At 39.1% G+C, this 101,093-nt stretch overlaps 1 protein-coding gene across 1 annotated transcript; it reads right to left on the reverse strand.

Moving 5' to 3' along the window:
- Positions 1 to 7,159: 7,159 nt before the first annotated feature.
- On the reverse strand, positions 7,160 to 76,311 carry ICA1 (islet cell autoantigen 1). Its single transcript, XM_072328611.1, is given in 18 exon segments — positions 7,160 to 8,101; positions 10,737 to 10,835; positions 15,608 to 15,886; positions 20,137 to 20,178; positions 20,282 to 20,344; positions 23,116 to 23,165; positions 24,269 to 24,360; positions 30,580 to 30,678; positions 30,876 to 31,001; positions 55,937 to 56,135; positions 58,321 to 58,444; positions 60,119 to 60,191; positions 62,099 to 62,270; positions 64,967 to 65,004; positions 75,885 to 75,933; positions 75,935 to 76,076; positions 76,079 to 76,164; positions 76,166 to 76,311. Coding segments are annotated over 18 exon segments (2,001 nt in total). The 3' UTR covers positions 7,160 to 7,979.
- Between the last annotated feature and the right edge of the window lie 24,782 nt (positions 76,312 to 101,093).

Below are 101,093 nucleotides of genomic sequence, written 5' to 3' on the forward strand. Positions count from 1 at the left end.
AAAGGTTGGAGGAGGTTCAAGGAAGGGCTATAGGAGTAAGTGAGGAACTGGAAAAAAACACAGCAACTTTTTGGTTTTAACTTAACAGATGAGTGATTTAGCTCCAGTTGGTAAATACCTGCATAGGAAATGATTAGTAATGAGCTGCTGGAATTCAACAGATGTGGAATGCTACCAGGGACAGAAAATGAAGCTGGTTAATTTCATAAACGTGGATATTGTAGCAGCTGGGGCCATCTCACAGAGGTGGGTTTTCAAGGATGGTGAGTTTAATGAGTTGAGGTTACAAAGAATGTGCCCAAAGAAAAACCAGTTCTATAGAGTTGAAATGCTACTACTGTGTAGACTACAAAAGACAAACGCAATGGCTATGTTGGGCTTTTGACCTTTAAAGATGTTGAAGAGGTATTTTTTAGCTACCCATGACATTCTGATGTCGCTGGAAAAAGGGCATCCTGAAATACAGTTAAATGAGGGAATTACTGCTTTTTAAAAACGATCTGGAACATTATTCAAAGATTATTTCTGGCTCCTGAAGGATTTTGGTTTGTGTGACAATGGAGTGAAGCCTCCAGCGCTGCGGAGGTGGTTGATTACCTTTAGAGCTGTTTTCATTTCTGTCAGCTCCTCCGCAGAGCTGTAATTTCGGGCAGATGGAAGAAACTGGTGAGTGGGCGATGCAGCGGGTCACAAAAATAACACGTCGCTCCATTAGGGCAGATAGGAAAATGCTGATCGTGGAGGGAGAGTGATGTTTCCACAGCAAAGGCCTCCAATGTAAGTGTGTGAATATGCAAATAAAACTGATAATTCAACAACAAGAAAGAATAGCAATCAGATCAAGCTGGATAGAGACATCACTCCCCTTGTAGGACCTTGTGATTTTATCTCAGGTTGTAACAAGTTCTGATGTTAAATTGGCTGCCTTCAGCTGTAGCCTGGAAGAGCTGACAACCTGGGAGAACAGGAAGTTTTGTCATCTTTTATTCCTCCCCGAATTAGACTATGCTTGTTAACAGAGCACAACTGTTCTAATAACTGCCTGTAGTACAAGATGGCCTGGTCGTGCTTTTTGTTTTCCTTCTGGTGCATGCACATAGCGAGGTGTGCAGTTAAACTCTGCAGTGATTTGTACTGCTGTTGGCTGGGAAGTCACGTTTGCTTGGGGATGCTGTGGGATTTTGGTGGAAGGAGGTTCTTTCTCCAAGGAGGACAAAGCTAAGAGAAGCAGATCCTCATTAAGGTCTGGTGCTGAGATGATGGGCGATGCCATTACTCCTTTCAGATTTTTGTTTGGATAAGAATTTCTCACCCTGCCTTTATGATGCAGAAGTTCCATACAGTTGGTGGGATGGTTGGGCTTGGAGGAAGGGAGGAAGAACTCTTGTGAAAAATGAGGGGCTGTTACCTTTGGAAGTGAAGCCTTGTTGTTAGGAAGCAGAGAAATGAATGCCCAACTCTGTTCTGGTGATTCCTTTGGATTACCTTTAACTCACTGCATCTCCTGAGAAAGCTCTGAAAAATATTTAGCATTTCAGTGTGCGTGGATACCACATTCAGGCCATGACCAGTTGGGTTTGGAGTCTCTGCAGGGATTCAGGCTCCATCCCTCCAGACAACATACTCTGGTGTTTGACTGCACCCAAAGTGAAAGATGAATGTCGTATGTTTCAGTGGTATTCCCTGCATTTCAGTTTGTGCCCACTGCCTCTTCTGCTCTTAATGGGCACCACCGACAAAAGTCATACTCCACGTTTTTGGCACCCCACTCCTTGCCTCCCTTCAGAAATTTATGGACATGGATGGGATGCCACTGAGCCTTCTATTCTCCAGGCTGAACAAGATCACCTGCTGCTGCTTCCACCCTCTGTGCACTTCCATTTTTTGTTTCAGTTTTGTTCAACCATGCACACCTCCTGCCATCATGCCTTGATTTCCTGCTTGCTGGGCTGGACTATCACTGAGCTGAGAGCAGGTGATCCTTGAGAAGCACAGCCTGTGTTCCTGGACTCTTCCAGGGCTCTATTGCAGGCAGGTGCCCTAAACAGGTGCCTGAAAAGGCCAAAGGGATTTTGCTTTATCTTTTTCTCCTCCAGATCCTACACTTCTCCACCTCATGGTGACTTCAGCCAAGTGTTGCCCTGGCCTCCACACGCTCAATCAGTCCTTCCTTGTTTGTAGATATGAGGCCTCGCTCCTTGACTGACTGCATCACAAAGTTACCATTGCACTCCAGGATTGATTGTGCCCTGCTGGGTTGTCTCTGCAGCAGATCTCAGGGGCGATTTGAATCCCCCCTGAGTACATGAGGCTTCTTCCAGTTGTTGTGGGTTATGTCTCCCCTGTGGAAAGGAACTTGCTTTGTTTTGGCAGCACTCCCCATGGAAAGGAACATGTTCTGCTCTGGCAGTGCTGCACAACAGGAGGACTTATTTTAGGGCCATAAAAGCACTTTCCTGTATCTTAAAACACTTTCCTTTTTTCACTCGGATAACAACTCTCCAACAGAACAACACAGTGTACATCAACTTCAATTAAGCTCTCTATTAGATACTCTGTGCATTCACAGGGAGCAGAGGGGGAACTCAAAGCACTTTCAGGCAAGCTGTAGTGTTCATTAAAAGCAGCCTCAGGACAGGCTGCTCGATCTGCTCCTGAAATCTCAGGTAGAAAAATGACCCACTGTGGATTTCTCGAGTTTTCTGATTGCATTTAATGTTTGCTAACAGTGTGGGCTGTTAACATGGAGGGGAGTGGGGATAATGGGATGGATTTGAGGCAGGCAGTGCAGCCTTTCTTCCTGAACGTTTCTGTTTGCTTTTTAATCCTGTTTCCCTTTTACTTTGTTTTGGCAAAGTTCCCGCAGCTTAAACAGTGAGCTGCAGGCCTGGCAGACACTCTGAGGTCCCTCCAGCCTTCAAAGCGCAGCAGTAACACTGAGAAGCAGCAAAGGTCAGCAAAGCCAGGGTACCCAGATCAGATCCCTTCTCTTCAAAATGAAAGCAAAAGTCACAAAGTGCGCAGCGTGGGAGTGAGCAGGGAGAGGCAAAGGTGGGTGATGGGAAGATGTTGTTCATTTAAGGATGTTCTTGATCATTATTTCCCTGCATGAAGAGCAGTAATGGCTGCACACACTCGCAGGTAGGCTTTGCTTGCCTGTGCTTTGTTGACAGAGGTGACCACAGCCCCCATCTGATGGCTGTGGTGTCACTGCTGCCACTCCTCACTGCCATGCTGGCTCTGGCTTAAACATCACTCCCCTTATTTCTTCTTTTTTGGTGAACTTTCCTGTCAGATCAGAGCCACCACAAGCTCTTCTTTAACAGCTGGACAAGTGTCTGCTGTAAACCATCGTGTGGGTGGTAGGAGGGTGGCAGCCAGCATTTAGATTAAGGGTTGGGATGCCCCTGGACCTGAGCCTTGGGCAGGGTACCATGACTCAGCAGTATAGGAATCAGTCTAAATATATATATATATATAGCAGCATTTAGGAATCAGTCTAAACTGTGCCATCTTTAGATAGGTGAGGCCACCTCTGTCAGACTTCAGTATGTTGAAGCTCAGGTGCTCGTGTTCAATGCAGGCTGCCTCAGCAGTTACAGCAGCAAAGCGTTACTTCAGCAGCCAATGAATTTAACTTCTGTGTTTTGTGTGCGGAGGATTTATGATGAGGATTGCACTTGGAATAATTGTAGGGTTATTGTTTTTTCTTGTTTTTAATTTGCTGGATCATGCTCCTGTTATGTTCAATGTACGTGTTCCCCACAGCCAGCTGTTATCTACTGACATAGGCGGAGACGAAGTGGATGATTTCATTGTGTAGCACATTATTTCCAAGCCTGTTCATGAAGCATATGGCTTCCAGCACCTGTCCTGGGGCCTTTCCTACTGCGTGAATAGCTGAGGAAGCACAAAACAAAAGCAACACCCTACAGAGCAGGTCTCTGAGGACTTCTGTTTAAAAAGAAGGGACACTGAGCTCAGTACACCCAGCTGTACCCAATGGCTGAGGTTGGTCCGCAGCCATTTCTTCACCCCTGATGTATTTGTGTGGAGCGTTCATTATCCCATGAATATTTCAATGCAACCAAAGTAAACACCTGCCAGGTAGAATGAGCCATATCTTCACTTTTAGAAGATGTATGTGGCTACATGGAAGTGGCAGCCTCCTTGTGTCACGGTGGGCTCTTATGCAGGCAAATATCTTGTTCTACTGAACAGGAAAATTAGTCTGGTTTATAATTAGTGAATAAGGGGAAATGTCAGGGTAATGCTTAGGAGAACACTGTTAATAAAACACCCAGGTAGAGCAGTGACTACTCTAGAGATCCTGGTTACCAAAGGCAAAATGTGCTGTCTCTGCCCAGCCTCCTAGGCCATGTTGCCCTTGTCTGCTGCTGGCAGCTATGCACCTCAGTTGCCCTAAAGGTACCCGGGCCATACCTGGCACGTGTTAATGCTGCTGCACTCACAGGGCCAATAATTAAACTCAGCCAGGTAGCACAAAATGGGAATTCCTGTTATTTGAGGATCCTTTGCTCTTGGGCTGAGGCACAGATTTTATGACTACACAGCCATAGATCAAGGTCCCCGAGTCCTGTGCTGGGCTGTTGGTGGGTATTGCTGCTGGGGCACCTGTGTACAGCCCTGGCTCTGTGCCTGTCCTTTTAGGTTCATACACTTTCCAGCATCATCACAGAATTATAGTTTGGGTTGGAAGAGACCTTCAGGATCATGCAGTTCCAGCCTCCCCAACATGGCTGGAGACACCGCCCACCATACCAGGCTGCCCAGGGCTCCATCCAAGCTGGCTGAGTGAGCAGCAGTGCAGGCTGCCCAGCACACAGGGCTTCTCCTTACCACCCAGCTCCTCCTTAGCACCTGCACTGTGCCTCCCTGGCAGGTGGCTGCTGCTTGCTGGACAGATGAGGAAGGGAGCTGGAAAAAGGGAGGAGGACTCTCACATGTGCCTTTACCACACCAAGGTCTTGTTGTTACTCTGAGTAACCGCAGAGAGCAGGCAGGACCTTTCACATCTTCCTCCTCTGCTTAGGGCTAACTCACCCCACATATGTTGGGAAAACTGCAACCAAGAATGGAACAACCAGGAGCATTTGTCACTAGTGCTCATCCAGGATCTCCTACAGTAGCGTACGATGGCAGATACCAGAAGGCCCTGAGAAAACTCAAGTCTGATGTGACACGGTGCCACTACATCAACTTTAATAAACTTCCTGATGAAGACAGTTAATCAATTACCACTGTTTTCATCCGCCATAAGGGGTTCTGCAGCTGTTTTTATTGTAAGACAATCCGCTACAAAACAAGAATGTGCATTTGGAAAGAAGCATGTTAAATCAGGATGAACATCATGTGCGTAGAACAATCAATCCATAATGTTGCCAGAATGATTAGCTACCCTGGTGTCCCAATTACTGATGAGCCTGTACACACGCCACAGAAAACCCTCTGACAATGGCACTGTGGCCTGGAGTTGCTCTGCAGCCCAGGCCGTAGAAGAGAACGTTCCATGCACACTATGATCAGTGAAGTATTGCTTCCAACTCTGCAATTAAGATTTCTGCCACCCAAAACATGCCTTTCTGCAAGGTGTTTTGTTTGTCTGCTCCTATTTCTTTAAGTGAAATGGTCACGATAATAAGACGCTGTACAAGAGACTGCTTTTCTTTAAGCGAAATTAATTATGTATTAAATACCTCTGGCTTCTTCAATTTAAAAGTGTGAAAAAAAATGGCATAGGCAGAAAGTTAAAAATTCAAAGCTAACATTAAAAATATATAATACAGGAAGATTCATAACATGAACTGCTCAGTACTAAAGTTTAGGGGAAAAACCTGCAGCTGTGGGTTCTGTCACGATGAGGGTTCGGAATGCGTTTAAGTTGAACCTGTGCCATGTCCTCAGCTTTCCCAATCAAGACAGAAGGGTTTGGTTTGTTTGTTTTAAGCATCCTGGTAGTCTACAATCTGTGACCAAAAAAAAGCACACAACAAACATGAGAATTTTTTGAGTCTTCTTTCTAACTCTAAGTACAGTTAATGAGCTGTTTTGAAGTCACCTTAGCCTCACCTTTGCTTTCATCAGATCTGCTTTAGCCATTAGCTAGAATAGATGGCCCACGAGTGTTCTAACAAGTATCAGGACAAATAAAATCTTCGCAGATGCCTTCCTTACTGCCACAGACGATGCTCAAAGTCAGGCTGCACCCCCACAATGCTCCAGGACATTAACACATCTCAGGAGACTCCACAGGTGGCAGCTTACTGAGCAAGGAGCCATTACCAAAAAGCAGGCAATACCACCCTTCACAAACAGGTATCCTGTCTGCATGAGCCTCCATGTCCTAATGACCACACAACGGGATGGCCCCACCCAGCACTGGGTACTCTATAAAGAGAAGATCAGGCTATCCACTAAGCATGAAAATAGGCATAAACAGCATAAATGGCAAAAATGGAAGTATCATCTTCCATTTTTGGACTTCACGGCTACATGGAACCTTAAGCAAGAGTTTGAACATTATAAATTTGTATGCAGCTGTTCAAAACTCGCTGAGGGTTCAGCCAGCTGGATCCCAGTTGGTCCTGCTCACCCTTCCATCAGTACCACATGGCTTTTTGGCTCGAATACTCATTCGAGTTGCTCAGTGCAGCCATCGGATTATGTTCTACTGAGCTTAAGAAGCAGCCTGGCTAAGTTAACTTCTGTATTACACAGTTACTTTGAGGTGTGCAGTGCAGGTACTTAGTTATCTAAAAGACCCCGAGGCAAGGATTAAGTAATTGAGCACACAGCCATGCAGAGGTGAAAATCAGCTGAATTTTAAAAGGCGAAACATCATAAATCACAAAGCAAGCCCCATACAGTACATACAGCAAGCATGCTGAACTTGCAATATTAAGCAGCTGCTGATGCATCCTTTATACCTTCCTCTGTTATAAAGGGAGAGTTGGGAGAGAAAGAGACACCAGGTAAATTCATGTACTCTTATTATCCTACCATAGCACTACTATGAAACAATGTGAGGTAATGCTAAAAATCATCAGGTACTGCCTAAAAACCGTCTGTTATCTTCAGATGCTTGTTACACAGCAACTCTACAGTACGCCACCAACTCAACCAACACTGGGAATAAAAGGACTTTCTTGTCAAAATCATTTTATTAAAGAGTTAACGTCACAGCAAGCTCAAAGTAACACATGCTTCAGAAATAAATTTGATGAAAAATACTCTGAACAGAAACATGAGTGTTTTGAAGGCATGGTAAATCATCAGTTGCAAGGAACTTCTGCAAACAGGTGCAAATTCTGTTGGTGCAATGGGAAAAACAAGTCAGAAAAGAAGACCTCTGGCCATTCTGGTAATACAGTTTGTCTAAGAATTTAAATCAGGAAGGGCACAATTTCCACGGCTGCACAGACCCAAATGTATTTCTTCAGTAATTCGCTCCAGCACAGATTTTTCATTGTGAGTACTAACAAAACAAATTTAGTTGACATCCACACGTAGCAGCAATATATGTATTTATATTACACACCACAGATGTTTGACTCATGCAGCCTCTTCACTTACATTACTGTTTTTTAATTTACTCAAGAAACATCATAAAAAAATAAGTTTGCAATTTGTATTTCGTTCCAGTGTCAGCTCTGCATCACCTCAGGCAAAGACAGTGTTTCAGCAGATAGATAATCTAATTTGGCAAGAAATCTGCCCTAATTCTTAAACTCATTTTTGTAAATCCATGTAGAAAATAAATGCAAACTCTTTATACAAAACAAGAGCAAATAACTGTACCTATATAAAAGAGGATTTCGTTCTGTTATCATGGCACATACTTTAAAGTTTCACAACAACGTACTAATTTTAATTTAGTTTGGTTTTTGTGTTTGTTTTTTTTTTAAACCCAAAAATAGTGTTGATGAATGGAAGAATGTGAGTTACCAGAGGCAGCTGAATCATGCATTAAGCAATTCATGTTCTTTATCAGTTTTCCCAACAGCGTCAGGATTGGATAATGGGTCAAGGTCAGCAAAGAGGCTGAACCAAGCAGTCAAGTCTTTAGGATTCCTTGTAGGTTCTGGGAAAAAAATAAAAGAATAAATAAGTAAATAAAAGTACAAACTTGGAGTTCTTTCTTGTCAGCTATTTCAAAACAAAACTGACTGAAAGTTTGGCCAAGGTCAAACAAATCCCATGCTGTTGTTTCACTTATTACTAAGGGCACTTCTGATATGAAAATCAGAATGAGTGATTGCATTTTAAAACACCACTTTTAAAAGAATATGGAACTACATTAAGAGCAAATGTTTTACATCTGTCTGCCTGTGTACTTCATACACCTCCTGCCACGGTAAGTACAGGAACACTTTAATTAAAAATAGTCTCTGTCTAGTGAAAGGTATTTCCATAAAATCATAGAATCCTTTGAGTTGGAAGGGAGCTTTAGCGGTCACCTAGTCCAACTCCCCTGTAATGAAAAGGAATACCTACTGCAAGACAAGTCACTCAGACTCTGGTCCAGCCTGATCTTGAATGTCTCCAAGCAAGGGGTATCCACCACCTCTCTGGGCAACCTGTGCCAGTGCCTCACCACACTTATAGTAAAAAAAATACTCATTCCTTATTCCCAATCTAAATCTACCCTTCTTTATTTTGAAACCACTTCTCCTGTCACAACAAATCTCGCTAAAAAGTCTGTTCTCTTTCTTCTTGTAGTCCCCTGTAGATACTGAAAGGCCACCATCAGGTCCTCCTGGAGCCTTTTTTTCTCCAGGCTGAACAGACCCAGCTCTCTCAGTCTGTCCTCATAGGAGAGGTGTTCCTCCCTTGGATCATTTTTGTGGCTCTCCTCTGGACACACTGCAACAGGTCAGTGTCTCTCCTGTACTGAAGGCTCCACATCTGGATGCAGCATTCAAGGTGATGTCTCACCAGTGCAGAGCAGAGGGGCAGGAGCATCTTCTTTACCTTGCTGGCAACCCTTCTTCTAAAACAGCTCAGGATATGGTTGGCTTTCTGGGCTGAAGGCACGCTGCTGGCTCATGCCCAGTTTCCCATCCACCAGTACCGCCAAGTCCTTCTCAGCAGGGCTGTGCTCTATCCCTACATCGTCCAGATTGTGCTGATATTGGGGGTTGCCATGACCCAGGAGCAAGACTGAATTTGCTGAACCTCATGAGTTTCACTTGAGCCCTGTGCCAGAAACGTGTACCTTTGTGTATAAAACTACTTCTGTATGCATCTGCATGCCTGCAAAAATGCAAAAGCTAAGTGGAAGCAAACTCTACTTCCAACCTTACAGTCTTACGGGACTGAATTCCCCATACAGCATCATGCCCCAAGTACAGCTTCTAGTATAAGGGTAGATGTTTTGATTGATATAAAAAAAAATGTGAACCAGGAATATGTTGAATACTACAAGCAGCTGGAATACTGTATGTCTACATGAAAATACAGACATTGATGTAAGGCAGATTTTCAAATAAAAGAGAAGGTGACTCTGGCCATTATAAAGATGGTACACTGGAACAAGCTCCCCAGGGATGTGGTCATGGCCCCAACCTGACAGAATTACAGAATCTGGACAATGCTCTCAGACATATGGTCTGGTTTTTGGGTGGTCTTGTGCGGAGCCAGGACTTGGAATCAATGACCCTTATAGGCCCCTTCCAACTCAAGATATTCTATGATTCTATGATTTTTTTTGGAGATCCCATGCTTAGCAGGCATTGTGTAGCAAAATAAGATGTACTCTTGTACTCTTCTTGTACTCTTCTACTAAGAAAGACAGTATTGCACAATAAATGAAAACATTCTTTATGACATAAGGAAATCATGGACAAAATACGCTCTGCTTGGCATTAATTCCATCTTTGTGTCTGCGAGGCTAGAGAGCCTGTCACTTTCACAGACACAGATTATAGAGTAGCTGAATGCTCTTTATATTTCTGGTGAAGGTATCGCAGCTGAGACATTCATTTCGCAGCCAGTTCCCAAAACATCCAAACTGTCTTTTTCTGCTAAGCTAAAAGCAGTCATTTGTTTAATCCTGGGAGGCAGGGGAAGGAATACACAACGCTCCTTCCTTCTGCACTGACCATATCTGATATAGTTTCCGTTTGACAGTGAATGCACAAAATCAGCCACTAACTGGAATAAGGATTCAATGCATTCCTGGTTCCCCTATCCAAAAAAACCCTAGTCAAAATCAGCAGAGCTTTGTCTCAGTAGATAGCAGGACTATACTCTTGGCTCACTTGCCACAAGTGAATTGTTTCATATAGACAATTACTGATAAGATGCATGTTATCAATGAAATTTATGATATCAGCTCTTCTGCCTTATCAGTAGCCTGTACTATAGCCTAGAGCCCCAGCACACTCTTTAGCTTAGACTAAGTACATGCAGATACTTTTCTGTATGACTCAAAATTGAAGCAGAAGAACACACTGCAGTGTGAGCTCCCTTGTTATTCAGTACATTACTCTTCAGACATACCACTAGCACTGAAGCCTACAAACAAAACACATACACACAAACACTATACGTATAATCAACATCAAGAGAGCAAAGCAGTAGCAACAAAACTCGTGATGTGTAAACGCAATAAAAACAGGCTTTATTATGGTAAATTAGGTGGGAAAACTAGACAGATATAAGTAAGTCACAGTTAAAGAGGAAAAGCAAAGCATCTCAAAAACTAAATGACTTACCACCTTTCATTGGTGTCTTGTTAGCATTCACATTCAGGCTGTTCGGTTTCTGTGCTGGCTGTGGTATAGACAGAGGGCTCCCACTGTTAGCTGCCCACCCTAAAATTCAATAATACAGCAGCAGCATTAGTAGTAAGAATTACCTTGTCAGCTCCGACACCATGCTCTAACAGCACAGTGCTCACAGCAGGTGATAGATCACAGTATTGTTTTGGTTACGGCCTTTTGTATTTTTCCTCATATATGAGAAATCAGCAGTCAGATTCTGCAGATAAACAGCATCCTTAAGAACAGAGCATCTGTGCATCAGTCTCTTCATCTCCAGTTTCAAGGAATTGTACACTTTTCACACCTTTAATCTAGCTAACATCTTCCTTTACTTTTACAGTTCTTACTTCATCAACTGTTCCAGAAACAAATGCATTTTGAGACCCTGGGTTATTTAATGAATTATGAAATGATTAACTCTGAAAAAAAATCACTTGTTGTCAAATACTTTGAAGAATTAAATTCTAGATGAACTACTTAAAAAAACTACTTAAAGAACTACTTAAAACCCAGCTAACTTAAAGCTTAGTTTTAATTGAGGGTATTTTATTTATCCTTCATTTGTAAGGATCTTCTCACCAGGGAGAGAGCAACTATGTGGAAAAAAAGTGAAACTGGGTATTCACAATTTATTGTTCCTATAAGCAGATTTCATAATCTCAAGATAATAATGACAACTACAGTTATTGAAGATGGATGAGCCACGCTGGCAAAAAGAATTAGGGACAGCATAGCTAAGAAACATAGGAAAAATGGTCCCTGGTTTAAGGTATGCAAATTCTTATGCTTTATCATATTTAGAGGACCGGATGTCATATTTCTAACACCATCAGTAGAATACAGATGTGTATAGCTTGCTTCAATTTCTTATTTAAATGCTACCTCCTTTAAGTGTTGCCCAGTCAATTATCCATCCACCTCAAGGAACTCGTATATCTAATTCTGCAGTATCTGAAACAAGATATTCATCTGTACACATGGTTAGCATTTCCTTGTTCAGCCTCTTTTTCTACAAGTTCATGCTCTCACATCCTTTATCTGTTCTTGTCTTCCTTCCTCCCCTTACTTTCTCCATTTTTGAGACCACTGTCAGATACTGAGAGCTGCTGCAACAGCCATTATGTTACAGAAACCCTTCCTTCCTCTAACAGCTTATTCTCATCACCCTGATCTGGCGCTGACTATAAAGGGCTCAAGGCCCATGCTGTGTTATTAAAAGGAAGCAAGAAGAGTGTTTCTATAAAAATCACATAGATCAGAAAGGGAATTTTAAGTCACAAACATCCTTTGTATCTCTGAGAAACCTAAAACTTCCTGCAAATCTGGATGCAGAGGGCTCACACACATTTGTTCTAGGCAAAGGCAACAAAGGCTTACAGGCCAGCTTGTGCCTCCTGACAATATGATTTTAAGAGTTTAATCTTTCAAATAAAAAAAAGTACGGCATTAGCACTTCAGAGTGACATACTTTTTCAGATGCTTCCTCTGCTTACATGACAAAAAAAAAAAAAAAGAAGGGCAGAGGACACAACTATAGAAAACCATAATGCTTTCATTTGCATGCAGATGTATTGCAAGAAAGTGCTTTATATGTCGTGGATGGCAATGGATAAAATGAGAGGCTTAAATGAACCGGGCCAAATCATTGACAATTTCAGAGCAATGAATGGGAGTGCTGCCTGGAAAGTTTCTGTGCAAGTTTCATTGCCTCCTGTGAGCTCAGGAACAAACCAATGTGAGCATGCATCATTGTGCCTGGCAGAGCACAGAGTGGAACACTGTGCAGCACTTGGCTGCTTGGACCCTACCATTTGACTCTCTGAGCTGTGACCTGGTGAGCAGCGTGCCCACACAATGCTGGACTCTGGGTCTCTCCATTACAGCACAGGCAGCTCAAGCACCACGCAGAATGCAAAAAAAACCTAACCCTAAAAAAAAAACCCAACCGAAAATATTCTGTAAAATAGGCAATGCTTTCATTATGAACTTCTGGATCCATGAAGGCGTTGGGAAAGACTGCCACAGCGTTCTTATGAAATACTTTCATGAATTTTGTTTTCACCATCCACTCATGGTGAGCTGCAGAGAACAAAGCCTGTGCCTTTCAAAACCAAACTGCAGTCTGTATCAGCGTGGCAGCATTTGCTGGCCCCACACTTGTTTTAGTTCGCCTTGTTCACAGGGCAAATTCATTCTGTGACTAGACAAAAGGTTATCGCTGTGACAGCAAGGAAACCAAACAGTTTGCTCTTCAGCGAGCTTCTTTACAAAGTTACCACAATTAAATTTAGAAATGGAAACAGTAAGCTGCACATTTTCTTACCAACTAATATATGTGCATGTGTAGGTGACACAAAGAGGAATTCTCAGTGGGGTAACTAAGTAAACATGGCCATAAACATGAAAAAGAAAACTGCAAAGCTGTATCTAGAGTGGGTTATCAAAGATTCACTGGGAGCATGCTTTGTTTTTGCTATTTGTATATATATTTAGACATTTTAAAACAGCACTTGGTAGTCCCATAGCAAATCAGAGTCCCATTGTGCTAGATCCTGTCTATAAATACAGCCAGAGAGGACTCAGAGCTGGGAATTCCTGACCGTAACAGTTTACAACCTGCATAGCACTGCGCCTGTTTTACAGATTAAGATCTGAGGCAGAGAAAAAACAAAGCCTCAAAGATTTATGAGTGTGCTTAACATAAAATAAGTAAGTAATCCCACTGAAGTTAATAGAAAAGTTAATGTGCTTAAAGTTAAGCACGTGAGTTTTATGAATTTTTATGGTCTTAAGGCCAAATTCACACAGGAAGCATGCACCATGTAGGCTCTGCTGTAGCACCTCACACTGAATAATTATTAAGCGATCCCATCAATTAGGGAAAGAAGGAAGTACAGCACAGTGTACATATGTATCACAAATGCCTCAGTAAAATATCCATAAATCATATATTCTAATATTTTTGTTTAGATACTTTTATACTGCAGTTAGTATATGTGACAAGGTCATATGAAAGAAGTGCCATGAAATGAAATGCAGGTTCACAAGAAATGAGATTTCACAAGATATAAAAAGCGTACAAGTTCACCTTCAGATAAAAAATAAAAATAATGCATTTCACTTGACAACTAGACTCAGCAAGGAACATGATGATTATCAGATCTCATCATTTGAGTCTATTATCTGTGGCTTTTCAAATGCCAGTAGATCAATCACTATTATCTTCTCCCAAAATCTTGGAAATTAATTTGAAAACATCAACACATTTTATTCTTTTAACACGTGATTCCATGATGATATTACATTGACAGAACTATTTTTCTATTTCTAATGTTTCTTGAATGCAACACCTGTGACTCGGACAGCCAATGTTGCGGCCTCATGCAAGTAGAAGGGATAATAACGAAACTGATACTCAGCTGTCTGAATATTTAAATATATATGTGTGTGTGTGTGTGTGTGTGTATAATATTTCTCCTTGAAAAAACATTTATAGTTAAAAACATGCAAAAACCCAAGAAATGCAATTCCCATAATACAAACATAGCTATTTTTAGTCATTTACTTAAAATCTGTGCATGTCCTTGCATCAAAAAAGGTGTTTTTCATTGTTCCTTTTGTCCCTATTCCATTTGACAATGCAGTGACCAAGCCTCATTATTTTTTATGTTCCTATTTATTTTATGTAGTCAATTCCTACACTGTTCCAGTCCCTCTTCACTCTATTAATCATACTCGTATATGCATATATCTCATCATAAAATTGCACAGCATTGCAAATGTCACTAGCTCGGTTCCCATCTAAGTGTTGAAGTCAGTGAACCAAAGTATCTTGCTTGTGCCAGGAGGAAGGAAAAGTAACTGAATTAATTACCAGGTAACTTCGACTTTGCTATTCTTGCCAAAATGGCACATTCACATCCCACATGATTACACAAGCTTCCCAGGTTCCAAGAAGCAGTCTTCAGGATGAAATCAATCTACTAGTCTTCCTACAGCACTCTTCTCCAAAGGAGATGAAAATTACAGTTGGGACGGGGCCCAAAGCAGCATGAGCTCCTCTAGTTTTCAGTGCCATACACAGAAATCTAGGCTGGCAGCTACGGATGGTGGGGAGGACAAAGTTGCTGTTCGCTGGTTAACCACTCTCCCTCCCTCAGGCCAAAGAAGCAGTGGGAAGGTTTTCCACTAGAATCCCTTCTTTCTTCCCCTGTCCCACTGCTCAAAAAGCTCAAGAAAGAATAGCATAGAACACAGGGGAGAGAGGGAGTTGTTACTTGTATCAGTAGACAGATTTGCAGCCTACAACACAAATTCACCAGTATGGTTGCTAGGAAGAAGTATTCCGCTCTTACCTCACCTATATCCCTACCTGACAACAGTGTGGGATACAGAAAATAAATGCAAATGATTTTCACTAAGCTGTTTAAAAATGGTATTTCCAGACAAAATACAGTAATTGTTTTTGGTTCTTTGGCCCCTTAGCAAACAGACACAGAAGCCGTGATTTAAACAGTAAAACCCATCCAAACAAATTTTCTATTATAGAAAAAATGTGTCAAAGACCTACAGAGCATTTCAGGAATTATAATGAAAATATTCAAGATAATTATTCTGACTTTACATTTTATAGTAATTCCTGCACAAATCTGAATGCAGGGCTAGAAAAAAATATGCATGTTCTTTTCCAGGTCATACTTTGCTTTAACTTCAGCATTTCTGCAGCTATGGAACAACATCACTACACTTCTAAACAGCAGAAAACCATACTCTGAAGCTTGAAAGCAGAAACAAAATGATAACATACCAAGATGAGCTCTTACCATGTAAAGATGACTGCAAGTCATTCATATTTTGGTCTAACAGTTGAGAAGGCAAATAGCCCGATGGAGTTGATGGCACAGCTGAAGTGTTATCCCCATCTCCAGCTGAAGAGTTCATGGCAAGATCAGTAAGTGCAACCTGTCCAAAAACAGCTGTCCACTCTTTGCTGAACTCTCCCTCTTCCAATGAGGAAGCATTGAGGATCTCATTCAATAATACCATGTCATCCTTATCACTAGGTTCTGATTCCAATGACTTCGCAAACTGATCTTTTGATGCTGTCTCAGAACAAAACAGAGTAAAGGTAAATCAGTATTCAAACAATCAGTGAATGGAAGCCACATTTTAAAGATTTTCAGTCTAGTTTCTATGTATTAACTAAGACAGGATTTTTTTTTTCTGTGAATACTTGTCATTTTCTCTTTTAGAACTAATTCTCTTGGACACCTAAGCTTGTAGTTTATGCAACAAATTACTCCCTGATTACCTTAGATAATGGTACTGCACTTCAGACTCACTGTCCATTAAAAATACTATAAGCCTACTTAAGCATCTACTAGATACTGAACCAAAATCAATACATAGTCTAATACCTAAAAACATAGGAGAAAACTACTTTGAAGTATTATATAAACTACTTTTTAAAGTATTAAATAAACTTCATCTCAAAACAATCAGATTGATACAAATGGAAAATAACTGGGAGATGATTCTAGAATTCTGTGAGAACAGACTTAAGATAGCCTTTACAACGTTCTATTCATTACTCACAGGGATAGATACGCTGTTCTTCTCCACGGGGTGCTGTTTTATCATGTAACTTTTGAATTCTCACATCCAGTAAGAACCATAATCCTTTCCACTAGCTTACATAATGCTTGGAAAGTGAAAGAATCATCTACGAATGCCAAGTGTTATTTTACCTGGAAACATTTAGAGTTCCACTGTGGGAGCAAGTGGAGGACAAAAACGGTGGTTAAAAATGCTGATGTTATGTTACTGAAACCCAGATCAGTTTATCTTAACTACGCTCATTTCAAACTTGTGGTAAGGCTCAGAAATAAATTCAGTTTCCCAAAATGATGGTATATCAGCTAAACTCTCCAAGTTTCATACAGCTTGCAGAGATTTTTTTAACATTGATTGAGATAAAAGACTGATGGTGGCACAGTGGTTGCTACCAGAGCAACAAGTCATTTGATTTAAATGCAAGTTCCCTTCCCAGGAAAGTTCCCTTTGAATAGCTGCAGTAATCTATAATGAAATGGCTCGAGTCATAGGAGAAAAAAACAGCACAGCTGTTTTAAAAATAGGCAGATGAGTCAACATACACACCTATGTACCAAGAAACAAAGAGGACAACACATAATACAAGGGTTTTTTAAATTGCTGAAGTCAACACTGAGGCTGAGCTCCTCTCTAATTCACATTTTATATTCCTTGACATGAAAAAAAATAGGAACAGAAATATTACAAAGAAATCAATTCTAATGTTCCCACTAGACTATAACTAAAATACCGTAGAAAACAACTTGTTCTCATTAATATTGAGGTGCTATCCAATCTTGAGATAAATAATAAAGAATGTTAACATTCTTCAAGCACCTACAATTCCCCCAAATCTATGTCAGATCAAGCAGCAAGGGTACATTCTTACATAGGGAAAAGATGCTTGCTGTTTCAAAGATGTGTAAGAACTGTGATTTCTACTGGATGGCACCATCTCAAATCTGCTTTCAGTAGGCTCCTTCATGAACTTGGAAGGCTTGCAGAGGGAGACTCAAAGAAGGTATCATTAAAAACAGTATACTACCAACACTAATCACAAATAATGTTTACAAAATATGCTACAAAAATTTGGCAGCAACACAGCTTAGGGAAAAAAATTGCTTCATTTGGGTATCCCATTGCAGAAATACCATTTCTACTGGGAGAGAAAGTAAAACATACAGCTTTACACTGGAGGAGCACTTGAATCTTGCAGTACTTCACATAACCAGGAGAAATCAGAAGAGTGACAAATTTCTTATCTCAGCAGTCTTTCTGGTTTTCCTGGGGAGAGAATGCAGACAGAGTAGGGGATGATAGGGTGGTGCCTATGCTGAAGCTACCTCAAGTAAACAGCAGTGAAGCTCTACTTGTTTGCAATAATGGTTATCTTGAAAACAGTCTTGCTTATCAAGATATTACTCATGCAGTATCTGTACTAGACTACTAGAACTAAACGAACTTTCTCATCTCACCTATAAAGCTTCTATTATTTCTTTTCCCATTTCTCTGTTTTCACTGTCCATTTTCACAGTTGAAATTGCTTCTTCACCTTCACATTCTGCCCTTAATCTTAAAAATACCCATGAAAAAAAACCATGAATTCCCAGGAAAACACTAAAAAACCCAATGTCACTAAGTTCTCTTCTGTGTTTGTTTGAACAAGCATCCAGCAATACTCATACTCCTTTGCAAACATGCCTCATTTTACTTTTATTAAAAAAATAAATAATTAGGAAGAGAAATTAAAAATGCTTACAAATATATGACTTGAAATACAGGATAAAGACTACCTTCCAAATTACACACAAAAGTGTACCTCTAGTTACACTAGTGCAGTTAAAATAGCAAAAGACTAATTAGTCTAAATCTAGCTAGTATGTAAAATTTGTGTAGGTAGCTAACGTTAACATAAACATCTTTATCAGATGAAGCTGCTCCACAACTGCTTTCATACTGACTTAACTATTTCACCAAAGAAAAAAAAAAACAACAAAAAACAGGCACTTAACCAATGTGACTAAACTTGTAAGAGCAATAACTGTATGCATTATCTATATCTGAAGGCTGAAGAACATATGATTCAGGAGAAAATCAGGAGCAAAAAAAAAGGCCACATACTAAGATTTTATTTTTTAACCATAGAAAATAAGTTATCACTGCCTATCAGTTCACAGATTAGGACTACTATCTGCAGAGGTAGCCAAGGAAACTTTCAGTATTTCTGCCTAGGTTAAGATGCAATTTCCCCACAGGACAAGAGACTGCCTGTGGCAAACCAACGTCAAAGTGTTTGCAGATCTGCTGTTCCTTACCCATCACGAAGGCAGTGCCTCAAGTAGCCCAAATAAAACTCTCGGGCTGACTGACTAAACAACACAACGGGATTTTTTCTTTGGCTCTTTGTTTGCATTCTGAACTGACATATTATTTTTATCTTGTTGTTAAGGTTGTTTTTACTCATACTTTTCAGATGAACAAATGAAGAGCAAATGAAGAAACTACATGCTAAATTCCTACTGCACATGAGAATTCAATATAAAACTTCTGGCAAGTAAAACAGCACCCTTTGGAAAAGAACAGCATATCTCCTCGAGCTGCTGCTAATCTAACAAAAGTGTAAGGACAGGAATAGAACCTGGAATTAAAGTCTTCATTCTCATGTATATATGAGAACAACACAGCAGATTTAATTAACTATAGGGCTGTAAGAAGTTACCAGTTCTTAAATGTTTCCTAAAAGAATTAAATAATTTGTTTTTAATTTCTCTACTTTTGATATAAAAGCAGTTGCTACAATTGTGTTGCTAAGTGAAGGGTTCATAGCCTCACAGAATCACAGAATGGCCTGGGTTGAAAAGGATCTTGAAAATCATCTAGTTCCAATCCCTCTGCTATGTGCAGGGTCACCAACCACCAGACCAGGCTGCCCAGAGCCACATCCAGCCTGACCTTGAATGCCTCCAGGGATGGGGCATCCACAGCCTCCTTGGGCAACCTGTTCCAGTGTGTCACCACCCTCTAAGTGAAAAACTTTTTCCTAATATCCAACCTAAATCTCCCCTGTCTCAGTTTAAAACCATTCCTCCTTGTCCTATCACTATCCACCCTCGTAAAACAGCTGTTCCTCCTCCTGTTTATACGCTTCCTTCAAGTACTGGAAGGCCACATTGAGGTCTCCCCGGAGCCCTCTCTTCTCCAAGCAAAACAAGCCCAGTTCCTTCAACCTTTCTTCATAGCAGAGGTGCTCCAGCCCTGTGATCCTTTCAGTGGCCCTCCTCTGGAGCCGTTCAAAGAGCTCCGCATCTTTCTTGTACTGGGGGCCCCAGGCCTGGACGCAGTGCTCCACATGGGCCTCATAAGAGCCAAGTACAGGAGGACAGCCACCTCCCTCTCCCTGCTGGCAGCCCTTTTTAATGCAGAGACTGCAAAAAGTTATAGGAGAGGTAAGGTTTATAATGCAGCCTACTTCAATAGAGCAAATTAATACAATCAATTCAATATAACCTTGAATCACCTGTTGGAACCTTTTATCCCCAGTAAGGCTTTGTTTTACATTCTTACATCAGGTACAGTGCCTCTGCATGTTTATGAAGCTGAACTTCCTTTAATGCTGTTTAAACACTGCAATTGAATAATTTCATTAAGAAACATATCAACCTTTCAGATTATGAAAGCAATAAACAACTGAGATTAAAATTATAAATGGTACCTATAATTTTAAAAGCAAATGAAACAGATATGCACAAATGTTTCATACCATTTGCCTCAGGTTGCAGGTCTAATAGGTCATTTACAGCACCTAAGAACAAAAAAGAAGAAAAAAATTAAAAGTAACGGGAGACTTGCAGTACACTGACAATCACACTGTACACATTTAGATGTAGTTTCTTAAGACATCTCACCTGAGTTCTGCTTGTGGTTACAATTTCCTTGTAACTTGGACAGGGTATCCTTGCCATCATGAGCTGTGATCAAGATACATAAACACATCAAATCACATTCAGCACTTGATGGTATTGATGGAACGAGAACATGTTGATAAACAATGTCACTACATTCAACATGCAACATTTCTTACTCATGTTTAAAATTAACCTGGTCACCATGGGTAAAAGACCCAAGATCTAAGCATTTTTAAATAAGTAAAATTTCTGAATAATAACAAGGTGAAATCTTCATCACCACCTGCTGCACAAGCTCATCTCCAGGCTATGTGCACCCAAAATGAGGCAACCCCAAGAACTGAACAATGTCCACTTTCTTCCAGAAGCAGAGATGCATTTTTAATAAGTCTGTACTTCCACTGGGCAGAAGAGAGCACAAAAGTACTCAGGATCTCATAACTCCTTAAGCTGCTTCTCTTGACTATGTATCAGTTCATTATACAAACTGGAAGTTAAGAAGCGGAAGCAGTTGATGAGGAGAGCTGTGAAGAAACAGTTTCATCACTAGTGGCACAATGTCTATTATTTTAGAATATACAGATATACTTTAAAAAACAAAACAGACTTAACAATGCCAGACACTTTCTAGTATATGAAGAGGAAAAATTTAGAAGTATTCCAAAATACTTCATTTCCTTCTTAAGATGAAGGAGAAAGAGATGCAACAAGGTATTTATTTTGTGGATAATACTTATGAGCTGACAAATATTTCAGCAAGTGAGAACTAGGCACCGCCTGCTAAGAAAATACTTTAAAAGTCAGGTTCCTATATTCAAAAATATTAAAATACCTGGTAAAATAAGTATCCGATTGCTTAACTGAAAAATGGTTGAAACTTCTAAATGCCAAAAAATTGTCCTGATCTGGTGCCACAATTAAAGAAAACGCACAGACAAAAAAACAATAACTAACACAGTGGTTCAAGTAATTGTAGGTAACTATGGGCTGGTTGATCATCATTACTCCTAAGTAAAAGGAGTACAAGTGCTCCTGTAATAAAATGTAGTTTTATGGAAAATGTGCTCAGTTTGAAAACAAAAAACAGAGATCAAAACAACAGCAACAAAAAAAATCAACTAATTCAATTATTCGATAAAACCATGAGCCTCTTTTAGTAAGGAAATTTGTTTAGAAACAAGTTGACTTTCCACTATGCAACCTTCCAGCTAGAAAGTTAGCACTGCGGAATATCTATAAGAAACATATTGAATGGATTAGAAACATGACAACTAACAGATGTCAAAAGAAGTTGTTGGCAAAAATAATTGCAAAGTAGAAGTGTTTCCAGTTTAGATCTGCAAGGTTTAGTGTTATATTCATTGCTTTTCAATGGCTTTAGCAGCCATCTGGAAGTAAACACAGAATCCCTCCTGAAAAAAAATGTGCAAACAATTTCCAGACTGTTAGAGGCGATCATTCAGGCCAGTCACTCAGTTACTACAGTCAAGCTGGAGTATTTAATACCACTAATTCCTAAGATATATCTCCAGGAATAAAGAATATAAGCCATGCCTCAGAATGGAAGAATGAGTCCTGGAAATCTGTGACTAAAATGAACTATGCTTCCATAAACAATAAAAAAAAAAAAAATCAGAGATGAGCTTCTAACTTGACGTAACTGAAAAAAAGAGATATTCCTGGAAATGGGAAAAAAAAAAAAAAAGAAGGCAATGAGTATCACAGTATCACAGTATCGTGCGAGTTGGAAGGGACCTTAGGGATCATTGAGTCCAACTCCTGGGTTTCGAGCCCTCTGTGTAGCAAAGCAGCACTTCTATCCCCTGCGCCACAGGGGGGATTCGAACCCCGGGCCTCTGGTGTTGCAAGCAGCAATTCTACCACTGCGCCACCAGGGCACACACAGAAACAGGAATTTTACCTTCTAGAAACACTACTGGAAAAAACAATATAAGAAATATCTTGTACAATAACATTGCTCAAATATTAAGTGACGTTGGACAAGGGAATGGAAACAAAAACTTCGAAACTAATGGACTAGAGAAGATGTATTACAGATATCAATATGTTTAGCATATCATGAGGAGGATCTAAACTGGAAGATTCTCCATTAATTTAGTACACAAAGATACACTTTAAAGTCACAGAATAGAATAACTTAGGCTGGATGGACATCTGGGTGTCATCTTGTGAGCCACTCCTTAGAGTAGAGCCAGCTACAAAGTTGGATCAGGCTTCCCAGGGACGTGCTTCAAACATCTCCAAGGATGATGATTTCACAGTTCCTGTGAGGACTGATTCCAACACTTCACCACCCTTGCAGAGAACACTCTTCCTAATACCTAACCACATTTTCACTTTCTGTCATTTCCCTCCATCACCTTCCATTCTTTCACTGTGTGTCACTGGGTAATAACCACATATCAGGTCACTGGCAGAAGTTGAATATGACTTTGCCCAGCTATCACCTATAAGTTCCACTGAATTCACCAAGTTATTAACACAGTGGATGTTTAATCACTGGAATAAACTAGCATGCTAAGAGGCATGGTTTCCCTGTCTTGACTTCTACAGATCAGTAAATCCTCTCCTCAAGGATGTGCTCAGTGTACGACTTATACTTTGGAAAGCAATCTATTTGACCTGTCTGAGAGTAACTGAATGTAATGCAGTGGGATACAATACATAAGACATTATGTTTAACAGATCTTCCTGGCATTAAGTTTCATGCATTTGTAGGGATTTGCTTATTGAAGCTGAACGTAATTAAACAAACAAAAAAGAAAACAACATATACTGCATTTATGAGGTTGTGAACACATGAAATAAAATACCTGAATGGTCTGGTTCCTTGGTATGGCTCTCTTCATCTAAGGAAATCAACCTTAATTTGAAAGAGTAAGAAACAACATTAAGAAAAAAACTCTAGGGATAGCAAATGTATTACTGTTTTTTTAGTCACATTACAGAATCATAATGATAACAAGTAAAGAGTAATTCAGATAGGCTCCTGCTTTTGCAATATATGTTGATTTATTGCTGAATTTTATTCTTGTATTGGAAGAAGTCAGCTGAAAATCAAAATAAGACTGAGGACCAACTGTCAAAACCTGCCACCTTTTCATTCTTTACCTAAGAAAATACTTGTGATGACAGCATAGAGTATTCTGTTTTGGGCAGTGGACATGAATCTAAACAAGTAAAATAACTTTTATTATAAATAGTCAAGCAAAATCCACTAATTATCACTCAAGCTGTTCTCTGCTTTTTGACAACTGATCCTTAGCTGGGTGCTTCACTTAACCATGGACAGTCAAAACAACAGGTGGCAGCAGGATTATATCAGCACAGCATCTCCTCGCAACTGAATCCTGATGGTCTCATAGGGGAGAGATCACATCTCATTCTCCTGTTCTTATGTCTCTATAGCAGCCCATTCATAAGTCTCTCTCACCTCAGAGCTACAGGTAACCCAAACCTTGATAACATCAGCACACTTAAATGCACTTTTTACTAAGTACCTCCTGCTTCATTGGATTACTAACCAATGCTGTATACATTACAAAAACTAATTGCTGCTCAAAGCAATCAGGAATCCATATCCTATTCCCAGGTGAAAGGAGATGCTGCTGAAGGGAGAAACAGAATGCTCACATATCTTCTCCCATATGATGCTGCTTACAATTTTTTACTAAAGAAAAAAATGAAGCAAAAGCTGAAAAATAAAGAGATGGCTAAGAAAGATGAGAAACATATAAGGTTTAATGGATCTTTTTCAAGCTCTTTATTTCCTCTTAAGGTTTATTAATTTTCATATACAGAATACAGCATTTCGGTAATGCTTGCATTAAGCTTACTTTTCTGCTGATGTGATCAAATTAACTGTATCTGTAATACCAGTTTTAAATGTTTGGTAGCTTCTGTAACTAGAAAGCAGGTTATAAATGGACAGTGATACTTATTGAGGTACAGTATTATATGACTTACTGACTCTGCTGATCTTCTGATTTGGTGCTCTCAATTTGCAGATCCTCCTTTTCAGCTCTTTCTCTTAGTTTATTCACAGGATCTTGCAAACTCTACATTATATTCATTACATAAATGAAGAGAGAGAAGAAAAAAAGATTCAGGAAAGCAAAGATGTGTCATGTAAGACCAAACAAGACTATAAAGCCTACATAATTTAGTGTCAAAAATACATCTGATACAAATAGAACAGATTCACTTTTTAAGTCTATTTGGTTCTCATACTGCTTCTTTATTTTCTTTTTTTCCTGACCCAACTATTCACTGGACCTCAAGAACTGCAGTGTAATAGGAAGGTACCCCTCATACTCTGAACCTGAAAGCAAGACTTAAAATCTCAGATGGTTGGGTAAGAGGCCACTTGTGGTATTACCACAGCCTACTGACCCCCTTACGGTGTGAAAGACCATGCTATAAGATAACAGCAGTTTCATGGCCCGCACTTTTGTATGCAAAAGTTGGGCACATGAACAAGTCAAGATATGAAGCACTGTATGCTCACTGAGATTACAGAAGTTATAAATATACTGCTAGTTGTCCCCATAATCAATCTTGTCCATAAATTGGGGTTGCTTATGAAAACTTAAATGAAGATATTATTTAACATGCCCACTAAGTCCAACTCACCTAGGGAATAAAGGTTACTGTCCCCAGCCCACCCGCTATGAGAAAAATATTCCCACAGGTCACAGGTCTTGTTTGTACTGCCCTGTTAACCAGAATGTGTCAGTCACTGGAAGGGGCATTCCAGTTTCTGCTTCTGTTAGCACTAGTGTGTACAAGCATATTTACACTTCTCTGTTTTAGAAACCACACTAATGGACTTGTCGGATACTGCAGTTGGATTTTTTCTTCCCTCTCAGTGTATTAATACTTCTACCTAGTACCACAGATTAATTTGCCACAAGCATCCAGAGCACTGCAGACATCGTGTGTTGAACAATGAGGGATCACAAAGGCTGCATCAATAACCAGAGGCCTTAAAGAAAGGTACCGTACTCTATGGTTGTCGTATTTTCCAACACTATAACAGTGCAAAATCAAAACCACTTATAAGTGTACATCCTGGATTCTGAAAAACAGATATGAGCAACCTCAGCTAGATGAAGGTTTATGTTACCCTTTAGCTTTGATTGTACCCCGGGTGCTGACCAGATTGCACCTCCTGTACTATTAAAATTGGTGGGGATTATTCACTTGATCCTGAGAGGACAAGAATTAAAGCTCAGAAACAAAACACTGTGCACAGAACTGCTGTGCAAAGAAAGACAGCACTGCTACTGACACCTGAAGCATCTTAGACATCTTCACATAGACCATAAAGTTCACTGCACTCAGGAGGTGATGCTGCAATGGTGTGTGGTGCTCTGTGGCCACGCATAGAAGCACAGAGCCTACCCCCAGATGGATGTTATGTTTTAGAATAACAAGCAGGGCTACTTATCTACTGCCTAATTATACAACCTAGAGAGTTATCAGAAGTAAACCTTTTGCATCTCCACCAATGAAAGGTTTTACTTCTTTCTTTATGGAGAAATTGCCATCCTTCCTTAAGAAACCGTATCATAATGCTTCTTTCATTGTTTAAGAGTGTTCCAGGAAATCCATTTTTAAAAGACTGTGATCAAACCACGGAAACAGTATATAGAAATTGAGTTCACAAGTACCTTAGGAAGGAAACAGAATGATAATATTCAGAGTCACTATTTCCTGTATTAGAAAAATAAATACAGCTCTGAAATATAGCTTCAGTTTAAATGGAAATTACAACAAAACATTGATGAAAATCAGCAGCCACACTTTAAAATGATAATATAACTAATCATTTTTACATTTAGGCAATATTTCCATCAATTCTAGCAGCAAATAGTTATATTAATATCCTTTCCCCTATCTCCCTCCACTCCACATTTTAATGTGCACTATGAACTGAGGTATCTTTCTAAAATGATAAAAAATAGAGAATAAATACAGAATAAAAATGAGTGCTAAATGGTACTGCTAACTGTTTTGTGAACATGAATGCACACTAATATGTAACTATTGTAAACATGCATACAAATGGCACTGTGACATTCTGTTAATCGTTTTAGGTTATGTCTGAAAAAGGGAAGAACTCCCATCACTTAGGAAGTAAAACGATTAAACAAGTCTGTAAAGACACAGACTGAATGTGAACAAAAGGAAGCATGCTTCATTCAGCTTGGTGTATGAAACGTCACTGACTTCATTGGCTGAGAAGAAACAGATGTCTAGCTTCACAAAACCTGTCTGGACGCTTGTGCGAACTCAAATGGACTTTGTGAGCCACACAAATACATGGCTGAGTGTCTCATGCCTGAAAAGCTTTCTTCCTAGCTTCATTAGTTCTCTTCTATAAAAAATGGTAAGATTGTACACACTTGTAGGGCCACTCATTGTGCCTATTCCCTGTCTCTAAAACCGAAAGTCACCCAAAAATACTTTGCTAGCTACTATTACTCACATTAATAACCCAGCCATCCACAGGATTTCTGCACTGCCAAGTTAATTTGGATTCCAGTCAAAACACTGCTCCTAGGCTGACTGCCTCTCACTTACAAAACTCCTTTACCTTGATTTGGTTTTCTCTCAAGTCCAGTCAAAGTGACCTAAACTCCATGCAAAACCTGTTCTCTATTTAAATTACTAGAGTGTTGGCAATGCACTCAGTTTGCCTATAGTTCCTCCCAAGTGAGGAACAACTTAGACACTCCTGCTTCAGTGCAGCCTCACCTCAAGTGCTGCATTCAGCTTTGGGCACCACAACACCAGAAGGACATAAAACTACTAAAAGAACATCCAAAGGAGGGTAACAAAAATGGGGAAGGATCTAGAGGGGAAGGTGCATGACAAGTGGCTGAAGTCCCTGTGTTTGCTCAGCCCAGAGCAGAGGAGCTGAGGGGAAGCCTGATGGTGGCTGTAGCTTCTCACAGGGAGTAGAGAGACAGCACTGAGCTCTGCCCTGTGACAGCAACAGGAGCTGAGGGAACGGCATGGAGCTGTGTCAAGGGAAGAACAGCTGGGGGTCAGGTTCTGCACCAGAGAGTGGTGGGCATGGAACATGCTGCCCAAGGGCTCCCATGGTCACAGTCCAAAGTTTCCGGAGTTCAAGGAGCATTTGAACAGTGTTTTCAGACTCAGGGTTTGAATTTTGGGTGGCCCTGTGTGGAGCCAGGAGTCGAACTTGATGGTCCTCTGGGTCCCCTCCTACTTGGCATATTTCAATTCTTCTCTGTGTGAAAGAATCGATGTAACATAGCTAAGAGCAGCTCCAGGAGCAAGGGAGACATCCCATGTCCTTGTAACAACGTATAGAGAAGCAGAACACCATAGAAGAGACAAATACATGAATCTGCTTCATTTGGAAGGAAGACTGAAAGGAAGGAGGAAAGCAAAGCGGCTTTAGAATTTCCTCACAGAGGTTCATGAAGAAGAAAAAAGCACCTGGAGACACAAAATTATATGCAGTCTTGCCTAGGGAATAAAGTCATAGTGCAGCAGATGGAAATGAAACAACAGCAAAGGTCAGCAGAAGGTAATAGTATTGAAGTATCTGCTTGGGCTTGGTTCTCCAAACCATATAAGCAGCAGATGCAGCAGCAGTCCACTTTGCACCCAAAATAAATGGATGCACTGAGATTTAAGCCTCTTGAGTCCCTTACGAATGCTAGTACTGTTTCTGGACTCATATGAAGTCTTCAGAAAGTTTAGCATTATAGTACTGAAATGTAAAAAATCTGATCAAATACTATTAAGTAAGTAAGGCAAATAAACAGTGACAGAAATTTGAAAGAGGCATCGTTTATGAAAAGCAGCCCCTGAAATAAATTTGAATACATTTGATATATAGTAATTTGATGACAATGAAACTTTCAGAGTTTTACCAAAGCAGCAGCCCATCATCTTTAATATTACAGTAATGGATATTTCTACATCATGATACATAGGTTTGTTAGCACATTAATATTAATCTTTCATCAAGCATAAAATCAACAGTTAGGAAATACAGCTGCAATAGCAGAGTTATACTACTCTCAGCATATACCCTGAAGCAAAGAAAACAAATGGGCTGCTTTTTATTAAGGGACTTTGGCAGCCATCTCTAAAGACAATGTTTTCTTTCCAGAAACAACCCCGAGAGCCACTTAAGAATCTCTTTCCTGAGGTAAATCTAGTATGCTTATACTACAAAATGCAAACAGTAATTTTCCATTTTTTTCCATTAAGCAGCACCTTCTAATTTTTCAGTAAGACAATACACATCTAAGCCAAATAGTAACACTGTTCCCTTGAGTCCTTGTTTTGAAGCAAAATGCTGATCCTCCATATATGTATGTTCAGTTTAATTCAGAAGAGCTACTTCTGAATTAAGGATGAGTAGCATTAAAGTGCCGCTATCAGAACTAGAATTATAAAAGTAAAAAATGATCTGGAAGCACCAAATTGAATACTTTCCCTTAGAAAATATCCTTTCTGAGAAGCAAGACAATGGAAAATATTCTAAGAGACAACTCTCAACTAAACATGTAGAAATGGCCACATTAAAATATCCTATGTACATTTTAAACAATTATATATTCCAATTGTATGTTTTCAATGCTTAAAGTGAACAGCAGATACAACATCTTCGAGTAACTTCTATACCAGAAGATTACTCATTAGAAAGTGCACTTATTCTTGATCACACACAGCCACTAATTATACTTCACAAGAAACTATCCCACACTCTAGAGACCACAAGAAATAAAGAACTGATATTATAAGGCAACAACATAGTCTTATCCCCAAGCAGCTGTCTTCTGCAAGAATGAAACTGTAATATAAAACTAACCTCTGATTACCATTACATTTCAGCATATATGTAACTGCAAAAACAGGAAATCACATATTTTCAGAGCAGGAGGCCAGCAATAAAAATGGTTATGATTCTCATTAACAAACTTAGGGCTGCACCTCAAACATACTACAATCACTTTTATAGTTGTTTTCTGTTCCACTGAGTGCTTGTTATGTGTGCAAACAATATGGATTTTATTTCTCCATCACAGACTCCTAACTTAATTTCAGATTTAGAGTATGTTGAAGTCTTTCACAGGAGGCAGTTCAGAAGAAAACGAGCATTTAAAATTATCTCACCCTTTACCACGAGTATTTCATGCTCTAGAATGTAAGAGAAGAGTAAATCTGAGACCATCTCAAGAATGATGAATGTTTATGGGGCCAGACAACATGCATCCCAGGGTTCTGAAGGAACTGGCTGATGTGTATGCCAAGCCACTCTCCATCTTACATGAAAAGCAGCAGATGTCAAGCAAAGCCCCCAAGGACTGGAACAAAGGAAACATCACTTCCATATTCAAGAAAGGGAGAAAAAAAAAGACCTGGGGAACTACAGGTTCATAGATTGTACTATCTGGTCACAGCCAGATGGTTGTGATCAATCTACGTCCAGGTGAAGGCTGATCCCAAGCTGTCTTCACCAGGGGTTCATCTTGGAACTGGTGCTCTTCAACGTCTTTATCAACAACACAGACAATGGGAGTGTAACCTCAACAAGTTTGCAGATGACACCAACATGGGTGATGCAGCTGACACAACATAAAAGAGGGATGCCATCCAGAGGGATCTGGACATGCTCAAAAAGTGAGAACACAAGAATCTCATGAGGTTTAACAAGGCCAAGTGCAAGGCCCAATATGGAATACGCTAAGAACGTGAAGCTGTTGGAGCAGGTCCAGAGGAAGGCCACAATGATGACCAATGGACTGGTGCATCTCTCCTGTGAAGATACGTTGAGGGAGTTGGGATTGTTTATCTTGGAGATGAGAAGACTTCATGGAGATCTCACTGCGGCCTTCCAGTACTTGAGGGGAGCTTACAAGCAGGAGGGGGACTGACTTTTTACAGGACAAGGGGAACTAGCTTTAATCTAAAAGAAGGGAGATTTAAATTAGATGTTAGGAAGAATTTTTTTTTACTTAGAGTGGTGAGGCACTACAACAGGTTGCAAAGAGAGTTTATGGATGCCCCATAAACTGGAAGCATTCAAGGTCAGGTTGGGGATCCTGGACAGCCTCATTTAGTGGCTGGCAACCTTGCCCATGGCAGGGGAATTAGAACCAGATGACCTTTAAGGTTCCCTCCAACCTAAGCCATTCCATGATCCAACAAAACACAGATGTTTTCTATATCATTCTATGGTCTGCTATTTGTTACCAATGGGAAGACAAATATACCTATATATTCCTTACCTTTAGCATAGTGAATTCATATGGCTGATAACCTTTGAAACTTTCATGGATAGCTGCCATTGTGTGCGAAGTTTTTTCCCAAAAATGAAGAAGTGTTGTCTGTAAGGCCAAAGGGTAAAATTTCAGTGCAATATTATCTTAAACATGAATCTGTTTTTCACACAAAGCTTACATCTTCACTTCAGTATTAGTTATATATTTTCATATTTGAATACTGCCATGGAAACCTGTTAGGAAAACACATATTAACAGGAAATCTTTATTTTGGAGGTTAATGGGTTGGGTTTTTTTGATACCTGGTATGTTGTTAATACATGAGAAAGAAGGTTGCATCTGCTTGCTCCCAAAAGGTCAACTTTTTGACAGACATCAGTCTTCAATTTGTCAAAGTTGAGTTTTGCATGTCGCACTTGAGCTTGAACCTTCAAACAAAGGGAGAATTATTTATGCAGTGAGTTTTTTCTTCATTTTTCTACACCAACTTCATGAAGGAGGAAACTACCAGAACTTAGAAAATCAGAAATATCAGAAAATAGAAATCAGAAAACTGAAGAGACTCAAATAAAATTTCACACAGCATTATTAAAATAATCTGTCCCACTGAAAATGCATTAGAGCAAGCTGACATGCTAAAATAACAATTCTGAAGTTTACTGCATAACACACAAGGACATCTCCATACACCTGTTGTAGGAAAGCAATTATACAAATAAACTTTAAAGTCAGATGGAAACTTTTGCTGATAATGTAGCAATTCAGTAACTTTGAACTGCTACAAAAAGTTATCCTGTTAAAGTTCTCATTTTAGCAGAAGTGCTTTTCCCATTTGTTGCTATAAAGAGAATATCAAGACCTCCTCTCATAGAAACAATTTCTGTTTGAAAGAATTTCAGTTTTACAGATTCTTCAACCACTAGTTATGTATATACAAGACACTCTGTTAAACAAGCCACACACATCAGATGACAATACTAGTATTCTCATCAGGTATCAAACTTGAAGGCATTTTGTGCACAGGATATCTTATTTTAATGACACTTTCGCACAGAGAAATTTGTATACAACAAAATATTTACACAACCTAATTTTTGCCCAAGGAAATACAAAATAATCCAAAAAGAAAACATGATTTTCCTATCACTCTTTCACAGTTACAATGTTTACCCACAAAAACCTTCACAGTGAAGCAAAACCACACTGAACCCAAATTAAATACATTTCCTTTTCTTTACTTGCCTAATTCAGAGAGGAAACTTATTTTGGTCAGAATACAGAGACTCAGTTAAAACAAGATCTGACAAACTTTCATGTTTCTGGTCTTCAGAAGTGAATCCATAACCCTGAAACAAGAATCTGTGGTTCTTTTCTGGTAAGATCAGAGACACACCTCATGGTGCAGTCCGAAATGTTAGGGTTACAATATCTATCATCCTATCTCACTTATAGTAATATACTTCCAACCAGGTAGAAAAAAGCAAAAGATCAGTGCCCAAATTCATCACATGTCCTGCTCAGATGAACTGTGGCCACGTCTGTGATTGGACATCTCTTTTTCACTGATCTCATCTGATCAACTGAGTATATGTTACAGGGTTGTAGTTATTGAAGGTCTCATATATACATAATGAAAGAACAGCCATAACTGAAAACTGATGAAAAGCGAAGAATCTCACAGATGAGATTCTAATTCTAGTTGGTTGGCAATATGTCAAACATAAGGCTGTATTTTGCAATGATGCAGCTGAGATCAGAATCCTTTTCCTCTTCAGTGTATCACAGCACTAGTTTTGTGAGAGTATAGAAAGGTTAACTGTGATGCTGTACATTAGTAATCCAAATGAGCAAACCATGTTACTTCTGGGAAATATAAATATCTCTGTGTCAGAGATGGTGGGCCACAAGAAAAATATACTAATAAATGTGACTGTTAATTTCCACAGTTGGAAGCCTGCACAAGGACTTTATACACTGAACTGAGATTCAAGTCTATCTCATGCCTCCAACTCCTTAAGAAAAAAGCCCAGAAAAGAGAAAACTTGTAAAGTTTCCAATTACAGTCTTCCTGCAAGCAGTATTCAGGACACTTAGTAAGAAACAACATTAGCATTTTATCTTAATACGTACTTAGTGCCTCGTTTAAAAGCTGGAACACTGACAAAAAGGCAATTCATAACAATGCAAAATATTAACCTGCATGTTCGGGATATTCATACACACAATTCAAAATACCAAATATCAAAGATTTATTTTATCAACCAAGGAAGATGTGAAAGTATGAGAATTATTCAATTAAGGACGTTTACCACCTTTTTTAACATACTGAAAGTTTAATTAGTAGAAGTACTCTCCATTGTAGAGCAGCAATGCAGGACATCCCAGAAAGAACCCTCTGTTGTGCATCATCACGACCTTTTGCCTTTTATGCATGCCCATGAGCACATTTTCAATTCAAATTACTGGCTTCAGGAGTTAGGAATAAAACCTCTGTGCTCATGAAGTGTAAGCTACTTAATACTGCACAAATTATTATTACAAAACTTTGCCTTTCTGCTCAGTTTATGCAACATATACTGAAGCTCTTCATCCTCTGGAATTACTTTCTAAGACAGGACAAATAGGATCACATTGTGGTTTCTGTTCTGCAAATTTTATTTCATACATTTCACTTCATCCATGCACAATGTACAAAATTTCTTCAAAATCCTGGTCTGAGATGTGTTGGGATTTTACTGACTAAAGAGAACTGTGCTGATTCAAAGGCAAGGTGGGTATTTCACAATGAAAGAGCTTCTAGCATCAAAAGCAGTAGGTGCCAGTTAAGAGGTTTATGCAATACATGAAAACCTCACCATGGCACAGCTGACATAAAAGATTGCTACACTCCATCTTCTCTTATTTCTAAAGGAAAAAAAAGTACTCTTAATTTTCCAATGCAAATATCAAAGTATAATATTTAAAAGATTGAATTCTTTAAAGATAACACACGAGAAAAATCCGGAAAAAAGTGTCTTATTAATTGTTTGATAAACTAATCAGCCAGATAAAACTGAAATAATAATTAAACAAACAAACAAACAAAAACCAGAATAAATAATCAATGTTAATCATAGAATGGCATGGGTTGAAAAGGACCACAATGATCATCCAGTTTCAACTCCCTTGCTATGTGTAGCATCGCCAACCACCAGACTGGGCTGACCACATTCAGCCTGGCCTTGAATGCCTCCAGGGATGGGGCATCCACAACCTCCTTGGGCAACCTGTTCCAGTGCGTCACCACCTTCTGTGTGAAAAGCTTCCTCCTAATATCCAACCTAAACCTCTCCTGTCTCAGTTTTAAACCATTCCCCCTTGTCCTATCACTATCTACCCTTGTAAACAGCTGTTCCCCCTCCTGTTTATACGCTCCATTCAAATATTGGAAGGCCACAATGAGATCTCCCTGGAGTCTTCTCCTCTCCAAACAAAACAAGCCCAGTTCCCTCAACCTTTCTTCATAGGAGAGGTGCTCCAGCCCTCTGATCATCTCATCTTAGTGGCCCTGCCCTGGACCCATTCCAAGAGCTCTGCATCTTTCTTGTACTGGGGCCTCCAGGCCTGGATGCAGTACTCCACATGGGACATTACAAGAGCTGAGCAGACAGGGACAATCACCTCCATCACATTTAGTTAAGATCCTAAAAGCTGTGTGTTTGAAATTCAGATTCTGAGATGACTAATTTTAAGGGAATATATTTGCAAATGCCGGTTCCTAAGCTGATACTCATACAGAAAAGTCCCATTCTTCAATACTGCCATCATAAATATATGTATGTAAATGTATTCACACCCAATTAAAAAACTCTGTTCAGTATATTGCTACAAAAATTTGGATTTATTCTTGTTTTTGTTTTACATATTTTCAAGGCATTTTTGTGTCTTCTGTGGTATTTCCATGTTACTACTTTTAGTCTAAGATAAAACACAAGATTTATTTTCAGTAGTAGCCTAATTTCAGGGACATTTCAGCCAATAAGAAATTATCTCCAAACTAAATACAGTATATTTTTGTCACAGCATTTCCAGTATAGAAGCAGAAACAGATGCTTTCGGTCTCATTTGTCACCCAGCCTCTCACTTACTTGATCTGAAAAGCATGCACAGTGTGTGGACAGAGTGAAAAGCAGGGGGGAAGAAAAGGGAAAAATTCCTGGAATACAGCAAACCTTCCTGTTGGGAGTCCTGGGTAAACTCTACCAGCAGATGGAATCGGCACAAATCTCTGCATGAGATAAGCGTGACACCTTCTGTTGTACCTGATTGTTATAAGGACTACATGAAACCTAAGCACAAAATAAAGCAGGCCATATTTTGAGGACAAAGTATTTACAAAAGAGAAAGAAAAAGGGACCTGGCTGCTACCTATAACAAAACTGTAGTAACATCACTCAAGCTATGAGGTTATAAAAAGGAGCACCTACTGCACTTTTAAACCAACATATGCAACCACCTATTGTTTGCTCTTAAAGTTGAGTTTGATGCCACACAGTCTGAGAATAGAAAAGCTAATGTTTCATACAAAATAATGACTGTAGCTAAACTATTCCATGTGCTGCACAACGACTTCCAAAGTATTGCATAGTACTAACCCTGATTTTAGCATGCTTTGGTATGTTCAACATTTTGCAGGCTTCTCTTTGACTCAACTGTTCCCTTGGGTGGGAATAGTATTTATGGCATATATTAATCTCTGTTCCATGAACATGTGAGGATATATACGTAAGAACAATATTCAAAGAAGAGATAGTACACTTCTGTTCATCTGCTCCAGCCCTTCATTTATGGTCTGATGAAGAATACTGATAAAAGTTACTTTTATGAGATGACATTTATGAAGTTCAAAATGTGTAACTAGAAAGTAAAATCACTTGCAAACAATATCCTCCAGGTTTGAAGCTACGCAGATGTACCTCAAATTGTTCAAAAAGTGAAGCCGTTATTGCAAGAGATGTGCTGTATCCTAGAAAAAAGGTGCGTAATTAGTTCCAATGATACAGTTTGCCATTTTGGACTTAATTACTACTGCTTCTGCTTGTGTACATATGCTCATGCACCTCACTCTATTAGGCTTGATTAAGTAAGTTTAAGGTGATGTTGGCATTCTTATAACCACTGCATGTCTACCTGTCTTACTCTTGAAAGCAACAGCAGTATGGTCTGGCCTTCTGCTTCAAAAAATATGTTAGCTTTGAAAGAATAGTCAGTTCCATGGAATTGCTACCTATGACTCTGGCTCCCTGTCAGTACAGAATTACAAGCAAATAATGCCTTGAAACTGCTGTTGAAAACCTGTATGTCCTGTGTCAGAATTGTATCTACCTATCAGGAAAACCATGAGAAAACAGATGTAAGTGGAAGTTAAATTAAACTTTAAGCAAACTGCAAATGATTGCAAGTGATTCCAAAAAGAAGACTGAGAAAACTTTCTGGTATCCTAAAGTGATTTAAAAAAACCAACAAAACACCTCTAATTATTATAGCCCCATTTGAGTAGGAAGGGATCCTGAAATATCATTTCAGCTCCCTTGTAATGAACAGGGACATCTACAGCTAGATCACGTTGCTCAGAGCCTGGTCCAGCCACAGCCTGGTCCAGCCAGACCTTAAATGTCTCCAAGGATGGGGCAGCATCTACCACCTTTCTGGACAACCTGTTCCAGCACGTCAGTACCCTTACTGTAAACAACTTTCTTTTTCCTCTTTTTTTTTCTTTTCTTTCCATTCAATCTAAATCTTCTCTGTTTTAGTTTGAAACCATTTCCCCTTGTCCTATCACCATGCTAAAGAGTCTGTTTCTTTCTTCCCTATACCTCCCCTTTAGATATTGAAAGGCTGCAGAACAATCACATTTCTCTATCAACTAGAGTTGAATCACTGTCTACAAATAAAATGATCCTAAAGTCTTCATTCCATGCTGGTAAAATTTATTTCCCTTTACTTCGATATTGTTTATTTCTACCAGAACAAATGAATCTCCATGATTTCAACATACGTTTTGCTCTGCTTATACCATCTACAAAGCTGTCTAAAGGAAAGAACTAGTAAAGAAAATTTGCATTGTAATTGTTATATTATTCCCCACACAGGTTTAACACCAGCATCCATCAGCTAAAAAGCATCAGAACTGCCAGGGCGTTTCTGGAGTAACACATTCAAGTGAGCTTCAGCATTCAGCTGTGCTTCTGATCTGAGAATCAGGAGCACTTGAAGGACTTGCTTTTTTGTGTGTGTGTATTTTCGGTTTTTTTTTGTTGTTTTTTTTTCCTGCTTCTGCTGATTTGTAATAAAAATATAGGCATATCCTTACCAGTGCAAAGATAAAACGGAACTTAAATTACTACTTAACATTTCAGGATTTTTTTCATGCTGTGAATCATTTCTCATGGGTAAGGCCACAGTACTTTAAACTTCCTTTTCTATTCTCCTTCTGACCTCCTCTGGAAGGGACAATAAAGATGCTATAGACAGGAGAATATTTGTGTAAGGAAGGCAAGAAAGTATCATATGACAGAACTGTATTCCACACAGACACACGATAGCTTTGATATAATATACAGCTCTAGACTCATGTATAGCATGCAATTGATAACACAGTGGACTTTCTCCGCTCCATGAAATTAACAGAAATTGATCATATTCTGACAGTTCTTCTGCCTCTAACATGCTGCCCTGAGGCTCTGAATAGATTATAACTGAAAAGGAAAATTTTTGGAGCTTTTAAGAAGCTTAATTTAAGAAATTCTGCAAAGTTGCCTTACTTAGAATTTAAACTATGTATACATACACATGTATATTTATCATTAGAGATCCTTATCATCTCCCAGAATGGAACAGAACAACCTGAAAATCTTTAAAGGTTGGATGACAATGTTCTGTGCTATAAATCTATTTGCAATTACAACATTTGAAACCTTAGCTACCTAGAAAACAAAGTAATTGTGTAATAAGGGAAGGTTCGTATATTAGCATTGGATTAAGTTTCCAGAGTTTTAAAAACACTTCAGACTCGTCTTTAGTTTTTGTTGAATGAATACATTTCAATACTGCAATTATTTTGACACTATTTTAAATAAAATAAATTTGTACTACATTTTCTCTTTTTCGTATATTAAAAATGCTTCATTAAAAGCATTCTGATATTTGTGGGTAATAACCCTTAAGACTGCAGGAGGCACCAAAAGGGATCCATTATTTTCAGTGATTGTTGACTCATGTCCTGATAGAACATGGCTTGTTTTGGCAGTCCTTTGAGGGAAGACACTTTAGCTCCCATAGTATCTTCAAAACTGCAGTCATTACTTTGGCTCAGTATTTGTCGGAGTTTTTCATTGTGTATAGCAGCATTCCTTTGAGTCTCCCAGGTCACTCATACCTGATCCAGCTTGGGGAAGCCCAGTGGGTGTTCTAGGAAAGCATTCATAGATAGCTGCCGTTCATCTGGCGAGAGATCAACAGACTAACTTTGCAAAATCTTGCTGCTGCACTTGCCCTAAGGCATGTCTTCCAGTAGGATGTGCTAGGTGCAACTAGCTCAGAGGTTTGTTACTTGAGATATTCTTAGTGGATGGAGATCATGCAAACAATTGACTAGAGTTTCACTCGTGTTACCCTAAAAACTGCCCATTTCTCTCCACTGGAGCTTTAAAAGCTCTCCATTGGAGCTTTTGAAGATTAGTTTAAGTGCAGACACTACAGCAGATGTCAGGAGGCAGATGCAAGGAGTCCTAAACAAAGAGATTTTTGGGAAAAACCCAACTTCCTTTATAGCTAATAATAACCACAACTATTAAAATATATGCTTATTATTTGAATTCATCATGCATAAGCTTTCAAGCACGCAATCTTGATAAATTCTTGAGGAGGTGATTGAAGAATTTCAGTAACTTACATACCATGTTCAAGGCAACTCTTCCTCTTGCCTTTGATACATGAGAATGACTGACCTAGAAACACCCTATCTAAGGTAATTTCCCCTAGTCCTCAAGTTACCTCTAACACTTCTTAATTCCCTCTTTCTCTCCTTACCTCCAGTTTTTCAAGCCAGAGGCATGGACTGCCCATATATCATTTTCCTAGAGAGTCCTGCTGCTAGCTAACTAAGCTAATTCTTCCCTTAAGATCTTAACAAAAACTGTTGCAGCTATCTTACAAACACAGTTGCAGAGCTGCAATTAGCAACTGGTTGCCTGAGAACAGAAAATAATATTGAAAACACTTGAAATTATGATTAGACATACAAAAGAACTCATAAAACCAGGATTCGAAACAGATGCTATCATGTTACTTGTATCTGCAGTCAATGGAGATGAAACCAATGCGCTCAAGGTACAAATATATGCCAGTCAAACCACTACTTCAATTCTGATCTCTTTTTTAACTAAAGCAAAATTGCCTATGCAACTCTGTCCTAGTTTCTAGCTCTTTTCTCATCCTGTCAGTACTTTATGTCAGATGCCTGTCTTTTCTTTCTGTTTTGAAATCCATGTCACCTGGTCAGCTCTGCCTGCAACACATTCTTCTGTGGTAAGCTGCGTGAGTCAAGGACAATGTAGTGGCAAAAAGCAAATTATTTAAAGAACTTTCCTATGTTGGTGGTGGTGGTTTTTTTTGTTTGTTTGTTTGTTTTTGTTTTTTCTTTAACAGTAATAATAAAAACTAGAAGATGTTGTTAGGAACACAAATACTATATTTACAAAGCAGCCTGATCGTGGACATGAGCTTTCACTTCTTCGTGGATTTTAATCAGTGGAATATGAAATTTGCCCTTTGTGTCACATTTATGTCTAATTTCCCTCTAAAGTTTTTCAGTACTCAGCCTGTAAAACTTTTATTGCTTTGAGTCTGTTGGCTCACATGCCATGTAAGTGCAGCCTGGCAGTAATGACTAAGCCATAGTCAAAACTGCTTATTCCGTTACCACTGACAGACAGCAGATGTGAGCAACTCTCTGACCCCTGTGAGGCTATAAAATTATGGCTGGCTTGAATATTCTTCTTTCTTCCCCGAAAAAACCCAAAGGCTGGTTGTACCATCTTCTGCTATATTTCATGACGGCTATCACAGACATTGAATCCTACCAATTACCCTTCTCTCTCTGGTTTATACAAAAACAACTTACTGATTTCTCTCTCACTTTTTCTACCACCTCACTTCCTTCCCAGCTCTGTAACTATTCCTGCTGTTGTACACTGTATCTTTTCCAACTCTTGTATCTCTTTAGGTATCTGGAAAAACAAGGAACCTCATCAAACATTATGTATGTGGTTCCAGGAATATTATTCAGTGGCACGAAGGATTATTTTTCCCCATTCTATTTTTCTTATACCCAGAGCCAAGTTGGATCTGCAAAATCACACCAGTTCAGCCTTTGCACTGGGAAAAAAAGCTACATTACTCTGGAAGAAAAAGTCGGAGGAGCACAAACGTATGATCAAAGATTTAAATAAGCTTCTGTAAAATGAATGAAAGATTCTTCAGTCCGGAAAAAAAGAGCTGAATAAGCAGTGCATTAGGAGGCCATCAGAAAACATACAGACATGGGAAAATGCTGTGCTTTGGCCACAAGAACCAAAGAACATTATATTATACCAGCAGACTGAACTCAACACAAGGACAGCAGAACTTTAAATAACAACTGTGTCAGTTGAGAAACCCACTATGTTTTCTGATGTCTCCACTGGTCAGAGCATTACATGGAAATTGCAGAATCACAGACTCACCTCCAAGGTTGGGAACTATCTCCAAGATTATCCAGTCCAACTGCCCATCTCTCACCAATATTTCTTACTACACTACGTCCCTCAGTGACAAACCTACACATTCCTTGAACACCTCCAGGAATGGTGACCTCCCTGGGCAGCCTGTGCCAGCACTCGACCAATCTTTTGGAGAAGAATTTCCTCCTAATATTCAAGCTGAACCTCCCCTGGTGCAACTTCAGGCCATTCCCTCTCATCCTATTGCTAGTTACATGGGAAGAGAGGACTCGCACCTCACCACAACCTCCCTTCAGACAGTTGTAGAGAGCAATGAGGTCACTCCTGAGCCTCTTCTCCAGACTGAACAATCCCAGTTCCTTCAGCTGCTCCTCATAAAACCTGTGCTCCAGACCCCACACCAGCTTCGCTGCCCTTCTCTGAACATCCTCCAGGGCCTCAGCGTCTTTCTTGTAGTGAGGGGCACCATGTACTTGTTCTATGCAATGTCCTGGTTGCTACTGTTGGTCGCAGGAGATGGACAGATGGTGGGACTTCTGTTTGAGCTAATATATCCACCCTAAAGAATCAGGTAACACTTGAGGTATGCGTGCAGGTCAGGGTGGGATTGTAAGCAAGGTGCTGTGCTGGACTGCTCGTGGATCAATGCCTTATTTGAAAGCTGTGCTGTGATCAAAGATGGTTCAGATACTTTCCAAGCACTCTTCCTAAAAGACTTTCTCACTTCACTGACACCTGTGTAATAGCAGGTCAAAATTAGCAGTACCAAAATTCAGAAGCATGTTGAATTTCCTAACTTAAAAAGTGTTCATTTTCAATTGCCAGGGTATATTCACACATTGCCTATGCCCAACCATGCCTAAGTAAGGGAAAGCATTTAGAAATACTCCTTAAATTGTAACTGTAGGACAAGTAAGTTTTGAATTCACACAAATTCATTTGAGGAAAAGATGGGAGTAATTCTCAGACCCTCTGATGATTTTTACAGTCATGACTGCAGTGCAGACAAAAGCCCAGATCTCAGTGCCTTACTTTCACAAAATTTTGTACCTCCCCACACTGAAATCTATGTGTATCTTAAGATCTGTGATTTCAACTTTGAAAGCAGCATGTCACAACATACAGGATCCACATGGACAGATCTAGCTTAGCTTCCAGCATCCATTGCCCAAGCATGTAGGCAACACTTTTCAAGTCCTAGAGGGTTGTCTGCCAAGTGAAACTTCAACTCATTATATTTAAAAGGGGAGTGGTGCACCAAACAGTAATGCTGTTTACATAAATACTCAGGAAAAAGACATAAATAGCAATTTTTATTTTGCATTGAACTTTTACTTTGCATCTGTGAAAACTGTTAGAGCAGCCCTCCTACTAACTTAGATAATCTGATCAGAACTAGCTAAGGATAGCCTGAACTCAGATACCAGAAACCTTCCAGCTATTTACTCAAAGAATCATTCTGTTTCAATACATCTCAAAAGAGTCTGGGCTTTTTCCTTTGCCTATTTAACTTTCTGAGATCAAACTGAGACCTCGTCCTCCCTACTATCAATACTATGGTAGTACAAAAACCTAAATCCAAACGCATATTTGCAGCAGCAAAGTTTTATTATATCCAAATCAAATATCTTCAAGACATGAAAACAATCTGTGGCAAGCAACATCGCTCTTTGTGTTAAATAACTTTATGAACAACTGCCCTGCAGCAATATGAATACACTTTCCATTATTAAAAAATAATTTATCCCCTTCAGAGGAAAAACAAACAAACAAACAAACACAGACTGAAAGGTACGGCCAAAAAGCAACAGAAAAACTGATTTTTATTTTTATTTTTATTTTTATTTTTATTTTTATTTTTAACTAAGGAATTATGGAGATTTTCCACTTCCTTCCCAATTTCTACCCCTCCAGCATGGCCCAACACAGGGAGATAATAGCATGCCTTTTGGGGACAGCAGCCTCAGTTGATTCCTTGCTGCTGATCCAGCAGCTGGATGCAGCCTTGACCAAAGTTACATTTCTCAGCACAATCCAGTGAGTTCAACCAGCCAAAAGCCAGACAACAAAATATTTAGCTTCAAGCCTTACAATAGCTTTTACAATCAGAGGAGCACAGTGCAATTCCACAATATGAATCCATCTGCTCAACCAGCTATCAGTTCATTGCAATAAAGCACACAACACAAGGAGAAATTAACATGCCACTTGTAAGAAAAATAGCTATAAAATACAGGATGCAATCGACTCTCAGATATGACAGCTGAGTCAATCCAACCATTAGTCCCTTTAAAGTGGAGAAGGGTTTGTTAAATTTAAGAACCAAAAAGCAGCAACAGTACCATATCTTCAGAACCTCACTCAAATTCATTACAGAAACCATGATCACAGCACAACAACCACATGCTGAAAATCAGGCAAAGCAAAAAATGTGACTGTCTTACAAGACTCAAGAACCTCCAAGACCACAAATCTAGAGATGGATCAAGTGTTACTTTTCCATCAGCTTAACTAAACAGTTTTTTAAAATGATTTTGCATTAAACAAATGCTAAGCAAGTTTACCAAAGACTTACTTCAATTAAGAGTTGTTTACTTGAATCAAAGCTGTGAAGAAAACATTTTTAGGCTAGGATCATATATGATATTCTCAATACAAAGTGAATGTTTGCATTGAGTTTTGCACAAGTTCAACTACATTCAGGCATCATCTTTTGAAAAGCTGTGTATCGGCATAGTCATCCCTTTCTCAAGGGCTGTAAGTACTACTAACTTTCCCTTTCCAAAAATCATCCCCTACTTTTCAAATGCATAGCTCTGTGCTCTGTTGCCCACCATCTTCAATTGCAGTGGAAAGGTATCTCACAGTACTTTGATTCATTTTTATAGCTTGGGTCAATATGAAAGTTATTTTTTAAAGAGAACAAACAGTAAATGACAATGTAAAGGAAGGGAGGGCCCTGCCAAAAAATGTGGCAGTTCCGGTCTCCAGCTGCAGGGAGAGCCAGGGCCTGCTGCTGCTGGGGAGAGGATGGGAAGGATGCCACCTGCGTGAGGTGTGAGCAGGTAGATGAGCAGCTCAGTCTGGTGGTGGTGTTTAGGGAGGAGGTAGAGAGATTAAGAACCATCAGAGAGTGAGAGCAGGAGATTGACTGGTGTAACTCTCTGGGAGAAAGACACAGAGATTGCATACCCCAAAGTGTGGTGGACCCTCTTCCTTGGCATAGTCAAACCAAGAGAGCCAACTTGAGAGGAGAGAAGGAATGGCAGCAAGTCCCAGTTCGGTGACATGGGCAACCCCCATCCCAACCTACCTCAGTTACCCAGGTGCCTCTATGTAATAGGTTTGAAGCCCTGAAACTGGAGGGTGAGGTAGCTGAGGATGAGGTAGGAGGACTGCCTCCAAGCTTTTCTAAGGAGAGGCAATCAGCCCCACGCTTAAAGACTGCCTCCTCCAGTAAAGAAAGGAGGGTGATAGGTGACTCCCTCCTAAGAGGAACTGAGGACCCAATATGTAGGCCTGCCCCTACCTGCAGGGAGGTGTGCTGCCTCCCTGGGGCCCAGGTTAGGGATATTTCTAGAAAACTTCCTAGTCTGATCTGCCCCTCTGATTATTATCCTCTATTGATAGTTCAGGCCAGAAGTGATGAGGTCACTAACAGAAGCCTGAGGACTATTAAAAATGATTCTAGGGGACTGTGAAGGTTGGTTGATGGAGCAGGCATACAAGTAGTATTTGTCTGTATTCCTACAGTGGCAGGGAAGGACTCTGATACAACCAGGAAAACCCACCTTATAAACTAATAGCTGAGAGGTCGGTGCGAACACAAGAATTTTGGGTTCTTTGATCATGGAGCAGACAAAACCCCCACGATTCAGGAGAAAACAGTCAGAGACCTCCTGGTCCAAGTGGACTGCCACAAGCCCATGGGGATAGATGAGATTGACCCAAGAGTGCTGAGGGAACTGGTGGAGGTGATAGCTAAGCCACTTTCCATCATCTATCAGTGCTCCTTATTGACTGATGAGGTCCCAGAAGACTGGAGGCTTGCCAACATGACTCCCATTTACAAGAACAGTTGTAAGGAGGATCCAGGGAACTACAGGCCTGTTAGCCTGACCTTGGTGCCAGGGAAGGTTATGGAGCAGATTGTCTTGAGGGAGATCACGTGGCAAGTGCAGGACAACCACGGGATCAGGCCCAGCCAGCATGGGTTCAGGAAGAGCAGGTCCTGCTTGACCAATCTGACCTCCTTCTATGATCTAGAGACCTGTCTGGTGGACGAGGGAAAGGCTGTTGATGTGGTCTACCTAGACTTCAGCAAAGCCTTTGACACTGTCTCCCATAGTATTCCCCTCCAGAAACTGGCAGCCTGTGGCTTGAACAGCTACACTCTTGGCTGGGTAAGGAACTGGCTGGAGGGCTGGGTCCAGAGGGTGGTGGTGAATGGAACTAAATCCAACTGGTAACCAGTCATAAGTGATGTTCCCCTGAGATTGTTCAGTCTGGAGGAGTCTCAGGGAGACCTTATCGCTCTCTATAACTACCTGAAGGGAGGTTGTATTAAGCTGGGGGTCAGCCTCTTCTCTCATGTAACTGGTGATAAGACTAGAGGGAATGGCTTCAAGCTGTGCACTTTCTACTTTAAGCAGCCTAAGTAGATGCCTCAGCTTTCTGTTGGTGACAAGTTTCAGTATTATTCAAACTCAGGATGTGTGCTATACCAGGCTGAAAGGCAAAAAATGTATTGATGCTACTACAGTCCTTGAAGCAATGACACACAGAAGATAATCACCAGTGATTTTCCTAGTTTGTTGACCAGGAAACTCCTAAATTCCAAGCAGGACAACATTCACCTACACAGCATTACTTCAGAGTTTTGGGACAGATCTTTATGATATGACACCAAATGCAGTCCTAGTAGTTAAGCACACATCTGCAGTTGAGAGTAATTACCACAGCAGCATGCTTGGACACATACTATTCTTAACTGTAAATGGGTGCACATTTTTGCACAAGAACATATATCTTCTTTAGGGAGGAGGTCAGTCCTGATAACTCATATCCTCAAATGACTGAGGGAGTTGACAAAATCCAACAGCACCAATGTATATAACCTGATACAGTCTGAAAACAGATTCAAGTCTGCAAGATGCCAAAAACGATTGTAAAGATTTGTAGCACAAAGCAGGCCAACCAAAATATAACAAAAGCAAATAAATAAGCTTCCAGGCATGGAATATCTTCATCAGCAATAAACCAGAAGTAACCCGGACTTAGTGTTAAATGTGATGAGAATTGCTATGAATTTTTCACAAGTCAATTGGGTTAATTATATTGCACAATCTGAAAGCAAAGCATGGTTGGCACACATGGAGCAGGGAGGTGCTGGCAAGTGGGAAGCAATTAGACAGTTAGCTCTTGCAGGAGATAGAGATAATTACTGCTTTTGAAAGCTGCTGAAAGACCAGCTAGAAGGGTGATGTAAAGAAAATTGTAACATAGCATAAAACTAAACTCTCTACTATGTCCATTTTATTCACCTAGTAATTATACAGCTCAGCTTCCATCTCATTTATTGAAGGTATGTTGAATCCTTTAGGTGCAACATCATCACAGTTAGAAAACTACATTTATATTTTTCATTCCTTTGCATCAAAATCAAATTCTTCAGATAAAAAAGACTGTTACTTGACTCTGAGGTGCTTCTGAGCAGGAGGCTGGGGAAACTGAGTCAAGTGGAATTAGGTAAAGGGAAGTTAAAAACTCCCGTTTAAGGGCAGTAACATTTTTCCCAGTTCGAGCATCATAAAACACTAGCTGGCTGCAAGGTCCTCTTGGCCTGTGTGAAGGGCTGTGAAGTACTTGTGATGAGTGAGTGCTAGGGAATGCCACTGACACAGAGAGCAAATATTAGCAGTATGACACCAACACCCCCAGAAATATACTAGTACCATCACCATGCTAACTAGGCTGCCTTTAATATTTAGTGCCAAGGTGCTGTCACTGTCCTGAGTACAAAGCCATCCTGTCTACAGTGCTAATGCAGGAAGAGAAGTCATAGAATCATAGAATTGCTCAGGTTGGAAAAGACCTTAAAGATTATCGAGTCCAACCACAACCTAACAAAACTTACCCTAACAGCTCTCTGCTAAATGATGTCCATGAGCACCACATCCAAACTGTTTTGAAACACATCCGGGGATGGTGACTCAACCACACCCTTGGGAAGCCTATTCCAGTGCTTAACTACCCTTTCTGTAAAGAACTTTTTCCTGATATCCAACCTAAACTTACCCTGGCTCAACTTGAGGCCATTTCCTCTCATCCTGTTACCTGTCACCAATGAGAAGAAACGAACCCCGATCCTGCTGTAAGCACCTTTCAGATATTGGAAGACAGCAATAAGGTCCCCCCTTAGCCTCCTTTTCCCCAGACTAAACTGCCCCAGTTCCTTCAGTAGCTAACAGCTGAGTTTCAGATTTTGTTTTCTATTTCATTTTGTTTTTTGTTTTCAGATTTTGTTTTCTATTTTTCTGCACATGCAACAGAATAACCGCTAATAATCACGAGTCACTTGTAACACACTGTGTCTGTGTTTAATTTCGTGTACTATTATTGGTCCAGAGATAAACACTATTTTTACAAAATACACAGCTGTATTTACCTGAACTGACAGTGCTGCTAAGTAGAAAAATAAATTATGATAACTTTCACAGTTGATGTTTAATACATCAGTTTACTGCAAGATATTTCCCTATTTAATAATTAATAATAATTTAATTATATTCTTTCCTGACACAAACTGAGAAAGATTTAAGTTATCGTATATATATATATATATATCGTATTTTTTAATCAGTCGGGTTTCACTAAGAGAAGGAGAAAAATCAAACAGTATATTAGAGAAGATTCAGAGCCTATGTAGCCCATAACTGAACAGCAAAAGGCCTTATGGAGTAAAAGCAGATGGACTACATTATGTATGTGCCCAGGCATTTTAGGAAAGTAGAAGAACAAATTCCTGGGCAGTGGCGACCAAAATGCTTGGTTCTCTTGTGTAAACAAAGTTTTCCCCAACAGCTGTATTCCCCTTCCTGTTTATTCTTCTCTCCTGCAGAATTCTCTCAGTTCAGTCACATCTGTACTTCATTTATTTTTAAAAAATATTTCTTTAGCTACCTCCTAGCTTTTCAGATTATTAAGGCTAAGGGAATTTTCCAAATCTCATTTCTCCTTTCACAACCTATCTTGTTTACATTTTTACACTTCATTTGGGCTCTGAATTCACATAATGTTCCACATGGGTTAGGGGCTTTGCCCACACGGATCAGTTTGCAGGATTAGAGTTTTCAAGTGACCACTTGAAACTGCCTAGGCAATTACCATTTCTTCCTGGTTGTAAGACCAAAACACAGCAGGATAATTAAGTGAAAACAGCATTCAATTGCTCCTGTCTTCCTTTTTATTCAATTTCAAGATTACCTTTAATGCTTACATATTCGATAATTGTTAGATTTCAAAAATCTGTTGAAGCCTAAAGTTTGCCACATCATATTGGAAAGCACCTTTCTAATATTGGGGTTCACAACAATAATCAGGAAAGATTAACTTAGCATTATTATGGAATTAAATAACAACTTTCTCTTTTTTTTAATTTGCTTTAGTCTGCTGAACTACTACAAGTTCTTCTAATTATACCAACATTGGTTTCAATCTACTTTGTCTTGAGCTACAAGGGTGAAATTGCACAACAGTTAAACCACATCCACCTGTTTTGCATTTCAACTAGGTTGCACGTAACAATACTGCAAACACTGAAATATATCTAATACTTCATTGCATTTTTTTTTTTTTTTTCCCCAGCCATTTTACTGGGTCTCATCTGACTCTTCTAAAAAATAATGGAGTGGATTATGAACCACCTCTCAAGGGCAAGCATCAGTCTCTGGAAGCAACTCTATCCTACAAGCAATACATACATCTGAAGATGATGTAATCTGCTCCAAAAAGCTTGCTTCTATTTTTAAATAGCATCCTTTTATTATGCTTTTAAAAGGGCATCTCTATCACAAATTACTTTGCATTTAACTCAGTAAGAATCATCAATGACATTCAATATACATGAAACAACTTCAGAAAATCACTGATTTTTTTTCTCATTGTCTAACAAAATCCTCACAATTAGTACTTGAAATGGTTATTTTAATTTACAAGATTATAAAATACACTGTGAAAAACTGTGGCTTAAGGTCAATTTGTCATAAAAGGTGATTTTTTTTTTAAAGCCTATTTAAAATGCTGGAGTATTTTGTATGTGACGTATATTTTGGTTTGTGTTTCTGCACTCAATGCTACTGAATTTGATACTGAAGACCCTGGAAAAAGCTTTACATCAGAAACAGCACAAAAAAGATGTTCTCAGCACTGACACTTCATCTGACTTTACAAGGAAAGACAATGACAATACAAAAAATATGATTTTTTTACAAAGTGCACTTTTCGTATGGTCTACTTTAAATTGTCATGATTTCTAAGTAAAACATTAAATGTAACACTTCCATCATCATATAATTTCATATTTAAGATATATATTATGTTCTTTCTGTCCCAACCAGAAAGAAACAAAGTGTTCACATTAGATATTAGGAAAAACTTCTCTGAAATAGTAGTGGTGCACTGGCACAGGCTGCCGAGGGAGGTGGTGGACTCACTGTCTCCAGAGGTGTTCAAGAAACATGTTGGTATGGTACTAAGAAACATGGTTTAGTGCACTGGTTGTATGTGGATGGTTCGTTTAGATGATCTTAGAGATCTTTTCCAAGATCTTTACCAACCTTAATTATTCTATGATTCTGATTTTCTTGACGGCAGTAAGCATGCCACAAGAAGTGAAGGATGTGAATGCTGTTATCTCTGTCATCAGTTTGCTACACTGAGATAAAGATCTACGAATGCTAAGTGATGATGTCTCACTAATTTTAGAGTACACAGCTATCTTGCAGCAAATATTATCGGGTATCCTAGAATCTTACTTCATCTCTTTTGATGAGTTACAGCAATCCAAATCAGCAAACAGTTCAGCAAGAGTGATAAAGATGATCAAAGTGATAGAGCCTACCTTCTCGCATTTCTAATAGGTATGATGAAATTTAACAGTATTTTTCACAAAACTGTGCCACAAATATATCTAATTGTGGTCTACTAAAGCTACTTAAAGGTCTTTCTGCCATTTCCAGGGAACAACAATCATCACGCAAAGGCCTACATTTTTGTCACCTAAGGGCAAAAAAACGCTTTAAATTTTGCACTAGTTGAGAAGTTACTGTGGAAGCATCTCTGAAAAAGAAACAGAAACAACTGCTGTCTACAACTTCTTCCTTTCTTTAAACCAAAGTTGATAAACAGTAAATACCATAGCTGGCTTTACAGATGAATCATTTACCATGCTATTTGTAACTAAGGCAGCTGAAAGTCTATTGATTATAGCACTCTGACTGCAAAGGCCAAAGACATTTTTCTTTGGGATGCTGGTATACTTTGCTTCTTGGAAAACCAAAATGCTTTCCAGCTCAATATCTGCAGAAGTAATTAACATTAGCACATCTTCTTTCAGTTGACTTTTAAATAATTAAACAAGAACACTACCAAGATCCACAAAACTTCTAAGGCTGTCACTCTCAACTGAATTTCATTTATTAGATGAGCCAAATCACTTGGAAAATATATTACAAAAGCAGAGTTTGTCCTGGTAGGAAAACAAACTAATTGATCTTCAAGATATTTTCTATCTTTATTTTCTATGAGTTTGTTTAGTGTTCCTCAAACAAGTGTCTCAGCTCTTAAGTGCACTTATTATTTAATGCAAGTTTAAATTCATTTTCCCAGTAAGTGCTTTTGAACAATCCAGATCTATTACATGCAATGTATTTTTCTACTACTTTCATCATTGGAACAGAACCACAAAATAACATCACAAAACTCTGAAATGTTATTTATAAACTTGTGTTGTTCACTACAACTCATTCTGTTACTCTCTAAATGCCCGCATATTTTCTTTTCAACATTTTAACACAAATTGAAATTATTTTTACAAGGATGGGGAGATCAAATTCATTCTTGTTTCAAAAAAGTCAGTACCATATTAGTTGTCTTTTTTTCCCTTCCTTAGACTTTTGGCATGTCCTCAGTGCTCCAAGAGATTTAACGGATAAAAAATAATCCTCCAGCACATTTCCACAGTGCTTCCAGGCTTGCAGGGCTGTTGGAAGCTCTGGTGATAATAGAGGACTGGAACATGGAGAGCTGGAGATGATGATGAAACATAGAACAGCCCTTCAGCACCACACAAGCCAAACTGCACTCATTGCAGGCTGAGCTGGTAGGCTGGTAGGCAGTGGAGGAACAAAGATGTAGGGGTGTCCACAGCCTCCTAAGCCTTCCCTGTAAAGCTGTGGCAGATGCGTCTTATCCAGAAATGATAGGGTCTTTACAGTATATACATTTTAACGTTTCCCTTTTGATCAGTGGATTTATTTAGATTTTTGTTCTTCCCCAGCCATCCACACAAGCCTTTACTTCTTTCCTTAAAGACATCTAGCAGAGAACTTGTGCTGATCATCTTTTCTCTACATGAGTACATTTATAAAAACAGCAGTCTAAATGACTGTCATATCATTACAAATTCTTCTTGTTCAGCTTTCCTTTTTCTTACTGCTTTGCCTTTTCTCTTGCCAGACCTATGTTTGAAATGCTATTTAAGGACATTCATTTTGTTTCAAGTATATATATAGAGTGCCACAACTAGGAAGAACTTGAGATGAACTGCTCCCAAACAGTTCAGCTGCAAGTTTGCAAGTTCCTCACAACTGCAAAGTATCAGCCAGACATTAAGGGACCTATAATTTTTAGGATCTTTAGGGAAAGAGGGAATGTACCGACACTTTTCTTACACAGTAGAATCTATTCCACTCCTTCAGTACCATTAGACTCCACCCTGCAGTGCTGCACAGTGATCTCATCTCTCTGAACAAGGAGGCCCAGAATACAACAGACTACTTTTTCCCCCCGGACTCCCACAAATATACTAATCAAGAACCGACTCCTCCTCCAGACAGTACCCCATTCTAATATGTAATGCTTTTCAAACAGACGTATCTTGCTACTACCTCAGCACCATAGGGCTTGTACTGTATTTCAAGAGGAGGAGTCTCACAGCATTCACAAAGCTCTGCGGAAAACAGCCCATGCATTGCTTCTTGCCCTTGCACAGTTTCAACCTCATTTCCCTCCCACCGATTGGTTCATACAGAAGCAGAGATCCCTGAAAAGCAGAGGGGACTATGCAACAAGGAGAAATTGAGCCTGTCAATGGTTTACAGGCTGTTTCCACTCCTGGGGCAAACAGTTCCAGGTATACTGAACCATGACAGAGGCCCCAGCCTCCACGTACCCAGTTCTCAGTACTCTGCTACAGCACAGCTTGCCTGAGAGATCCCAGTATTTACAAAGCTCTGTGCATTTACAAAGCCACTTCAGCTTTGGCTTGAACCTCAGAACGAAGGGAAGCAGAGAGCAGAAAGATGATGAAATAAAAACCCATACATATAGTAAGGATTAATTTATTCTACCAATGTCATTATATCTTGCCACCTAAAGGATTTTTCATATAAAGGATTTTTCATATAGTTGAAGTCCAGTACAATAATTTTTTCAACTTTTTAATTCTTAACCTGTTACAGGAGGTACTGTAATGTCTAGTTTTGAGAATAACATCTATAACACACTGTATAAACATTTGAGGTAGTCTAGCTAAGTAAAATTGAACTGAAAAACCTCTTCTATGCTCCTTATAGGCAGTCTATGGGAGGCTGTTGCCTGGTAGCATATTTATCACTCTGCACATTGGTATGTACTTTCTCAGAAAATGCATGAAAAAGCTTTTTTGTTTTTCAGAGCTATGGTAAGGAGATTCAGGGACCTACAGCACTTGGGCTATTTGGTCTGTAATTTTACAGTATCACAGCAGATCTCACACTGCAGAGTGCAGTCACCAGACAGGTAGAACAGCCAAGACTTCATGAACTTACAAACCAAATCAGTGCTGATGAATTTGGTGAATGAACACAATCTTGATAAAGTTATTTTAAATATCACAGTATTTCATAGCAAAGCACTGGCTAGACTCCCAGAGGCAATACTTGAAGCTCCAAACTGGGGATGAAAGACCACCATGTCTGTAGCTGTGCTTGAGTATCCATAAATCATAGAATCATAGAATGGCCTGGGTTGAAAAGGACCTCAAAGATCATCCAGTTTCAACCCCCCTACTACGTGCAGGGTCACCAACCACCAGACCAGGTTGCCACATCCAGCCTGGTCTTGAATGCCTCCAGGGATGGGGCACCCACAACCGCTCTGGGCAACCTGTTCCAGTACTTCACCACACTCTATGTGAAAAGCTTTCCCCTAATATCTAACCTAAATCTCTCCTCTCTCAGTTTAAAACCATTTCCCCATTGTCCTATCACTATCTGCCCATGTAAACTGTTGTTTATAATTTGTTTATAAGAAGAACAAAAAGAACAACAAACCTCTCAAAAACCAGCGGAGGTGCACAGCATTTATACAACACTGCGGGGAGAAGTGTTTACAAACACTTTACCCATTTCCTTGGTTTGACTCAAGTAGCAACAATCAGAAGGATATCTTCATGTAACAATGTAAAAAGGTTGTTCTGTGGGTTATTGCTGAAAAAACAACACTAAACACTTTGAAAACAGCAGTATAGCTGGATCTAGTGTATTTTCACTGATGTCTTGGAAACAGCAGTAGAAAACTCAAGTACCTCACTGCTTTGAAAGAGAGCTACAGAAAATGCCAATGTTTTAACCCAGATTTTATCAGCTCTGAAAATACTGACTCAACTATTGATCTTTTAGCCTTAGCCACTCTGACAGGAGGTATGAAAAGCCCATCTGGATTGATTTAGCTTTGGTCTCCTGAAACAAGTACTGCCTCTGTACACATAGTGATGTATTTAACATTATATTAAAAAAAGCCTACATGACTAAAAAAAAAGATCCTATAACCAAGTGATATAAATACTTCTGGTGAATTGGGTACATTAAAAATCTCTACACCAGCACTGTTTACTCAAAATTAAAAGGACATTTACTGAAGTAACACGTAGCACTTTTACAATAAAAGGTCTGAAGAATATTTTTTTTCCCCCCAAACACTCTCTCAGATCAGCTCCATTAACTACTTGCTGGTGTATCACTGCTCCAGATCAAGCATTTCTCACTGGTGACAGAGTATTTGAGAACTAAAAAAATCTTACATTAGTAATTACGGTGTTTTTCTCAACACAACGCTAAGCATGACTTAAATTATGAGAGATCCGAAATAAGCTTTAAAAGCCCTGCATTACACTGCCACACTATGGTACAATCAAGATCTGCAAGCAAGAATATAACAAAAAGAGAATAAAAATAACTTCTATAATAATTTTAGACTGCAGTATCCACTATTCATTTTATTTATCTTCTACTTCCCTAAAGCACTAAAAACAAACTCGTGCCTTGTTCAGCATCAGCTACCTAAGTGAATTATACTTTAGGATTTTGCTTCTGTGATGTTTTTCAAAAATGAAAACAATTTTAACTTCTGCAAGTGTTAAAACGTGTAGGAAAGTTGATACCAGGAGCAATCTTTACTTTGCTGGCTGCAAAACATAGAGGTTTTTGTTCTCCATAATACTATGTGATCTGAAAGGTTTTCTGTTGACAGCCAGAGGAAAAAAAGGTTCAAAGACATTCTTCAAGTATTTTTGAGGTTTTCAAGGCAATGCTATAGAGTTTTAGCATCTATATCGAACACATCAATGATTTGTTTATGTTAAAATAAAACTCATTTCAGACTTACAAATATTTCAATATATTTAACATGGCACAAATGGGAAAATTTTCCTCAACGCTGCTAAGCTTAATCAGACTTTATTTTTTCTGACCTTGAAGCACAGCAACACAAGAAGTCTGAAATTTCACATGCAGCTCATGAGTCAAAGCATACATTATTTTAATTACTTTGCCATTTACATGGCTTATACCTTCCATAGCGTTTGTTTTTCAAGAAAGCTATAAGTCAACCTTGTATGACCATTACCAGCACTGCTTTATTCATTTTAACATTCAATTTTTAAAGTGTTTTTTCTAATAAATCAAACATTACACATATGCAATCAGCTGAGGCCAAGACCATGCCAATTACTTTACCTGTAAGAACTTGCCATTATAAACATTTCCCACAAGGCATAATGAAATACTTGCCTGATGCCACAAGACTTACAAGAATATCCTGCACTGAAGGATATTAAATAAAGATTAGATGGCTAGCTGGAATTTCATCTGTTCCACTCCTTACTTAATTGCTATTGTCACCACTTCGGTTTATAAGAAATGGTATAGTCTAGATGCATACCAGCTCTTTACCATTTGGATGGCTCACTCAAGTTTTTAAGACCCCAAATTAAGCACCTTTCATCTCTAAACACTTCCAGCCACAGAAAGATGACTGCTCAAGCCATTAATGAACAGGCATTGTTTTTTGTACGTTGTCTGTCTCTAGGATACATACATACACATGCATGCCTGCTAGCACAATTTCTGTTATTAGGCTTCTGTGTTCAGTTACCACACAATTTTAATAAGGTTGTTTTTGTTGTTGGTGGTGGTTTTTGTTTGTTTTTCATATTCACTCAAAGCACAATCCATCAAGTTAAACCTAGAACCTTAATTCCTCATAATAGTCAATGTTAATAAACAGCAAACAGTGAATATTATGCTCATTAAAAAAAGTTCCAGTCCTTCACTAATGCACGGGCCTCCTGAGCATTCCTGAACAGGATCAGCCCAAAAAATTATAACCTCACACCTGGTAGCAAATATGCAGACTATCTTCTGTAACTTGTGATTCTGGAAGCCCTTTGGTAGGAGAGGAGTATAATCAACTTGACAGACACTGAATGAAGACAATTTATGGAGAGAGCATTCTTAACAGTTTTAATGGTTAGTAGTTGCCCAGGAATCATGCTGAACTGTGAGAGGAACTCCTCACTCAAATCTGGCAGCATTCTGTTCTGAAAAATCCTGCTTTTAACTGCACCCAAAGATTTATCAGCAGATACTATGGCACTTCTGTTATTCTGCCCATTTTAGTTACAAAAACATATTTTCCTTTCCCAACTGAAAACAAGACATATCTTCTTCAGTTAGTCATTCAGGTATCACAGCTAAGTATTTAAAATTAGATAACCTTCTTTAAAACATATATTTTATTTAAATTATAAAGATTTAAGATGAAATTGACTACTGAAAAATGCTATTTCTTACTATCATATCTTCCCTTACAGCCTACTCTTTCTTGAAGGATACTGTATTCCATATCAGATTAATTGGGGTTCTGTCACACCGAAAAAAGATTAGTTATGTTTAATGGCATTTTTAGCTCTACAGATTTATATCTTCCTCAGAACAATCAAAATCACGCTTCATTGCTTCATCAGGCATTCCATTCTAGGAAACTACAGGAAATTGTCATACCTTCCTGAACTTTTCCATCTGCTTATAAAGATCTGGATCCAGCTCCTGAGACACATCTTTCATCCAAAGCAGAGCTCCTCTGTATTCAGTCCGATACTGTTCCATGCGATTTACTGTCAGCCACGTGTCTGAGATGGCCCTATATCTGAAAGTCTCCACTTCTTGATACAACCTAGTCAAAGGAGCACGCAGTGCTAATCTGGGGGAAAACATGAAGAAACGAGGGGAAGTAAGTCATTCCACAAAGGCATGCAAATTAATATAATTACTGATACTTTGCTAGTAATCAAAAGACAAAAATTGAAAAAAAATCACTTAATTTTCACTCTGTGTTCAGACAGTTGTACAGATTAGTTGGGAACATACACAAAACTGATAGTTTTGTATGCATATTCTGTTTCCAGTTCTAGCAAAGTAGCAGCCTTTCACAGTTTCTTTCACTTACTCATGATAGTGGAAAAGAAACCTTTCCTAATCTGTATATTTTATTTCACTAAAATGCTTAGGTTTACTTTTTAAACTTTCCTCTTTATAAGTTGCATTTAACAAATGTAAGAATATACCTGGGATACTTTGTATTACTGAACACACACCACAGATGCAGCAGGATAGTCATGTTAAGCCTCAAAAAAAGCGTTTCTATTAGCCTTTAATCTTCACATGTACATGTAAACAAAGAAACGATCCATCCGGTGCCTAATTAGCTGATTTCTTTTTCTTTATTTTGAGGAATCCAAACAATTCTTTAGAAGGTTATTTATCTTCAGGAAGGTTTTAGGGATTTTCTTAAATGTTTGTTCCAGATACTGCACTTTGGAGAGGCAGCAGGGGACACTGTTGTCTTCCCTATGCCATCAATTCAGCTCCTAATGGGATCTCAGACTAGACAGAATTTCTCCAACTTTTGCCATGCTTCCATCTGCTGCTTCTGCTTTCCTGTTTCTTGCCAGCAGCCACCTCGCTGGAATGGGTTCAATCAGTTCCACACCAGGGTAGAGCTAGTTTAATTTGTCACTTAGGGACTTCCTAGACCCACAAGGATTTCTAATTCCAGCTCCAACAGCCAGCAAATTTCATTTACTTGATCTACAGATTGCTACTGGCGTAAAACATAAGTAACAACTATCCTCACTCCAAGATGAGAAGAAGAAAAGAAAGACAAATATCTGTTTTATTTTTATGGGAAGTTATTTTAAATGATGTCTTAAGCGCACATGAAGTAAGAGATACAATAAAATGTGAACTTCTTTCTGTGTCTTTTTTGGGTATAATTCTACAAACACCTCACCAGTCATTCAAAGGAAAATTTCATTTTACACAGACAGATCGTACAGTGTAATTTGTGAAAAATGTTCAGCTATTTAAAAAAGCAAATCATTAGGGGTTTTTGCTCAAAGATACCTTACATCTGTTCTGAAGATCTTACTCATGGCTGTTCCTGGATGTGCTAATGACCAAACCGTAGCCCAAGATAAACATGAAATTCTCAGTACTTGGGAGGTGATGTTCTGTTTTGAGCCAAACAGTTGTACTGCTCAGCTAAAGCTGGAAAGGGTCATGATAACTAAAAGACTAGAGAATTTGATTTTTACTTTGTCACAGAACTGAACTTTCTCTTCTGACTGACAGAAAACTTAAAGCTCTCAGAGTACTGATATAAAAAAAAACAAAACACAAAAAATATCCACAAAACCAAAATCATCCACACAAGAAAACCTAACAACACCAAGTACTGTTGCTTTTAAACCCAGTGAAAAAGCACAGCCAGTGAGACATCAAGAAATCAATGGAAAAGGAAAAGTTTATGCATTTCTGTGTCCCTATGAATCCTTCAACTTCTACTAACTTGCTCCTACCCAATCTACTAAGGTCAGCAGGATGTTTTCTTGGGATTCTTTCTGTAAGGTTAAAGCAGGAAATGTTTTTTTTTTTACTTGAGGTGTGAGACTCTATGGTCCAGAAAAAGCCACCTCCTACCCCTCCCAGACCTAGACACCTCCCTACAATAGGATTGCTGCAGTATTTTTCCACACAATGAAAACTGCAACTAATCAGGAGAGAGATCTGAACCAGCTCCTTTACTGTCCCACTGCTAGAAAGGCCATGCAGATAGCACCTGTATAGCTTCAGGACTGCTGAGCTGAACAGACATATGTGGAGGAATCTGGAGATCTGGAGATACAGCAGGCCCATGGAACAGAGAACAGACCCAGAGAAAGTACTCAGAGCAAGCCAGAAATACTGTCCATATTTCAACAGTCAATAACAAATGTCTTATTGCTTTGTTATAGGTATGCGTATCTATAGGGGTAAAATAAATTATAGCAATGATGAATCAACTATCATTATTCCCTGTGATCAGCTGGTAATTCTGACATACATACCTTTGCTGAGAAGAAAAGCAGAGGGCCTTTCCTGTTGCTTGCATCATTTTTCCCGCTCTTGTTTTATCCTGAGAACCCTGTGATCGAAGAAATTTCCCCAATTCATTTTCTTCCTGAGACAGAACTAATGAAAAATAAACGAGTGATCAAACATGTTATTTAAAATGTTACTAACAGCTTTTAAACTGGCCTAGCATCAAATAGATTAAGTCACTCCAAATCCAAGAAAAACACAGAAAAGCTAATTTCATGGAATTCCTGAAGTTTATAAATCAGAATGTTTGATGAGTTTCCTTTACTTAACAAGAATCACAAAATTTTGTCAGTGCCAAAAGTCAATAAAAGAACATGCTACTTTCTTCTTGTACAAGAAAAAATAAATCATGGTTGGATTACATAAAGGACCCAAAAGTGGCTCAACTGTAGCATCCTTTAGCCTCTCCCTTTCTTTAAAAATGAAAAATGAAAAAAATATCCTTTTTTAGTACCAGGACTACATCAGTTGATCTTAGGTTATTTACACTGAAGCAAATATTTAGCTACGCTACCCAAAGCTTTTTCAGTTGTTTTTAATCTTGGTCTTTGTTTTTCAAGCTTGACTACAACTGACTTTTTTTTACTATGAAAAGCCTAGTACTTCATGTTAAATATCATCTATTTTCAAATTACTCTGCAGCAACATTTTTTGAACTCAAGAATTTTTCACATGTTAAATAATATTTTTGAATTTGTTTTTTTAAAATAAGCAGATGAACAAAGGTATATGTTTATATATCAACATGTTGGCTACTCTCAGTTTGGAACATTAAATTTCTATGATCTCACATCCTTACAAAAACATTTAATGGTGGCCTCATCTAACAATCTTTCAAAGTGGCTGTCTTCAATAGCACCTATTTCATCCCAGCTCAGTGAGGAGAATGCTCCAATATAATGAAAAATGTTATGAAGTCCTCTTGTCATTCTGGTAAATGTTGACAATGAAATCATTGCAGACTCGTAGCATACTACGACAGAGTATGCTGCGTGCACATCTTTGTGTAGGAAATTTCACCTACTAGTGTGAAATGCATCTTGAACTCCAATACACTGCTAGTCTGTATTAACAATTTTACTTCAATATCCTGAAACATCATTTCTGAACATCTTCTTTGGACAGGCAAAAGAAAAAGAAAAGTGGAGAAAATATGTATGAAATTGAACAGAAGAAAGTAGGTGTTTCCAAAGTTGATTCACTTTTCTAGGCCAGAAACCACAGCAGCAGAGAGTCAAAAATATTAATGGTAGAGATGTATGATGGGAGCTGTTTGAAGCTTCCCAAATGACGTTCCTGTCTCTCACTAGTGACTACTACTAATTAATGTCTACCTGTTGCAATTAAGTCAGCATCATCAAATTCATCATAATAACATGGATCAGTTAATTATAAAACTAGTAATAAGACCAATGTTCTTCATAGTCAATCTTGATAAATACAGAAGAATTCAGAAGAGTTAGAATTTCTAGTGCAAGACATCTGAATTTAATGGAATGGGAAAAAACTCATAAATCAAGCTATCCCCCATAAATGTTGCTCTGTAGCACTATATAACATCAAACATAAAACTTAACATGAACTTGGAGAACTATAAACAATTAAGAAAGTCTACATTTAGGTGTCTGCAAGGAGCGTTATCTTTAATTTTAATTAGGATTAAAGCAGTGGTTCCCCATTTCCATTTTTACTTTTTCACTTGTTAGATGATTCCATACTGCAAATCTCCTTATCATTTTAACTACTGTATTTGATCATACTTACAACAAATCCTTTTTTGATAAAGTTCTATTGCTTTCAACAACTCCATACACGTTCTCTGAATTGAATGGAACAGCTGGAATTGAAACAGAATAAACAAAAAGATTCTTTTTTAAGAGTATGCAAGAAATGCTGAAGATTAAAACACAAAGAAGAGCTTATCTTAAATTTTGTTGAAATTACTAGAGAATTGTATTTTCTTCTTGAATTCTGAGTAACCTTTCCAGTTTGAAAGTGTATCTGCCTTGTTAATTGTGTATTTCTTTCAATCACTTTATTCATTGAAACTATATAGACAGATCAGTCAAAACATACATAAGGAAAATACAGACAAACAACATTTTGGAAACAGGCCACACAAATGATATTTAACCAAAGTACTGAGGATTTGTTTTGTAATTAATATCTTTCGATACGTATGAAGATGTACTGATCTTTGTTCTTGAATACACTCCAACAAAACAAAGTGCCTGTCAGCAGTTTCACTGAAATGTATTAAGGGGTAATAAATACATTAAATATTCAATACTACTAAGTGGAATGGAACAAATTCATATGGGTATGCCAACAGTAAAATTCTTGATTTTAAACTGGACATCTTACTGTCACAGCTCTGGTTTTCCAACCAAATTGATAAAGCAGCAGCTTCCCAATAAAGTACAGAAAAAACATCAGTCTTGATCAAGTCCAGTGAATTAACAGGAAAACAGAAATTATCACTCTTTCTTTCTATTCATCTAAAATCTTCAGACTGCAATTTAGACTTCAACTTTGCTTTATCAAGTGTTAACAACAGCAAAATGGACTGCTGGCACAGTAATTGTCATCCTTTGGCACCTGCTTAACCTCCTGTATGTATACTAGGACCTTGTCTTTTAAGAAGAGAGCATGACTCGCAGTTGAAAAGCTGTTAAGTTAAAACATTTTTCCTTTCTTTTTTTTTCTTAAATCTTGTAAACAAATTACACTACTTATATTCCCACATGAGGTAACAAAGCATCCTGTCTGGTGAATCTGCAACACCATAAGCACAGCACAAACTCAGGTGCATATATTTATAAAATACTATTTCAGTCCCTTTAGCTTGTTTCACAGTAATACTTCCCACTTTCAACCTATCATGCGGGCCTCATACATGCCTAGTATCCTTTAAGACATATAAGTTATCACTACCACAATCAGTCTACAAATATTTGTGTGCTGTATAAATTTCTTGTATTTCAGCTTTAACACATAAAGACCTGAGAATCCTAATTCAACAATTTTCTAAGAAAAACAGTGACATAAACCAGACCATTACACTACAAAACGACACCCATGAAATTCAGCTGGACATTAACTTGGTTATTACACTTTGGAAGTCCATTCTCTATCTTTCTTGATTTTGTCAAAGCTGTTGAAGCTCTTCAGTTTGTAGAACCTTAGCTTTTTTCCAGTGCGGCTGAGGGTACTGACAGTTGGGACTGCATTTGTCACACAGTAGGATTCCTTCTCCCAGTTACTCTTTAAAGACTCAGAGGCTGCCTTTTTGCATGCTCAAAAACAGTAATCCGTACAAAAGCCTTAGAGAGCAGACTGCACTATGTAACAATTCCTGATAATAAACAAAGGATGACCTCTTGCTCCTCTTGGCAACAAAGAAGTAAAAGCCTGCCACAAAAACCTGAAAATAGGTATGAATATAAATTTTTGTCTTACAAAAATGTCACTATATTGCTCGTGTCTCCCTAAGTACTTTTGCCCAAAATTAGAAAGGATACTACACAAAACTAATGACAAAAGTGTATATATATTATTATATCGTATGTATAGGTACATATCTTAGAGGCTTGATGGAAATGAAAACATCTTGGAAGTTATGCAGACATTACAAACCTCTAATGACAAAAGTGTATATACATTATTATATCATATGTATAGGTACATATCTTAGAGGCTTGATGGAAATGAAAACATCTTGGAAGTTATGCAGACATTACAAACCTCTAGTTTTGCATCCAGATCTGCATCTGAAGCCACAACATGTTCATCTTCCTTTTTTCCTGTGACTTTTATAAGGGTTTGCTTTGTTTTCCAGTATTTCTGTTGCATTTTATTAACCACAGATTTTTCTTGGCTTTGAGCGTATTGATCATAAAATTCCCTTGGATAATTGCTAAAATATTAAGAAACAAAATAACAGAACTTCAATATGATGCTCAAAAAGTAAGTCTAATAAACTATATTAATAAATTTACATCCAGAGTATTTCATGAATATGCAGGCATGTATATTGTAATATGTATCTTATGCATTAGTAACAAACTTATTAAAGCAGTAGAGTTCCACCAATATTTCCTATTCTCTTTTGGAAAATAATACACTGCATTTAATCTGAATGTCCTGGGCATGTAATATTGCCAAATAACCAACTGCTAAGAAATCTTCGCAATGCATTATGGAATAATTTATAGTCCCTAGAATCAAAATCTCATTTTTATGCAATTAACAGAAAAGTTTAAAAGAGCACTAGTAGAACTGTTAACTAGACAGCAATTTTCATGCAATTTCAACTGTATCAAGATTTCACAAAGGTCATTTAAAGAATATCACCTAAAGAATGAAATTACAATCTTTACTGTCATTTTTGAAAATTGAATAAATAATTAAAAAAAAAAAAAAAAGAATATTTGTCTCTTTTGAGTAGGCTGTGTGAAGAATAGGTAGCTCACTTCTTTCACTGTGCAAAGAATAAGTAACAAATGTAGGTGAAAACTGATAATTTCTTTTTTCAGCCGCAAGGGGGATGGGAAATGTTTACTGGCAGATGATTCTGCATTACATTCCTATAGTAAACCCAACAAAAAAATATAATATAAACACAAACTGCATATTCCACGATATATTTATACCATATGAAGCATAGAAAATACAGTCTCTCAATGAAATCTTGATCTCTTTCAGTAACAGTTATCCCACTATTAATTTCTGCAGAAGTATGTGTCCTTTCCCTTATTGTATAAATTAAGATCTGCAAAATTGCTGCAGCTTATGAGAAATAATTGGTTGTTAAAATGTATTAAACGCACTACAAAAATTAAAAGTCTTTGGTGCACATATCCCTAAAAAGGGTGGCAGCACTACCCTACACAGTTATTAATGACATAGTTTGACCTGAAAAGGAACTTTGCTTAACAGGCATACGCTATTCGCATCACATATATTTCTGCACAATCATTACACATACTCTGGCAATTAAAGCCTATCAAATTAGGTCAAACCTGTACTGACCTGACAGATGTAGCACCTATAAAAGACAGAATTTACAATATCTAATAAATGACAAGGACGTTTAGATCCCTGCCAAATCCCCCTGCATTATGAGAAAGCTGAATACAATAGTTTAACTAATAAGAACAGTGTTATACTGCCTCAAAGAAGAAAATAAATAAATAAAGAAGTAAAACTGAACCAATTATGTGGCAGTATTAAGGCCCGAGCTATATGCCAGTTGTGTGCTTTAACCTGTGCTACAGCTGTGCAAACAACTGGTATCTCAGTTCAGTGGTCAAATGAAGAAAACACCATAATTCATTCGATGTCAACCAGCATTAATAGCTGCCTTGTTTGAGTTCACTGGAAATTCTGATGACATGGTGGGAAGAATAAAAATGAGCTGTTAATGCAAGGTCACAAAAAAGAAAAAGTTCTGGGATTAATAGAGATTCCTGAATTAGACAGATAAAGAAACTGGAGGAAGATGAAGAATACAATCATTTACCACAGACAAATTCATCTACTAATATAATTTGGAGAAATATCTAGCTCCTGCTCATTCTTATACAACGGTTGCATTATAAACTAATGCCTCCTATTTCAATATGCTGGCCTATGTCTTCAGAGGCAGATGCTGGTGGTAGGGCAGTAGAGGCTGAACCTCCCCATCAATGTCCTCTTACATGTTGTTGCCAGGAGACAGATGGCAGAAGAAGGACAGTCTGACAAAATGGAGTCTCATGGAAGTGCTTATGAAGCAAAAGTGTGGAATAGCATTCCTCCATGTGGAAAAAATGGCACCCAATAACATTCACCGTCTCTGTGCTGAATATTCACGGAGACTGAACAGCTCATGTTAGCACGGTGAAAGTTGGATTGCATGCGCAACATTTTCCTATCAGAAGCACTGTCATAGCAGCAGTGAAACCTCTACTGGGGCAGATTTTTAAGAGCACGGCATGAAGGTGCTTGTTCATTGCTGGTGAAAATGCACGGCTATTGGTGGTGACTGTGTTGAAATATAATGTTTAATAGCTGAGAATCTGTTCTATCAAGTAGCGTTATTATGTTCTTTGTATCTGTTATTTCCATGGAAATAAACAGGAGGCATTACTTCCAGAGTGATCTACATAAAGCTTTCATTATCTAATGAAATATTTGGTGAATAATTTTTACTGGTAGGCTTTTGTCAATACCTTTTAAAATGGATTTTGTGCCAAACAATCATGGATATATTTAGGTTTCACTAAACAATAAATATAACTAGAGGAATGATCTACTTTTATTTGGTTGTTAACAATAACAGCAGATATATCTCTTGAAATAAGATGGCTTACATACTTCCTACCATTAGATAGGAAATTTCTAACACATGCTGTTTTCAGCCATGTAGTCAGTTCACTTGTTTTTCATTCTTCAATAACTTGGCAATTTTTCACTTTGTATTTTTATTCTTTTTCAATACAATATCTTCTAATGACTTCATATGAATACTAGATGCCAGAACACAATGCACGATAGTCCCAGGCAGTGACAAACCAACATGCCAAACACCGTTACCTCTTTAGAATAATAAAAAATGATGAAGGCACTTACTACTTATGACCATCCATGTTTCCTATGTTCTTCAGACACTAAATAAAATAAGAAATTATCAGTTAATACAAATATCTTTAAAATATAATTCTTGTGTTAAACAACAGGAACACTGCTTTTTCACATAGAAAAATTACCATGTTGTAGCATCTTACATATCATGTTATGACAGATTTTCCCATTTGCAGACCAAATGCTCTCCTTGTGTAACAGACAATTCTTACCTATATCTATGGCACACACATTTAAGTGGTGTTGCTGATTTTTATATTTTAGCAACTCTTCCAGACAAACAATTTTACCTGGCATAAATTCAGCAATTTTTGACTCAGCAAGGCCAAAGTTTACATGTTAGGTATAATCCTCAGTAAAGCTTTTTTTCCCCCTAAAATTTTAGTCACAATACAGTTCAGCTACTTGTTTCACCAATGCCCCACTGATCTACTTTTGAGAAAAACTAGCTTTGTCATACCCCAAGCCATGGATGTGAAATTTAACCACCAGATGGTTTTTCTTAGAAGGGCGCCATAATTCCTGTGGACAGTATATGATTTGAATGTGTTTGGATTTTAAATTTTAAGTTATTATCTTCAGTTTGGATACGTAGTGAGCTGTCCAGATGGCATGTGCATCATCAGCAATGGAGCACACTCCTTCTAGGTCAAATTCACAAATCGAGCCAGACACTTCTTATAAATAAAAAAAGAAGAAAAAACCAACAAAAGCACAACAGAAAACAGCACCTGGCATTTCCTCTGTTGCTTTCAGAGTGGACTCTGCACTAATTTGGGAGAGAATGAACAGAGACTACAGTGGGAAGTCATGATTGGCATTACAGCTAACAAGGTGCTGCTTGAAGACAGTATGACAAGCACTGAAGTGGAAATGGGACTGGCACAGCTTGCAGGGATTCGGACACAGCTATGCAAACCTGAGCACTTCCTGCAACTGTGAAGCACATGTACTCCCATTTGCAGTCAAAAAGAGCCAAATCTCTGCTCTCTGTACCTGTGAAACTTCCTGGCAAAGTTCCACAAGATGCTGGAAGATCATATCAGAGCAGGATATTTTCCTGAAATGAATTTTCGTGAAGTGCTCCTAAGTGCTGCAGGAGAGACGGTGAGAAAATTCATAATCCTGTGCTCCAAGCAGAGTTAAATGGTCAGGCCAACAACCAAATAACAGAGAGGAAGAAAGAAAGAACTGCTTTGGATTGCTGTTTGCTTTACAGCACTGACATGTCAAACAACATGCAGAATGGACAGCAACAGGCATGGCTTTGTTTTAGTTTTTAGAGTCATAAAGCACAGGCAATTCCAGTTTTCTAATACCTGTCTCGACTTCATTGTTTAAATACAGGTCCTCCTTAAGTCAACATGTGCAAGAGATAGGAACACAGGATTTGGCTTGATTAAATACCCATGACTCAGTTACTGAGCAGCACGCTTGGTTTAACAGGAAGCAAAGAACAGCCTATCTAGGTAAAATGATATGCACATGATGTGGAACAAAGTGTAGCTACCAACAAGGGGAATGGGTCTCAGGCACTGACCTTAAAATACTGTACATGCTCACCTTACTCTCCTAGAAACCAGCAACCTTAAAAAAAAAAAAAAAAGAGAGAGAGATAAGGTGACATTGAATACTCATTTTGCATGCACAGCTCACATTCTTTTTTCCTAAATATCTGACCTTATATTTGACTCTGAGGTCTTACCAACTGTATTCCAAGTCCTACACTGCACCTCTATGCCCTTTGTGCAGTATTTTTGTAGTTCTAAGTGCCTGAAGACTGTGTCAAAGGTACAAAAATGAAGGCATGTGCCTCTGTGTGACAGGAAGGCACATGAGAAGTTTGAAACTTCAAGGCCTGCTGAGACAGTTTGGTATGGTCATATAGGATGGAGTCTTACCTACGCTGGCTGCTAGAAATGGTTCCTGGCATGCAGTATAACTCAGATCACAGTGAGAGAAAGGTCCCAGAGAGCTCTAGGTGACACAGACATAAAGCCTGCCAGGGAGACTGCAGCAATTAAACAGCGGGAACCAAAAGCAGCACAGTGCTCAATATCGGTCCCTGCATCCCTTTTATTTCTAATGCAGAATCAGCTTTTGGTATGAATGAGAATTCAGGTTGTATGGACAGCTCGGTGAGTACTGGTTTTGAGTGAAAAGAATTGTGGTTGCTCAGAAAGAATCATGTGACTTTTGATTGAGCTTGTGGTTTATCACCTATAATTTCCATCCCGAAGAGTTCCTCGATACTATTCATTCCAGATGTTGTTCAAGGAATTTTCATAAAGAAATTAGTTATGTTTCAGCTGAGTTTCACTTCTCCCACCAGCTGGAAAACCAGAATGTCTGCTACAATTTTGCAATTCTTTTAGCTATTAGTTTAGACCACAAAATTGCACTCGGATTGGGTCCAATGATCTCCACTTACACAGAACTTGTTACAAGTTAGGCACACTTGTGAGATATTTGCAGTACTGCATTCTAATTTCATTTCATGTTTCAGCATCACAGTTTAGCTTTACTGAGATGGGAAAAGTATTAACACAGACATTAAAATGAAAAACAAAAAGGAAAGCATAGGAATATTTACTTGTGCTGTATGTAGCTGAATGCAGCACTACAGGAATTCTTCTGTTTGTATCTGGAGCGCAACTGTAAATGCACCTTCCCTGGAAACTGCAGTCAAAATTAACCTACACTTTCATGTACTTTAAAATATAAACCTGAACTTAATTTGTCACGGGGAAGTTAATGTGAGAGACTCTAAGAGTAAAAAGTGTATCAGTAAACAACATTATGCTGACCCAGAGAAAAAATAGCATCCACCACCTCACTGGAAAACTTTTATTCAGAGTTTCCATTACCTTTAATGATAAAGACTGGTGTAACATTCATTATCCCTGTGAAAGACATCTAAGATAGCAACACTCTGAATAACACAGAAAAAACAAACAAACAAACAAGAAAAACAGCAGCAAGCATAGGTACTATGGATCCAAGGTCTTCTGAGTACGTCCATACTCTGCTCATTCTAGAAGTGCTTTCTAGTGTTTTGAGACAGACAGATGCTACCTCAGCTCCAGCTTTAAACCTAAGCTGGCCAGATCCACAAGGAATCTACCTGGAAGACAAGGGATCACAGAGCTAGATCACCCATCTCTGTATGGAACTGGGGCCTTATCAGCCCTACTGATCCCCTCAAGCTCCTCCCTGGCCCTGAAAAGCCCCAGGAGGCCTCAACACTATGTTTTGCAATCCCCTGTGTGTAGACTGGCACCAGAGAGGCCTGCATCCTGGCAGCTTGGACCTGGCACAGTCACTGGCCCAGACACTGAAATAGCACCAAGCTGTTTCTAAGCTCAGCCTGGCTTTAAAAGCAGCAGAGCCACATTCACACCATTACACTGCCAGAGCTAACAAGGTGTGCTGGAACCAAGGTTGCCCTGCACGCAGCCAGCCATGGCATCTCTGCACCTGTGGTGGTTTGTCTGGGTTGTAGGCTATTTACCCACAAAGTATTTTCACAACTAGCCAAAATGGCTGGAATGCACTAAGAACTTCATAATATTGCTGGCCTACTGCATCACACTGCTTTCCTACCATGATATTTTAGTATCCACGGTGCTAGAAGGCATTGGAGACACTTGCAAATGGCACTTCTGTTTCACATGACTATGGAAAATCCTGTTTCTCTGCACCCTCCTAAACTATTTCAATAGATCGCCATCATTCTCTGCAAACAGGAAATGCTAGCCTGGTATTTCGAATGATTAAGTCTTTAGCATTCCCTATGCTTCCCTTTCAGCTTATACTCTGTGTGACTGCCTTGCTTCTCTTTTTCATTGTATTATATTACAGTTTGTTTCAGCATGGGTCGTCTGGTTTCCCAAGAGCTGAACAATATTATCTATTATATTAACGTATCTCAGAAACATTTAACATTCACTGGAAAAGACAAATTAAGAAGTGTCACGTGGCAAGGTGAAATTAAGATCTTAATGTTCTCACAGTTATGTGGAACTTTAAAAACAAATAAATCTTTTCCCCTTGTTCAAACATCTGTTCTTGGCTGAGCATTGCTTACGTAGCTCTTACACTAATCCTCAGTCAACAGATCCTATAGGAGAAAGCAGGAAGCAACAAGAGACCACAAACAGGAATCTTTCAACCGTGAAGACTGAATCTAAAACAGGGGAGGATTCAATCACAACTTCTTAGGACTAAGAGATCAGCTCAAATCCTTGCACAGCTGTTACAAGTGCTGATCTAAAGATGAAATTTAGCATCCAAAAATGACTTAACATAGTCACATAGGATGGCAGGTAACTGAACAGTATATTCTTAGATGCATCTAGAAGCAGAAGAATGAAACAACAGAATGAGAGGCAGAACAGAATTCAGCAAGCCTGACGTGAAGTAGCATGTCCATGAGAAAGGACGGATGGGTTTGCACTTTTACTGGTAGTCAGCACTATGTTCTCAGTTTACTGTGCTCTCAGTGCAGCTGAAGTGTTCTGAGGGTTTTTTAGTTCCATCAAACTCTCTGCACTTTGAAGTCCCCATGCCTTTTAACTACAAACATGGAAGGAACATATGTTGCAGCTGATTCACTTAGAAGTTTTTATTGAAACAGTACTTTTCCAATAAACTTTTAATACTGTAAGTAGTACAGCTGAACTGAACAACAGCAACAAAAACAACAAAAAAGAACTTTTAAGAGTTCTGTATGCAAAAGAGTGTTAGTTTCATTTACGTAAAATAACCTCATGGGAAGAAAATCTGTGATCTGCTTAGGTGAGGGAAGCAATACCATCTGTGCCTCTTCAACAGCTATTGGCTGTCCCCTCTCCTCTGCTCCCTGAGAGCTGTGATCAAACTGAAACAAGGAAATGGGTCTCCAAAGCAAGGAGCACTCCCACTGCAAGCAGCAGCTTAGGCAGGCCGCAATTCTGTCTTCTACAGCCTGTCTACAAACATGCAGACCCAACAAGTCAGGAGCTTCAAACCATGTATCACTTAGCCTTTTGCAATCAAAATCAAACAGAGCAGCCTATGGCTCTAAATTATACACATTGTCAACACATGAAAATAGTGAAAACTGGGGTCAGGGTCTATATAGGCATTCCGTATCAAGATTATATAGCTAGACTTACAAGTATAATGCTTAGTCTGACTACATGACTAGCTGCCACTGTAACTCAAATAAAATGAGTTAACGTTGATATGACAAATGACAAGACTTATTTTTTCCTCTAAAGCTCCTAAAACTCACCACTGATGTTCTAATCCCGCTGAATCATCCATGCTTAGCTTTAAATCCTCACTTTCATTCCGTTAGTCTACTCAATGATGCATTTTTTTATTACTTCGGAAAGTCTGCAGAACTGTTGTGCAAGCACGGCATTAGAGTTCCTTCCATCCACTACAACTTTTTGCCTATTCCTTTGCCTTTGGGCACATCATATGTTTTGTCCCCAACTTCTCAGAAGAAACTGCAGTCTTAGGAGGGAGATGTATAAACAAAATTACTCACTTCAAGAGCTGAAATCTAAAAAGATGTTCAATGCATTTGTAGCGGAAGCACCAGGAAAGCAGCATGCTTTACATAGAGAAAGACTGCTGATGTTTTCCAGCACCTGGGTACTGAGACTGAAAGAAAATTGTGCTGTTTAAACTCCTTCATGTAATTGGAGTACAGCACAACTCTAAACTTCTTCATAGGCCACTAACAGAATCCCCAAGGAGCACGTGGGAGCACCTAAACCAGAACCCTACTGCTCCATGAGCAAACAGAAATGACAGTTTCTACATCGGGCACACAAACTATGTGGCTAAGTCATGCAGAAAGAACACTCCTATACTTCGCTTCTCTTAGAACTGGGATTTCATGATGGTCAGTCAAACTACCAGGAAAACAGATTCACCAGCATATTGATTAACACTGTGCATGGGACACGGCACACAATGTAAGTGCAGTGAAACCAGTTTTCTCTTTCACTGCAAACACTTCTGAAACTAACACTTATGGATATGATTTACTCCATTTTCTCTTTCTCTCTTATGAAAGACTGACAAAAACTTAACATTTCATTTATGTGTCCTGATCCTTTAAGGCCTCAAGACAAGAAATACTACCAACACAACTAGACATGCAAAGCAAACCACAGAGCCAACAACGGAATAGAAATTGAAGACTGTTTTACAGAGTTAGATTGAGCCTAAATAGCACTCTTTGCTGTGTTTTTCAGGCTGATCAATTGCAGGGAAAACAAACCACAGTAACAAAAGTCATAAATGACCACGATTCTGGAATTAAGGACTTGAACCATCAGAAGTCCTGATTGTGTGCCCCAATGGTACAGCGGTAGAATTGCCGCTTGCAAAACCAGAGGGCCCGGGTTCGAATCCCCCCTGTGGCGCAAGGGGTAGAAGTGCCGCTCTGCTACACAGAGGGCTCGAATCCCGGGAGTTGGACTCGATGATCTCTAAGGTCCCTTCCAACTCGCACAATACTATGATACTATGATAAGTCATGCACAATGTATGAAGAAATCTGGAGGTCTGTATCTTCGTTTTGTAGCAACACCGGGGGACCTATCTGCAAATAACAAATCCAGCAAAATTAGCAGAACTATTGATATTAAATATGTAGTGACCCACCTTTCACTATGTTTTAAGTTGATGACACTTTCTACACAAGGCAGATGACCAACAGGTACTCCTTTGAGTTACTTTATTCTACAAACTATTATGTGTCTAATGTGGAATAATTATTGCAGAATGCACCATTAAAATAGGAAATTGCTTAGTTTCCTGATGCAGTCAAAACTGAGGATGATAGCCAGTGCCTCATTTCTTTAATAATCATTTAAAGTTTTTTATTTTTCTATTCCCAGTACGTATAATGTAATAGAAGACTAGTAGATAAGAATAGGAGATAAATACGGTACATTCACACATTAGAAGTTTACCATGCACTTCTACCCAGAACCTGGGTACAAATATAACTGAGCTGCACTGCTTTCTGGTATTAGAGTTGCTAGAGATAAGTTTCAGCTGACATGAAGATGTGAAAATGTGGCAACAGTGCTGAGTTCTTCAAGCCTATTTTTGCTCCCATGCGAGCGCAAGGACCAGATCAATTGCTGTCGTTCCTCTTAAGTTTATTTTATTTCTTTTGTATATTGGTACTAAGTGCCTGCCAAACTATGCCAAAGAGTATTAAGCCATAAATTTACAGGCATGGGTAATCTTCATCTTCTCCGAGTGCAACACAGAGCTGCTTTTTTGTTTTTTAACAGCTGAAAGAGGAATCCTTAAAATTTTATCTTACAGATATCAAGAACATAAGAATGGTAACATGTAGTCACAACATGGTATATGTAGTCTCAGCAAAATATTTCAAATAAGTGCTGGTAGATTTGCAGTTGGCTGATCAGCAAGTAGACGACAGTCCTTTCTAGATAAACTGCACACAGAACTTTCACTATTTATATACAGAAAGATGTTAATATTTAGGCACATGTAAAACTCGTTTTAAACTGCTTCTGTTTTTTCAGAAGCTGTTTGTGAAATAATACAAGAATGACACATAGTACCAGCATGTCCTCAGGCAACAGCTCTCACTTGACTACTAGTTTTCCATTTATATTTGTGAGAACACTGAGCAAAGAATGTCCTCAGGAAAGAACTGGGTAAGTTCTGTAAATAAGTATTGTATATGTCTCATGGAAGTTGAGTGGTGAGTCTAACGTCACTCTGCAAATGAGCAAAGCTGGGGATATACACAGTCCAGTATTTAATCTCACTCTAAATGCAGATTCACTTCACTTCTCTGAAATAATTAACAAATTGTTTTGTAATACGCATTTGTTCTTCCAGCTTTAAAGAGGTATTTTTAAATTTAGTAGCCAAATACTATAAAGAAAGTGCCATATGGAACACCTGCTGTGCATGGTTTATAGAAGACAATATGAAGACTGTTTCCCTGACACATTCCACCCATAACCAGTCTAGAGTGCTAATGTCAGGAACCCTTCCCTTTGTAGAACAGATGGAAAAAGCAGAGGATGTACAAAAACTCATGAAACCTTTTCCACACCTATGCTGTCATAAATATGGTTCTGAAGTTCAAACCAACACCTCTCTCATTTAGATGCCCTATTTGCTGACACCATCAACACTCGAGAGTCTGCCTCTTTCCTTCCTTTTCATCAGTGCAGATGTCAGGAAGCAATCCTATTATACCTGAGGGGGAACAATACAAGGGTAGGGAATAGAGAAAATAATCTTCTCTACGATTCCTCATTATGATTTCACATTAGTAGGTAAGAAATTGGACTAACAAAACAGGCATAGCACGCACAGCAAAACAAAAAGAGGGTGATCTTCTATCACTACGCTTTGAGTCAAGACCACAATCAATACAATCTACAATATCCCTGACAGATGCTCAGCCCTCTCAACCCCTGCGTGATTGCTCTCAGAGCCTGGCACACTTGCTGAACGTTTCCCGAGCGGTGGTGATTCCTACGAAGCTACTCACAGGATGGACCTGGGCACTGTTTCAGTGACTGGGAACAGACAGTTCCCAAGTTGACGCAAGTGCTTGCATAACCGGTCAAAATGCCCCTCATTTTGCCATGGCTTACAATAGCCGCAGGAAAAGCTACTGTGAGACTATTGCTAGAAACATGTAAAAGGTCAAATGTCTCCACTGTTCTTGACTACATGGTTCTTTGTTTAACATTCTGCGCTCTCCAGGCTTTTGTATTTTAATGCTTCTGCATCATGAGGCATAATTGTGTCTTCAGAGTGATTTTACAATCAAGCAGTGGCAAAACATCCTGAAGAACCAACTTCAGAGCAATGCTGCTGGAAAAGACTTTTTGGAAAAAGTATTTAAAAAGAGTCTTTCAGGATATTTCTTGACGTTTAGCATTAGCTGAGATATTAGCACATCCTTCTGCCAACTCATACCAAAAGCTTTCAGCACCAGTTTAAGAGTGACAAGAGCTGCTATTATTCTGCTCTTCCACAAAACATTACTTGGGAAATCATTAGAACAATTTAGCAGCCTTGTAAAGGGTGCAGAACAGAAGAATGGGCAAGACAGGCGTTTGAGACTACTTAAGGGGAAAAAATAACAACAGCCCTGTAATAGGGTTCAAGTGGAATTTTATTTTGCAGCATGCAACTCACAGCCTCTACTTCCTACAATGATATAATCTTATGGGGAAAAAACAACAACAAACAAGAAGTGTAAAGAACCAATTTTCCGTATGGAGAACTGATTTTCTTTAGTAGTATGTATATATGAAACTCGGTTCTCATGAAGGCAATGGAGGAAACCACTTTCATCTAAAAACACTTCTTTCACACTAAAGAAGTAGGCAAATTCCAACTGCAAGCAACTGACTTTTCTCTATGCTATCTTTTGAACCCTTCTGGAAATAACTGTTTCACATGCGAAGTTCAAGCAGGAAGGTAGCTTTAAACCAAGGTTTGACAGCATTGAACTGCCACATCACCTGCAAATAGAACCTGCCGTGGGAAAAACACAACTGGTTTTACCAGTTATGGCAGTTCACTATGCAAGAGATCCCCATGGCTTTACGCTGAATTCCTTTTGCATCAGTATTAGCATAAATCTTACATCATAAAGTCACCTAGGTTAAACCAGTAGGCTAGCAGGGTATTCATAACACCTAATGTCAAAATGAGATGTTCCTAGACTTCATGCTAAACACTAGAATCAAAACTGCAGCTCCTCAGCTAGTGCCAGGAAGACAGTTTGTTCTGGAACAAGAGCAAGCCTAAATTAAACTAGATCCTCTTAACACAGAACTGGAAGGAGGAAGGGAATAAAATACAGGGAAAACAAACAAAAAAAAACCCGAGCAGGTGCTTCCTGGAAATAAATTATTGCCTTGGTCTATAGCACGACTTTTGGATAAAGGTAAAGGCAGGTAAATAAATAGAAGAACAACGCTCATGCCAAAGCTCCAGAACATCCACATGGTGTCACTTGGAGTAGGGGTGCACCTCTGAGATTATCTGTCTCAGCTATAAATCAGGACTGGATGCACTGGGGCAAAACTGAATGCTCAAGGAGGACCTGTACAGGCCCTGAGCCTACAGCACCAGGTGACCAGAGACTTATTTACACTTGGTGCCGAATGGGTACACAGTGCTATCAGTTAAGAAAAGAGCACAGTGCCCGTCATCTTTTCCTCTTACTAAAACCTGATCTTTTCCTCTGTACTAAAACCTTTTTTTTCTTTCTTCTTCTTTATATTCTAAACCAATGTATGAGACAATATTCACACACCAGGTAGACGGATGCAAGTCAAATCTGGTTATCAAGATCAAACAAAATACAAGCTCTGAATGAGAAGTATTCTGTTATAATTATTCGTGTCATCAGCTGTAGATGCCTGGTGTGCACCTGATCCCGCACAGGCACCAAAGGCACAGCCCTGGGGTCACTGTGGCGGGCAGCCCGAATTTTAACCTGGAAGCCCGGCAGCGAAGCCGGAAACCACAAAGGAGCAGCGGCCGTTTTCCTCCCCATCCTCCCCGCTTCCAGTGGGCACTGAGCCAGGGAGGATGTACGGGAGGAAGGGGGCAGAAACGGATAAATGCAATAATCATGGCGAGGTAACCGCCCGGCAGGAGGGAGGGGGAAGATGCCATTTTGCGCCTCGCCGATTTTAACCCCGGAGGGCACCAGCGCCTCAGGCCCGGCCGCCGCGCCACCTCCTTCCACCCTGGGCGGGCAACAGGGGGAGGCGGCACCCACCCGCGGCCCCGAGGCTGACCGCCACCGGCAGCAGCTGGCGGAACCCGTTTCCCCGACAGGTCCCAGCGCGGAGCCCGGTGGGGCCCCCTTCTCCGCACTCACCTTGCCCGCGGCCGAGGAGCGGAGGGGAGGGCAGGGCCGAACCGCAGGCACCTCCAGGTGTTCCAGCGCCGCCGGCGTCACAGCGCCGAACGGAGCCGCCTCTGCCAGCCCCGCAGCGGGGCGGAGCCGTGCCGCCACCCGCCCAGCGGCCGAGGCGGGAGGGCGGTGGCTGCCCGGTCCCGGTGTCTGGGCCGGATGGCCGTTTCCTGACGCCGGCCTCAGCCGTCGCGCTCTTTCTCCGTCTCCGCTGCCCGCGCCGGGAAGGCGGAAGAAGGGCTCACTGCGGTCCTTCGGGGGCTCTTCGCAGCGCCTCGGCCGAAAAGCGAGCACCTCTCCTCAGCTCCAGCCTGCTGGGGCCGTGGGTACTGCGCCGGGTTCGACGATGAAATACTGAAAGGTGGTGACTGTTACAGGCAGCAGTTGTCATCAAGGGATTGGAATGGTCCTCCGAGGGGGAGGACAGCTGGCAGCGTTGGGATGGGGAATGTGGGTTGTGAGATGGGATCAGAAATGGTTTAGTAGGGATTTTGGAGAGGGAAGGGCATGTACCTCTAAAATGGGCATCTTTAGCTGCCTTGAAGAGATCAGTGAGTTCAGCACAACAGCAGCAGTGGGAACAGGTGGAGTTGATAAGGGCCTAAGGAGTGAGGAGAGTGCTGTAGAAAATGCAAAGGGAAACCAAAAGGAGTGGAAATAAGGACGCTGATGGGAGGAATACCTGCTGAACCTTACAGTGACCTGAAGTTTTCATGCTGGTGCCATGGTGTTTTTTGTGAGGTGTAGCTGAAACACTGTTGGGAGCCATACATCTAGGTGTAGGAGTGCAAAACGTACAGCAACAGAAACTCACTGTCAGATAGCGATGGCTGTATAAGCTGAAGAATTCCAGGCAAGACATGGGAGGTTACAAAGTTCCCTCCCTTGCTCTGGTCAGAGCATGGACAGCAGATTATACTCAAGTGAAGTGTACATAAACACACTGTGCTGGCAAACTGGAATGGGTTTCTGGCAGGAAATAGTGGGGTTGTTTTCCAGAACTGCAGAAACCTCTGTAGGATAGCCTTTGTGATTGTAATACTGAGCAACGAGTTTCGTAGGAAGCGAGTTTCTTCATGGCATTCTCTGTCTTGAAGAAGAGGATATACTTCTGGTATACTGTCTAGGAAACCTAACTTCAGACATCTAACTTCTGTTTAGATTTTGTATGGTAGACAGTATTAACTATGCTGATCATCCAGAGCTTTTTAGATCAAATACAGGAAAATAAGTCACTTCTTAGGGTGTAGTTTATCTGTCTTTAGTTATATGAATTTAATCATTCTTTGGACTGGAGTTCCCATGGAAATGAAAAGGCAACAGGCTAAGGTGTATACACTTTCATTGCAAGCATTAGCCATTTGATCATGTTAATTCTTGTTAGTACAGTTTAGGAGAAAAAGTTAATCAGTGTTACTTCTTAGCTCTCTAGAAGGTGATGTCAGTGGGGGATTAAAAGTCTCTCAGGCATGGATTAGAATCTGAAATCACTTCAGCAAGATCTTGTGTTGTTATTTAGTAGTTTTTGCTCATCAGCGAACAGAGAAATTTGTGTCTTTTAATGATTGTAGAATGGTGAAAAAAAGTAAATCTCACTGTATGTGAAGTAAGTAATTGCTGTTACTTCCCAAGATTCTAAAGAAGATTTTTGTTTGGTAAATTTAAATGTAATATTTTTGTTAGGTGCACCAGAGCGAGGAAGGAAGGCAAGTAGTCCTGGAAAATCCTTCATTCTGAAAAACATACTTCTATAATTTAGGAACTGTTTTATGCCAGCAGTTGTGTATGTATGAATATATCTAGAATGGGTGTCTTAGACTGGCACACTTCTGTTTACATGAGGCTGGCATTTTGCAGTCTACAGATAACTTCTGGGATTGTCCATCTTAATCTCTTAACTTATTGGCTGAGATTACTTTATAAATTTAAACAATTAATTTTAAATCTGTATTCCTTATGATACAAGCATTTCATTGTCTTCTAGTGTGTTTCATATGGCTTATCCCTGGACATGAATAAATATAAGCAAGTGCCATCTGGTTGTTCTAGCACCTTTCTTATCTCCCATGGAGATATTTTTAGTGCAGCTGAAATACAGAAAAGAGTTATTGCAAATGATGCATGAAATAAGGTTTACCCACTAATTTTCACAAACTTTCTTCCTTAGCAAAGCTGAATGAATGCATAAAACACCCTAAAGTATAGTGCTACGTTCATTCTTTTACTAACATTTTTTTTCCCCGTTGGGGCATCAAAGTGCTCTTAATGCTCACATCAACTAAACAATCGATCCGCTGACCTTAAAACAAGTCTGGACTCACTACTTTTGCTGTGTTGTAGAACACCATTCTTGTTGCACTCATTTGCAAACTGATTCCCACAGCAACATCATGAAAATTACTGGGAGATGCAAGTAAAGTACAGACCTTTGAGATATAACTATTGGCCACACCAAAGTTGGGAAGGTCATGCTTTATCGGGAGAAAGCCAAGCCTTCCATCATGTGAACCCAGAGCTTTTGTGAGGATGAACTGCCAATAAATACTAGCCTACTTCTTGTGAGATCTTTTCTATATCTAAGCCTTATGTTACACTGTGTCCCAGATCCATATAATTTGTAAAGGGATAAATAAAGATTGGAGTCATGTATTGAGTCAGTGACACTCACATTCCAGTCCTGTTTCTTGTATTTCATTGCTACTAAAGCATACCATAAGGTCACGCTCACCACTTAATTTGTTATATTCTACTGCACGTGCATTCTGTGCTATCTTTATACTATAATTTTACAAACATGTAGGTTGCGTTTTTTCTCCAGGTGATGAGCTGAAAGATCCCTTCCAACTCAGACAATTCTACAATTCTATGAATTAGTTACTTATCAAATGTATGTAGAATCAGATATCTAAGAAACAGCATTGAAGGTTGCTCATCTTTCCTGAACTGACATTAGTTGGTGGTTGAACTTTCACACTTGCTATCTTTTTTAATCTTCCTGTAACTCTTTATTTGCCTTCTGGTTCTCATCCACTTGAGGAAGAACAAACATTTCACGCTGTATTCTGTGAAACGATGCTTCCCTTAAATTCCCTCTGGTCCTTTGTATGAATGTTTTTAGTCTTTTCTGTGATCTCTGATCTATCTAATGCTCTTTTGTCTTGCCACATTGCTTGCAATGTCTGGAACATCGTTGCTGTTTATAAATGGCATTTCAATCTCTAATCTGTTGTCAAATTTCTTAGTAAAATGTATCTACCCAGCTTAATCATGTTTAATTTTTCAGTTAGCGTTCTGCTTTTCTGTATTAATTTCTATTGTTAGATAATTTAGCTCTGTAGGGCATTTAATGTGTATTGTTTGTGTGCCAGCCCTGTTGATGGAAGGCCAGAAAAAAGTAGAGCATATTCATTTGAGCAGTAGCATCATGAGTGGTAGAAGCCAATACATACAGGGAGAGCCTCTGGAGAGATTAAATTCCTACTTAGAAACAGAGGCAAATGTAGACCAATTCTAGTCATCAGTGGAGAAAATTATGTAAGGTAACGTAAGGACTACTTGACCACTTCTGTCTGTGGCAAACAGGATTACAGCTTAGTTATCTGCTGAAAACCTTTATCCTATTGGCAGCTTCAGAGATCACATAATTGTTTGTTCCCGTTTCATAAACTGGAAAATACATACTAGGACAGTGATGCCCCAGAAGTGATTTGGAATTAAAGGACTCCAGGCTGGAGTGATGCCAGAATCTCTGAAATTCAAAGTTGGACCAAAACTCTGACAATTAGCAGAGGGTCATCCTGAATTAGTACTTTTCACAATGTTTAGTCAGCATTACTTTCCTCTACTTCTGCAGGCTTAACATGGAACAAGTGTGAGCACAGGGACTTGCCTGGATTTTTCTGCATGCAGGATTGGTTTCACACTAGATACTGTCCAAAGTCCTAACTTTTAATGATGCTGTCCAAATGGAGATGAATTTAGGTATTCCTTCATGTAATTCATGATCTCTGAGGTGTACAATATCTTTGTTTCCTTTGTCCATCTGACAATGAACATTGTTGTTACCGTACTTTATTCCACTGTCCTACACAGATACTTATCTGTCATTATCAGACTCCTTGGATACACTCCTTGGTGCATCCACAAGATTTTCTCCAGTTAAAATAAAAACTCTTGAAACAGTTAAATTGTTGAAATATTTTTGTCCATTAAGAATATGTCACATCATTTTTAAAGATCTACCGGAGATGTTTCATATGTTAGGCGAATGAAAGTCTATTAAAAAAACCTCTTAACAGCTGTTGTGCTAGGAGTTGTAGACACTGCAAGCTCTAAGAAGTGTGAGAATAATTCTGTGTCAGAAATTAAACCTTGTAACATTAACCATTGCGTGCAGCAGCAGAATCAACTACTGATCTATCTTCTCTTATTATAAAGTGCTTCTATTTAAAAAGTTATACCAATTTAATTTTCTGAAGGCACTATCTTTAAGAGAAATTAGTTACCATTTGGTACAGTGTTCTCTGAAATTACTGCTGAGAGCATCCTAAATAATACAATGTAGTTCATTTAAAATATTTGATATTTTCCAAAATGTGTTAGTGTTCAATTTTTGTAAAGTATTCTGAAATCTGCTTAAAAATAAATTGAAATTAAATCATTGTGCTTGAAAAGCTTTGCCATGCGTGACAAAGGATTCTTAGTGTTAAAACTGAAGTAAAACCAGACATCGTGTAATCTCTGAGATTCCAACAGGTTGAATCATATTCTTCTGTGCTATATAATCTGTGCCCTCCATGGCAATCTGATGTGGCTAGTCAAAGATAGCCACACTGAGGCAGGTGTTTTTCAGTTAGTACAGGATAGATGACATAAAGACTTTGTGTTATTTTTACAATCTAATAGAAAACAAATCTGTCATTGCTTCAGATTGAAGAAAAGAACATTAGTGAAGTTTCATCTCTAAATGCCCCAAGATTTCCTATCTGAGGAAAATATCTTTAACAATCTTTTATTATTACTTTTATTATTTCCTTATCTGAATAGGAGTCCTGGAGGTTGCTGTTCTAAAGATACTGCTTAGTGCAGTATATATATATATATTCTTTGTATACTTTTGAAAATCACTTCAGGTTGCCATAGGGATAGTATTGAATCAGACCAAAAAGAAAAAGTTCTATGTGTGCTTTTATATAAGGTATTTTTTCAAAATACTGCAGCATCTCTTAACTGAGCAATGCAATGATTTTTAATTTCTTTTTTCCTTCTCTTTTGGAAACAGCATAGATTATTTGCCCCAAGAGACAAGCTGTACTCTCACATGGATCCAATACATTCTATGTTGTGCTGCTCCTTTTTTCTATTACACACACATATAAATAGCCCACGTGACTAAACATGAATAGTTTTCTTGCATGTTATTGATGACATTATCTTCAGTTTGATTCTGTGAGAAGTATTTCAGTATCCTCAGAATGTTTAACAAAGCTGAAAATGTCACAGGTAATTAAATTGTTTTACTCACAGGGTTGACGTATCATAAATCAACTCATTCTTGCTAAGGAAAAAACATCATTATTTGGACGATATCTTAAAAGAATGAGATTAAACTTCTATCTTAATGCAGGATTTCAAAAAGAATCTTGAACTTCTCAGATATTGTTAGCAGAAAGGTTTAAAATACCCATACAGTTTCAGAGAAATCACATTATCTGGTTTATTGTGAAAGCACACTAGATTGATTGATTGTCATTTTGAGTTACCAATAATGGGGGTCATCTTCTGCTTTTAGAGATAAAGGATGCTAAAATTTGCTGTTTTCTTAGCTCAGTGAGATGTACTGCAACAGTTTACTGCTGTGGTGAAAGATGTCACCTTTTCCATTATCATGTCCCTTTTAGAAGGCATCCCAAGTTATTCGATTCAATTCCCATTCAGATAAAACATAGCTTGTAATACATATAGTTGACAGTTAAAAGCATTTGAAAATGCTAGATATGTCATATTTTCATGGCTATGTTTGTAATCTGTTTCCTCTACAATTAAAGAATTATTTAGACTGACTTCTGAAAAGTATATCCAGGGCTGACCTGTTCCTCTCAGCACATCCTTGATCCATGAATGATGTGTAATCTGCTCAGCACAGAAATTGATCAAAGACATGAGACACAATATTACATTTTTCTTCCATCTGGTCTGCACTAACAGCTCATTTTGACTTGTCCTTTACAGTTGTGTAAAGAAAAGAGAGCTCTAAGTATTCTCTTTCCCAATGAATCCAAGCAGTGAAAAACGTAACTGTACTATTTACTAGATCTAAGTGTACAAGATCTAAATAGCCTGGTCACTGATATAAAGGCAAATCTGATAGAGGAACACAGCAATGAAAGTTGCAATTAAACATTTTTAATTTAGGGATTTTTTTTTAATTGACAGTATTTTTTATACAGGTGAACAAGTAATAATGTTCTTTACAGCGCATTTTAACAAATGGCTATAGTATGGTTAAATAGAAGTTTAGTGTTTGAGCCATTTAAACATTACTTTTGGGAACTACAGGTCCGGTGCAAGTCTTTATTATTTCTATGGATACTGATTCAAGTTCCAGTAGTCTTTCTGTTTATTTAATCTTAGAATCACAGGCCCATTTCAGTCCACTGAAAATGTGAACATATTTTTTTAATTGATTGTTTTTTCAAGAGTTCCTTAAAGCCAAAATGCGACCTAAATTAGTACTTTAGAGTACGTTAGTACTCCAACCCAAACTAAACCAAGATACGTTTAGAATATCTATAAACTCTTCTCTCATGTTGACAATTCTCTTTTGAGCCAGGAAAAACAATGCAGAGCCAAATATTTAGGTTGAGTGATGCTGAAGATGTTGAACTATTCAGCTGCACCAAACATGAATTATGAAATAGGGCTAATAATGTAAAAAATCAATTGAAACCTCCTCCCTTCCTTCTGCTTTTATATCTCTCTCTATGAAGCCTTTCTGAGAGCTACAGATGACTGTGTATAATCATGAATATCTTTATTAGTTATTGATTGAAGGCCTCCTACATTACTGTGTCTTGTGGCAGGATTAAAGGGATGGTATTATGACCCATGGTAGAGTAAGGCTGAGTGAACATCCTTGGAGAAAAACTCACTGATCATACACAAATGTATTAGATTGGAACAGGTGCTGGGAGAAGCTCTGAAATCTCCATCCTTGGATATATTCATTATTTGCCCGGACAAAACATATAATTTGTCTTATAAGTGTAATTTGAGTTTAAAATTATTTCTAACTATGGATTAAGCCCTACTTTGTACTGGTGGGTTGAGCTAGAAAGCCTCCCCAGATGCCTTTCAACCTGTATTTCTTTCTGTGATTCCATGAAGACAGTAATCCAAAAGTACTTACTGCCAGCCATTAAAGATAATTTGGTTAGCTGTTGTAACACATTTAGCTACAAATCCTATCAGTATTGGGTGAACATCCTCCCTCCAAGACTGCAGTTTACATGAGCAAGACACTGAGTTGCACTTTCATTCTATGGAACCTTGCCTTGGAATTTAGGGTTGATTTGGTGCTTAACATGCATGTATCTTAACTCATAGATATGCTAGTAGATAACTGGCAGATACTGACATAGCTCAAGACAGTCATTATATAGGAAATGTCTATTATCTATTCTGTAATATGATTTCATTATGATAACTTGCTTTAAGTGTAGAATTATTTGCATTTAGTAGGACTATTAATCAGTGATGTGGTTTAAATCTCAGAACAACAGTATTCCCTGTTTGACGGAACAAGAGAGGAAGCAAAACACCTGACGCATATCATGTCCTCAAATGGTTGTGCTGTACCAAGATAGAAATCAGATTTCATGGGCAAGTTCCCAAAGAACAACAAATGTCTTTGTCCTAACTTCAGTCATTCTATAATTTTACTTCTAACAGTATGTCTTGTCACTGGGATACAGCCTTTGGAGGCAATAAAATAAATCTACCTTGTATCATTTTACTTGTTGGAAACAAACTTTATAACAAAAATGCATACGTTTCAGTGTTGTAGATATGTATGTAATATATCTATGTATGTGTAGGTAAGCATACTTTCTCCCTGTCATCATATCAGGTCCAAATTCTTCTGCTATGTTGCTGTAAATGTGCAATGAAAATGAAATAAACTATTGAAAGACATTCAGAGGTCCGTAATGTACCAAGCATGTCTTGCCTGGCATGGAGAATCACAAAGAGGCCAGTAGGTCTTGTTTTTGTAGAATTTATACTCAGTGGGAATTGAATGGAAGTCCTGATGTTTGACCTAGATAGGAGAGAGATTAGGTGCTGTATTGTGGCATTACAACTGGCATGTCCTTATAACCTGACTTTTTATATTCTGCATGTTAATATCTGTGACAAAAAGGAGAGTTGCCAAGGGGAAATACTGCTATAATGTTGCAAGGAAACACTAGTTCTCTCCATTTGTTCTGGAAAAAAAAATAATGGCCTATTCATTTACAGCCTATAAGAGTTCTCTTTTTTGTTTCAATAAATGAGTGTGGACATGCTATTCTGTCTTCTGTCAAACTTATAATCCTTTATACTCTTTCAGGAAGATAAAATTTTCTGACTCTATCACTGGAAAGCAGTAGTATATTAGAATGAAAGAATTATTCCATTTTCTTCATAGTGCCCCTTTAAAAAAATGTAGGCTATGGTTATTTTGCAATAATACAGACTTAAATGATTGTAAACTTTCATCAACAATGACAGACATCTCATCTTAGGCATTTTTAAATAAGATTTAATAAATTTAATAAATCATAGCATTTTTTTTTCCTGTGGTTGGTATTCATTAAAGGAGCTCAATTTCTAAACTCCAGTCTGCTGAAAATAATGAAATTAGATCAATAGAGTTATGTTTAATGGCTTGTGTTATGCAGCTCATCTGAAAGAGCTCTAAACGTACATTTTCATAAGGTCTGCATTACTCAACTCATTGACTGTAGTGAGGTGGTGAGCTAATGCTGTTATTTTTAGTTCCTGCAGGTTTTATGCACAGCACGCTGGAGATAAAGAGCTGGAAGGAATGACTGTGCTGAATGTAGAAGTAAAATGCATTATGAATTTTAAGTTCTGGTTTTCGGGAATGAGAGTTAGGCAGTTCTGAGTAGTGTTGTAATTGCAATTTCCTCATTCTAAGTACTCCAGTTAATGGGTTTGGGAATGCTGCCCACGTTCACATTTTCACAGAATACGTCAATTGGAAGAAGGAGCAAAGAAATCTTGCTGTATGCTGTCCTGTATCTAGCCATGACCAGTGCTAGAACATGCAAAGAAATGTGTGGGAGCTACTTGGAGGTCACATGTAGGTCTCAATGTAAAGTCCAGTCCCTCAGTATAAGACTGTAACAATGAAGTTTTCTTCTTTCTACCAATTTGCTATTTACATTGACCATTGTAACTCTGATAACCCTTTGAATTACAAGGAGGTAGAATGGAAGTTCACGTTACCATCACATTTTGCTTATTTCCTTTCTAAGAAAACACCAGTATTTTCAGACTCCTTTTTCTTTTCTCTTTTATTCTTTCAGTCTCCTCAGAGCCCTTGTAAATCTGTAGTGCTCTTCTGGAGACAATGTGTGGGATCAGATGCACACCCAGTGCAGGGAGAAGGTCACTTCTGTGGGTCAGCTCACAGCCTTCAAACACGTGGTGGTTTTATCCAGCCCTTTCCTATGCCAGCTGCCAGTTTATCCATTTTCATGAAAGTAGATACACATTAGATAGAAGCTTACCTTATTTTTCCCCCCTTACCATGAAACCATTACTGGCTTTATTAACACGGTACTGTGAGAATACCCAGTCATCCACTTTGATCAGTATTCCTTACACTTCCCCACCTCCTTCTCTGCGCTTCATTAATTCTGTTTCCAAAATGTAGAACTCTCGTAATTTTTAGGTTAATCTCGGTGTCATAGAGAAGTAGTGAATTTAGTAAAGTGCTTTGAATTCCTATGTGCAAGATACTGTGCAGAGAAATTGGAAAATGATAACATTCTAAAAATAGCTGGATTTTTTTTGTTATTACTCAGAGGAGATTGACGCTGGTCCAAAGAAAGCCCTTTTTACTGATGTTTCTTTACTCTTGCTGTCCTTGTGTTTGTAAAGACGTTTGCAATTTATATGAGGAAACTGGTCAAGAGCTTCTTAAAGAACCTTGTTGGCTCAGGTCCAGAGTGTTATAAATAATTAGAAAAGTAAGTACGGGGGGGACCTGCAAGATAATTTCTAAGGCACAAAGGACAGTTGGGTAACCAACTCCCAGGACAAATCTAAGGCTCACTGCAATCCATGCCACTTGAAAAACTAATACCTATGTAACTTTATGCAGCCTGACAGGTCTGAAAAATAATAATAAAAATGAGCAGAGAGCTGGAGATGTAGATTGTGTCAAGATGTAAGACTCGTAATTACAGCACAGGAAATGGCAGCAGATTATGAAAGATCTCTGGCCTGAAATGATGTAGCAAAAATCTCTAAGCATCTGGTTAAAGAGCCCTATTAGCAAGTGCCTGAATTTCTGCAGGCTGGCCATGTTATCTTACATGGAACATTTTCAGCAGATGAGAGCAAGCAGGTGTAACACAACAACTTTGATTCTTCTTTTGATAAGTGTATTGGGAAATAAATGTCAATTTGAATTTATTTAGCTGGTGCTCCATAGCAACTGCCCAGTAAAAGCTTTTTTCTTTTTAATATGTCCAGAAAGGACAGTAGGGCTTACTAGCAATGCCTGGTCTTGTTCTGGCCTGCATCTGTGTGTAAATGCTGTACGGAGCACAAAGGTGAGGAATGTTTGTTTTGTTTGACAGTGCTGTATTCAGGTAGGCATTGCCTTGCTTACAGGTTATTAAAAAAAGGGCAGCTAGTGCAGAGGCAGAACATTTGGATGCTGCTCTGGTTCCAGTGCTGCCCAGGTCTCCTTGCATCTGTGTTCTCAGAATCCCAACTGCAAGGTGTAAATGCCCAAATGTAGATGAGATTCGTGTGTTTATCCTTTAGCTCATTACTGTGATTGCCAACATATAGAATAAAATAAATAAATAAATACATTCAACAGAATTGTCTATTTGATTTGATTCAACTTTATCTTAGTCTGCTCTTACATCTATATCAAATTATATATGTAAATAATAACTTGCACAAGATATACACATATATTTTAGTGTTACTGAAATCAACTATTTTCATTTCTGAGGTCAGTAAATATGGATATAGGGAAGCTGAATTGACATAAAAAATAAGACAGAATGAATCAACTCCTTTATTGCATTCTAACATAGAAAAAGAAATTCCCTGTATGGAATCTCAGTATGGCTTTTTTTATGTGTGTGTGAGATTGTATCCTTAGTAATAAAACATATTTTTGCCCAGTTCTTTCATTTTATAAAAGGAACTGGAAAAGAAACTTGGCCAAAAAGTTGTAATTTCTGGAAATGCTTAATACAGTGTTATTTAAAAAAAATAATTAATTGATAAGTAAAGCATTAGATGGATGGCCTTGCTTTTATGACAAATATTGCAAAGCTATTTTCAGTGAGTTGACATTTGCCACGCTATTTATAATTCATTAATAACGTTGTAATTGTTAGCAGCACAGCTGTATTGCTTGGGCACTCAGACATCCTAACAATATGTGGTCCCTTCTGCACAGATATGATGTAAATAAACTGAAAAACAATCTCCGTCTCTAAATATTCTTAGCAGGCAAGGCAGAAAAGGATAGTAGAAAATGAATATTATTACAGAGAAATGAAGCGACTTACACGAGGTCCCAGCAGACGTGAGGAAGCTTAAAATAGAAGATGAGTCTCTTGAGCCTCAGCCATCTGAGCCTTCAGTCTTATGGTTTGTTTGTTAGTCTAATCTGTCACTCACATACTCCTTGAACCCACCTAATTGCAATCTGCACCAACCAAAATGTAACAGATTCATTTTAAAGGCTCTTTTTAAGTCCTGGGTTGCACAGAAAATTCTCTGTATTCACAGGCCTGTGGTGATAAGAAAACACTAACACAGCCTCATAGAAAAACAAATTTTTAGGAGGTCATATAGAAATATGCTGAGACTCATTTACTTGTGACGGTAGTGAGCTTTGTGTTGTGTGTGCTTACAATTGGTTTGCACACCTACTTTGACCATGTCCTGTGGGACAGGTTGCTGCTCTGCTTGGTGGTGCTGCTGACCTCAAGGATGTTTATGGGGGAGCATTTCTGCAATCATTTCTGCTTTATTTTAAGTGAGGAAGCTGTTGAATTTCCCTGTCTTTCTAGTGTGAGGCTGGACGAGGCCCATGGAGAAATTTAGCCAGGCAGCCAAAGGGACTTGCCTCAAAACTGACCACAAATTCAAGGACTGATCCATCACTTGGTTGCAGTGGTCTTCCTGAAAATAAGCAAGAATGTAAAATTAAAGGAACAAGGGAAACTGAAGGTGAGTGGGAGTGTTACAGGAGAGGGGAAAGGCAACTTTTGAGCAGATGATTTGCTGGAAAGACAGACTGGAACATTTGTAAGTGAGAAACCCATCCAGTACCTTTTTTTTTTTCCCCCAATTGATTTCTGAATTGCATTTTATTTGTGTGTGTGTTTATTTGTTATGAAAGGGATGAGTCAGGTACTGTGTCTGGATAGGGAGCTAGGAGATATGGTTTAGGGGGTTTTCTGTAGGTATGGTAAAGGGAGAACGGTTGGACTAGATGATCTTATAGGTCCTTTCCAACCTTGTGATTCTATGATTCTATGATTTCTTTTTCAAATAGATACAAGATGGCTTGGGTTCTTAGCTGACATTTGGAGTTTTTGTCGTTGGTGTAAATCAAAGGATTTTAAAATACTGGAGCCAAAGGACACTTTTGTGAGAGGATAAGCCAAAAAATAAGCTGGAGAAAAAATGACTGCAAATCCCAGTCTTGAAGTACCACTGACCAGGATGATGGGCAGCATCCCTGGGAACTCAGTGTGCTGGGAAAACTCCAGCAGAGCCTCACAGAGATGAAAAGCCTTTCAGAAAGGAAACTGCACAAGGATGGAGCTGCTTTTTTTTATATACAGTTTTCTTTTTCTCCCCCTTTTCCTTAATTTATATTTATCCTTAGCATACAGCACTTCATTTTTATAAAGCTGTACCCCCGAAACAAACATTCAGTGCATTTTCAGTAAAGGAAACACTACCATAAGATATTTTGTTTGCATGTTGTGACACAGCCGAGTGATAGCTGGCATTACAAAGCACTGTCTGTGTGGAGTGGGTGGGCTGAATGAAAGCCCGCACGGAATTTGGTGAGAGGAAAACGAATCCCTCAGAAACGGGCATTGATAAAAGCATGGGGAAATCATAAAGATAATATAGACAGTATTTCCCTTTTGGAGGAAAGCATTGCTTGTAAAATGTGGCTGCCAGCTCGCAGGAACCCTGGCGCAGCCTCTGCAGACACAAATGCTACAAATCCTGCCATATTAATTGGATTTCTCCCAGGGAAGTTGTTCAGTTCCCTCATTCACCTGGTTACAATCCAGCTGATGCAGCAGTCGCCATGGCAACGGCTGCTTCACCATTTGAACCTATACAGATATTGCTGGTTACAGCCCTCCCTGATCTCGCTGCCAACGTGCGGAACCGTCGCCCCTCACGAGAGAAATGCTGTGGGTGGGAGCTGCGGGATCCGACGTCCGCTGCGCTCGCTGCGAGTCGGGTGCGGCTCTGCGGGGTGAGGCTGACACCTGGCGGCCGCCTCTGAGCCGCTCGGAGCTACGTCCGACCTTGTCTGAAACGGGAGTTTCGGTTCACCGAATCAGAGTATCTGGGGCTGGAAGGGAGCCATAACGATCATCGAGTCCAGCTCCTGGCTCCACACAGCGTCATCCCAAATCCTGACCCTGTGTCTGAGAGTGTTGTCCTAATGCTGCTTGGACGCCGGCAGCTGCTTGAATTCCATGCCCACCGCCCTAAAACCCTTTTCCTAACCCCATCTGCCCCTCCCTTGACTCAGATCCATGCGGTTCCCTCGGACTGAAGGGACCTCAGCTGCTTCCCAAACGTCTTGCCCTCCAGATCCTTCACCATCTTTGTAGCCTTCCATTGGACACTCTCTGATAGTTTTATGTCCTTATTTTTCTGTACTGGATTGCCCCAAACTGCATGCAGTACTTTTCCTGTGCATTATAATTGTTCCAGGGAGCTCATGGCTGATGTTGCACAATACGAAACGTTATCATTTGAAAAGCAAACATGCTCTGAATTGGAGCTTTCAATTCTAACTTCCCAGACTGCTCATTCATAAAGCGTCATGCATAGGAAAAATGCAGTGGTGAACAGAAGCCAGTTAGGCTGGACTCTGATTTCTGAGTGAATCAAGCTTTTTACATTTCTTTAAAAATAAAGTGGTTCTTTTGCGTGTGTTTGTTTGGGGTTTTTTATTGAAGCAGAGAATGAATATGTAACAAATTGTCTCTTCTAGGCGGTGCCTATCTGAAGCTTATGGTTTATTAAGCATCGTGCATATGACCAGTGCTTACAAATACCGTAAATAAATCCAGCGAGAGGACACACATAAATCCTCAGTGCTATCTATTCTCCAGGCACCAGCAAGGGCACAGTGAAATCGTGGGGGAGCTGCAGGTGCACTGCAACACGGGTAATTCCTGAAAGCCTTGTGCCTGTCAGCTCCCAAGGGCAGACAGAACATCTCAGTGCCATGGAAAGATTTCTCCAATGACAAGTGGTTTGTGTGTCTCCTTTGTGGAGGTACAGCACAAACTCCCTCTATTTAGTTTGGTAGCTGATGGGAGAGAGAGAGAGAGAGCGGAGCTTTAGCTGCCCTCCCTTCTGCTCCATTTTCCTTTGAAAAGTGTTCTGCTGCTGGCATTATTAACACTGAAACTCCCCATACAGCTGTGGGCTGCGAGGACTGGATCTTCTATGCGACCATGGAAGAGGCACAAAGGTTTCCTTGTGACCACTCACTCTTTTTGTGTCCCCACAAAAGCCCACTCACAATGTAGTATGCTGTTAATAGCTAAAGCACAAGATGTGGTAATGTAAATGAAGCCTGAGCAGCTGAAGCGAAGGTTTCGGGGAGACTGGGGTCTAAATGATTGTGCTTTATCTTCCTTATTGAGTCACTGCCACATGACTGTTTTGGCTTAATCCCTTCATAGTACTTTATGCAGAGGCAATCCGTTCAGATGTTTAAACACATATTCATTATATGCTGTATGTGCTCAGATGTCCTTGCATGCAAATATGACTTTGTTAGTACTCTGTCCTCAAGTATATATTTCACCTGTCTGTTTGATTACTGAGGAATTTTGGCAAAGTTTTGGCTTTGTTGTAAGACTGTACCTTCCATTCCCTGAACTAATATTGTATTCTTCTCATTAACATGTACAAAAGTGCACTTTTATTTCTTCGTTTGTTTTTTGTTTTTGTTTACTAAGGGGTTATTAAGAATTTGCAAAATATCAGCATAGAAGCAAAGGAACTGAGAGCATCATTGAGGCTATGTGTGCAGTAGAGATCCAAAGAGCTTTGGGATTTTCAAAGAAAGGAGACTCAGGGGCCCCTGAGAAGTGTACGCATGTCATGAATGTCTCTTCTGTTTGTTAGCTCTGCTGCAGTGTCAAAGAAGCTCCTATCTGTGACAGGCAGACCTGACAGACAGCATTGTTCATTCGGTTTTTATTCAATATAAGGGTCACAGATCTCAGTGTCAGGATAAAGTAAGACTAAGTAAGTGTCTGATTGATCCTGCACTTCTAGGACATGGCAGTCTGGGACGTGGGTACTAGATGTAATTCAGATTTTGCAAGCATGGGATAAAGACTCTGAGATGAAGGTGAAAGACAGAAATTCTTTGTTAGGGTGGAGGCAAGCCACAGTAAGGATTTAAATCTATTTTCTAAATATAAAATATGTGGCCTGCACACAGTTCCTAATTTTCTCTTTTATTTTCTATGACATCTTGCCAAGTTGAGGGAGCAGCAGGGAGACAAACTGATGCCACAAAGCCTGTGAGAAAAAGGAAGGTAAGAAGAAATCTGATCTTCCTGGCACTGTGCAAAAATCCTCATAAATTCATCATCAGCCACTGTGGAACTGTGCTGTTTCAGATCAACTAACAACATCATCATGCTGGTTCTTTTATTCTGGGAAAGAATTTCTGTTCTTTACCTGATACATTCTGCTAAATTGGCTGTTTGTGGTTTCTAAAATCAAGAGCTACTGGACAGAAGGAAATGGAATGAAAATGGACCATAGTAAGTTATTATTGTTACGAGGATGTGGGTATGTGAGCCGAGCATGGTCTCATATCACTGTAATTGTAGTTCTCATTTCAAGGAGCCATATACAAAAAGGAATAAATATAGTGGACATCATTTTCCTCACCAGCCAAAGAAGACACCAAAAGTGTTATTAACTTGTAATAGAAACTAGTCCTTGAAAGTGCTCAGCTGCCTTTGAATGTCCCTATTTAGGTGATTCCCCTGCACTGCAAAGAAAAAGAAGTTTCTGAACTAATGTTTCCTGAGAAAACCTGTGTATAACTAGGCATGAAGGGGGGGTTGGAGCTTGATGATCCTTGAGATTCCTTCCAATCCATGCCATTCTATGATAAAGCCGGAGAATCACTATAGATACACAGAAGCAAATGGTGTTCTCTAGAAATAAGTTTCTGTTGCTCTTCTTCCATCCAAAGGCCCTTGAAAATCAGGCTGGAGCAGTCACACACAAAACTTTTAAGAAAGTCAACCAAGACAAGAAAAGTGTGGCTCTTACTACTTCAGGCACACTCTTCAGGTCTTTATGGACATTGATAGATCCCCCCTGATCCTTGTCCAGTCTGAGCAGCCCCATCAGAGTAAAGGAGGCAGTCTGAGAACTCTGCATCTGAAATCAGTTCTGGAACTGAAATATCTGAGAAAATTGGAGTGAAATTCCATGCTGTGTCTCAATAGTGGAAGCACAAGGGTCGTGACCCAGTAGGAAGGTAGGTTAAAGTAACTTCAAGATACTTTTGTGCTCCTTTAACCTTGGATTGCCCTGGGGTCTGCTGAAAGCTCTACCGTAATCTATTCAGCTAAAATTGTGGCTCCTCTGCAGTGTCCTAAGGGGATGTGAAATAGGATTGCATGAAATAGAAATGTCATGGCTGAAATAGCCATAATGCTGTTCCTCTTGTCCCCACTCCAAACTGTAGCATGCTCGTTATACTAGACCTTGGGAAAGAATGTAAGGAACAAGGCTTTTTGCTTTTTTTAGTGCTTCTGCTAAGAAAATCTGACATGTTTTGAGGGATTTTTAGGGCCCCTTTAGACCTCTGTGTTGCTTCTTCATGGATAACAGTGTAGATGAGTCTTTTCTGTTTAATCCCTCTAAGTCAGGTATAAGATGCTTTTCTTTTCACTTGTCCCTGAGTAGTAAGCTTTTTAGATTTGATTTGGATTTTATTCCATATGTTGGCCCTGGCTGAGAGGAGTCTAGAGTTTTCTCTGAGGATGCCTAACAATGCTGGAAAGTAAATAATTAGGACAAAACAGAATGCTTGACTTTGTATTTAGGTCGTTTTACTTTTCAGGAGAGAAAAGTGCGGGAAGGCTAGGGGAGGCAGAAAATGACTCATTTTAACTATGGTGCTTCCATCATTTGGAAACATCACCACAATGTAGTGCAAGTCCAGATGTCTAGAAGCTTTCTCTTAAGAGCTCTCAGCTCAGTGGCTGCCATTTTAGGGTGACAATGCTTTCCTTCTCATGCCAGGCTGGAATTGCATCTCTCTGTACTGCTAGTTCTGGTGCAGGTTGTCTTGCTAAATTAAAGGCATTCTGGGAAAATTACATAGTCTTTTAGATTCTTATGACTGGGATACTTTTTGGTCTTTTGCCAAATGAGTATTCCTTAACTCGGTTCATTTCAAACAGAACGAATCTGTAATAAAGGCCTCTGAACACTGTTAAGGTGGTACATTTCAATACCTGGGATCTGCTTGTATGAGAATTAATGAAGATCAGTGTACAAGCAGTGAGAAAATCAGGTCTTGCTTTGGTCAGGTGACATGTGTTTTCCTCCACATTTTCAAATAATAATAAAGCTGCTCTCTTAAATGCTCTACTTCCACACACTTCTTCAGTATTTGTCAATATTCCCATTGTTATTCAAATCATGTGTCCTACTCTTGTATTCATGCAGCAGTTAAAATTGCGATCGCTGGATTATAGCAGTCTTTATCATCATAACTGAGTTTTTTACTTTGAATTAACTCTAAAACTTTAATGCTCCATTAATGTATGATACACTGGATATAAGACAGATGATGAGATTTGAATGAGCTCATATCTCTTGATCTTTTTTATCTCCATGCATATGCATGGAATGGAAACATGGCTTTGGGGGCAACAAAAGTGGGAAGGATAATAGAGAGTAAAAGAGTATTTGAAACTGTAGATTTAAATATTGGGGAAGGAACATACATTTAAATAATGGCATCTTTGAAATCCTATGGGGTTGAAATGACAATAAACATTGGCAGAAAAAGAGTAACAGTTGGTATTGCAACAGCTTTGGAGTTGAGATTGTGAAAAATTTGTTCATTTTCAGTTTAAACAAAAGAAATCAATTCCTCTTGTGATACTCCAAGTAGGTCTTTGTTCTCTGTCTGTGAACGAGTTCTGTCTCCCCTGAAGATGGAGGCAAAATTCAAGAGTTGGTATCTGTGTGAACTGAGACAACTGTTTGTTTGTTGTTGTTGTTTGTTTGTTTCTAACCTGACAAATTCTGAACTGAATGACCAAATATTTTAAATACTGGTAAAAAATAATTCTGTTCCTCAAATCAGAGGTGACAAGTGCTATCTCTTCTCTCCACGACATTTATGAGCTACATTAAAAAGCAATTAAGCTATTATTATATTATGTGTCTGAAAAATTGTCAGAATTAGTACATGGAAAAATCAGATTCTTTTGCATCTTACCTTGCTAAAATTTTTCTCTAGGCTGTAGCAGTTCAGAAAGCCACCTGTACCTGTTTTCTTGCTCTTCTCTCAGATTTCATGTTTTAGCTTTTGTACCTTTTTATAGGATGAAATCAAGTGACCTTCCTTCACTTCAGCTAGGTCCTCATCTCCAGTGGGCAGTGACTAGGCTGAATGTAGTGACTACACTGATTATTTTATCAAAGGTAGCAGTAAGAATACAGCAGTTAGGGAAAAAGGTTTTAAAACAAGTTTTTACAATTGTCTCCATGAAATTTTGTTTCCTGTTCATAAAGGCAGGCAGATCTGCCTTCTTAACCCCCCTCCTGCTTAAATTATCTGCTTAACCATACCTCTATATTTCTGGCTATTTTCGCTTGGCATTGAGATGCTAACTTTTTATGCACTCAGACTTGCTTTCTCTCCTCAGTTCATGGAAGACCATTTTTTTGTCTCTCTGGCAGGCTGAGACTGTTCTCCTCACACTAATGAACTTCCCATAGCCCAAGTGTTTACCAAGCAGGGTCTTATTGTGTTACTGATTCTATAGTTTGCTGTCCAAACATCATATTGTCTAACCCCACAAAAAGGCAGTGGAAGTATCTGGAGTTTAATGTCCATATTAAATGTGTATGAATCAGGTCAGTATCTGCAGTTTATTGCAGTGCATTGATAATTTGGTCAATACAAGTCATTCAGGCAAACCATATTTCTCTGAAATATCAGGCTTACTCAAACCCCTGTAGTCTACTGTTTTTTTTACAAGACATGCTTTAAGAGTCTATTTTAAAATTTGAGGAGTAAGGATGTCTCTTTCTAATTTAATCTGTCGTCTCGTGGTGAGCTGATGTGTAGTGCACAGTTGACAGACCTCTGAGCAATTGCTTCAGTGCTCTCACTCTGATTTTTTCAGGCTTTGCTCAGTGATATTAGGACAGTCTTGATTTCCAGTTTATTCTTTTGGGGTTTTCTATTGAGCTCATGACCAAAGAAACAGAGTGACATGCAGTAGAGCACGGAGCAGCACAATGAACAGCTGGTATGTGTTTGTTCTCTCATCCTCTCCTCAGGGGGACGAGTGTGTGCTGCAGAATGTTTTCCTTTGGAATTATTTTTAATACTGTGCTAATAAGAGACAAGCAAGGGTAAAACCAGTGTGCTTGGTGTTCAGAGTATGAGCAGTGAGACTGGTTATGTCCTTATTTTCTTGCTTACCCCAAACACGAATAAGCCTCCAGGAAATACCTGTCTATTGCACAGACACACTTTGCACTTTACAGAGAATATGTCATGGATATTGTCTCTTCGATACTGCAGGGAGAAAAGGCTTTAGCAGAGCAATCTGAAGGAAAGCCCCCACCTCAGAAAAAGTATTTAGGTACTTCCAGATCCATAGATTGTTATTTTTTTTTTTTCCAAGGAGAGTTTAAGTTTCTAAATACAGAGGAGTAACACTGTTATTTCAGTGAAGCAAATGACAATTATGCTTATCTATATAGTACAATCTCTGCTTCTGGAACAAAATGAAAATTGGACAGGAAACAGCAGGGAGAATTGTTCTTTTGGAAACCATCTTTGTAATGGCTCATTACATATCATCCATGGCTCCCTGTTTGGAGAAGTAGAAATGGTCTACAAAGAGATTATTCTCAGGTACTTTATCAAAGAATGTTTCCTAAACTAAACCTTTCCTAAATCATGTGATATTTAATCAAAATAAAAAAATAAAAAATTCAATTGTCCCTGTAATGTATTGCTGTGGCAACACAACATGAAATGGTGTTCTGGACTGGCTGCTGCCAACTGCTTCCCGCTGTACTCAAGTTATGGGCCTCTGCAATGGACTCTACTTCCACCCACAAGGGGAGGGTCTGGTGCCTCTAGCAATGCTAGTTTAGCACTATGAGTGAGTCTCTGATGAGTCAGGATAATACAGTGGACGTTCCTCTGTGTTTATACTACCATAGGTACTGGAGTACACCAGAGGATTGCTTGGTGTACAGCAACAGCATGCAACACTGAGCAAATGATGTCCAGGATCTGTGCCTCTCCTTACACCATTAAGACTGACGGTATGCTGGGGTCAGGTATGAGGAGCAGTTCCTCTACTGCTGCCAATGCTTCACAGCTCAACACCTACCTACAATTGTAGGCAAGACAGTGTCATCTGGGAGAAACTATGCTTCTGCAGTCATGCTGCTGTCACTACCAGTGGTGGGTTGCGTGTGCCTACCTGTGCTACAGTCATGTCTCCATGCAAATTTATTCTTCAAGACTTTAGTTTTCTCAGTGTTCCTTTCTCAGCAGAGAACACAGTTTGTACTTGACATGAAGCCCTGGGCCAGCACAGCCAGGCTTTGTTTTACTGCTCCATAATGGATATGCTTGTAAACTGATGTTTCCATTCTAGAAGGTTAATAATGATTCTTTCTGGAGTGAAATTTTATCCATAGCAGAATAATTACAGTAAAATAGCTCGGAGTACCTTTCCAAGGCGTCAGTTCCCAGGCATTCTCTGAAAATGGGAGAAGGATGATTTCTGACAGTCTGCTTTTGATTACAGAAAATTGTTAAGTTCTAGTTTCACCCTCCAACATTTATCTCTCCGCTGCCTTGTTTTGGAAGATGAAGCTTCACAGGAGCTGAACAGTGGGTCTTATTGATATAATCTCTTATTTTACCTAACAGGTCATTTACCCCCTTCTTCTCTGCCTGCCTCCCTTCTTTTCCTTTCCTTGCTGCTGCTGGCAAGCTAATTAGGCTGCTCCCACAAGAAAAATTCATCCAAGGCCATAACAGCCATATCAGATGGAAGCTCGGATAAAACTCTCCACAGTATAGCCTTATAAGTGCCTCTCAGCTTGCCGTAATGTTTCCCTGCCTGCTTTTTTTTTATTCCTTACTTTATAGGGAAAATTCTCTCATCCCGTGTTCTATGCAAACATTAAGTAAATTAATTAAAAGAAATGATGATGCATGTTTCCTGAAACATACTCCTTTACTTCCTTTTATCCTTCTTTCATTTATACATTGTAGGTGATGAATCTCAAGCTTTGTCCAACAAAAACACATCATATATTTCTATATCTTTCCTATTATAAATCCTTAACCTTCTACTAGACTAATATATTAAAATTCTTCAGACACGGAGTAGCAATGTTCATAATCTCCAGTTCATTATCTTAATTAGATCTGTCTTATATTATCCCACAGTTTAGTCTCATTACTTTAAAGGTGATCAGCCTTAGAAGGGAATGTGAGCAGAATTTAGTGAATTCTATTGTGGCAACATTTCTCTCAGATCTGGCTTTGGATCTTTCAGGTGCAATAATGATAATGCTGCTGGTGCGGTTAATTAAAAATTGCATTTGAATGGTATGAATATTCATTCTGGGGAATGAACACAGGATTAACTCAGAGGGGTAAAATGTCTGCAATGGCCCAAGGATGTGAAATGAGCCTGGATCACATCAGAACACAAATGAATCATTTAAAATGATGGAAATTCCAAATCCTCCCACCCTGGAAACTATTAGTAGAGTATTGCCCTGGTTGAGCCCGTCTCTTAATGTGACAACAGACATTAATGTCTGTTCTTCTTCAGTAACAAATTGAACGACATATATTTGACATACAGCTCTACCTAGGAGCCACTACCTGGTGCTAAATCTTCACTAAATAATTAGGAAAGGCTACTAGCTTTTTAAAATTCTTAGGCTAAAGTGTTACAGTTATATCTGTAAGACCCAGGTTTAATGGCTTTCTGTGAAAGATCAAAATTGGTTTCCCAGAAAGTGATTGTGACATGCAGGATGCTGCTGGGGAGGGTACAGACAAGAACTGCTGAGACCTTTGATAATGAAGCACTCTGTACCCGAACCGTCTCTCTGGCAAAACCCAGGACTTAAATATTCTAGGCAAGGATGTTAAAAATGTATCTTTTCTTTGTCTTGTGAATAACACCATTGAAAATATCAAAGTGGTGCTTCTTTTTTTGCCCAAATTTATTTGTTGTCATTTTTTCTGAACAAAGGAAACATCAAATAATGAACAGCTTCTGTAAAGCTTATCTGGTACTGCAGGATGCATAAAAAAAATGAGACTACAAACTAGAGATAAAGCCTCTTTGGTGTAGGAACGTTGTGTGAAGTTTAATGGGCATTTGCCAGAGAATATTTTGCTGGCTGTTAGCTAGCTGCCAAGGGATTCACGGGATGCATGTTCTAGAATAAAATGCTCTGTGAATAAAATGGGGTCAGTTAAGGTAATTTGCATGGTGCTTTTGACTAGAGCATCAGGGAGGTTCAGGCTTGCTGTGCAGTCAGAGATAGTGCAGTGATGTGTGTCCTCTCCTCCCTTGCCCTGCATCCTTCTTATCTGAGTCACTTCTAGTTTGAAGCCTTGACTAGATGGCCACCTGGGAAAGCCCAAATCCACTCATCACTTATCCCGTACAATGCAGAATCTGGCCTTCTTTCTTCAAGAGAGAAGCAGTAGCATTATGTCTCAGCAGCCCAAGCTATTTAACTGAATAAAGGGTATGGGGGCTTTTCATGGGAGCAATCCCTTGCCCCTGTATTGTGAAGACAAACAAGAGTAGAGGCATTCTACTGATTCCCATATTTTCTTGTTAATACCAAAGAGATTTAGTCAGATTTTCTACAGGGAAGATGCAGCAGGAACATAGGTTGTGTTTTGGGGCAGATTATTTGTATAGTCCACTTCTCCAGCTAAGCATCTCAACTCTGACCAGGTTGGGTAGAAGAAGAGAGAAAGTTGCTCTGCCTTATGCATTGCAGTTTTTTATATTTAAAAGGGGATCTTTTTGCTAGTCCTACAGACCCTTTAGAATTGATGAATGGCTTGAAAATAGTCTCTTAATTGTAAATAAAGGCACTATTGTTCCTAGTTTTTCTGGCTAAAAAAAAATAAATAAATAATTGAGAAATAACTCAGGGCCATTTTGTCTGGATATAGCATACACAAAAGCCAGAAATTTCTTGGTTGACTTGTGGGGGGCTTTTACATTTCCTAATCATAGTGTGTGTGCCCAGAGACACCAAAGATGTTGCAGATAGGGTATATGTGCCTGGTAGGTCTGATATGGGGACACAGCTCCTCTAAAGCTACAACTAGTTGATTCACTTTGAGTTGCCTTTGACATCATAGTCCTTATACAGAGAAACTCTCTGGCTGTAGGGAGGCTCAAACTCTTTCTGAAATCATATTCCTTCAATGTCTAAATACTAACAGAAAGCTGCTTAAAATCTCTAGCATAGTGCATAGCACATTAGTGCAAATGTATGCCACATGCAAACTCCACTGAATAGAGTAACATGAGGGCTTAATTTGCCCTGCTAATTAGACTTGAGAAGGAAATTGTGGCCAGACAGCAGCTGTGGGAGGAAAGAATGAACAAACTCAGACTTTTTGTTCATCTGGTCATGCTTTTCATCCTTGTTTAACTATCTGGCAATTATTGCCCATGTATTTCTGTTGTTCCTTAAGATTTATCTTGCAAGTGAATCTGCTTATTGAAGAACTGCTGTTTTCTTCCTTCCCTGTGGTTTCACCCACTGTGAAGGCCAGACTTGAGGTGATAGAATACCTGGCCTTGCATTTGTGCCAACTGTTTTCCTTAGGTTTTCTTTGGAAAACTAATCACATTAATTTATTCATGGAATGTCACGGTGCTCAGTTCTGAGAAGGGGCATGTGCTTGTCTTTTGTACCCTGCTTCTGTTTTGTGTACTCTTGTGGAGCCCATGTGTCTACTGCCTGATAGTTAATCCCACTGATAGTGTGATTTAATAAGAGGGAAGAATGATATGGCTGCATCCTGCCCATTATACCCTTAGGAAGGAGATTTTTATTCGCTGTCAGATGTCACTGATGGAGCATTTGGCTTCCTTTCATCAAGTAACAATTGCAGTTTTAAGAGTACAGTATAGAGTGCCACTTTAAAGCCAAACATCTCAATTCACAAGTGAGGGAAGGATAAAGTTGTGCAGCTGGAGGATGTTATTTCTTCTCAGCAGCTGTCATTGAAAAGGCATGGGAATGCTCTAGATGTCAGGTGTCATAAATGCTCCATCCAGAGTTTGTCACGTGCTGGGTAATATAATGTGAAGTGTTGAAAAGAAGTTT

Source organism: Excalfactoria chinensis, chromosome 2 (assembly GCF_039878825.1).
Source record: "Excalfactoria chinensis isolate bCotChi1 chromosome 2, bCotChi1.hap2, whole genome shotgun sequence".
Taxonomy (NCBI): Eukaryota; Metazoa; Chordata; class Aves; order Galliformes; family Phasianidae; genus Excalfactoria; species Excalfactoria chinensis.